This window comes from Colletotrichum navitas, assembly GCF_030913465.1.
Source record: "Colletotrichum navitas strain CBS 125086 chromosome Unknown LY79scaffold_1, whole genome shotgun sequence".
Classification (NCBI taxonomy): domain Eukaryota; kingdom Fungi; phylum Ascomycota; class Sordariomycetes; order Glomerellales; family Glomerellaceae; genus Colletotrichum; species Colletotrichum navitas.
In genome coordinates this window covers 2471033-2579117 of record NW_026850547.1, presented here as the reverse complement: position 1 = coordinate 2579117, position 108085 = coordinate 2471033, and the positions used below count along the sequence as shown (strand labels likewise).

The 108085-nt window shown below is 49.9% G+C and overlaps 32 protein-coding genes across 32 annotated transcripts; 13 read left to right on the top strand and 19 right to left on the bottom strand.

The window, feature by feature from the left end:
• Positions 1-14092: 14092 nt before the first annotated feature.
• Positions 14093-15188, bottom strand: LY79DRAFT_534624 (uncharacterized protein). Its single transcript, XM_060556448.1, has one exon. It carries the CDS (start codon positions 15126-15128, stop codon positions 14361-14363), a length of 768 nt encoding a protein of 255 aa, XP_060421268.1. The 5' UTR covers positions 15129-15188; the 3' UTR covers positions 14093-14360.
• A 1996-nt stretch (positions 15189-17184) lies between these two features.
• On the top strand, positions 17185-18072 carry LY79DRAFT_503825 (uncharacterized protein; the record flags this gene model as incomplete). The annotated part of the gene is made up of 1 exon (XM_060553441.1): positions 17185-18072. One exon carries the CDS (start codon positions 17185-17187, stop codon positions 18070-18072), a length of 888 nt encoding a protein of 295 aa, XP_060421267.1.
• A 2226-nt stretch (positions 18073-20298) lies between these two features.
• LY79DRAFT_503996 (uncharacterized protein) lies at positions 20299-23183 on the bottom strand (the record flags this gene model as incomplete). The annotated part of the gene is made up of 2 exons (XM_060553465.1): positions 20299-21476; positions 21563-23183. The coding sequence occupies 2 exons, from the start codon at positions 23181-23183 to the stop codon at positions 20299-20301; spliced, it is 2799 nt and encodes a 932-aa protein (XP_060421266.1).
• A 741-nt stretch (positions 23184-23924) lies between these two features.
• Positions 23925-28259, bottom strand: LY79DRAFT_30638 (RhoGAP domain-containing protein). The gene is made up of 2 exons (XM_060552311.1): positions 28158-28259; positions 23925-28089 (listed from the first exon to the last, which is right to left on the bottom strand). The coding sequence occupies exon 2, from the start codon at positions 27980-27982 to the stop codon at positions 24068-24070; it is 3915 nt and encodes a 1304-aa protein (XP_060421265.1). The 5' UTR covers positions 27983-28089; positions 28158-28259; the 3' UTR covers positions 23925-24067.
• Positions 28260-34087: 5828 nt separating this feature from the next.
• LY79DRAFT_534611 (uncharacterized protein) lies at positions 34088-34838 on the top strand. The gene has a single exon (XM_060556447.1). It carries the CDS (start codon positions 34391-34393, stop codon positions 34712-34714), a length of 324 nt encoding a protein of 107 aa, XP_060421264.1. The 5' UTR covers positions 34088-34390; the 3' UTR covers positions 34715-34838.
• A 1749-nt stretch (positions 34839-36587) lies between these two features.
• LY79DRAFT_534609 (uncharacterized protein) lies at positions 36588-37907 on the top strand. Its single transcript, XM_060556446.1, has one exon. The coding sequence runs from the start codon at positions 36928-36930 to the stop codon at positions 37474-37476; it is 549 nt and encodes a 182-aa protein (XP_060421262.1). The 5' UTR covers positions 36588-36927; the 3' UTR covers positions 37477-37907.
• On the top strand, positions 37559-37873 carry LY79DRAFT_676758 (uncharacterized protein). The gene has a single exon (XM_060564470.1). The coding sequence runs from the start codon at positions 37609-37611 to the stop codon at positions 37867-37869; it is 261 nt and encodes an 86-aa protein (XP_060421263.1). The 5' UTR covers positions 37559-37608; the 3' UTR covers positions 37870-37873.
• A 2299-nt stretch (positions 37908-40206) lies between the features above and the next one.
• LY79DRAFT_664980 (uncharacterized protein) lies at positions 40207-40957 on the bottom strand (the record flags this gene model as incomplete). The annotated part of the gene is made up of 3 exons (XM_060562995.1): positions 40207-40468; positions 40525-40867; positions 40948-40957. 3 exons carry the CDS (start codon positions 40955-40957, stop codon positions 40207-40209), a joined length of 615 nt encoding a protein of 204 aa, XP_060421261.1.
• A 2142-nt stretch (positions 40958-43099) lies between these two features.
• On the bottom strand, positions 43100-46593 carry LY79DRAFT_504158 (uncharacterized protein; the record flags this gene model as incomplete). The annotated part of the gene is made up of 7 exons (XM_060553486.1): positions 43100-43543; positions 43602-44027; positions 44079-44543; positions 44601-45120; positions 45170-45906; positions 45962-46001; positions 46052-46593. 7 exons carry the CDS (start codon positions 46591-46593, stop codon positions 43100-43102), a joined length of 3174 nt encoding a protein of 1057 aa, XP_060421260.1.
• Positions 46594-48294: 1701 nt separating this feature from the next.
• Positions 48295-50140, bottom strand: LY79DRAFT_503922 (uncharacterized protein; the record flags this gene model as incomplete). The annotated part of the gene is made up of 2 exons (XM_060553453.1): positions 48295-48932; positions 49474-50140. 2 exons carry the CDS (start codon positions 50138-50140, stop codon positions 48295-48297), a joined length of 1305 nt encoding a protein of 434 aa, XP_060421259.1.
• Positions 50141-53827: 3687 nt separating this feature from the next.
• On the top strand, positions 53828-55004 carry LY79DRAFT_503622 (uncharacterized protein; the record flags this gene model as incomplete). Its single annotated transcript, XM_060553417.1, has 2 exons — positions 53828-54038; positions 54133-55004. The coding sequence occupies 2 exons, from the start codon at positions 53828-53830 to the stop codon at positions 55002-55004; spliced, it is 1083 nt and encodes a 360-aa protein (XP_060421258.1).
• Positions 55005-55761: 757 nt separating this feature from the next.
• On the bottom strand, positions 55762-56733 carry LY79DRAFT_503794 (fic/DOC family protein; the record flags this gene model as incomplete). The annotated part of the gene is made up of 1 exon (XM_060553437.1): positions 55762-56733. The coding sequence occupies one exon, from the start codon at positions 56731-56733 to the stop codon at positions 55762-55764; it is 972 nt and encodes a 323-aa protein (XP_060421257.1).
• A 1016-nt stretch (positions 56734-57749) lies between these two features.
• Positions 57750-58558, bottom strand: LY79DRAFT_574998 (uncharacterized protein; the record flags this gene model as incomplete). Its single annotated transcript, XM_060559660.1, has 3 exons — positions 57750-58211; positions 58316-58461; positions 58528-58558. 3 exons carry the CDS (start codon positions 58556-58558, stop codon positions 57750-57752), a joined length of 639 nt encoding a protein of 212 aa, XP_060421256.1.
• Positions 58559-60730: 2172 nt separating this feature from the next.
• Positions 60731-61390, top strand: LY79DRAFT_664975 (uncharacterized protein; the record flags this gene model as incomplete). The annotated part of the gene is made up of 2 exons (XM_060562994.1): positions 60731-61220; positions 61296-61390. The coding sequence occupies 2 exons, from the start codon at positions 60731-60733 to the stop codon at positions 61388-61390; spliced, it is 585 nt and encodes a 194-aa protein (XP_060421255.1).
• A 509-nt stretch (positions 61391-61899) lies between these two features.
• Positions 61900-63441, top strand: LY79DRAFT_534594 (thioredoxin). Its single transcript, XM_060556445.1, has 3 exons — positions 61900-62136; positions 62351-62898; positions 62957-63441. The coding sequence occupies exons 1-3, from the start codon at positions 62061-62063 to the stop codon at positions 63299-63301; spliced, it is 969 nt and encodes a 322-aa protein (XP_060421254.1). The 5' UTR covers positions 61900-62060; the 3' UTR covers positions 63302-63441.
• A 789-nt stretch (positions 63442-64230) lies between these two features.
• On the bottom strand, positions 64231-64611 carry LY79DRAFT_534591 (uncharacterized protein). The gene is made up of 2 exons (XM_060556444.1): positions 64385-64611; positions 64231-64340 (listed from the first exon to the last, which is right to left on the bottom strand). The coding sequence occupies exons 1-2, from the start codon at positions 64481-64483 to the stop codon at positions 64272-64274; spliced, it is 168 nt and encodes a 55-aa protein (XP_060421253.1). The 5' UTR covers positions 64484-64611; the 3' UTR covers positions 64231-64271.
• Positions 64612-66203: 1592 nt separating this feature from the next.
• Positions 66204-67181, top strand: LY79DRAFT_586054 (uncharacterized protein; the record flags this gene model as incomplete). The annotated part of the gene is made up of 1 exon (XM_060560578.1): positions 66204-67181. The coding sequence occupies one exon, from the start codon at positions 66204-66206 to the stop codon at positions 67179-67181; it is 978 nt and encodes a 325-aa protein (XP_060421252.1).
• Positions 67182-67511: 330 nt separating this feature from the next.
• On the bottom strand, positions 67512-68405 carry LY79DRAFT_504196 (uncharacterized protein; the record flags this gene model as incomplete). Its single annotated transcript, XM_060553490.1, has 1 exon — positions 67512-68405. One exon carries the CDS (start codon positions 68403-68405, stop codon positions 67512-67514), a length of 894 nt encoding a protein of 297 aa, XP_060421251.1.
• A 1106-nt stretch (positions 68406-69511) lies between these two features.
• On the bottom strand, positions 69512-70732 carry LY79DRAFT_503950 (uncharacterized protein; the record flags this gene model as incomplete). Its single annotated transcript, XM_060553459.1, has 3 exons — positions 69512-69538; positions 69590-70649; positions 70710-70732. 3 exons carry the CDS (start codon positions 70730-70732, stop codon positions 69512-69514), a joined length of 1110 nt encoding a protein of 369 aa, XP_060421250.1.
• A 1112-nt stretch (positions 70733-71844) lies between these two features.
• LY79DRAFT_664970 (uncharacterized protein) lies at positions 71845-72216 on the bottom strand (the record flags this gene model as incomplete). The annotated part of the gene is made up of 3 exons (XM_060562993.1): positions 71845-71967; positions 72071-72132; positions 72192-72216. The coding sequence occupies 3 exons, from the start codon at positions 72214-72216 to the stop codon at positions 71845-71847; spliced, it is 210 nt and encodes a 69-aa protein (XP_060421249.1).
• Positions 72217-72446: 230 nt separating this feature from the next.
• LY79DRAFT_534581 (uncharacterized protein) lies at positions 72447-73139 on the top strand. The gene has a single exon (XM_060556443.1). It carries the CDS (start codon positions 72807-72809, stop codon positions 72978-72980), a length of 174 nt encoding a protein of 57 aa, XP_060421248.1. The 5' UTR covers positions 72447-72806; the 3' UTR covers positions 72981-73139.
• A 157-nt stretch (positions 73140-73296) lies between these two features.
• Positions 73297-76788, top strand: LY79DRAFT_534580 (muts domain V). The gene has a single exon (XM_060556442.1). It carries the CDS (start codon positions 73388-73390, stop codon positions 76745-76747), a length of 3360 nt encoding a protein of 1119 aa, XP_060421247.1. The 5' UTR covers positions 73297-73387; the 3' UTR covers positions 76748-76788.
• Positions 76789-77423: 635 nt separating this feature from the next.
• Positions 77424-77795, bottom strand: LY79DRAFT_503499 (uncharacterized protein; the record flags this gene model as incomplete). The annotated part of the gene is made up of 1 exon (XM_060553399.1): positions 77424-77795. One exon carries the CDS (start codon positions 77793-77795, stop codon positions 77424-77426), a length of 372 nt encoding a protein of 123 aa, XP_060421246.1.
• A 169-nt stretch (positions 77796-77964) lies between these two features.
• Positions 77965-79416, bottom strand: LY79DRAFT_586049 (uncharacterized protein; the record flags this gene model as incomplete). Its single annotated transcript, XM_060560577.1, has 4 exons — positions 77965-77987; positions 78048-78426; positions 78497-78907; positions 78961-79416. The coding sequence occupies 4 exons, from the start codon at positions 79414-79416 to the stop codon at positions 77965-77967; spliced, it is 1269 nt and encodes a 422-aa protein (XP_060421245.1).
• Positions 79417-82449: 3033 nt separating this feature from the next.
• On the bottom strand, positions 82450-84024 carry LY79DRAFT_621799 (prenyltransferase and squalene oxidase). Its single transcript, XM_060562062.1, has 2 exons — positions 83522-84024; positions 82450-83457 (listed from the first exon to the last, which is right to left on the bottom strand). Exons 1-2 carry the CDS (start codon positions 83886-83888, stop codon positions 82832-82834), a joined length of 993 nt encoding a protein of 330 aa, XP_060421244.1. The 5' UTR covers positions 83889-84024; the 3' UTR covers positions 82450-82831.
• A 5859-nt stretch (positions 84025-89883) lies between these two features.
• Positions 89884-92211, top strand: LY79DRAFT_574987 (RhoGAP domain-containing protein; the record flags this gene model as incomplete). Its single annotated transcript, XM_060559659.1, has 3 exons — positions 89884-90478; positions 90591-91403; positions 91457-92211. The coding sequence occupies 3 exons, from the start codon at positions 89884-89886 to the stop codon at positions 92209-92211; spliced, it is 2163 nt and encodes a 720-aa protein (XP_060421243.1).
• Positions 92212-92928: 717 nt separating this feature from the next.
• On the bottom strand, positions 92929-93836 carry LY79DRAFT_534566 (ribosomal biogenesis regulatory protein). The gene has a single exon (XM_060556441.1). The coding sequence runs from the start codon at positions 93678-93680 to the stop codon at positions 93099-93101; it is 582 nt and encodes a 193-aa protein (XP_060421242.1). The 5' UTR covers positions 93681-93836; the 3' UTR covers positions 92929-93098.
• A 366-nt stretch (positions 93837-94202) lies between these two features.
• LY79DRAFT_664964 (mitochondrial ribosomal death-associated protein 3-domain-containing protein) lies at positions 94203-95713 on the top strand (the record flags this gene model as incomplete). Its single annotated transcript, XM_060562992.1, has 2 exons — positions 94203-94854; positions 94923-95713. 2 exons carry the CDS (start codon positions 94203-94205, stop codon positions 95711-95713), a joined length of 1443 nt encoding a protein of 480 aa, XP_060421241.1.
• A 425-nt stretch (positions 95714-96138) lies between these two features.
• On the bottom strand, positions 96139-98811 carry LY79DRAFT_664963 (DNA replication licensing factor MCM7; the record flags this gene model as incomplete). The annotated part of the gene is made up of 5 exons (XM_060562991.1): positions 96139-96210; positions 96269-98216; positions 98270-98394; positions 98454-98698; positions 98763-98811. The coding sequence occupies 5 exons, from the start codon at positions 98809-98811 to the stop codon at positions 96139-96141; spliced, it is 2439 nt and encodes an 812-aa protein (XP_060421240.1).
• Positions 98812-99260: 449 nt separating this feature from the next.
• LY79DRAFT_30146 (ATPase) lies at positions 99261-103188 on the top strand. The gene is made up of 2 exons (XM_060552281.1): positions 99261-99521; positions 99578-103188. Exons 1-2 carry the CDS (start codon positions 99405-99407, stop codon positions 103106-103108), a joined length of 3648 nt encoding a protein of 1215 aa, XP_060421239.1. The 5' UTR covers positions 99261-99404; the 3' UTR covers positions 103109-103188.
• Positions 103189-103267: 79 nt separating this feature from the next.
• LY79DRAFT_586042 (uncharacterized protein) lies at positions 103268-103762 on the bottom strand (the record flags this gene model as incomplete). The annotated part of the gene is made up of 1 exon (XM_060560576.1): positions 103268-103762. One exon carries the CDS (start codon positions 103760-103762, stop codon positions 103268-103270), a length of 495 nt encoding a protein of 164 aa, XP_060421238.1.
• Positions 103763-104808: 1046 nt separating this feature from the next.
• Positions 104809-107492, bottom strand: LY79DRAFT_534560 (uncharacterized protein). The gene is made up of 3 exons (XM_060556440.1): positions 107330-107492; positions 106610-107255; positions 104809-106549 (listed from the first exon to the last, which is right to left on the bottom strand). The coding sequence occupies exons 2-3, from the start codon at positions 107184-107186 to the stop codon at positions 105135-105137; spliced, it is 1992 nt and encodes a 663-aa protein (XP_060421237.1). The 5' UTR covers positions 107187-107255; positions 107330-107492; the 3' UTR covers positions 104809-105134.
• Positions 107493-108085: the final 593 nt, after the last annotated feature.

Here is a 108085-nt window from a genome sequence, read left to right as displayed (position 1 = left end):
CTTGCTAGTTACTACTTAACTAATATAGAGTTATAATAACTTTACTAATAATTTAGGCACCTATTAGTCTACTATCTTTATAAGGTTCTTTATAAGGCTAGTTATAAGGTTAAGGTTAAGGCTATTAAGCACTTAACTAAATACTACTATTACTACTAGCTCTATAAGAAGTCACCTTTATAATTTAAATTTACTTTATATAATAACTATTCTTTTAACTATAAGGTTATTATTAACGTTATATACCTTAAAGGTAACTAACTAGTTCTTTACGTTATTAATACTATAACTACCTTTAATATAGTATACTTTCTTTATAATATTTCTATAAAAACTATATAGGAGGCACTTTATTACTACTAGATTAATGTCTACTAAGGACCTCTAGACTAGATTATTACTAACGTAGGCAGAAACTTTACTATAACTAAATTTTTACGTAAAGCCTACGTAATAGGTATTAAAGTTAAGATTATCCTTATTAAGGTATACTATAGCATTAAAAAGGTTAAATAATACTATATAGTGCTTTAATAGGCCTATAAAATTATATATAAAGAGTACTTAACTACTAACTATAAATTTATCCTTTAGAGTGTAGTTAAAGTAGTTAATAATACTATAGGCCCTAATAGCCTTATACTAACCCTCTTAGTATTTAGCGTTACCCTTATATAACTACTAACTTTACCCCTTTACTTAACATTATTTAATAGGTAACTACTATCTAAAAGGCTACTAATAACCTCTATAAGAGCTATATAATACACTAGGTCTATAAGGTACTTAAGGCATATAATAGCCTAAATACCTCTACTATTAAGGACTTACTGTTAGGTAGTAAAGTATAAGTATAGCACAAGAAAGGTAAATAGTCTAGCCTATACTACCTACTATCTATTAATAGTAAGGATTATACTATTAATATTAATAGCCTATATAACTTCTATTCTACCTTAGTTAAACCTTACTATACTAAGAAGAAAATAAGTAAGCCTACTAATATAAATCCTTAACCTAACTAACCTATAGATGCTAACTATACTAGTAAATATATAGAGGATACTATTATTATTACTATAAGAACTAGAAAACCTATCTAAACAGTAACTTCTCCTCCTCTATAGTATACCTATAGGTAACTATATAAGACCTTAGTTAATATACTATTATAAAAATAGATAAACCCTCTAGTGCCTTCTTATTAACTAAAGAAGAGGCTAACCTAGCACTTATATAATAACTATATAACTAAGGCGTTATTACTATACCTAGTAAGCCTTTTAAATAGTTAAGAAAAAGTAAAATATAAGGCCTTATTAACTATAGTATATTTAAGATTATTATATATAATCCTTTTATTTACTAGGGCTATATCTTTAAATTTTACTTTATTAATAAAGTTAAAGGTAAAAATAATAAGCTATACAAGAAATTATAACTTATAGTATAAGGTTATAGTAATAATAGTAAAGAAACCTTACTAGTTTAGTTACCTATAATTTAGAGAGCTAGCTAGCGTATAATTCTTACGCTTACCTCTTCCCTTATAGCTAACAGTAAAGTAATATAGCTATAAGATATAACGTAGGCCTATATATAGTTAACTTTATAACTTAACTATACTATCTATATATAACTTCCCCTTTAGATTTATAATTAATACCTTTAAGGCACTATTATAAAGGTAGTAAAGCTATTATATAGCCTTACTAAAGTAAGTACCTATTAGTAAGTAATATATAACTACTACTACTAAGAAAAGCTTAATATAGTTACTACTTTATATAACCTATGCCTACTCCTTTTATCTATAAAAAACCTTAACTTTATAATAATTAAGATATAAATAGATAATATAATTAGCCTAACTAGCGTTAATTTCTTTAACTATAAGGATAATAAGCTTACTAAAGTAAAGCTTTTTATAAAATAGAAAATTTTACTTATAGAGAATAAACCTTTAGTGTTTAATAGAGAGATTATCTCTTTAACTTTAGCTAAAGATACCTCTATTATACTTTACTAAAAGGGCTAAAGTATAAAGCTAAGACTTATTAATAAGAAATTACCTATAGCCTAGCAAGACTACGTCTAGTAGTGTACTTAAAGAGTATATATTACTTTTATTTACTAGCCTAAAGTATACTTTAACCTATTTACTATAGCCTAGTATAAGGAGCCTAATAGTAAAGCTATTTAGTAACTTAACTAGAGAATCTAGTAGTAAATAAACGCACTTAACTATAGCTTTACCTTTATTCCCCTTAACCTACCTAATATAAAGCTCTTTATATTTATTAATAAATCTTTTACTAATAATTATAACTTAACTTTATAGTTAGGATTTATTATTCTCTTTACTAATAAAGAGGTTAATAATAAGTAAGGTAAGTTTACCTTCTATAGTAATATTCTCTATTTCTTATTAACTAAATCTAAATAAGTAATATAAAGTGTTCTTATATTAAAAGTCTATAGTATAGTTATAGGCATTAATATAGTGTACACTCTCTCTATAACTATTATAATAGTAATAAATAAGCTTAGTAACCTATTAATCTTTACTATTGCCTATACTAACTTATACTTACTATATAAGTGCCTAGTAAAGTTAGGTACTACTTATAAGAAGCACTTAATAATTAATATTATAGTACTATAATAATTATATAAGTAATATAAGCTCTTTAAGGTATAATAAATCTATAGTAATAATAACCCTACTAATAGGTTTATAAAGTCCTCCCTAAACTAAGCACTTAAAAGTCTTATCTTTTATAATAAAGTAAAGATATAGATAAAAGGATAAGTTATATAAATATAATAAGAAATAATAAGAATAATAGAATATAGGATAATAGGCACTTAGAGAAGGAAATAGGTTATATAAACTATATAGATTAATAGTAGTTAAATCTATTTAACGTAGGTATATACCTCTAATAGCTATAGCTAAAGAGAAATATACCTAAACAAAATAGTATAAGCCTACTTCTACTAAGTAAATAGATAAATAAATTTATAGTAGTATATAACTATAAAAAGTATAATACTTTTGCTCTTCTTGTTTTTATTACGTTTTTAGGCTTTTTAGGAGGAATAGAAGCGCTAGTGACTTTTACTACACAAGAAAGTTACTAGTGTTAGCATATAGGTAATATAGCTAGAGGCAGTAGGTTATATAACACACTGCCTACTAGTAGAATCCTTTACCTTTGCCTATACGCAAAGGTGCTACTACACTTGTACTCTTACTTTACTTTATTAACTAGTTAACTATTAATAACTATAAATTTAACTACCTTTTCTTAACCTTTGTAATATTATAAGATATAGGATCCTATTAATTAAACAGTAAAAACTAATAATAGGTCTAAGAATCCTTTAAGGTAGCTATAGTAGTAGTTTATAAAGTTATAGCGTTAAAAAAAAATCTTATTACTTTATTTTACTTTTATATTTACTTATAGATAAAGCTATCTTAGTTACTAACTTTATTAAAGTATTATAAAAGGTACTTATTTATAGCTAAAAAAACACTATATAATTCTTTAGTAAAATAGGCTTTATAGTTATTAACTATTACTTTAGCCTACTAATAGACTATATTATTATATTCTAGCTATATCTATTAAAGAAAGGTCTCTAGGACTAATATTTTATTATTAGTCTACTTATAAAGAAGCTCTTGCGTAAGGTTTTAACTACTTTATAATATAAATCTTTCTACTAGTATATTATTAGTTAAGTAAAGGTCTTTAGCCTTTAGTAAAAAAAGGTCTTAAACCTCTTTATTATTATTAAGTTTAATAACTTAATTAATAACTAAAGGATTAGAAAACTAAACGTTAAGTAAATTAATAGGTTAAGGCTTATACTATTATTATATATTATAAGGCTTTTACTTATAACTAGGCGTTTTTGTTTTCTTAGTAGTATATATATTCTTAGCCTAGGCTATAATAGTAAAAAGATAAAAAGACTCTAAATAGTTATTTATAAAGGTAATATCCTCTATAGGGTTAAGATTTATAGACTTATTTAATAAAGGTTATATAGTAAAGTAGGCTTTATAGGCTTAGACTTCTTCTTCTAGTTCTAAGAAGATATTATATACTATATAGTAAATAGTATTAATAAGGTATTTAAAGGCCTTAGAGTATATTAGGATATAATAAAAAATAGTCTTATTATCTAGCTATCTCTTATTATATCCTTTATTAATAATACTAAGCTTTATAAAAACCTTAGAATTATTTATCCCTTTAAAATACTAATAAAAGGTCTTATAGTAATAAATACTATAAGTAATATAGTAATAAGTATACTTATAGTTAGTAATAATATAATTTATTACTTTATAAAACTAATAAGCACTATTAGTATAAAAGTAATTATAGTATTAAAGTTAAAAACCTTAGTAGCCTTAGTAAAAACTATAGTTATAATTATTATTATTACCTTAGCTATACCTATATCCTCCTCTATAACTATAACCTTCTTAACTATAGTTATAACTACCTCTATAAGTCTAAGAATAAGGCTAAGGTTAATACCTTAGCACTATAGGATTAAGATTTCTAATATTAATAGTTATAAAGTTATTAGGCTAAAGAGCTTACTAAATTACTACCTATATCTTTATTTATACTTTAGCCTTATTAATTAAAAAGTCTTAAAAGTCTTTAGTAAAGGCTTTAACTATAGATATAACTCTCTAGCTTATAGCGCTAGTAGGCTTTCCTTATAAAGTTTTAACTATTAAGACCTTACTATTAGACTTTAATTATAGTATAATAACATTAGTCTTTAAGTTACCTAATAGCTATTATAAAGCTAGTTACTTTTTTAACTAAATTATTAGTAACACTAAGGGATAGGTTAATATAGTTAACTATACATATTAGTGGTAATTAACAAATAATAGGGGTAACTGTGGTTCTCTATTATACGTAAAGAAAAGAAGGATAATTATTGTAGGTTAGTTAGTTAAATAACTAACTTATTGCCTACGAATCCTTAGAGAATCTATGGCTAAATATCTAAGGATTTACTAGTAATAAGTTATTAGGGTTAACCTAATAACTCTAATATTTATTTGTAATAGTTAATATTATAACACTAGTAACTTTCTATAGTACTAAAAATCCTTTATTATTTATATCTAAAAGAATAGCTAAAAAACATAATAAAAACAAGAAGCTAAAAAGTATTTAATACTCTTTACTTATATAGCCTATTATATACAAGAAACCTATTTATTTATCTATATCTCTAACTGCTTATTACTAACTAGTTTCTCTAATATGTTGTTTAGTAATAACTTTGTAAATCTATCTACTAGGTTATTACTACTATAAATCTACTATATCTTAAAAATCTTATAGTGTTTATATAACTAGTAAAGGGCTATAATATCTATTATAAGTTACTTTTCTTTTATAGTACTAAGTTTTATAAGGCACTTGTAAAGTAAGTATAAGTTAGTGTAAAGTATTATAAGTATTTATAGTAGCTTAAGGTAGTTAGTAATTATTATAAGAGTAGTACTAATTATATAGGTAATATTAGTGCTAGTAACTATCTTATAAACCTTAGAGGTAAGTATACTATATATAACTCTCTTGTACTTTATTAAGCTAAAGTAGATAATATTACTAGTTAATTTAAAGCTTTTGCTATTAGTAGTAGGTTACTTAATAATTTATTTATTAGCAAGAACTATAATAAAGCTAAGTTAAGAGGTAAAGTTATAGTTATTTATAAATAAGCTATTAATAAATATAAAGAGCTTAGTAGTTATAAGGTTAATTAGTAAGAATTATAGGCTATAGTTAAGGTTATTAATTTACTATTTAATTTAGTAGTTTAGAGTTTTAATCTCTTCTACTGTAGGTAATTAGTGTTAGGCAGTAACTAAATAGTTAAAGTAGGCTTTAGGTTAGTAGATAAAAGTAATATATATACTATAGATGTATTACTAGATATAATTTTGCTAAGTAGTAGGTAATTTCTTGTTAATAAGTTAAAGCTTTTTACTTTAGCCTTTTTAGTAAAGGGTAAGCTTACTGTTAGCAGTAATAAATAATATACTACTATTAAAGGTAATAAAGTTATTAGCTATAAGTAACTACTTAGGTTTTACTATAAATATAGCCTTCTTAAGCTCTTTCTCTTTATAGGTAAAGAATTTACTATCTATAAGGCTAATTATATTATTTATTTATATACTAATTAATTTAAAGTTACTATTATTAAGTAATAATATTAATAGGTAAAGGTTAAAGGTTAATAAATTTATCTAGAGATTCTTTTTATAATAGTAGTTATAAGTTACCTACTAGTAGGTTTTTACCTCTGTAATACTATATAATAGCTTAGTTACTATTATTATTATATTTACTAAGTAAAGATAGTAAATTTATATAGGTAGGTAGGTAAGAATAATATAATTTAATAGTATTACTAATTAGGTATACGCCTAGGTAATATTATGTAACTAGAGGAGAAATCTACGTTAAAGTAGTAAAGGGGCTAAGGTAAAGATTAATTACTAAGCTATTTACTAAATAGTAGGTAACTATATAAGAATTATTTCTTTACTATTATCTATATAACCTTAGATAATAAGCTATAATTTCTTATAAAGCTACTTATTTTTACCCTTTACTTTATAGACTATATATAATTTAAATATATAGGTATTACTATAGGATTTCTTATTATAGGTAATAATATAAAATACACTATAGTTAATAAAGGCTTTTACTTTTACCTTATTAGATTCTTTAAAGGGTTTACTAGGTGTAGTAATAATCCTTTTTTATATAGCTTAATAGTAAGTGTATAGTCTACTTTTTCTTTATAGTTAAGAACGCTATAGTTATAGTAGGTTATATCTTTATAAAGAACGTAAGTATTAGGTTCTTTTATAAGCAACTATAGTGTTATTATAGTAGTTTATTATTAATAATAATAGTATTATATACTTCCTTTAGCGTTAGGTATTTTATAAGGTCTTCTTATACTTATATAGTATATATAGGATATTTTCTGCTTACGTAGAGTAGCTAGTAGGTTTATTTAGCGTAGGGAGGTCTAGTTAACCTTCCTCTGTATAGTAGGGTTTTACTATAGTAATCCTAAAGTTATATAGGCTATAAGGTAAATTAATAGTGTAAGTAGTACTATTATTAGTAATAAGGTAAAATAGGCCTTACTAGCTATATTTTTTACGCTATATATAGACAAAGGATTAAAGGGTAAAGTAATAGTATTAGTTAAATCTAGGCTATTATATATAGCTAGTGCTTTATAAAGCTATTACTTTATATAGATTTAGTGTACTATAGCTATTACTTTCTTAATTACTTTAGTGTACTATATAGTAGTTATAGTAGGTAGTAACTTATTAGTTATTTAGAGGTATATACTAAAAACAAAGAGAGTTAGGATAAGGCTATCTAGGCTAGTAGTATTATTAATTACTTTAATAGTAAGTTAAAAGGTAACTTTAGGTTTAGCGCTAGTTTCTTTATAAATAATCTTATAGTGTAGTAAAGGGTATATAATAGTGCTTAACTTTACTAATACTATAATAGGCTTTAATAAGTACTTCTTTTACTTTAATAATAACCTATAGGTAGTATATTTAAACTTACTAAAGTAAAAATTTAGGCTAACGTTAGTTATTATTTAATTAGGTAGGCTAAGATATATATTAATCTAGTATATCTATAGTACCTCTTATATATACTCTATAGTAATAGATTATAAGAATCTTACTATATTAAACACTATTACTATATTAACTATATAAAGTACTAGTTTATTACTATTAAATATATTATATTAATAAGGATCTTATATTAAACTTATTATTATTATATAATATAAACTTAAAGTAACTAGGGGCTTTAGAGTATAATTAGTAGTAGTAGTAGTACTTATTAATAGCTTTAATTAATAATAAAGAGATATTTTCTCTAGTATATTTAAGTAACTTATAAAGTTACTAAATAGTTAGGTAGCTAAATTACTAGTAGATTTAGTGTAATTTACTATCTATTAGGTGTTACCTAGTAATACTTTTCTCTAGTAGTTATAGAAGCATCTATAGGTAGCTAAATTAGTAAATAATAGGTATAACGTTATTACCTTAGATTAGCTAGTTAGTAAGGTTATTAAATTTTACGCTATAATAGTCTATATTCTTTAAGTAAAAGAGAAATAAAGTATTAGTAGTTATTATATAAAAAACAAGGTTACTAAGTAGTATAAGTATATTAATTACCTCTAGGGATTTAAAGTAATTACTACTACTAAAGTAAATACTTACTTTACTTACTTAGGTAGTATCTATAGGTATCTTTTTACCTAAGTAGTACTAGAGGGTAAAGTATTACTTATAGCTAGTAGTTAATTTCTTAGCTATACTAGTGTTAAGTATAATACTATAAAAAGTTACTACTAAATAGTGCTTATTAAGTGTAAATATCTTATTAGTTTTTATAGTCTTACTAAGTAGTAGCTTTTTTAGTAAGTTTTTATAAGTAAGTGTATAGGTAGTTGCCTAGTTATATAACTTAGAGAATATAGTTAGGCTATTAATTAATAGTTATATAAAGAAGGTTATAAATATAAAGAACACTATATCTATATAGTTATTATTATTACTAATAGGTTATTTATTACTATTACTTGCTTTTTAGAGATAACTTATATTATAACCTTTATAATTAAGAAAGAAGTAGTTAAAAGTAGCTAGTAAAGCTTACGTAAAGTAGGTGCTTTTATACTAGTTAAATAAAGATTATTACTCTTCTTTAGTATACTTAGTTAACTAATAACTAGGCTTACTATAGATAAAGTACTTCTTAGTTAATTTATTACTATACTAGTTTTTACTATAGTAGTTACTTTATAAAGAACTTTATATTTACTATAGATTAGTGTAATTATTATAGCTACTATTATACTTATAGTTAACCTAAAATTACTTATCCTCTGTAGTAGATTTATCTATAAAGTATTATATAGGTAGCTTATAGTAAAGTAAGGTATTTACTACTCTATTATATAACTATATATAGAGGCTATAGAATATAGCTAGTAGGTTAAAGAAAGCTATAGTGTACTTAGGTATACTATAATAATAGGTAATAAGGCACTTATAATAATTTTTATCCTTAGGTAGGCTATTATAGGTAGTTATCTTAACTAGCTTAGTAACCTTTTTAATAAGTAACTTAAGGATCTTAAGCTTATTCTTACTATAGTTTTTATAGGTAATTAAGTTTAATAATATATAGTAAAGCTTAGTAATATAGGCTAAGTGTACTTTATTACCTTTAAATTATTCTTTAAGCTTTACTATTAGAGTATTAAAATTACCTACTTATTAGTAGAGGGTAAAGGTATAATACTTTTATAGTTTACCTTAAAGTATTACTTAAATTACTACTCTATAGTAGTCTTATGTTATACCTACCTAGATATAAAGGTTATAAAATAATAGTAATTTTAAGTTAATAGTCTTATACTAGCTGTTAATATATTTTATAGCCTAGTTATTAAAGTATATCTTTATAAGGTTACTTATTTACTTTAGTATTAGCCTTAATATTACTATTAATATTACTATAGTTAATAAAAGCTCCTATAGTAGTATAGTAGTTATTATATATAGGCTATTAATTTTAGTTATTACTTAGGGTTTTAGCGTTAATAAAGGCAGTAGTAAGGTAAAGGTTAGGTTATTATAAAAGGTTTAGTAGCTAGTTGTTAGTAATAAGTATACTTTAACTATTTTTACTCTATATATAATTATCTTATAGCCTTTAATATCTTTAATAAAGTTAAGGTCTTTAAGGTGTTCTCTAAAGTTATATAATAATCTCTTAATAATAGTAATTATTTTATTAGTCTAGTAGGTACCTTCCTCCTGTTAGAGGGTATTAAATATATATTAGGTAATTAATAGGTATTTACTGTAGTTAACCTACACTTTATAGTTAACAAGGAAGTTATATAGACCTATTAAGACCTTTAGGTTAATAGCCTTAAAGTTACTAATAAGCTAGTTAGTAAGGTCTTTTTATATATAGTAGAGTAATTTACTACTAAGGTAGTTATTATACTTAGATTTACTAAGGTAAAATATAATAATAGTGTTAAGTATAAGGGACTATTACTTCTTTATAAGGTTAGTTAGTAACCTTATAATATAATCCTTCTCTTATTAGTGCAAAAGAATATACTATATAAAAGTAAAAGGTATAGTAATAATATTATTTATTACTACTATCTTCTTTACTATATTAGGTAGTATATTATATTTACTATAAATCTCCTCTTCTTATTACCTTATAGGTAAAGGTGTAGTAACCTAGGAGCCTTACTTACTTATAAGCTTATTTTATTTACTTATCTTAGCTTAGGTCTTCTGCTTATAGGCGTAGTGTTATTTACTATTATCCTCTGTTAGCCTAATAACCTCTTAAATATAGGTGTTTCTTTTAGTAGACTAAAAGATATATATATTTATTAAAAGGATTACTACTAGTAGTATAAACAGCTAGAGAAAAATATACTCTTGTAGGTAAATAACTTAGGGAAAAATAATAGGCTATTATATTAGCTACTTATTAACGCTATTAGTTAGTAGAAGGAGGGAAATAATAGGCTATTATATTAGTAACTTATTAACGCTATTAGTTAGTAAAAGAAGTATATATATAAGAAAAAGAAGTTAGTAAGCTAAAGAGCTTATAATAAATAGGATATAGTAAATAATTACTAGTTAGCTATAGGTATATAAAGTAAGGGGTTTTTTATAGTCAAGAGTGCTTCTCTAAAGGTAATAAAGCTTATATAATAGACATAAATTAATAAGGTTTCTACTAGTTAAGAGGACTAGTTATAGATCTATTAATTAACCTATTATAATAGGTAATTAGTATAATATTATAGTAAGGGTATTTATAGAGGCGTTTTTTAGTCCTTGCTTACTCTAGGTGTATAAATAATTAACTAGTGATAATTACCTCTTCTTGTAGTCCTTACTAATCTATAGTTTAGACAGTAAAGTTAACCTATATAGTTAATAGTAAAGTTAACTACTAATTAGTGTTAGTAACACTAAGGGATAGGTTAATATAGTTAACTGTATATATTAGTAGTAATTAATAAATAATAGGGGTAACTATAGTTCTTTATTATATATAAAGAAAAGAAGGATAATTATTATAGGTTAGTTAGTTAAATAACTAACTTATTGCCTATAAATCCTTAAAGAATCTATAGCTAAATATCTAAGGATTTACTAGTAATAAGTTATTAGGGTTAACCTAATAACTCTGATATTTATCTGTAATAGTTAATATTGTAATATAAATAACTATTGTATTTTTAATATTAGACTATAACTTTAATAGTATATTTATAACTTTATAGCTTAAGTGCTTAGCTATAGCTCTTATTACCTTTTATAAAAAATAATAGAAAATAATTTATATAAGCTTTATATTAGTAAGCTTTATATCTTTATAGGCCTTAGCTTTATATTATAGTATTTAAATAGTTAAAATAAAAGTAGTTATTTTACTAGGATTACTATCTATAATATAAGGACTATTTATAAGGTTTTATAACTTCTTATTAGAATTTTAAAAGATCTTTAGGTTTACTAATCTAAAGACCTTTATTAACTTATCTTTTATAGTTATTTAAGAAGTCTAGTCTTAAGTAATTAACTATATTACCTTTAAATAGTTAAGAATAAAGTATATATAGACCTCTTAAATTCTCTTAAATAACTTCTTATATATAAGGGCTAAAAGGTTATTAAACTCCTCTAAGAAGTCTAAAATATTATCTTTTTTAAATTTAGGTGCTTTAGCTAAAAAAGAGGTTATCTAAATAATTATTAGTTACTTACTAAAGAGTTAAGCTATCTATAGATAGTCTTATATAGTTATAGGTTACTTTAGAAAGTCTATTAGGGTTATAAAAGAAGGTCTTTATAATAGTAGTATACTTATTATTTTTCTTATATTATTATCTTTTTTAAGAAAAGCTTATAGTTATATATTACTAAAGCTAGCCTTACTAAAAACATTTATATCTTTACCTTTAGATAATAAAGACCTTTTACTTTTATTTAGAGGGATTAAGGGGTTAACTATAGTAAATTAGGTCTATAAATTAACTACTATAAATAATTTAATAAGTATTATAGTCCTCTATAGACTTCTTAAAAAAATAAAAAAGTTAATATTTTAATAATAAAAGTATATACTAATATTTAAACTAGTAAATTAAGTAACTTTTAGCCTTTTATTTAGTATATACTATAGCTATAAGATATTATTTATATATAGCTACTATTATTATATTATATAACCTTCTATAGGCTTATTCTTAAAAATACTACTTCTTTTTATAAATATCTTAAGTAGAATATTTATTAGCTTTATTTAACTAGTGCCTTTACTTTACTTATTAGCTTAGTAAGACTACTATTAATTATCTATATTAGGTTATTTTAGATCTATAAATTATTTTATAAGTTAAATAATCTATTTTATATACTTATAATTAAAAAGGGAAATATAAAATAAAAAGGGAGGTTAAAAATAAAAAAAAATATATATATACTTAATAAATCTTAGTGTATTCCTACTACTTTAAGGGAGGCTTTTAAGGTTTATTTTATCCTTATAAATTAGTCTATAAAAGTATATAGCTACTATATCTTTTACTAGTTCTACTATTAATTAAGTAAAAGTATTACTAAATATTAATAATATATTATATTTATATTTTTATTAACTATAAATTTATTATAACTATATAAGAAAGCCTATCTATAGTCTAGTATAGAATACTTATACTAAAGAAGTAAATCTACCTCTAGGCACTATTAAGAAAAGGTAAAGTATTTAGGCTACTTAATAAAGAAAAAAAAGGAATAGTAAAACATAAGAAAACTACCTATACTATAACAATATCTAATAATAATAATATATATATTAATTAATAAGTCTTATAATTCTTAGACCTAATCTATAAAGATACTAAAATAAAAGTATAAATTAATAAAGTAACTATAAAAAGAATAAATTTTACTAAATAAATAAAAGTGTAGTAATAACTAGTAGTATATTTCTGTATAGAGTATTAAGGCTAACAATAACGACTATATATAAATAATTATGTCCCTTCTAATCTCTTCTTAGGTCTATAAATCCCTTTTTTAATAGGTAGGTGGCCTTCCTATTAATCTATCCCTTAAGTTAACTACTACGTAATTCCTAGGACTATACCACCTAACCCTACTACAATATAAAGCCTTTTTTTAGCTTAACTAATACTTTTAATAAATAGTTATATATTATTACCTTTATTTACTAAAGAAGATATAACTTTATTACCTTTATTACTTATACTTAGTTATAGTTATAGCTATACTTACTTAACTTTTTTTTACCTCTTTAGCTACTATAGTAGTACTATACTTTTAGTTAAGTCTTTAATAATAGGTATAGGAATAACTATACTATTATTATTAATTAATAAGCTCTCTTTTTACTACTAGTTATTTATTATAGTATTTAATAATAATAATAATAATAATAATAATAATAATAACTTTACTTATAACTTATAAAGTATAGCTAGTATTAATAGTATTATAAGGAGAGGTAATAAAGCTTATCCTATACAGTAAAAGGAAGGCGGTGAGGTGAGTAATTAGGCACAAGGATAGCGATGGTACATCTTGTGGGCCAAGGTTTCACTTAGCAGCGATTAGCTAATCAATAAGTAGCTCTTATTCGAGGTACGGGCTGTTATCCAACTTCGCCGCCGTTGCCGATCAGGGCCTTAGTAGCTAGTCGTGAAGGTGCGTCAAAGGAAACAAGTGCTTCCCAGGCGTACCTAGCTAGAGCCAGCTCGTCAATTGATTCAGGTGACCTGGGTGACCTGGGTGACCTGGAAGAAGGCGCTAGGTAGCCCACCACAAAAGCATGCTTGTTTGGCGGTTTCTCGTGCATGACAAGCCTGTTCAGGGAAGTCCCCCACCGTCCACGTCCTTAACTCCAGCGGCTGAGAAACCAGGCGAGTTCGCCAATCTCTTATTGCCGAGATCCTACGTGCCGTCTGGAGCTCATCCCAGTTCAAATGACCAAACGTCATTGGTTTGGCGTGCATGTCGCTGACGGGCACTTTATCTTTCCGGTTTCCATCCGGTGCAGCACTAGTAACTAGTCAAGGTAGCCCGTCTGCACGCCAAGTTGTCGTTGCCAAAGTGGAATAGACCCTCAACCTACAGAGCTCAATAAAAATAGCTTGGTGGCCTATAGAACAGTACACGTACAGCGCACACTCTGCACTGCGTGATTAGCGGGGACAAGAGATGGGTGGTGGCACGAGTGACCATAACTGAGGGAGGGGACGGAGACGGTTGATACAAGGGGAGACGCCAAGTCAAAATGCCAAGTCAAAAGGGGAAATGGAGAATTCGATGTGCCCGTCTCGCCAACTATAAAGTAGAAAACTCCACAAAAAGACATGGCCATCGGGGTCCTACACTCAGCATGGAAAAAGTGGCCGGGCCCTGCTGTTGCGGTCTGAAGGTCTGCTTGTCCTCGGCGGCGCGATTTCGGGACTTGGCTCCTCGTCTGGCGTAGGAGCAGGGTTCTTTTTCGAGGCTCGAGTGGTTTTAGGGTGGCATAAACATGGGCAGATGGTGGTACCCCCGGATGAGACCATGTCGGTCGATTGGTGGTCCCAGGTGGCGAGAGCGCGCATGCGATGGGACGCGAGACGGGACGCTTGTCCGTGCTCTTGCTGCTTAGCAGTGGTCCAGACGGAACGCTGTGTTTGGGTTTGGATGTGTTGACTTGGTTGAGTGCAACCGTACGTGGTGGATCGGGGGCAATGTGCAAGAATGTCTCTGAGTGCAGACGTGTTTGTTTGTGGTGTGTGTGTGTGTGTGTGTGTTTGAGGAGGGGGAGGGGGGAAAAGGTACGTACCCGAGACGCTCGTTCTGCCTTGAGAGCAGAAAGACAGGGGGGATGAGTCGGACAGGAAGGAGAAGAAATAGCTTGATGATCCTCATTCATCAATACGAGACTCTACTACTAAGAGAGAGAGAGAGAGAGAGAGAGAGAGAGAGAGAGAGAGAGAGAGAGAGACACACACACACACGCAAAAGCGGTAACCGTGAGATCATAAGAAACGCCAAGAGGAACCTTTCTTCCATGTCTTATTACATATGACTTAATTAACTGAGCCTCGACGTCCTTGCCAGAATCAATCTTCCTCCGGCAGGTCATTTGGATATTGTGCGTTGGTTCGTTATATTCTGACTCCACGCTCCTATATCCAGTAGCGAAAGCAAAGTGTACTTCTCGTTCCATAATCGCAGACTACCTACAGGTACCTACCTACCTACCTACCTAGGCATGTACACTAACGGGTGGCTGACTGACTACCTTCCTTTCCCAAGTCGCTCTCTTTCCTCAGCGTCGTCGTTCGTTTCCCCCTCTGGTGACCGGTTTGATTACCCCGCAAATCATTCGATTGGGTGACGTCGACAAGCGGGGGTCTGGCTGGCTCAAGGGCCGGTGGTTGACTGGCTGCATACGCTAAGGTAGCGCTAAGAAGAGCGCCAAGAGAGGATACGTACTGGGCCCCAAGGTGGCTTTGCTGGAAGTAACGCTTAGAGCATCTCGTCGGTGATTGGCTAGTAAGTCTGTGTGCTCCTGCTCAGGCCAAGGGACCCGGGAGGAGCTTGCTCAGGACGCTGCCGTAGCCTCCGCGCCAACCACCTTGGGCTGGATGGAGAAGGCCCGGGGGAGGGTCTTGCCTCCTCGCGTGCCATTTCCTTCCCACCTTCTCCTCCACAGATTTCCCTATTGTTAGTGTAAGATGCGAGTGCAGGTGCCGGTACCAAGAACAGCAGGTACGTAAAGTAACAGAATGAAGGAGCAGGAAGGAACAGACGGACAGACAGGCAGGCAGGGCCAAGGGTATGGGAGGAAGCGGCAGTCGCGAGCTGCGTCGCCTTCCACGTCTTTAACAAACGCACACCTCCATCCATCATCTATCCCTGCATTGACATCAAACCTTCTCCATCGTCTGGACTGCTCTTCCTCTCCACAGGGACGAGACTACGAATACAATACATCAGCAATCCACCAGTTCGACACACATCACAGCGATAGTGGACGTGCTCTGCCACTCCATCAACCAAGCCCGTCAATCACTTTGTCATTCAGTCGTTTTCCTGCTTAGCCCTAGGCCCAATATTCCGGCCTGAGCTAATCTTACCATCTGCGTGCGCATCTGCGTTTGATGGTGGCTGTTCCGCTTTTCCTGCAGACGCGTCACGCAAGCCAAACCACCGCCAGAGACATCGGCGGCGCTCTCAAACACACGCCGAACCGCCAACCGACAGACACCGCATTTGCCTCTTCTCCACACGCACCCGCCATCCCACCATCAGTTGCCTGCCTATCCGAGCAACAACCTGGAGCGCCCGACTCCGAGCGTCCCTCGAGTGTCCAAGCACACCATCTCAACCAAACCACCAACGCAGAACACTTCCCTGCCTGCCCCTAGCCCTGCCAATCTCTGCTCTCGACCCCCTAAGCAAGCTCGACGTCACTCAACTTAGAGCTCCAACCCGCGCCCATCTTGCCTAGGTACACGTATTTTGCTTTGGAAGACCGCCGTTCAAAGGCACGCTTCGTCCGTCGATCCCCTGGCACAAACGAACACAAAGACTATCAAGTTCCTTCTTCGGACTCCCACCAAGCCAGCAAACCCCTTGATCGACGCTTTTCTACGGCGCACTAAAGAGGTACGCTCGTCCCATCCCTAGCCCTCCTTGTGAGCAGCCCTTCGTAAACCACCCTTGGGGCCACCCTAAATCGGTCCATCGGCCACTTTTGATATATAATCGCCGTGTTCCACACTCGCGCGTCCATCGAACGATACCCCGTTCGATCCCTCTTTCGATTCTTTCTCGACCTCGCCCCACACCAACACACTCCGAAACACCAACTCGTGCTACCTACACTTGGTATCTTCAACAACAACGACACCCTGATAACAGCCGCATCTCAACTGACTACATATACTGCACCAACCTCGCTCCTTTTAACTCTGCCCAACATGTCGACCGATAACTCAAACCCTAACACCCAGAACAACCAGAACGAAATGCATCGCCAGAGACGTGGTTCCGTTACCCAACAGGCTATTGCTGGCCTTTTTAGGAGCAACTCTACTTCCAACGGAGCTGCCTTCCCCGGCACCGCCGACGCACAGAGACGGAGACTTTCCGTATCCACCGGCCTCGGCCTCGCTGGCACTTCTCCTACCCCCGGCGGTCCCTTCAACTCCCTGAGGCGAGGAAGCCTGTCGACGAACTCCAACGACTCTATCGATGAGAATGCCATCGACGAAGAGGAGATGCCCTCCAACGCCCGTACCGCGCCCGCCACCCCCTTTACTCGCAGAATGAGCTTTGGAGCTCAGGCAATGCGCACCATGCGCACTGGCGGTGGAAGCCCTGGGTCAAACGGTAATAATCCACCTGTTTCTGCCACCCCCTTACCCAGTACACCTGCCTCCTCCGATAGACGCAGCAGTACACCTGTGAATGCTACGCCATCCATCCACTCCTCCGTCGCCGCGACTACGTCGTCGATTCGGTGTCGCTCTGGTAGCACAGCACAGGCAAGCACCGCACACAAGCAAAAGTCCTTTTCTGACATGTTTTCGCGCCCAGACCAAGGTTTCAACTGGTCCGAGCAGCTTAGATCTCGCGCCGAAAGCTCTGTTCAGGGCACGCGACCTTCTTTCTCGTTCGGTTCTGGTCTTTCATCCTCGCCTACACGCGGCATGGGCAACGCCGGCTCCCACGACCGCCAGAAGTCTGTCTCCGAGATGCCTGCTCCTCCCGCCCAAGCTGCCGCCATGAAGCCCAAGGCCCCCGAACGCCCGAAGCCTGATGCTTTCCAGGAGCGCATCCTGAAGGGCGACTTCTACATGGACTGAGAAGTCGACACGTTAGCAAGGCTACTGCGATTTAATGTCGACCGTTTATGCCATTGCAATCGGCATCGCACTAGATGGCGGCACACCACTCGAGCATGAATTTCAACAGAAAACGAGAGTAAGGATCACCAAGCGTTTCACCAGTATCAAGCGTTCCGCATTCTAGTCTGTTCATCGATTTTTCTTTCTTTTCGCCGGTGGGATACTTTCTGTGTCGACTCGACCCCACGTTACGTTCGGTTGGGTTGATAAGGCGGTTGCGGCTTCGTTTTGGGTGGTGGAAAGTTCCACTCCACATGCACACGTGAGACCTCTGTCTCACATTTATCACGGAAGCGGAATGGGGTTGCAATTTCACAAGGAGTTCACACAAATGGCATGGGAGAAGACAATCGCAAATTGCAAGACTTGGGTTCAAAAACGAACCCGGTCCGGAAAAGACGGTCTCATTCATCGTTTGCGGCCCATCACTACGAAATTGATGGTGCCGACACACTTGAGATGATCATGGCTGGCGTACGGCAGGGAAGTTTTACTGTATCGTTGCATCGCTAGCCGTCAATCAGCAGCGAAAGCATAGGTTTGGAGGATGGAGGTCATGGCGTCGACAATTGAACAGGCTGTGAAGTGGGCACATGGTCCAGGGCGAGACAGAGTGAGAGAGGGTGTGTGTTTTTATGATTGCAGGCATATCAGAACCAGAGGTGGACGAACAGCTGGCGACGAATGTTGAGCTTATGAGCTTAGCTGCCAAGAGAAACGCGCTCGTGCCTGAATCGAAAAGTTTCATGGCCCCGACCAGCATCTTTTGTTTATTGACAAAATGCCAACGTGAAGTGAATGGTCGCGATATGATGATGAAAGATGCATGTGAGGCGATGCAAAGCAATGGCAGGCGCGCCGACTCGCCGAGTTAGGTAGTCTCGGCACCTCGGGCGCGCCCCGCAAGCCTCTTTCAGCGTGGGATTGAACTAGGCCTCCATTCCGGGAGCTCGGTATTCTACTCCCATTCGTTGCTGCAGGGATCGAGGTCTCTCGCTAGCCCCTTGGATGGGGGGGAGGAGGCGGCAGCAGCAGCAGCTATCATTCCTGAGTCCCGACGGGTCCTGCTATCACCGCCTCGCGCACATGAATGATATCCAAGTCTGGATGAGGTATCGTGACCGTCCCATCTCAAGGGGCGAAGGGAGGAGGGAGGGGGAACGCAAGTGGTATTAGCAAGACGGATGTTATCAACTGCTCTCCGTTCCCTTCCCCTTTCCCTTTCTCCCCCCTCCTCCCCTCTTCTCCATTGCCCTTCCATTGCCCTCCCTCCCACGCACCCACCCAGCTTTTCCATCCCAGGTTCAATGAGTCGATACCCTAACAAAGACAAGCATAGGGTTTCTTCCGACGTATCTTGCCGCGTTATAAGAATAAAAATAAAATTGCCTTTTGCGGGGACAAGCTTTCCAACATGGTACATGCTCTGTGCACCGGTACACTACAGTGAGAGGAGAGGGGGAAGGGGGGGTTAGTGGTTTGAGATGTGAGGCATGTATAGAGAGAGAGAGAGAGAGAGAGAGAGAGAGTTGCGACTCGGTCGCCTTTCTTTTACCCCTCTTCATCTCTCTTTCTCTCACTGTCCAGACCAGCCATCGTATCGTAGTTTTGACTCCTCTCTTCCCCACCACCACCTCCCCCCCTCCCCCCCCCTCGTGAACCCCCTCGTGACCCCAATCGTTTCCAAACAGACCCTTAATAGGTAGATGTCAGAAAAGTAATCTTTATTGGGGATGTTGTTTGCCTACTCCTCTTGTCTTCTGCTTCCTTTGTATCTGTCGCCTCCCCGCGCGCGCTTTTGCTTTCTTTTCGGTTTCGCAGACCGACTGGCACCATCCTTTGTCCCCCCCCCCCCTCCCTTGGGTAAATGGATCAGGTTACGGATCGAGGCATGTCGTGATAGGAGGAGAATGGGAAGGGAGGTATCGGGGTTATCGATTGTAAATGCCTTTTCTCTCTCTCTCTATGATACCTATCGTGTTTTCTGGCGAGTAGATGGAGGTGAGAGAGATGTCTCGGGGTAGAGATGGATTGAAAAGCCAGCCGCGACATCCGGCGACTCTAAGGCTCTTCGGCTAAAACGGTGGCAAGAGCCGAAAGCCGAGACGAACTCTAGGCACGCGTCCATGTTTCTTGTACTTCCCCTCCACCCCCCGTTTTCGCGAGGCGAGGAATGGGAAGCTCTCACATGGGAAACATGGGCGGCCCGGACGCCCCGGGCATCCCGTCAAACATGTCCCCGAGCCCGCCCATGCCGCTGAGCCAGGGATCCTGTGCCACAACGTAGCGCATCCCGTCGCCCAGGCTCCCCGGGCTCGCACCTAAGCCCGAGGTAAACTCTTCGAGAGTCAATCCCCCAGTGAGATCCATGTCGAGGCCGAGGTCCTGAAGGTCGGCCTGCCATGCCGGGTTTAACCAAGACGTCGCGGCGTTGGAGATGCCTGGGTTTGTGCCGGAGGAGGGTTGATCTATGGTGCCGCCTGACGCCGTGTCCGGCGCGGGTCCCGGTGCGTTGAGCGGCGTGGGCGTCACGGCGCTAGGGTCGTACATGTAGGATTGTCTCGTTGACGACGCCGACGGGTTCCACAGGAGGTTGTTTGTCACCCGGCCCGAGCGGTCATTTGTCGCGATCTCGGAGAGGAGGTGCAGCGGCGTATTGGCTGCGGGGTATTCTTGCATCGTAGGGGGAGCCGGTTGGTAGGTTTGTTGTTGTTGCTGCTGCTGCTGCTGCTGCTGCTGCTCTTCCATGGGGTCCGATCCTGTAGGCCGGGAAGCATGCGTAGAAGTCGGAGTCTTTTCAGAATGAGACGTCGTCGTCACAGGCGCAGTTGCACTCCTGAGCGACGACTGAGCCCCCTCTGCCGGCGCGCTCGCAGACGGCCCTTTACTCTGCTTCAAGAACCAGCTCTTCAACATCACCAGCACAACCAGAAACTTGGCGGCGGGTCGGCTCCGATCGTCCGACGCCGCGGCGCGGAACTTTTCGAGAAGAGCGTCGAGATAGTACTCCACCTTCATGTTGTCTTTATCAATCACCTTACCCAATTCGGACCCGGGTGCCGTAGCGGAGAAGTAAATTTTGATAAGCACGACGACGGAGTATGCGACGCGAACGAAGTTAAAGACAGGCAGGCAGCGGACGCGAGGGACTTCTATGGCCAGAAAAGCCTCAAAAACACCGTCGATGGCGGACAAGCACGCTGAAAGAGCATTGATGTGTGATGTTGTGAGTGTGAGGCTGGCCAGTATTCCGTCCCTAAGGGTCACTGAGTCGAAGGGCGGGCGCATGTCGTCCATTTGGGTATGCAGGGCAATCTCGTGCATGTAGAGAGAGATAATGTGAAAGGCTATGGCGAGGGTTGCTTTTAAACGTCAGCCAAAGATCTTTAACATCGTCCTCATCATCATCATCATCATCAGCAGCAGCAGCAGGAGCAGGGCAACTTACCCTGCATTTCCTCCTTGGGCACAGACGAACTATACTTTTCCAGATCTCTCTCCAGCATCCTCAGCGAATACTGTGTCCGTGAATCCGTGATGTTGGGTACGATTCCCGGGTCGTCCATGGAAAATTGAATGCCCACCTCCTCCGCAAGCCGGTGCGTCCATACGAGATGGCAAAAGTACTTGTCCGTGGGCGCCGCGTCTGCTGATGTCTGCAGCATTTCCATCGACTCGGCCATGAAGGGCGTCCACCGCACCAGATTTGGCCGATGCAGCGCCATTGAGGTGTTGACTGCCAGAAAGTACGCTGCCAGCCACGCGCGCCGGCACTCGATGGACGTCGGGTCTGGCGGCGGCGACCGCTTAAATGGGTGGTTCCGCGACTGGTACGGAATCTGTAGCCTCCTTCCGCCTGTCCGCCGCCCCAGCCCAAGGTCGAGTGCCATGACAGCGGCGATGTGTACGAGCTGGTAGAATTTGAGCTCTTCAAAGTGCTCTGGAGGCCAGTACCAGATCACGGCGACCTGTAAAGCCTGCACAATCTCCAGGCTCTTCTCGCCCGTGATAATAATCTTTTCCGCAAAGATCTGCATCAGCTCCTTGACTAGTCTGCGCTGCACATTGGGCGACTCGGAGGACGCCGCCGACATGATGGCCAGAAACAGCAGCGGCTTCGCTTTCCGCGTCTCGTCGGATGCAGTCCCTGCCGGAAACACCACCGCCGGCATGTGTGGCACCATGTGCGTGTTGTATCGCTCGAACAGCTCCGCCGCCTTTTCGGCACTAAGGATCCCGCGCTCCACGACGTCGGCGTAGTCGCTGCCCATATTGAGTAACGGTGCTCGCCTTCCCCCGTCGCTGCTCTCGGCCATGTCGCCCAGTATTTCTCCGCGGTCTGAGAATTTCCTCTTCTGTCCAGCAGAGGGTGGAATCAGGGTATCGAACCGCCCTCTATCCCCACCGGTTAGGTCTTGCGAGTCGAGCCTGGGCGCTTCTACGGCAGTCGTCTGCCAATCCCTTGCTAGCCCGTGGTTTCCCCAGCCTGTCTGCTTATAAGGATTTTCATCCGTCGTGATGGACAGGCCCGTGGGTGCAATGCCGCCACCACCACCAATTAATGGCGCCACGGGGCTTCCACGGGCCTGCAAGCTCGCCGTCAACGCATCGATTTTCTTCTCCAGTTCCGCGACCCTACTGTCTGTCTTCTTCTGCCTCTTCCTGGTCGGCATCGTCACCACGCAGTTCCTCCCAGCCTTCTTGCACCGCTTACACGGGCCCTCGGGGTCGTTCGGGTCTGGCTCGCATCGTACTTTAAGCCCACGACACGCCTCGCAGGCGCGCGGTCTCTTGGGGTCGTCGGGATTCCCGCCGTGTAGATCATCATTCTGTGGCGTCTCGCCATTCGTCCCACCGCCATGGCCGGAGTGAGGCGTCTCGGGCGACTGAGTCTGGGGTTGGTGCTGCTGCCGAGGACCATGATGACCCTGCTCCTGTTCTTGTCCTCTGCGTCCCTCATCGTCGTGCGCCGCAGTTGTCTGAAGACCTCCGTCTAGGTCGTCACTTTCGAGACTCGTGGGGTCTGCGCTTCGTAGTGCTGGGTCGAGGACTGTGGCGCCGTGGGCCATTATGAGCTTGGCGAGGTGCGGTGCTGTGGATTTATTATCGGATGATCGGTGACGGCGACAGAAAATACCGACATTGGATCGGGGTGCTAAGGCACCGACGTGATAGATGCCGACATTTCCGACACACCACCAAATATTAGTCAGCGTCGGGCCATTGCGCAACCCACCACCATGCAAAGGTTGAGGGGGGGGGGGGGGCAGAGCTGGCGACAGCTTGATTGGTATTATCAAGTCCTATCTCCAAGCGTTTAATGTCATCCGAGGATTGCGGACCGATTGGGAGTTTTAAATCGTTATTCTCGAATGAAACTAACTATCCAAAAGATACTGTCTTGCACCCACGCTAAATGCGAACCTGAAAATCACTAGGTTAAGCTGTGAGACACAGTTGATTGCCTTCAACGCCATGCTGGAAGTCGTGAATCAGACCTCAAATGAACCGCGAAGGGCTTTACTACGAGGCGGGTGCACCTCGGAAAACAAAACCACCCATGTCCGCATGATACAGAATTTGTCCCCCGTAGATGGCCCGCCCATCCCTCGTTCCTCCAGGGTAGCATCATTTTCTACGGTGGCAACCTGTTACCTGCTCATCTAGGCCTTCTCTCATAAACATAAACGATACAGGAAATTGAGACGATTGCAGGAATAGCGATCGGTATTAAATGGTGTGTGGAGCGCTCGGCGCCGGTCCGTAATGGCTTGATATGTTCGGGTATATTGGCGCCATCATGTCATCCATGCCCATTGGGCCTGGGTCGTGAGACAAAACTTGAAATAAAAGTGCGAGGCATGGTATCAACGCTGCGTGTAAAAGAGTGGGTATGTTGAAGAATATCTGTGCTGAGACGACGAGATCAAGTTGGTGGTAAGATGCCCCCGGCTTAGAATTGCGTCTCTTCTCGCAATCGGCTCTTGGAGCTCTGAGGGTTCAGGCCAGCCATGTTGCCCATGAAGATGGCACTTTCACGTCTCTTTGGCTGGTCGTATGCGGCAGAACCGCCGTCATAGCCACGAGACGACCCATGGTACCCATTGCTTTGGTATGGTTGCGACATATACTGCGGCTCGTACGCCATGGGACGGTTGGTCGGGAAGTTTGGCGGGGGCGTGGGTGACGATCGAGCACTCTGCAGATCCTGCAACAAAGGTGGAGGGGTGGCACTCGTCCTCTGCTGGCCTGGCCTTGAATCCAACAATCTTTGGCGGTGGGGTGACTGGCTGGCCCCGGCCGAAGTGGAAGGACGCCCATGCTGCGACGTATCATACAAAGGTCGATTGGGGAGCCCGTTGTTCATGGACGGCAGGGAACCGGACCTATCACGGCCTGAATCTGCCTCGGCGAATGAGGACGGTAGCTCATACTCCTCGGGCTCTAGACCAAAAATACCAAGGTAATTTTGCAAAAGCATAGCGAAGACGGGCGCTGGTATATTCAGCGTCGGCGAGAATACGATTCCCACATTGCGGACCGTCATCTTGTTCATGTCTGCGTTGTTGATGATCTTGATCAAGAAGGCGATCAGATACTTCAGTAGGGTAGCGTTCGCTTGCGGTAGTCTCTGCACCAACTCGGACAGGGCGACAACTTTTTCTTTTTGCCCCGACATCTCCGTCACTGCCATGAACTCTAGGTGAAGATCACGAGTGAGGATGGTAGTTGGAAGCTCGCGGAGATACAGTTTCAGTAACGAGGCAACAGCGTGAATATCGTAGTAAGTCTCGTCAGTGACCAAGTTGACGTCTCCCTCAGTGTTGAATCGCTCACGAAGCTGTTTGATGACAATATTCGAGCCGCTCAGGCGGAAAATGCCCTCCTCGAGAATCGCGTTCTTGGCATCGAGGTACTGGATGCACCGGTACACAACTGCCGGCAGCGGGACGTTGACATCGACAGGAGGGTTGAAGCGAACCGCCTCGGCCAACGGCGCGCCAAAGGCTTGGCGAACGGGTCCCTGGTAGCCACCCTGAGGGGGCGTCGAGGACCCTACCTCGCTTCCGCCGAACAACGAATCTTGGCCGTCGGACGAGGATCTTGCCTTGGGACCAAAGCCAAAGAAGCTGCGTTTTTTCATCTTCTTCTCCTCGCTGGCTGGGACGCCGAGTCCTCCACCAGCCTTGTTGCCCCATTGAGCGGTGTCAGCAATGACTTGCATGTCTCGCGGGGCGGAGATCATAGGCGGCTGGTTAGACATCGCCATCGCCTCGGAGGGGTGGTGGTTCTCTGGCACGTGCCCGGCCTGTCTGGGCCGTGCAGGTCCGCCGTGGTGAGGGAGATCACCTTGTGATGTAGCGTCATACCTAACCCCTATGAGGTCTGAGTCGGAAGGCTGGTGCTGCGAGGCCGTCTTTTTGTATCGCTGCTGCTTCTTCTTCTCAGCGCGCTCTGCCGTACCCGAACCTTGACGATCTTGCGCCTGTTGCTTCGTAGCGTGGCTCTCATCCTCTTCAGGGTCCTTGTAGTCGATCCATCTGAGCAAGGCATCCACCCATTGGTCCCTTTCCTTGTCGTTCTCGGCGCAGAGTACGTGCTTCACATGGCTGCTCGAGTCCTTTTTCTTGGGCTCAAGAATGAGGAATGCGTGGCGGTACTGGTTGTCCGTGTCGTCCGAGTTGGCTGACGGTTGAGGCGACTGGTTCTCGTTGCTTTGGGATTGCTTGCCGATTTGTGCACTGGGCAATTTGATTGTGCCGAGGTGGGCGCCTCCCGGGGTTTCGTAATACTTCAGGTGAGGGCCATCAAGAACGAAAAAGCGGGCCTTCCAGCCGCCAAAGTTCTTCCCTCTCTTGGTGAGATAGCCGGTTCTGAAAGGACGGCCGCCCGGTCCCGACTTGGCTTTGGCTTCGACCATGCTCTCCATCGAACCAGCGTCATCAGGGTTAGGAGCGAGGGTATGAGTTGACAGGTACTTGCAAAGCTCGAGAGCGCTCGCAGTATCCAGGGGCGTGTCCAAAAGCTCTTCCAAGTAATGGTCCAGAGCGATCCGCCGAGCGTCAAGCTTAGCGGGCGCGTGACCGCTAAACAGCGACCTCTCAGGTGTCTTTGCAGTAAATGCTGGGCATTGTTTCAATCTCTGGTCCAACTTGGCGAGGGACGCCGAGTCCTTCTCTACGCGCCAGAGCTCACCAGGCTCGGATCGCGAGAACACGGCAAGAGTAAAGACGGGATCTTCTTCCAGCTGTGTCAAAGACATCAAACTTGCTCGCGACGGCTTCATGCGTGAGGAAGCAACCTTGACTATGATTGTCGGCAGAACGTTGGGCGGAAGCAGTAGGTCAGGGTATTCTTCGGTGACGAACCCCTTGAAGATGCGGCCGCGTTCGGTCGGGCTTCCACGGCTCTTATCGCTGGACGAGTCCCATCCCTGCTTGACAAGATTCAGGGATTGGGGGACCATGGGATCTGTGGCCTCCGCTGATGTTTGGAGAGAGTGGCCCGGGGGAAGAGGAATCGGCTGACGTGGCGGCCGGGGCGACAAGGGCGCCGCAGGGAACGATGAGATGCTGGCTGCCGGGCTGTCTACCGACATGAGCCCTGGTGGACGGGGGCTGGAGGGCAAGCCAGGGCTAAGAAGCGGGGCCTCGAGGTTGCTGACGCTCAAAGCCTCGACCAGTGACGCCGGAACATTGTCACCCTGCTTCTGCTTCTGCTTCGCGGGGCTTGGAGGCAATTCAGTAGGGGCATCCAGGTTCGCATGTGTCGACGTGGCGGTTTGGCTCTTCTTCGACAAGCTCCTCCTTTCGGCCTCCTGCAAAGCCAAGATTTCTCTATCATGGTCATCTTCCTCGCGCGTCCTACGTCGGCCGCGTCGCTCGGTCAAGATTTCGTTCACTTCCAAAAGGTCGTCGAAGTCGGATTCGCTGTCTTCGTCATCGCGGCCAGGTTGAGTCTGATCCTGGAGCTGTAAAGGCGCTGGTGGGGGTTTGCGCGGCGGGGGCGTCGGGAACTGTGAGAGGCCTTCATCCGATTTAGATACAGCCTCAGAGGCCACCGGTGGCTTTGGCGGAGGCATGCTTGGAGGTTGGCTTGGCGGGCTTCGGGATGGTGGGAGGCCCAGGCTAATCGGAATATCCATCAGGTCTTCGGCTTCGAGCTCCCTCCGTGCTATCTCTGCGACGTGTTCCTCTTCATCGTGATTGAAACGATCGTAGGCATGCTCATGTGCTTTGGGCATCTCGTGCGATGGGTCCAATAATGCACTCACGGCTGACGGCGGCCCGTTGGGTTGGTCTGCCGGGGGTGTGATCGGGTAGGGCGCCATAGCCACGTCCACGGGCGAGTGCTTCTGGCTGTCAGAGTCCAAGGTAGGAGAATCCGGTGTCGTGACCGGTCGCTCTTTAGGTGCGCTGACATCGATTGCCGGGATGCCTTTGCTCATGGGCATTTTAAGAACTTTGCTGGCGGTTTTGGACCCGTCTGGCCCCGTGTGTACCGATGTTGACATGACTTCCTTCAACTTCTTTCTGTACTTCTCCTTGTCTTTTAACGCTCGCTCCAGATCCTTGTTGAGACCTAGGATCATGGCTCTCTGCTTGTCGACGAGACGCCATAGTTGTGCGTTTTGTTGTGACTGGGAGTGCTTTTCTTTCAAAAGGTACTGAATCACCGCCTCCGGACTGCCCGCCGTTTTGATAAGCGCTGCAATATCTGTGGGGTCAGACTGGCTCCCAGTAGCACCCTTTTGGGATTGCGACTTTGTCGAGATGGCTGAGATGGCCGAGTCCATGGAAGAGTTGCGCGGAGCCCCTTTGCTAGGCTTCGCCCGCACAGCGGCGGCCGAACCCCCAGAGGTAGACATTGGAGATGGGAGCGGACCTGCAAGAGGCCTCGAGGTCAAGACGGGCTCGGAAGCGCTTCGATGATCATTCGTCGGTAGCGGTGATATCCTCGGTCTACTATGGCTATCTGTCAGCTGTGTTACATGGGGCGGCGCTGTCGAATCGGAACGAAGCAATAGGGCGCGGTACACATACCGCCGTGTGCTACGTTCAGGTCCCGACGAACCAGACGAGTCGCTCTGGTAGTATGTCTGCGGTTCTCCCAGGGCTTCAACGGGTGAGCGAGAATCGTCCGTAGGCGTCGTGGTGATTTCGGGAAGGGTTCGAGAAAGATGGGAATACGAAATCCCAACGGGCGGGAAGAAGGATGATGACCGGGGTGAAAATGGACTCGTCGGGGAACCGACGACGATGGTCTCGTGGAGTGGACTGGGTATCGGGCGCCGAGGAGATCTATAGGGCGGAGGAGGGCATCAGTCAATGTGCTGCCAGGCCGAGTCGTGGAGCCTAATCCCACAACAAAGCAAAGGCGGACGACAGGTAGAGGATTTGGCGCAGAACGTAAGTCAAGAAAGGATTGCGGAGCGCCAAGACGATAGCACACGACCTCCTCGCAGACCGGGGACCGAGAGAGAGAAGAGCGTGTGGGTGAATACTCGCTCGCTCTCCCTCTAGGTGGGAAATGATCGTGGGCGTGTGATAGCCGAGTGTGGCTCGCAAATGTCTCTCTTTCCCTTCTCTTTTCTTTCTCTCTAGCTGGCGGTGGCGCGTTGGGGAAATCAAGGTGATAGGATCAAGGAAGAAAAGAAGCGACAGCGGCAGTGGCAGCGAGAAAAAGCAAAGACGCACAGCGACACCAGGGCGAAGCAGACAGACAAACTGGGAACGAGAAGGGGCAGCGAAGCAGAGCAGAGCAAAGAGTGGGCCGTTTCTTCTTTGGTAAGCGATGCCCGGTGGAGGCAGTGGAACGTACCTTGGGGATGGAGTAAGTAGAGGGCTGGTGGGACTGTGACTGGCAGCGGCAATGGTGCTTGTATTGGCGGTACTGATGGTAATGGTTGCAGGATCGGAAGCCAGGATCAAGAGGTCTGTCGTGGGGCCATCTTTGGAAGAAGGAAAAGAGTGAGAGGATATGTCTGCGACCTGAAGCCGGTGGAGAGGGTGTTTCTGGCGAGGGAGGCGAGGATGATGAATCCCAGGAGCACCGGCGAAAACAGGAGCATCGGTGGATTCGGTAACGGCAGCAAGACGTGACGTGGAAGCATTCGAACCAGAAGCATCAGAATCTGAAGTTGAGCCCTGGGCACTCCGAGTCTGGAGCGCGAGCTGCGACATGGTGGGCAATGCGACGGGAAGACAACTGACCGGCGGTCCAACTAAAGGGGGGTGAGGGGGGTGGGTGTGCAGGGTCAGAGCTTAACGCAGGACAACCTCGCAGCGGTTTCGAGATGCCTGGATGACCCTGACTACCGTTGCATATAATTAACCGGCCTCTTTCTTGTCTTATGTATATCCGTACTGCCCAGTGTATGGAGTCCCCTTCTTCTTCTTCTTCTTCTTCTTCTCGGGAGCGAGCGAGCGAGCGAGCGAGCGAGCAAGCAAGCAAGCCGACAGGCAGGGATCGAAAAGCTACAGGCGGAGCGGACGAACCAGGCGTAACCAGGTATCGTAGGTACGCAGATGGACAGTTGTTGATGGTAGCGGACGGAGGGTGACGCTGAAGCGGGTACCCAGTCGGACAACAACGATGAGATGGATGGGTGAGATTCGGGGTGCAACTGCTGGATGGCGTCGTACCTATGGCAGGGCATGCAGGGTGAGATGAGGAAAAGGTGGAAAGGAAATGTATACTCTTGCCGGAACAGAGGGCAGATCAGATCAGATGAATGGCGTCTTCCAATGAATGTCCTGAGGCAGGGAGGGAGGGCTCGTCCTTGGCCGTACCTTGCTTGGGTGTGCTTTGTGGGAGGAATGCTCCAAGCTGGGAAGGGGGGGATGGGGGTTGACGAGACGAGTGGCCGTTATCTTGTATGCCGGCGTGGAACGTTGGTGTTGACGGGGAGGCAAACGGCACCAACCAACCAGGCAACTCGCTTTCCACGGAAAGGTGGCCAACCGTAAGGGTTGAAAGAGCAGCACGGGGTCGGTCGGGGGAGGGGGAGGACGTGGCCGTTGGCGTAAGCGAAGTGTAGGTTTCCCGATGGGCAATGCAATGCAATGCGAAGAAGCTGGGACCAGGCCAAAGTTGGCCAACGGTGAGAGAAGAGACAGACAGACTTTGGTTTTCGACGAAGGGGACCCCTTATTTTCTGTCTTGGTCGTTTCTAGCAACGCGCAAAGGGAGTCTGATAGCGGTCGGACAGTGACATTGGAAGATACTAGGGGTTGGATCGCGCAGGAGCAAAAGGCCTTGAGGGGGGGAATACAAAACATCAGTTCAGTGCATTCCACGACGACACCAATGCTTCCTACGACCTCACTAGCAGCCCCTCGGCATTTGCTTCGTGTGGGTGGGTGGTCGGTCGCAGCATGAGCAGGGACAGAGGAGCATGAGCAGGAGCAGGAGCAGGAGCAGGGACATACATCTGGAGGTTAAACGCAACAAGGTACCGGGGAGTACCTAAGATGAGCGGCTGCGATGGGGGTGTGGTCCCGTGGTCGGATGCAACTCAGAGCAAGGTGGTGACCGGGGGGGGAAATGTACCCTTCCTCCTCTCTTGTCCTCTTGTGGTACTTTCGGGGGGGGGGGGGGGGGGGCAACAGTGACGAAGGAAGTGATGATGATGGGTATGGTTGGGCTCGGTGGATTCCGTGTGTTTGCATCTGCCGCTGCAAGACGTCGAAAAAGGAAAAGAAAGAGAGAAAAAAGAAAAGAAAAAAAAGAGAGAGGGGGGGGGGGCTGCAATTGGGAATGAAATTTCGACGGTCTCCGCTGGCTGTAGGTGCTGTTCCTGGCTCAAGCTACCTACCACAACGGTGTGTTTGGGTGTATGGCTTTGATTGGACTTTGCGAGGGAAGGAAGGAACAAAGGAGAGGAGGAAGATGAGTGGCAGAACCTGCACTCCTTCAGAAACGCATACACATACACATACCCACGCAAACACAATACCTACAATCACCGGAGTCAATTGAAATGCCATGTGGCAAAAATTCATCTTCGGCATTGACCTCGAGGATTCATTTTACATCCCTTTCTAGTGTGTGTAAAGTATTTCTCTCCCTCTCTATTCCTCCCCCTCCTTCGTCCCAGACGGTAGAACCCCTCCCTACGGCTAGACTTTGAGACGGACCGGGGAGGAGAATGCTGACAAGCAACACTATTGAAAACACGGCGATTTATTGCCCAAAACTTGCCGGCAAAGAAGGGTTCTCGTTGTTAACGAACAAGGTATTTGTCTACGAACCCAATCATGTCAATCAGCCTTTGCAAATCCTGCGCTACGAGCTAAGAGCGGTCTAGCAGTGCGACTTCATAAGGGGGGGGGGGGGGGGGGGGGGACAACTTAATCTCCCTTGAGGTCGGACAGTCAACCAAAAGCACATCCTTGATGGTTTGTCTGTTTTAGAGCCTGCCGCGGCGCCAGCAGCTATTGGTCCGTTGATAACGATAGGATCTCGAGTCGTGTTTTTGTAACTATCATACGGGTTTGTCGCGGATTGTACATGGGAAATACATCAGAGGCAAGAGGGCAGCTACCGGTACTCTTGCCGCAGCTACCAACCATCCTTTAGCTTTGTCAACCAACCAATGAGCAGATCTGACGTGCGAGGGAAAGAGCAGCCCGGCCATGACCCGCGCTTCGCTTGCCTCGAGTTGTAGGTATCTCGGTTTCGTTCCTTCCTTCCAGAAGACTATCTAGTCTGTCTGTCTGCCTACCCACCTACCCACCGAGGCCGGTTTCCTTCCTTCCACGACTTACAAATAAATAATTTGAGTCTTGCCGCATCACTGAAAACATGCTCGGTCCCGGAATCTCATCTCCTGTTTCCTCGTCATGCACCACCTGCCCTCAGCTCCCACGTCAGCCACGTGGAATGTGTCCAACTCTCTTCAAGAAAGATAGCCTCGGGCCCCTCCGCTCCATGTCGGGAAGCATCTTGCCCTGCTCTCGCCACGCCGAGACTCCATGACGGGCTGCTTGAAACAACCATGTCGAGTCTACCAAGGTACGACCTACTCCCGCGGAACAAACGCCTGGAAACCATCTGTCAGCTTTCTTTCTCAATCCGATGCCCAAAACTTATTCGCACCCGCTACCTAATCCGCGGGGTTACGCCGTGCGAGCCGGTACGTCCCTGTTCGAGCCAACCTTGGGTGGTTTAGATCCAACTTTGAAATCCCCGCGGGGCCGAATCCGGTCTCCGGCAGCCCTTTTTCCTAGCTCGCTTCTGCATTGTTCCTCTATCTGTTGGTGTCGCCGCCTGATCTCCATCACGGTACCTGCGGCTCTCGTCAGGCTGCCTGCCACTCTCTCTCTCTCTCTCTCTCTCTCTCTCTCTCTCTCTCTCTCTCTCAACCTCCACTTCTGCATTCTGCAAGGCACAGGTGCCGTGCCATCGTGGCCCGCACACACCACCCCAGATTCTTAACGCCACAGCCCAAGGCCTTAATTTAATTTCGGGTCTTAGGGGCCTTGGGCTGCTTTGCTCCAATCATCTACCGCCGCCGCCCCCCCCCCCCCCCCCCCCCACCTCCCCTTCACTTCTTGGTGGTCTTGTCCCCGTTTGGACGTTGAAGTCCCGGACCTTTCCAGGCACATACGAGCGGGGAGTGGTCCAGGCAGCCCATAGGACATATCGCTTCTCCCGGGATTGAAGCACGACAATTGTGGGCTTTGACCCTGGGAGACGAGGTTCCTGCCAGAGCCTCCTCTTCTGTTTACCTACTACTACTACTACTACTATCTGTCATATTTGACATGCTATTCACTGCGCGCCCATCGAAGTGTCACTACCCTACGGGAATAGCAAACCCCCGCAGCGGCCAGACGCCAGTGTCACCGCTCACCCTTCTTCGTCTATCAAACAGGCTCCGGAGGATGGATCCTTCACCAGGAGGTTCAGACGCAGTCTGCCACGTCGCACAGCGTTGCACTCGTCCAGATTGCTTAGCCCCTCCTGTCCTCTCGTTCGATGCCCCCTCGCCCCATTTTGGAAACCTAGGTACTGTTAAACGTAGCAATGGCTGTTTCTTCCTTGTCGCTCGCTGCCATGAACTGGCTTGGCATAATTATATCTGTTATGTGTTATTCAGGAGGCGACATCTCTTCTGTGGGTATCAACACATTCCATCGCGTGCAGATTGCGTGTGCTGGGCCAGGGAGTAATTCCAGAATTCATCATAGTTGATGACTTGACCCTTGAGCAACCCAGGTCTCGCGGCCACCCATCACCGCAACCCCTCCCTTCCTTTCCGCGACACAATGCCACGTCCATGCTATCAAATTACTGTGTAGTCTAGTGTAGCTACCTTCCCGATATTGTCATCATTGTACAGGTGGTGCACAAACCCTCCCAGCTGTAGTCTGGCATGATAGTGCCGCACTTTGGGGGTTGAGGCGTCAACTAGGCGACACTTATCGGCCTGCTAGCTCTTGGATCGCTGGCGTTCCTTGGAAGTTGACCGACGGCTCCGTCATGCCGCCGTCATGTCGCAAAGCATCCCGCCGGCTTATATCCAGACTGTATATTTATTTGCCCAGGTCCGAGGGGATGGGCAAGAAGACGTCGGGATCGGATGAAACGGTGCAATGGTTCTCATCGGACCGGCTCGCTAGGCTGTTTCGCCTCGCTGGCCGCGCTCACGATGAGATGGAATACTCAACTAACTGCCAGCAGTCTTGCCCGTCAACCTACCGCGGTTCCTGTACGTCGGTGTTGTGCTATCCTTTCAAGTCTGACCTGAGCGCCTGGGAAAACACGACGAAACCTTTCCGCCCGGGATCATTCTTTACAGCCCTCCTGGAAGACGGCGTTCCGATAGTAACCTTCTTCTCTCGCAAGAGTATGCATGAACCATCCTTCCCAACCAGATGCGGGAACCTTTCTCTTCCAAGTCATGAGGTCATGCAGCGCACCCGGGCACCCTAGGCGGTGGCTTGAGCCCCTTGCGAGCGCTGCTTGGCTGCACTTTGCTAAAGGGTCCAGGCCTCGCTTTGGAACTTGGCAACACAGCGACATCAATGAAGCTTAGGCCTCAGGACATGAGTACGCCTCGCGCAGTTGATAGCTCTCGTTGGCGACTTCTTTCTCGCCGTCCGATTGCCAGGACAGTGGCACCTCAGCATGATCCCTCAGCCAGGACGCCAAACAACATCCAGCTATCTGGCGGCCGAGAGCATTTCATTACCACAAAGTAGGCATTCTCAAAGCCACCTCGCTCTCCAGCCAAAGGCGCGTCGTGTTCATCACATCACATCTCAACTTCATGTCTCCAGTCAAAGCACTTTCGAAAGTCCCATATCTCCCGTGGGAGGTGCGAGAGATGCTGCTCCCCACCAACTTACCAACAGATGATGCTATGCATGTACACTGCATCCTGGACACGATTTTGACCATGGGGGCAAGCTTGCCGCTGGCAGGATCAGGCCATGTGTGTCGCCAGACCCGCTTGCAGCCGGCTTTCCGTGGCAAGGCGAGATGGTTATTGCACGGTAACATCTATCTATTCGGCCCCTGGAGCTTCGCGGGCGTAACACAGCTGTTCTTTTCCCAATTTGAGAGCTGTCCCCGGTCCAGTTTGGAACCCTGACACATCTACAAATCTCTATCCGCCAACGAGAGTACACTGCTTACTCGGACAATAGCAACCGATAGCAACGAATGAGGCGGGGCATCTCAGGGGAGGGATAGTCTTTTTGTCCCAAACAAGAAGCCAATTTAACCGTGCAGCAACGACTCACGGCGCTGCAACTATTCTCATCTGGCGCTGTGGGTGTGCAGGACCCCCCCCCCCCCCCCCCCCCGACTTGCAGCAACCAGATGGGGTCTGCCAGGAAGACTCCCCTCCCCAGCGTCGCTTTGTCCCGTAGCGCCTCGGCGGTCATTATCCCTGGACCATGATTGCCGGTGGATCTGGCAATTTCCATCCATTTTGTTATGTGCATTGGAGCCAGACAACTGGCCGCTCAAGCCGCCGGGTGCCGTTACATCACAAATGGGCAAAGGCAATACAAGGAAATGGAGCTAGCATTGAAATCAACCTGGCCCATCCACCCCCCCCCCCCCCCCCCCCCTCGCAAGCGCGTCGGGAGGGAGACCCTGCTGATGGTTAACATCATTGGCGGCCTGTGCCTGTCGCTCCAAAGCCAAGTGCTCAGATCGACGACAGGGACCAATCAGGTGTTATGTGAGGGAAAATGCACTTGGACCCTGAGAAAGACAAGAGGGAAGCAGTTCCACGTCTTGTTAACAAGGGAAATTGCAATAACTCTCGCCGACGTGGACGGTTGATCATCGCGCAGCTCTGATACTGCGACGAGCGGCCACTACTTCAAGTCATCCGCCCTCTGATTCAGATCTGCGTACTCATGGTGCTCAAGAGAACCTGAACAAGCCTTACCTAGCTTCACTTCCGTCGTCGTCATTGACGACGCCCGCGACCGCTTCACTCGAGACTGCAGCTCAAGCCAAGCTACAGTTTGTTTTCTTGTCATCGCCCGTTTTGCTTATTTGGCAAACATCTAGCTGCATGCAAGTGCTTGGACGCTCTAGATGCCGCCGAGCGCCACAGTGGCTTTGGCAGCCTCGAATTCAAAGTGCAAAAAGACGGCGGCACTTGCTGCCAGGTAGATGCCGCGTTACAGAGATCTTTGTCATCGACCGCACCCGGATAGGGATCTGGGCAAGGCACATCCGTCTGATATCATTCGTGTCATCCTGTGCCTCGTGCCCGATGAGCTCAAAGTGCGTAGAAGAAGTATTTGACATTCGAGTAGTCCCCCCCCCTCTTCCCTAGGCGCCAGGTTTACACAGTGTAATCCCGAGCATTCAAAGTTCATCCGGACCTTGACATCCACACTCTTGTGTGCCAGGGGTTGTTAGTTTGCGCCTCACGGTGTCACGATCGAGCCCAAGCAACCTAGCGTGTCCGGTGATCCTAACAGGCATCGAATGGCGGGTATCACGGGACTTGAGTTGAGGGTATCGGGGCTATAGACATTCATCTTCGAAAGAGCCCTGTCCGCGTGTACGTGTAGGCCGGGGGGTGCTCGTTCACCAGGAGTAACGTAGTTTTGCTCCTTCGCCACATGGACATCAGAAACCTGTCAATCACGCACGTCTTAAGCTACGAACAGGACGGGAGCAGCTGACGCCCTCGTAAAGTTTTAGCAACCTGCCGCGAGGCTGACCCCATAGCTCTGGCCATCAAACCAGTCAGGAGTCCTCACCGGAGACGGGATAACCTTTGAGTGGGTTCCTGTTATGGCCTAGATGGAATTATTGCCGCCGTTCATCCCCGTGCGGCGACTAGTTTTCAAGCCACCGATCATCCATCGACCGACCCTGACGCGATTCCTTACGCACGGCATCGGGAACTCGCTACCTAGATATCCCGACCCTCGATGTCCGAGGTCTTTTTTTTTTTTTTTTTTTTTTTTTTTTGCTTGGGACGAATCCCGTCCCAGGACGGCCAGATTCTCGCCTGCTGTGCAACAGGTCAATTCGACCTCGGCCTGCAATTATGTTTTGTGAGTCTGTGACATCTCATCCAATGGGGAGGGTTCGGTACCCGTCCACCGACGCGCTGAAACGTGAAATCCACCGCCCCCGACCGCAGGCCGTAATCAGCCTGAAGAATAACCGGCGTCGCGGACGTGTTTCAAATGCGCCATCAATTTAAGGGGAGGCCCCCGTCACAGACCCTCGCTTCACCCCCCCGCCGAGCCAAAAGACCACGGAAAGTACCTCACGTGAACGTGTATATTTCAACACATCATCGTTAGGCGCGTTGCGGATGTTGAGATGACGGGCGTGGCAATCGGACGGACAGCCCGGCCCCGGCATCCAAACCCGTCGGCGAAACGCGTTGGGCCATGCTCAAGACATTACCGGACGCGGCCCCGTTGTTCCTACCGGGGCGTGGGCGCTGTCACGATCTGGCACACGATCGCAAAGGCCATTTGCCGCGTGCCCGTGCTCGCGATGCATGCGGAGCGACTCGCCACCGCCGATGGGGGTGCCATGCTGGTTGGAAGGGTCCCATCATGCCGCGATCGTGGCAGGCGGCGACGGTGGTGCGCGACTCGGAAACGTATACTCGAATCGCGCGGGTCCTCCACGGACTGCGCAGTTGTGCCACCCAGCACCTTTGCTGGCAAGGGTTGCTTTGCATCTGATCCAGGAGAGCGGTACGCATGCCCCAACAAGAAGACCCCATTCGCGTCTCGCATGTACTTCTCACTGCGTCATGTCGGCCAATCTTTTATCTCGGATTCATCATTGCCAACTAGATCCGTTCTCTATTCCCAGCGGCTATCCATATTCCTCGAATTGGCAATAGCCGATACCTAATGCTTGCCCGTGTGCAGCGTTCCGGGCAGGCTATGCGACGCGGGGCAGCCAGCTTGGGGAGGGGGCCGTCTCTCCGAAGACGCGACAAGGGGCTGAACGAACGATGAAGTGGCCTTTTGGGCCTTGTACTGGATGCCAGGCCCGAGTCATCGAATCCCTCGGCGATGTGCCTTTGCCGGAGTCCAGACCCATTTAGGCTGCTTCGTGATCGTCTGTTCTGTCCTGGACGCCTCCAGCGACACGTCTATCACGGTACCCCTAGCAGGGAATCCAGTCGGTTGCAGCTCCTCCGCAACCCTCCGCAACAGTCGGCACGTCGCTAGTCGTGCGGGATCTGCAGAGCCCTTGGTCCCGGGTCAGGTTGTATGGCGGTGCCGTGTTCCCGACAATTGATATCGCCTAAAGGGCACCTTGTCTGTTCGTATCGACCGGTTGAGCTGGGTCTAGTGACTTTACGGGCAGGTCATGGGAACCATGTGTCCTGCTTTGGGGCTCCCCTTGCCCCCGGACTCGGAGTCGCCGCTGCCGTATCAAGGAGCCCGGGTCCGCCAGCCAGTTTCCGTACCGTTCTCGGAGGTTGTCATATCCGGCTTTGATACGTTTTCGCTCCACGCTTCTGGCCGGTGACGAAGGCCTACGGCCTGCATACGAAAGGCTATGTATGTCTCGGCGATGGCCAGCCGGCTTCATCCGCATGCTTGCATTTCCGAAGAACGGGGGCCTAAACTTTCGGCGTGAGATCTTGTGTAGTCACCATCTGCTACCGAATAGTTTCCTTTTCAAGTTGATACACGTGCTTCTTCGGTCGGGGTGCCGGGCATCACCCCTCAGCATAAGAGTCAAGGCATCAATGCCTCTTCCGCAAGTGATCATTGAGCACACGGGGCCCGAAAGGACCTATGGATCTCTTCTGCTCTTTGGTCCTCGTAAGACCTTGGGGCGTTCAGCCAAGAAACCGTGACCCTGGACGTTCCGCATTCATAATCTCAAAATACCGCGACGTAGACAACATAGCCCCAAAAGCCGACATTCAACAGTCTTTTTCCTTTCGAAGCCGAGCGACACGGGGGAGAATTGCGAACCCGTACCAAGCCGGCGAAAGCGCGCAGTCCTAGAACGGCCTTGAAAACAGTCGGCCTTCCCGGCCGCCGATCTCGCGGGGTGTCGTGCAAATGGCGGCGATAGAGCACACGTGAGACGTGGGACTGTCCAGCCTCGTGGGTTTCCTACCTGACACGAAGCTGGTGCAGCGAGATAGAGAGAGGGGGGAGGGGGCCAGTGGTCTCCCGAGACGCTCTTTCCCCCGGGGTCATGACGCGGTGACACCTGTTGGGGAGGGGTGAGGGGTCCGAAAACGTCCCAGAGACGATCGTGAGGTTCTTGGCTGCGTCCTTGGCAACGTGCGGGTCAGCCGGCAACCTTCTGGCGTAGGTCGATGCCGACTGTCGAGTATGAACCACGACGCAACAGCGTCGTCAACTGGAAACGGGGAGGACAAAAGAATAGAACTGCCAAGTGTTAAATATAGCCTCAGATCTATCCAGCCCTGTCACAGCTGTTGCGGCTCCCCTGGTCCCGACGAGAGGCCCAATGTAACCCTCCTCTCCAGCAGCTCGGTGTGGAGGGTGTGGGCGGTTGTCTGTCGTCTCAAGGGGACGGCACCTGCGATCTTCGAAACACGGGACCCGTCGATTGGCTTGGTTTTTTTTTTTCTTGTTTTTTTCGGTCGACTTTCTTGTTTACAAAAATAAACCATAAGACTAGCTCTTCTAGTTCCGCTTATTCAAAAGCAGCCTGGGCTGTTGCCTCGGCTACGGAACGTTGATGCCATATACCTCCTGTCTCAAGTCCTTCTGCGCCACGCGTACCGGTTCGATGGGGGGGCTTAAACTTCATGATGGATAACCGCTTGACAGGTGGGGGTCGGGGGATCCTCAGACGTCATGGGACGCAGTTCAATGCCAAATTTGGCGGAGTGCGTCCAAGGGGAACGAAAGGGAGCATCTTTGTCCGTGGGCGACACCAAGTTCTCTACGACCCCAGGAGCACGAGCTTGGAGGGATGGGTGGAGGCCCTCGGTAGGTCAGTCGCCCTGTGTTGGACGGCGGAAGGGGCTGCGGCATCTCGTCGGCTGCCCACTGCGATGCGAGGTTACGCAAGATTCATGGACTGCACTGCTTGCCCATTTCCGCAGGGGCGACCTGGAAAGACGACAACACGGCTCCGCGAGTCGATGTGGTCCAGGAGGTGATACTCGGCATCTTCTTTCAACCTCTCTAGCAGTTGTTAAAACGGCTTCGGGCAGATAGACACATTCCACGGGTCCGAGAAAAGAGTGAGGTTTGTAAGGTAAAACAGCCGTCATTTCTTCTGGTCATCATCAAAGTGTTTCTATCATGGCACGTATAACCGCGTACCGCCGACACAAGCCGCTGGCTTCCTTGTGAACTAAGCGGAGGGGGGGAAGCAGAAAAGCAATTCCAGCCGTAAAAAAGAAACCCAGGCGACAAACTCCTTCGCAAGCATTGTATCCCGTCCCATCGTATCAAAAGACCGTATAGCGCCGCTAAGAGCAAACATGTCCAACAAAAGCATCGCTGTGTACCACCCCAAAGCAAACTGCCACCAACCTAATCGCTCCGCCAATTTTATACGATAAGAAAACAAAGGCAATGAGTACATCTTCTTCGGGAAGTGAGGCGAACCAGGAGGAGGGGACACGAGGAGGCTTCATCGCCGGTAGTTGTACTCCCTCTCCCTCCTCCGGTCCGAGATGGTGACGCGCATCCGCTCCTCCTCAGGTGGGGGCGGCGGGGGCGGCAGCATCCGCGGCGGACTGTACCGCCTCCCCTCAACGTACCGAAACGTCTCGTACCGCGGCTCGGCGGGGACGGGGACGGGGTACGGGACTCTCACGGGCACAAGCTTCTCCCGCTCGACGTAGACCTCGCGGACCTCCCTCTCGCGGTCCCGGCTCCCGCGGCGCGAGTGGCTGTGGCTCCGACTCCGGCTGCTACGCGAGCTCTTGCTCGACTTGACCGACCTGACTGAGGGCTCGACGTCGACGGCGATGACCTCGATGGGCGGGGGCGGCGGGGGGTGACGACTTCGGGCGGCGGGGGCGGAGGAGGGCACGGCAGGGCCGGGGGCGGGGGCGGGGGAGGAGGGGTCTCGGCCTTGGGCGGCGGCACGGGCTCGGGCGCGACGATGACGGGAGGAGGGGGGGGAGGGGGTGTGCACTCGCGAGGCGGGGGCGGGATGAATGTCGTCTTCTTGGTGCGGACGGTGACGGAACCGTTGGTGGGTGGCTCGAGGTAGAGGCGCTTCTTGGCGCCGTGGTGGTGGTGGTGGCGGTGGTGGTGGTGGTACTCGTAGTATTCCTTGGAGGAAGCTGGTGGAGCGGGGTCGTTAGTTGACATGGAGCGTGGACGTGACGCCACTAGGTGACGTCAGGATTTTGTTGGGGCTCACTCGTACCCATTGTGGACGGCTGGATTCGTTCCAACAAGGACAGAGACAGCTGTTTACACGTGTTGTGTGTGTGCTCTGTGTGAAGTTCTGAGTGCGCCGACTTGATGGCCTACACTTGATGCGACGTCGCGACGTCGGGAAGGGGAGTTTGAGTTTGTATGGCGATTTGAGTTGTGGGTTGTGCAGGCGGATAGGCGCAGACCCCCAAGGATGGGATGAACCGCGAATGCGATGGGACGAGCTGCGCGACGCGACTCAATGCCGATGCCGATGCGATGCGGTGCGATGCGATGCACAAGCAAGCAAGCAAGCAAGCAAGCAGAAAAAAAATGATGGGGGGTTTGCGGTTGTTCGGCAGGGAACTCGCAAATCCGATTTGCAATGTGCGATGATCGGAAAAGAGCCGATGATCAACAGCCGGGACGTTTGTCTTTAAATAAGTCACCAGTGGCGGGAACCCCGGGTAGACTAAAAAAAATCAACAGGGCTGTGGATGTGGTGGATGTTCGTGGGTGGTGGTTGGAAAACTATGTGGAAAGGTTCGGGCGAGAGGAACTAAAGGGAAACGATGGGCCGGGGGGAGGGAGAGAGAGGCGCTATCCATTATATAACTGACCACAACAACCACAATATCACCACGCGAGAGAAGTGTCTGGGCCTAAACAGGGTGTGGACTGCGTGCAGGAGAATCAAGGTCGGCCTGCCTCTCACTGCCACTGCCCCCCCCCCCCATCCACGCTCATGGTGAACCACACCGAACGGAAAGACGAGCGGGAGAGTGACATTACACCACCACACCCACATCGTCGAGCAACCAGTCGGCAGCCCAAGAGGCGCCCAGTGAGGAGGGGACATCCAGGCAGGCCAGGCTGCCGTGCATTGGACGCTGCCATATGGAGAACAGGCTCAGCAAAGGCACATGATCCATCTCCCTTAGAAAAAAGGCCCGATCGAAGCTGCACGAAAAGAGTGGAGGGAAACGAGGCGGAGCGTTGGGCAGAATGGAGAGGAGAAAATGCACATGCAGAAAAGCACCGCCTGTTTGACCGGGGGATGATTATTGACCAGGCTATCGACCTACCTACTGATAATAACGTGTCTGTCTAAACGAAGCTGCTCCATCTCCAAATACATGGGACTCGATGCGAATAAACTACAATGAACGCTGATATGAATGAGGATTAAGCCCGCCTATTCAGTCAACGTGTGCATTCGTTCCCATCCCATTCCTCTCTCCTCCCCTTCCGCTCCTCCTTCTTTCCATCCCATGCCTCTCCCCCTCTCACGACTGACCAACGGACCGCTCGAACCTACTTCCCTTCGTGTAGCCGACAAGGGTGCGCTATTGGGCAATTGAGGCCTTATGACGCCAGTGCGCATGTCACGCCAAAATCAAGATTCGAGGCGGTCGGCTGGGTGCCCCTCCTCCGCCCTATTGGAGCCTGTGCGAGAGCCGAACTGGCTGATATGCCCAATGCCAGTCATTCACCCAAGAACCACCGCACTACCACGGGCCCTGCGTCCCCCACTGTTTGGCATGTGACGCCCTTGTTTCGACGCCGCCATGATTGGGGAAGCGTGAATCAAGGTTGCCGTCGTGATTGTCTACTCTGCGCCAGCCTGCGGGTTTCCGTGTCCATCGGGCCATATCCGGGGGGGTCGCAGCCCAGACGGGTACCCCCTGATCGTGGGGTCGCAGGGCTGAGCTTGTCAGGTTGGGTGAGCTGGCAGCTCCATCATCGTCCCAGCCATCTCTCGAATCACCGTAGCTCGGTTCTGGTGCCGTCGCCGGGCGAGAAGAGATAGAGAATGAATAATACTCTACCGGTACCCTTTTCGACCCGACGTCGAAGGCTGGTTGGCTGGCCTCAATCTCCGTTGGGCGCCGTTCCACATTGCCAAGACGATGAGCAGCTTGTCCCGATCGAGACTCCGCTGGCGGCCCAATCTTTGAACGCCTATCTACTGTTTCTCCCACTCGATCAGTTCAAGTCTGGACCAGTCTGCTGGACCCTTGAACCAGGACCCCGGCCTCCTCGGGCGTCCCCCCCCCCCCGCGCTTCGTGGATTCGATCGATCCAAGGCAGTTATCGTCGTCGGACCAGGGTCGTCAGTGCGTCGCGCAACTGCAGTGCGCGGTACGTGTCTGCCCTTAGGCCCGCTGGGTTCGCCCTCCTAGGCGGCGCCCTAACCGCCTCTCGAAGCTCTTTTCAGCTGACAGCGGCCTCCTGTACACGACCTGCCGAGCGGGGAGCATCTCGGTCGCGTCATGATTGTAAGGCTTCCCAGGAATGCCCTCGTATGACGGGAACGTTGAACCGAGCGTATCGTCGCCTCGTATCTTTCGAACTACCCAGGTGTAAATGTGTCCCAATTCGCCCATCCACCAGAGGCCGAGCACGATCGTCAGGATGGTTACGGGTATGGCAGTTGCCCAATACAGCCACTGCCCGTCCTTCATGTCTCGGATGTCGCTAGAGTTCATTCCGAAGATGCTCGAAACGGCGCTCAGAGGCAGGAAGATGATGGTCACAATGGTGAAAGCGTAAATGGCCTGTTCCTGGCGGCCCTTCGTCACCGCCGCGTTGTTGAGGTTCTACTCTCAAAGTTAGCGCCCGTATCCCGGCTTCCGAGCTCACGCGGTATCAACTCACAGTCTGTTCCAAAACGTCAGCTTGCTCGCCGTACTCCTGGAAGTCCCTGCTGCGCCGCTCCAACAGCTGTGTGCACTCCGCCGCCAGGAGATCCCTGAAGCCGGCGGCGTCCGTTGATGGAAGCTTGTAAAAGTCAGACACCTCAGCCACGGGCTCCAGCGGTGCATTCATGTCGTCGTCATTGGCGTATCTGCGAGACCGTAGAAAAGTGGCGTCACGGTGATTGGCCTGTTCTCTGAACTGCGCTCGGTACAGACGGTGCTGCTTCGTTGCTGCGGGCAGGGTTTCTTGGCGAGACGTTAGGATGGAGTTGAATACGTTGCTTTGGGCGTCTATCGTGCGGTTGATCACATTGACTTCTTGCCGCAGGAAGTTGATGCGCTGCTGGTACGAGAGATCCGACTGCCCGTTGGCAATCTCGTTTTCCTGCCCACTGTCAGTACAGGATTTGATAGTGAACGGCTTGCATAAACTCACCAAGGCTCTAAGATACTCTGAGTATGTATCTGTAATCCCAACATACTTCCCGGGCGTATCGGCCAATAGGCTGTAGCTGATCAGTGAGACTACCTCGAGCGGGAGGACCGAGGACCGTTCCATGAGGTTAAAATCAGACAGTCGTTCCATAATGTGCTTCATGCCACTCTTTACCAGCGAGTCGGCCACATCCAGGTGGTCTTCCCACATGTTTGAATCATGACTGGCATAGATCAGGCCCATAACCAGATGAAGCCAGGCACGGATTAGGTCCAGCGGCACATCGATCTCCAGCCGATCCGTTGGCCCAGCATGAGAAAAAATGCTCTTGAACGCAATGACCGGGAGGGCAAGTTGACGCAGCAATTTCCGCACCGTAGGGGCATTTATGTAAACCGCGTCACGCCTCGTCTCGTCGAAGTTGTCCGGATAAGCTTCACCGTCAGCAGCCTCAGGTGGAGATATCTGTAACCCCCGTTAGCAATGTTCTGAACTGAGACAAGAGAAGCCGCAAAGACACACCCTGACCAAGTTCATTACCGCACCCCAGAACCTATCTGTCGTTGGACCGTCGAACAACGGAGGGAGAAAGAACCTGAATAGAGAATCGGCTGCATTAAAAATATCAATGCGGTCCTCGTATTCCTGCTTCTTCCATGCCGTTGACGTAGAACGCATGTCTGTCCCTAGCTGCTCGAGATATAAATGTACTTGATCCCGCGTGGACGTCTCACCTTCGAGGTAGGATCGCCGGTCCGGTCCGTTTGTTTCGGCTGTCAGAAACTCTTCCACTTCCGAAAGTTGCCTCTGAAGAACGATAAAATTGGGCCCCTCCATTGGGCTCGGGCGGGTTGCCTCGGCCCAGCTAAACACATGGAACACATCGCTGGTTTTGCTGGGCCGTCCGGGTGGGAAGCTCATTCGGTTTCCAGGTGATAGTTTGAGCGGTTGAAGATTGGCACCAGACGACTGCCCGTTAGTGTTACTCAGGCTTTGGGTGATAGGCCTCAGAATCCCGCTTGGCGGAAGTTGTGGTGGAGCGCTGGTTTGTATTAGCTATTTGTACTCACGGAAGGATCCAGGCAACTAACCATGTTTCCATATTGATCACGACGTTCCTACTCGAAGTCCGGGCAAACTGGAGCACCTTCCACCACCGAGCCTCTGTCAACAGACGGCCGTTGAAGTGGAAGCGGATCGCCTTGGGCCAGAAATCGGAGAAATGAGCGATGAAGGCGAACCACGTCTGGCATTCTTCCAGTGAGAGAGACCATATCACCGACTCGCCGCATTGGACCAGTATGCGGCCGCCCTCTGTGTTTGGCGTAAGTCCTCTCGCCGGTTCAGACGTCACCGCGATAGTGTCGCCACGCAGGGCATCCTCGTACATGGAGCCGCAGGTAATCAGCAGCGAGTTGTGGAGCACGACGCACCACAGCTGTCTGATGTGAAAACACCAGTCATTCTCCCCATTTCCGATTTGCCGTGCTGCCTGGAGCATGTCTCGCTTCTTGGGGTTCCGCGAGAAGGCTGACTGGAGCAGCGTTTGGGGTGGGTAGGCACCTGGGTTACCCGTAGCGTAGACCCCGGAGTACTCTTCCAGGGAGAAGTAAGGGATGCAGAGCCACGTCACCGTTCTCTTCCCATACTGCGAGTTCTTTTCTTGGTCGCCCTGCTGGAGAGGAAGCTGGAGGTAGCTGGGCTCCATGTGCTTCACCGTCGTCTCACTGGATGTACGGACAGTCTTGGAGTAGTTCTTCCTTACGTCGGATAGTAGCTTACGAATTTCGATCTGCTCTTTTTCTGACAGTGCCTTTGAAATCTCATTCTGTGTTATTGTCAGCTTAAATCAATACCGGTTTCGGCGTTTGTGTTCTACATACCGTGAACTCGTCAAAGTTCATCATGTCTTGCTGCACGTGCCTGAGAAAGTGTTAGTGGTGATCTAGCCACCGAGTCCTGTCTTAACTTACAGCCATCTGAAGAGGGACTGCCGCCTCTTATTTGCATCGTACACAATGTCCAACGCCGCAGAGTGCGCGCCGCCGAGAACACCCTCACCCGTGTATCGGGACTGATACACGTGAAGGGCTTTGTTCGGCGGCGGCTCCTCGCCCCGCAGAGTCGAATCATCTGGAAGGGGAATCTCCAAATCGAAATCGTCATCAGTGCTAGAGGAATCTGGCCCCAGGCGTGCCGGATCGAAAGCGTAAATCTTGCCGGTTGTCTCCTCCAAGTCTACCCACTCGTCGCCCTCGTAACCCGGGTCGGGATACACCTGATCAGGAAATACGGGAGTCATCGGAACTGCTTCGGATGCGAAATATTGTACATCCAATTCCTCCTCTTCGTTGCCAATAAGATCTACTGCTGGTCCTTCCGGCGTGGGCTGCTGCGCCGGTCTTTGCTCGGCCACGACCGCGTCAGGAATTTCAGCGCTCTGCTGTGTCTGCGCGAAGTCTTCGTACACCACAGGAGCAGACAAGGGTGTTTTTGCCCGTCGTCGTGGGGCCATGGGCTCCAGAGGCGAAGAAAAACGCACGATGGGCTGGATTGTCTTGGGACTCCTCCGGCGTCCCGGGGCTCTGGGCGGCGGCGTGGGCGGCACTGGGTCGTAGATGGGATCTGATTTCCGGAACTCCTCGATCAGTTGAACGAGGTGCGCCGTCTGTGTCCCTCTGACATACTGGCTCCTGAGGTTTTGGGCCGATGTTCGTGACGGGAAGAGGGGCGACCCCCGGCGGCGAGAAGGCTCTCTTGAAGGTTCGTATTGCGACATTGTGAGTGGTTCACACACTGTGATGCTGTGTTTCACCTGCTGTTGTGCTTCTGCGGTACAGTGTCAAGTTGTCTCGGGTTGGTGTAAGTGTTGTTCTTTCTTCTTCGTCAAGTCTTAGTCAAGCTGAATAGATGGCGCTTTTCGAACAAGAAAAGATAGATAGCATCCATGTATTGATTGCAAGGTAAATAAGTCGAGGCCTCGCGAGAACGGCGGCTCGTACCAACACTTGCACGAGTTAAATAACAAAACCTCTTCTGCAGATATCAGGCACTTACCTAGTAATAATGTCACCCCGCTGAGGCCAGCCACCGAGAGCTGCACATTGCGGGAGGCAGGGGCCACCGACACCATGGCAACGCCCGCTAGCTGCTAAAGAAGTTCAACCCGCCTATCTGAGCGCTGTGCCTTTTTAACAGGTACGCCAGGAACGTTTGGCATTGGTGAGTCCGTGGGCCTCAAGGTCCGCCATTTTCAACGGCCGAACACAGGAGGCCCCAGCGGACGAACCACGCTAAACCGTTAAGCCCAGCCACTGGGTGGGTTGTTTGCGCAATCACTGACTGGCATCTTTCTGTGGACTTTTAGATAGACTACGTCTTTGCCGCTCCACTTATCTCGGCCGTCACCCCAGGTAGCATCACAAAGCACTTCACAGACGACTCACCATAATTTGGTTTATCTTGCGTGCACAAACCATTACTAGTTGACGTCCTGGATCTCCCCAAGACGTAAGAGAGGCTATCTGAAAGCTGGCATCTGAGCATCTGCAATACACCGCGATCCCTTGAACTTCATGTCAGCAGATCAGAGGGTATCGAGAAATGTGGCCATCTCGGAACCGAAAATCGAGAGTGTATCTTCCCTGTGGCTCCATGTATCCACCATTTCCGAGAATAGAGAAATAAAGGAAGCCTGAATACCGTTGTCCATCCTTCCTCCTTTAGTACCAGTCCCACGGAGTCCAGTATATGGGATCTAGTGGTTCGAGTAGCCCGTTCCATCCACACGTCCATCGTAAGTCGAAAATGAAACAAGAAAGCAAGACCAAAGATGCTCGAAGCTCTCGTCCATCTGTGCCTCATGCATCAGTCCCACAGGGCCAACGGATGTAAGACCTGATAGAGTAGCAACCGAAGCCAGTCGTCCATCCACCGATGCTTTTAGGCGAAACATGAATTAAGTCGGAAGTTAGTTTCCTGCAATAGTCTTCCGTAATAACAAATGAAAGAAAGTAGGACGAGGTGCCCAATGCAGCTGTGGGGTAGCCGAGTCCTCGTCCGCTGGCCGTTCACAACGTCGAAAGCAAGGTTTTGCCAATAAGAGAGACTCAGCTGGACTCAAAAGGCCCAAGAACGTCCTCAATAGCGTCTGATTTTGCAATCATCCAATAGGTCGATCATCCAAGGTCTGGTATCCCGTCGTCGAAATTCAAAGTCAAAGGTGGTAGCCAGAGTCGAATCCAGCCAAGGTTAGGCGACGGGTCATCTCACCGATCGAAGCCTGAGAGTACGGCATACCGTAGGTGATGGAAGAGGCAGATCTAATGGTTCGAGGCTCGAAGTGGTCATCATCGGTTTCCTCTTCGACCCACTGCAGATTGCCGTCGAAGCACTTGAGGAAGTCGGGCAAGAGTCCTTCGTGGTAGAAGTCCTCCATCTCCGAGCGCCACGGAAACGGAAGAGCCTCCCAAATCTTCTGTAGATTGTTGGTGAATCCGTATTGGCGACGGAGGAACGGGAGGACAATGAGGGTGAGCTTCGCCAGAGCGATCTTCATCTCGCGAGTCTCATCCGCAAACTCCTCCTCCACGTTCTGCGTGTATAGGTGAATGTGCGCCATGCGCAAGGGAATCTCGAAGCTAGCCAGCTCTTTACCGTTTTTAAACTTGTAGTAAAAGAAGCGACCACCGAGGGCGTCGCGCAGGGAGCTGGCTGCCTCAAGGATATTTCCGATCTGGTACTTCATCAAAGACTTGACGCCAAGAAGCATGGCGGGACGGTAGAACATGACATTGTTCAGGATGTAAGTGCTGCTCCACATGTTCGATGGGTCCGGGCGATGGCCACCAAGCTCTGTTGAGTCGGATTAGAGAATATTCCAGGTCGAATATGGTCCGCAAGGACACTTACCGCCCATATACATCCAGAAGATTACGACACTCATCATCGAGACATCGAAGCCATCAAGCTTGTGATGAGTGACCCCGACCTTTATCAAGACGTGAGTCAAATCAACACACACAATGATTGGGAAACAGGATAGTGCAGTCTTACCTCGTTGGGTGGGGGAAGGTTCTTTGCAAGGTATGTCGACTGAGAAACTAGCACCTCACGATGGGCTGAGAGAACTTTTCCGTCGCTAAGGGTGATGGCGCAATCGTAACTCTCATTCGAATAGAAAAGGCTGTGGTATGAACGTTAGCGAAACCATATTCTCTATAGACTGATCGCTCATCCCTGAAAACTTGCCCAATGCGACGGTCTTTCTCAAAGTTGGGCAGGCGTCCGCTCTCGAGAGAGGCCCGGAAGACTCTTCGGTGATTACCGTCTCCCTGGTCAGATTCGGCAACAGTAGCGATGTCGATCTGAGACGAAGCCTCAGACGAGGTGCCACCGGCCTCCTCGCCGTTGGGGATAAGTACGGCATTCATGCCAGGCTCCTCGCTCTCATCGCTCTTCTCATCGCGCTTCTCGTCGCGCTTCTCGTCGCGCTCCTCGTCGTGCTCGTGTCGCGGCAGCGAAGCCGCCGCAGCGATGGCTATTTTGTTCTCAGCCGGGGCCGAAGAGACAGACGCGACAAACTCGAGAGAGACCGGGAGTCGAGCCTGTCTTGCCACTTCCTCCGCAGCCATTTTGGCGGCTTTGTGACCTTTTCTATTGCTGACCATATCTTCGTCCTCGTCGTCGGCTGTGGCTGCAGTTGGGGAAGATGTGGTAGGCGAGAGACAACTTGGTGATGTCGAGGGGGAATTCTCCTTCTTGGAGGGGGAAGAAGCTAGGTCACTTTCCCCATTGAACTCACCCCATGAGCCGTGGACAGATTCAGTGCAAGGGCTCTTGGCCCTCGAGGCGATGGTGGCAGAATACTTCCGCTCCTCTCCGTGCCCTTCTTTGTCCTTACTCTCAACGAGGGAAGGGAAGTCAGCAGCGGTTAGAACGGGGAGGGGAAGCGCCGGTCTTGGTTTCTCGTCTTGGGATGAGCCGTCACCCGAGGTGTGCCGGCTTAAAAAGCTAGGCTTGTGGTGCTTTGAAGCAACTTGAGCCCACGACAGAGAAGCCATGGTGAGTGTCGGTGGTCAGACGCGCAGATGAAAGGGATCTAAGAGACTGTTAACAGGCGTGATGGTAGCAAAAGGATAAGAGCGCATACTTAGTAATGTTCAAAGCAAAAAAGAAGGATAAAAAGCGAAGCGTGGTGATGCAAGATGTGAACGAGGGAAGGGTTTTTGTGAGTGAAGGGAAGGGTAAAGGAAGATTTTGTGCAGTTGAGAGTATGAGTAAAACAATATCAAAAAGTCTGCTGCTTCAAATGTGAAGTCAGCCGGTCTTTAGCGTGTCCTGTTTGGCAATTGTTTGTGAGTGCCTGATATGTATTCATGTAAACAAGTAGCTATGTCTTGCGTTGTGTATATTTACCTCATACTCATATGGATAAGGAAAGTGGAGAGCACCTTACTGGTGACATGGAAGAGAAAAGAGTTGTTTTCGAACTATCAACCTTAGGTCAGATGAGCCGAAGACCTTTCATCATAGGAAGTTTAAGACTTGGAGTAATTCCCCGGTCGTAAAGCATGCTCATGTTTCTTGTCAGGCTCTTTTAAGGCCCCTGGATGGACAACGACATAGAGTCCAATTCCCCGGCTGAAATCTCAGAAGAGGACGCAATTTTCTTTGCCGACCTCTCTTTCCCGATCGGAAGCCTTCCGGCCAGCTGGGTCAACACAACGAGACAATAGATACGAAGCGACCCTTTGGTGACTATCTTTCTTATCTCAAAGACCGGAACATCTCCGGTGGTTTGCTTGTCTATCACTGCCCAGCAGACTACCTGGAAGTCTTTGTTAAGTTGTTATTCAACCCGCAAAGACGCAGATATAAGGTTAAAGGAAGGAACAACATAGTGTAACCACTTTGATCTTGTCAGAATCCTTTACTGCAATATCATCTTTCATTTGTGTCGTGCTGATCAAAGCCAAGGCGCGCTCCCGCTACAAGGGTGTTTCGCATGACTTGGTCGAGTATGTCACCTCTTCGAAACAACGTTACGTGACAATCTGTTTCTTTTGCAAAGGGCAGTGGTGGCTCTGAATCCTACCACAGCATCTGATGGCCTCATCAACCTTGAATTTCGGCCGAGAAACGGCGACGGTCATCCTTGAAATCTCGACTTCAACAAAGGGCTTTGCGAGGATCCCACGCCCCCGAATCGTATCGTCCTTCTGGGGCCCATTCTTAGCTGTCAATTATTCGGGGAGAGCTTCATTATATAGTAAGAGATATTTCGTCCTTTTTAAAACTTTTAGTTGATTCTTGACTCGGGGTTCCAGCAATCCTGAAGATGGGTTCCATGTAAGCTTATCACGCCTTTTGGCATTCTTCCTATTCAAAGCCCCTCGAAACCGTCAGATTTTCAAGCGGGAAACCACCATTGCAGTGACTTTATCACGAGTTAGAGCACACAGCAGGGTATATAAGAATAGGATCAAGAAATGCTTATTCTTATGAAGGTAAAGATGTAAAGGAATGGTCTTATATATAGGCAAGTGATGCGAGTAATGAGTCAAGCACCACGTGATATGACGCATGATAATCCACCTGACAAGTGCTGTATGAAGCTATCGTGACAGACTTTCACGGCCTCAATGGTCTTCTGGACCAGCCTTGTTCGCGTTGGTCGAGTCCCATAATTGATAGTCCACCACTACTGTTCGTTCCAAACGCTCTAGAGAACGTCTACGGCCTGAACAAGCAGCGCTACAGTGGGGAGCTAGGTTATGAGCCTGTCGAGTTATTACTGTCTCCTATTATTGATCCACACCGGCCTAGTGTTAGAGGTTGCTGATGTTAAGCTCGACGAGATCGCCCTCGATCGCATTAACTGGTGCTGGAGGGGACAGCCCGAGGATGAGAACCATGTTTGGACCTAGAAGTTACCTGAGAACGAGTTGCTTGAGTTCATTGAATAAGGCGACAAGCTTAAGCCAATAACGGCCCATGCAAATGAATATATGGAACATGCCTATGATGATCATGTTCCGGCGACCGCTATGTCTGTCGGCTCAAACAAGTATAAAGCACGTTCTGCCGAACTCGAGCAATCCGTCAGAATTGGACAAGATCTCGGCCCCAAAGGTCATCCGACAGCGCGTGGAGTCCCCTGAAAGCAGCCTTCTTGAAGAAGAGGGAAAATCAAGCAGGGGTATTAGTGTGTTTCCTCTACGGGCGTTTTATCCAGCAACGGTTGTGTCACCTTCATAACAGCTCGTATTGGTCGAGCGTCTGTCTCGGCTCCGTTTGTCAGTGTATTCATCAACGGCCACCGGTCTGGCATCCTCAGTGGGTGTGAGGACGTGCGGACACTCGCATGCCATGTTTCATCGAGCACAGCGTGACCGGTTAGCAACGTGCGTAAAGTGGGAAAAAATGCATCCGTAGATGAAGTGAGATAGGAACGGAGTACGGAGTACGGGAAGCAGATAAGCGACGGCTGGCGTGAGGTTGTCGGTTTCTTTTGATCCACCACCCCGGACGCCGGTCAGTGGGCTTGTCTCTCAAAGTGGCTATGCGCCACTTGGGCTGCTAGGATCCAATGCACGCACATGCCTAGTCGTTCGGCGTTTGCCTCCTACTTGGGCGCCGTGCTTGGCTCTTGAGGGCTCCTTGGACATATATAGGTGGGTTGTCTACCTTATTCTCACACCGCGTGCTTCCTTCTTGGGCGTGGCTTCCCAACGGAGAGGTCCCTTATAAATAGGCGCCTTGATAAATGTACGATTACTTCATCTACCTACCTATCTACCTGCCTTCCAAAGTACCTATGTACCCATGTACCTTAGGTAACAAAGTCAGTCCTCGTCTGCCTCAGTTGATGGGAAGAAAACCGCCCGAACCAAGGGTCTGTGCGCTGCCATGGATCGCTCCCGGCCATCCACTGACTCCACCACCTCGTGTGTACCGTACCCTTGGCTGACGGCCCTTGCTCCGGCTGCACCTGGCAGGGGCTCCTAGAGCCTGTTTGCTCGCCAAGCTCAGGGAAGGTGGGTACCCAGCTACCTCAGGTACCTACATTCGGAAATATCGACTTTACATTGTCGGAAGGATGACACGTACGGATAAAACCTTGGGTACCTGCGGGGTACTTGCCGCTTGGGGGGGTCGGTCAGAACAACGAGGAAGGGGCGAACGAAACACCGTTCCTTCCTCCAACTTACCGAACCAATTGACAGCACCACACACAGCGCTCTCTGCCCGTCCGTCCGTCTCCGTCCATCTGCCTTCATTGCTTCCCAACCCTGAGGTGGTGGCGCCGGCTCTGTGACATCTCTCCTACCTTCACCTCCCAATTTTGACTTCACCTCTCGCCTTCTGCCTTTGTCAGCCCAGACGGTGGAACGTCCAATTCCCGTCGCGCGACTACAGGTGGGCAGGCAGACGGTCCCATCACCCACGCCCGATCGCTTTTTGGATCATCTCGTACTTCTTGCCTAGGTAGGTCTTGCCTAGGTAACCTAGCCGCACACGTCGGTCCTGTAGCTCTCGTTGACGGGCTATAGCCTGTTTTCGCTTGGCCTTGGCACCTCAGCATCTTCATCACCAAAGCGCCTTCGGCATCGCCCACGCAATCAAATGCCCGTGGCAGAACATCTTATACTATTACGTCCCATTTCTATCTCACCGCCCCGGTACATATCTCATCCGCTCCCAATCTTATCAATGTCCTGTTTGCTCATCCTCATACAGGCCATCCCATGGAGGCCACCATGGCGGACAGCTCACCAGCCGATCCGCTGGCCGCGGCCACCAGCGCCCTGATGCACTCAATACAGGGTTACGTCCGCGCCGCCATCGCCGCCGAGGTGGCCAACGCCCCGCCTCAGTCCACGTCGGCTCTCCAGACCCGTCTGGACTCCGTTATTCAGGAGAATAGCGAGCTCAAAGAAAAGCTTAAGCAGATCGAGAGTAAGGCCGCCTCATGCCGTTACCAGTGCATGCGTCCTTGTCACGTTCCAAAAGACCATCGACCATCGCCCGAGTACTAACATCGCCCAAGCAGATGAGCGAGACACCATCAAGGCCGCCTTCTCGTCCTACATCGGCGTCGCCCTCCCAGAGTCCAAGTTGTCTCGCCACCTGCGTCCCAAGACCCCGAAGTTCTCCCAGTTCAGGAACTTTCCCGTCGAGATCCGCATGAAGATTTGGAAGCTCGCTCTTCCTACTGGTCGCGTCTTCGACCTGTCTATGGGCGACGGTCACCTCTCTCGTGTTCTGCGCGCCACCGCCCCGAACCCCAACGGCGGTCCTAACCCGGCCGTCGCGATTCGGCAAGCCTCAGGCCTTGCCGAGATGAGCGTCACAGCTCACAAGACGCCCAAGCTTCGCCTCGCCTGCAAGGAGGCCAACCGCGCCTTCCTCGAGGCCGGCGGCTTTGAATTCGGCCTCTTCGGTGGTGCTTACAAGGGCCTCTGGTTCAACTATACAGAGGACATCCTCTTTGTCCGCGAGGAGCCCCGCACATGGACCAATCTCGACATGTCGCGCATCGTCCGTGTCGCGTTCCCCCACACGAGATTCATGAGCAAGGCCGACATCACCTCCAAGATGGACCTAATCCTTGACCACTTTACCTCCTGCAAGGAGATCATTCTTATGCAGACCATGGAGTGGGATATCCGCTCGTGTCTGACGAGCCCCCGCCTTCCGGCCAAGCTATTCCCCCTGGGAACAGAAGACCCCATTGGCGCGCACGACTACCCTAAGGAGCTGTCGAACGAGATAGGAAACGTCGCAGCCTGGGGCGACGTGAAGCGCGTTGTTGAGCAGATTAGCAGGGAGCATGTCACCGAGGTGAAGCGCCTGACGCCCGGTCGCGTTCCCAAATTCACGGGCATGGAAATGGTACGAGCTCGCCCGAGCTACTTTGATTAGACTGCCAATGTGCTCCGGCAGCGACTAAATTCCAGACTTCCTTAGGCTTTTAGCGTGTACCATATCTAGTCAGACACTGGGAGTAGGGGCGTTGGGTTCTGTTTCTTCCTCGCAAGCTAGCATAGCAACATATCGCCGACTGTATAGGATCGGTTCTCTTGCTTTTCTTCTCTCTGTCTCGACCCCTGACCTGTCTGTCGTGCCAGGTGCCTCGTGGCTCCAGGGCCAGCTGCTTGTCCTCGTGTGGTTCTCTGCGCATCTCCCTCTCTCCAACTTCACCAACAAACATTGTCATGACCAGGTATTGGGCATTGATGAAACTCTCCGTTCCAAACCTTATGCTTCATTCTCTAATAACTCATCGAGTAAACTATGGATACCTTGAATTCTTAGTGCCAAAGTCCGTATGCGAATCCTTACTTCGGGAACAAGGATCCCTTCCCAGATGCTGCTGACGTCCCGTTTCTGATTGAAGAAGTCCGTCCTATTCCTTTCAGCCCGCATAGTTCGCAGCATTCACCAGTTTCATAGCCTTAACCCCTGCGTCCTCTCCGATATGGAATCTAGGAGTTGAAGATCTCATCAGACCTGTCCTGTCATCCAACGTCCACATAACAACCCCCACCCAAATGGCATCCGTTAAGGCCCTTTGTAGAAACCCGGCTTTGCAACATCCGCCATGATCATATTCTGTCTAGCCTTTTGCAAGACCAGTCAAGATTAAGGATTCGATTGATGAAAGGGCGATGTATGTTTCTCAGGCCGTTTTACCCTTCCCAGTCAGCTTCTTCTTGAGTTCTCGGAGTCGTGTAACAGCTCTGCAGAGAACAAAAACTGCATAAGGACCATGTCCTTCCATGGTTTCGCTTGCTTGCTTTTTGATGTTGATGTACTCGCTTCTCTCCTCTCCTTGTTCTCCGATAGGAACGATGATGCCTGCATAACGACAGAGAATGGCGTTCAGAATCATGCGACATGTGCGGCCGTTTCCATCCCGGAAAGGATGAATCTGTACAAATTCCAGAGAGTATTTGGCGGCGACTGAGAAAGGATCGATAGAGTTAGATGACTTGGCAAGCTGGAGTTCTGTCTTGAGGTTTTCGCACAGCTGGTTCATCTTCCCAGGAATGAATTGAGGGACAGTGAACATCGTTGAACCAGCTCCGACGGGAACATCGCGATAAATCCCACCGTATTTCTCCGGTGCGATATCATCAAATCCCTCCTCGATTATTGGGATCCCCTTTGTGAGAATGCGGTGTGTTTCCTTGATCATCTCTTCGGTAAGATCCTGCTGTTCGACAACAAACTTGTGGATGATGTATTGAAATGCGCGGGCATGTTGGATGATCTCTCGTCGGCCTCTTAGAATGTACTGCGCAGGCATGTCTTTCAGATCGCCTTGCTTTCTGTACATCTCTAAGAGCTCACTCTCGTATTGAGGAGACCGCTCAGGAAATTCGGCGACATCTTCACCAGAGAAGATCTTTTGGCATAGGTGGAGTGTAATGTCCCAACCCAGACCAGCTCGTTCAATCATGTTGGATCCAAAAATGGCGCGAATGATTGAATCGTGTGTCTCTTTCAGGACACGCTCCGTATTATCCTCATCCATAACTTTATCTTGAATAACAGAGAGCCAAGTAGCCGCCTTGTCAAAAAGTTTCTGAGGATCTTGATCCTTCGCGTACTGGAGGTAAATATCATCGGCTCGGATGACCATTGACATGACCTGAGATTTATCCATGGAGGTTCTGATAGGCCAGCCCTTGTGGATGGTCGATCGAAGGTCTTGTCGCATCATCTTGCGCTTCGTGGGACTCGTAGGCGGTGACTGAGTGTGGGGAATATCTAGGTCAGTGAATAGTTCGTGCAGCGATTTGCGTCGATGTTTTTCTTGGGCGAAAACATGGTGCTTGGTTCTATATTGCTTAGTTTATGTATCTCCGTTAACTAAAGCTGTACCATGAAAATGACATACCTTGCTTGGACCGTGTCAGTGGTTTGGAAAGTTTGGCAACTCAAAGAGTGGTGAGCTAGCTGCCTTGGATGGTAAAACTTTATGCAGCATTTGAACTTCAGGATTGAGAAAGGCAAGGGATAAGAGCAAAATGGAAGGAGCATGTGAGGTCTGGCTAGCTAATCCCAAAAGGTGTCAATGTCGAATACCGTAAGGACTAAGGAGATCATACTAGCGCATGCTTCACCCACTTCAATATGTGACCCTAAGCAATTTGAGCAGACTTATCTGGTTCTCAGAAACCATGGTCACATTTCATCGATAGGCTGCTTACGTTGGTTTCAGACTTTTAGTGACTGCTGTCAAAGTTCTCGAGTCTCTTAGCAATTCAAGACTATAAAGGATCAGGAGTCATTGCCAGGAAGTCACTTACAAGAGGTGAGACTTACAACAAATACGCGGTTGCTAATTCTCAATCAACCATGTTACTAGGTAACCACGACGTATCTCACAATGCTGAATCGATTCCTTGAAGGAATACATATTTGAGGCGATAGATGTTTCAGTGGTCTCCAGTATTGCCAGCGGTGGCATCTTATTCTAGGTCGCTTACTGGAACAGTTCCTTGTGGTATTCTGCCAGTTCTTAGTAAGTCTAGGTACCTAAGAAAAGCATAGCAAAAGCACACTGGTCACAAGAACCCCTTGAATATCCCGGATGCATTGTAGCCCATTGATCTAAGCCGGTCCGTATTCATAGTCTTCCTCCCTCGCCATCCTCTGACTTCAAAGCGAGCTGGATTTGCGAGCCTTTCGGAATACTTCAACTGCCTCGAACTTTACAGACTTGCCTAACTTCTCCCTCTCCCAGCAGTCCTTGTTAAAGGCCTTATCCTCTCTCCAAGTCAACTCAAGGCCCTCGTCCCAGTCCTCGGGGTCAACCTCTTCTATAGTAACGAATTCGTCTTCACTGCGAATTGATCGGCAGACAGGAAATGTCTCGGTCAGTTGCCCTTCGGTAAGGGTGCCGACGGGGTAGCAGGCGACGATGACACGGTTACAGTCCAGATTGCCGAGAACACGCTCGCAGTGCTCTCTGTTTAACGCGATCTCTTTCCTGGTGCAAATGTTCTTGACATCGAAGCGATCAAGGCTGTTCCATTGATCAAAGGTGTGCAGGTAAACCGCATCCTGCTCGTCGTTGTACCAGATGCTGGCATGCTGCGCACCAGTCCAGGCCTCGCGTTGCTATAATAACCGAAACGGAATGAGCCGTTTGCCATGCAGACCTGATAGGCCTCTTTAGAGGCCTCTCTCATGACAGGGGGGGCCTAATGTTGGTAGAATTGGACTGGTCGGGGGTCGTACATGATCCAGTCATTGTATGGCTTCGGTTCGTAGATTCGTCCAGAGGGCAGAGACCTCATCCAAATCATACGACGGGTTTCGAGTGGAATTTGACGAAATTTAGGGAAAGAAGTGGCCGGAATATCGAGATCTGCGATGAAATTCATCAATAACTATCCAAACACTCACGGCACAAGATGGAGGGGTTTGATCTTACCCTCACCGACCTTGGCGGGACCAATGGGCATTAAGATGCCGCGCAAGGCATTCCAGAGATTTTTCATTCTCTTTACAGGTTTCTGAGCTGTCCGACGATCTGTTCCATCCGGTACGTCGTCTGAAGTCATCATAAGGCTTTGGCGCGGGGGTATCGTTGGCTTGTGCGGTTGGCGTAGGCGAACCCGTACAGGTGGTAGTTCTCTGGTAAGGTCCGACAAGAATGTCAAGTATTTTCAGCTTCAGTTACTTCTTTTTACATTTCGAGAGGACTATGCCGGGCGGCTTATCTAGTTGCTTCTCATTCCAGATGAGAAGCCTTGATAGTGCGGCTGTTGGGGCGAGATGAGATGGACGGAAAGGAAGCGGGGACGGATGGGTGGATGAAAGCATGAACCAATCCCTTTGTCCAAAGCTTGAAGCTGACTTATGCGAGCTCATCTGCTTTGTATGAGCTAAAGAGTCTCATGAACTGGAGGTGAAGTGGTTGTATGAAGGAGCACAAGGCCCTGCCATCTTAAAGAAGTCTCTCACTTCTTAGCCTTCCTGTCGTTGTTTGAACCTATGTGTGCATTTATTTTATCTTTCCAACTCACCGTAAGGTTAATTCCATCAGGTTCTTCAGTTAATTCACTGTTGAAGTGCTATTGCTTTGGGACGACGAATGACTAACCCTTGCACCTACCTAGGCTCCTGCGCAGATAAACATGCATATAGATAATGGCAGCTTGATTCAATGTATGCTCAGTGACATTTCCATTCTGAACTAAGAATGAATTGGCTTAGATTTTGCCCTATCTGCCTGAAAATTCCATATAACAAATGTGACCTACATGTTTCTGCCTCAACATTTTGCCCTGAGACTCCTTTTCAGTTGAAAAGGCGGTTGCGCAGCTTTGAGCTGGGGTTGCAAAGGGGACAGCTTTCACCATTCCATAAGGTTATATAGCGGTTGATTCAGAGCTAAAAGTTGAAGGCACTTTGATACCGGATCTCTGATTCCCATTCAAGCTTCAGATGGAAGAAGAGCAAAAATCAGATTCCACTATCTCATTTGGGCCAGTGACAAGCTTACGTCTATGGGTACTCCGGCTTCTAATACGGGATCTGAGAAGATATAACTATTACTTATCTGAACATGTCTTCAAATCCTTCCAGATACACTGTATTTTTGCAAATAGCAATATGGCTGTGATCGGAAATGCGAGCAGACTAACACTGCTTTGCCCTAGGCTATTATTGAACACAGCCAACACAGTTAGAATTATCATTTCACGCCAAATGACACAGCCTCAGGATTTTTAACCACTTGCCTGATATGCGGTCAAAATGGAGGAGAATAGAAAATAGTTCAGCGTTAAGAAGGGGAGTCGCAATTCTCACAAGCTAAGTCTTGAACGCCACTCAGTCAATAAAAAACATATATGTGATTTAGCAGACAAAGATGACTGAGACTAATTCTAGATATTTATTCATCACCTTACCTCGGCTTGTTATCCCTGGAAAATTTCCATTGCTAGCAGAAGAGATACAAGGAGGCAGAAACAAGCCTTAGATGATATACCTAGAGTAATCCAACCGTTTAGTAGCATACTTCATTTTCAGAGATGTTTGCAGATAATCCAATTCCCTCGTTGCAGCTATAAATTGAGCACTGGTGGGTTTGATAACAACCTGTAATTACTGTGCTTGACTATTGCCGCACTCAGTGGCTTGTAGTAACGATGATGCAGAACCAAGAGATGGCGCTTGCGTATCTTGACCTTTGAATGTCACTCAAGCCAGGATGTTGTTTATGTACGACCTTGATGAGACAAAACGGACCATTTTAAAACAAAGAATTGAGGGGAAGAGACCAACCACTCGGGTTGATCGAACGGCAAACTACTTTACTTAACCTGTTTGGTCCGAACGACAGCAAAGTGAATCTCTTGGCTTGTCTTCATCCAGGGTGACATTTACAACCCTGCCTACGGCTTGGACGTTTGTTTGGTCTTTCCAATCAATTGTTGGCGTTGGCCTGCGACCACGACATGCTCTGCATTTGTGCATGCCCACAAAGGCACTGCCCGCATTGATTCGAACACGCCACCTTGGTAGGTCATCTATATATCCAGCTCTGGCAACTAAGAGCATTTTCTGGTCATATTGCTTTCAAAATCCCTACTGTCTTTGCTCCTTTCAGCCATCTAACCAGGAACATAATGTTGATCTTTACCCTGAAGCATTCCACTACGACTTTTGTTCTGATAGCAGGCCTTGCGGCTGGAGAACCTGCCTTCTATGTCTCAGCACCGGCTCTGGAAGTTTCAGACGCTCCCTCTCCCACATTCGAAGCTACTGGTATACCATCTCGCATCAGAGCACCAGGCATCACCCCCCTGGAGGCACAGGCCAGGGTCTGCAATCTGGAGGCAGATTACAGCCCCCACGACCCCATCGACCCCAAGAAGCAAGAGAAGGGCGTTTCCGCCTTTTGTGACCTGCTGAGGGGAAAAGGCGGCTACCTCGAACCTGGGATGGAGTCTCAACGTGTGGAGTTTCAAGACGCAAATGGGGGACGTCACCACTACAAGGTTGAGTGGGCAGCGGGATGCCAGACGGAAGTTGAGAGTCAGGCGATCCGGCGGCCCCTGGGGCATGTTGGTGCGTCACTCAACTGCCATGACTTGATGCGGGAAAACTACTTGTTGTGTGAGTATAGCTTTATTCTTCCCACTTTCTGATGCTCTTAGCAGAGATGTATTGTCTAATGCTTGGAGAGTGTAGGCCACAATGGCGGTGTTGGTGGCAAGGTACAGGTCGGTTGTCTCATTTACACCTACAACGGCGGTATTATGACGGGAAGAATGTACGACTGGTAAGCGGACAGGATTCAATGTAATTTCACAATGAATATTGCCACCCATTAATCTGTAGCCTGCTCAAAGTTTCCTTCTATGGGAGTTTAGAAAGCATTACAGAGGAAAGTTCTTTGATGTTGTAAAATTATAGTATCTTTATATACCATGGATCAGTTGACTTGATCAATTTCTAAACCGTTCTTGTCAAAGCTTTGAAAGAAGCACTTCATTTTATCCTCTGTAAGGGCTCTGTATTGTCCTGGCGCATTCCTGGTTTCCTTTCTGTACAGAGAACCACCACTTTCGAAAGTCGTGGATTGAAAGCCATCCTATTTTCAATTTAGGGGGGCTACATGGCCAGGTCGATACAGGTATGGAGCACCCTATGGATTAATCACCATCCCATTTGAATAGGTATCATGTTGAAAGCAATTTGTTTGCCACGGTGGAACAGTACAACAGTTACAAGACAAGTAGCACTAATCCCAGATAGGCATGGTGCGGGGTACCTAGGTAAGCTCCTGTCTTCCTGCCAGAGATCACCCAGCCCGTGCCTGCCTGCCTGCCTAGTGTGTCGTCGCGGGGCAGCTTTCTCCTAGATTCCATCATCACAATTGTACTCTTCCCTCATTCTTTCTGTCCCACACACACACCACACCGACTAGACCCTGCGATCCTCGGAACCGCGAAGATGTCTACGGTTCACATCAAGTCGCCAACAGAGTTCCAGACGCTCTTATCGAGCTCCCGCATAGTTGTTGCGGACTGTAAGTACCACCTTGGTCAACCGAAACCTCTACATCCCTGCCCCTTCCTTGCCCAGATGGCACCAACGATGCCACTGGGTATTCTTTCTGGTCGCAATTTCGCCGTCGTTCGACTCCTCATCTGCGGCTACCTTGGCGCATCATTGGGAACCCATTCTGCCGGTTATTTCACCACTCAACGATTGGCCTAGCTTGCTGACAAATGTGTTTCCAGTCTATGCAGACTGGTGCGGTCCCTGCAAGGCCATTGCGCCCCTCTACGAACAGCTCTCGTCGTCGCTGTCCCGCAAGAATGTCGTAACCTTCGTCAAGATCGATGTCGAGGCCCAGAAAGAGATTGCCTCCGCCTACAACGTTACCTCTCTCCCCACCTTCATGATCTTCCGCGAGGGCAAGACCCTTGAGAAGGTTCAAGGTGCCGATCCCCGCAAGCTCCAGGAGGTAGTAAAGAAGTTGGCCAAGGAGGTTTCTGAGGGCGGTTCCGGATCTGGAGAGGCTTCCGGCAGCTCGAGTGGTGGATCATGGAGAGGCGCAGAGCTCCCTCGCGGATACAGCGACATCACTGATCAAGTCGAGGCTAGAGGCTGTGAGCTGCTCAATGCCGACGAGGACTTCGGTCCAGTTCGCGTCCTCTTCGACACGTCGAAGCCCAGTGCGCTGGCCAAGAAGGAGGGTGCGAAGGACTGGGTTGAGAGTGGCGCCGACGACCAGCTCCTGCTGTTCATGCCCTTCCAGGCCATGCTGAAGCTGCACACACTTCAGGTATGACACACACCCGCCTCATGTGAATTACGAAATTGGTAACAGAGACGGCACGCAGCTCACCTCTCTTCCTCCTGCCGACGACGACGAGGCCCCGATGCGCCCTGGTACCATCCATCTCTACACGAACAAGCCGCACAACCTCGACTTTAGCGAAGCTGACGATACCCCTCCCACGCAAGCCATCGAGCTTACCGAGAAGGACTGGAACGCCGACGGCACCGCCAACATTGGTCTGCGCTTCGTTAAGTTTCAGAACATCACCAGCCTGATCATCTACGTCACCAAGGGCGATGGCGAAGGCGAGAAGGTCCGCCTCGACCGCGTGCGCCTCATTGGCGAGTCGGGGGAGAAGAGAGAGATGGGCAAGCTGGAGAAGATTGGCGATGAGGCCGGCGAGTAGAAGTCGGTGGCACTCTACAAGATCTAATCGGCCGGCGATGAAGAAAAACATTGCTCGCACGACCCAATGCAACGAGAATCATGAATAGAGCGATAGTCATAGATGTTGCCGGCCGTTACTAGGCTCAGTAAAACCGAACAAACAAAACCTCAGCAGTAAATGGTCTTTCCGTTATTTCCGTGGCACGAGATCAAACCATGCCAGACGTCAACGTGACTTCGGCACATTGCGAACGTCAATAACTCAGGGTTGACGCTGATGATTGATGGGCCATCTAGACTTAGATCTGAGGATGTACAGCTCATCATCACGAAGGTCATATTCATACGTTGTCGCATCGCGCGTTCCATCCATCCATCCACCCATTTAAAGGGCCCCCAAGTTCTGAGTATGTCCGGCCTGACGAACGCGATCCAACCCGTTGGGGCAGAAAGGATCAATGAAGGACAAGGCCGGCTGCAATTAAATTCGATCTGGGGCACGACTGACGCCATGAATTCACCGACTTAGGAATTCCAGCAACAGGGGAAACTGTAAAGAGTCGTGCCAGCCGCACGAAGAAAAAAAAGAAGAAAAAAAAGAAGGCTCTGCAAGAACCGCGACCGAAATTTTCATTTTTATATCACGGTACAGGGCGGCGCAGCGCACGGTTGCACAGAGTGGATTCCCCAAGAGCCCTAGAACAAGCGGATGAATGTTACGCCGAGCGACGCCGCATGAACTTTTGGACAGTCGCGGTAGGTTCCGCGGTCGTCGTCGCTGCGTCGGTCATGCTGCCGGGCATGGTCCGTGCGTCTAGAGCCCCCTCGTGGCTGACGCCCATTCTCCATAATTCTGCACTCAGTGTGCGACGCAGGGGACGTCGGACTGGAGCCAACTAAATGACGGGGTCCCAGTCACGACCCAAAGTGCAGCAAGACGCTTGCGAGCAACAAATGAAGACACCCTCTTCTGTGAATTGGGAGTCCCCTCACCGCTTACTTGGTGTGGGCATCGAGCAGATGGTATACGATGTACGGACACATCTTGTCACATAGCCCTGGGTAGTCCATATGCAACAACAATGCAACATGGGGGACATACAGCGATATATCGACAAGGGCAGAATAGACTAGATACTACCGGTATAATGCCGGTTACCAAACAGCCACCAAAGGGGTCTTGTCCGATGGGTCCGCGCATGGGGTAGGACACAGACAAGACGGGCAGGAGATTAAAACTAGACGGCCATGCAATGCTGTCAAGTGCTCTGTGAAGCTTCCCCTCCCGTATTGGGCGTTTAAAACCTACTATGTAAGCTGGCGACAAGGAAGTCTGAAGGAGACGCCAAGACGCAGCGCAATATGCTTAAACCAAACTGTGTGGTCTGCATTTGTGCCGTCCGCGACCCCAGATGCCTCAAACAAATGGCTTTCAACCCTGTACTAACGAAAGCCCGAGCTCCTCGGTGCCCCTGTCGTGAACCCTTCTCCCACTCCTCTCCCCTCCCTCGTCCGTTGTCTGTTTTCCTCGGCGAGCTCCCCTTTCCACTGCCCACTCTCCCAATGCCACCATTTCCCCGACTTGCCCCCCCCCCCCCCCCCCCCCGGGCCAGTGTCTGGGCGCCTTAGCCGCCCCCTCTGCAGTCCAGTCGCCCATGCCATGCAGCAAGCTCGGCAGTCCAGCACCGTGCTATGTCGTTGGATGGCTTCGAATGCCGGCACCTCCGTGGGGGGTTCCAATCAGTTGCTGGCCGGACTACCCATCAGCGATTACCAGCTTATTAGGTCATGAACTGTCACCACCTCACCAGATGCTTTGAGTCTAGCATGCCGCCACGTCTACACACACTGCTACGTGCTGCGTACACGATGTCGCCCGTAGCCCGTACAATAATACCTACTAGTGGGTCGGTCCATCACTTGCCCCTCCAGCCTGGGTATATCTCGCCAGATACTGGGAAGGGGATCCCGTTCCTTAGGACCGCAGCGGTGCGTTCTTAAGAGGCCCGGATATCGGACGTGCATCTCTCGCTTTGACGCCGGCGCGTCATTACATAGTAATTGCGGGCTGGACTACCAGATTTGGCAATCATGGCGCCCGATAGTCCAATGTTGCGGAGTACCAGCCGCGAGCATCCCACGTTGCTTTTTGTTTTGACCACTGACGACACCACAGGTACGGCTATATGGCAATTGCCTTTACCTTATTCCTCCACCCAAGCCTTATTCCACCACCCAAGGCGGCCTAGGGACTGACTGACACCCATTAGATGATCGGGCTAAACCCCGGTTTCACCGAAATGATGAGAGGGAGGCTCCGAGCAGCAGCAGCAGCAGCAGCAGCAGCTCACAAAAACAGCTTCCATCCCTCTCTCCGTTCAAAGCAGGAGTCAGGCGACATCCTTCCTGCGTTTCACTTTGTTCCTTGAACTTGCCCGAACAAGCTCCCGCCTTCGCCGATAGGGTTAGAAAGGTTGCCCGCTTCCCTTCGAGGAGGCCATCCGATTGGCGACCATCCCATCTACACTCATCAACCTGCGAACCCGTTTGGTTTCGTGGATAAAACTCGCATGCCGTCTCATTCCACGAAACAACACTCGTATCTCTCTATGCGCCATCCCTCGGGCCGCTAGTCGAAACGTTAAGCCAAGTGGATATCACAATCCTGTATTTCAACGCCAAACTCCCCGTCGGGGATCTGTTCGTCTGGTTTCTTGCTGTTCGGCCGTTGCGCGGCTGCTGCCCGAGTGGTCGGACCCGTCGATTACTAGATTTTCCCCCTCCTTCTCCAACCACGGAGCCCATCCAGCTTTAAAGAAGATCGCCAGTCGGGATTTCCCACTGCAATCTTGTCTCTGAAGATCTCGCATGCGATGCAACCCAGATTCAAGCTCCTGCCGTAACGTCACACAGCGAACAAAATGCCTTCGACCTTGTTTGCGCCTTTGGCAGAGGAGTTTTCGAAATCCGCACTCACCACAGGCGAAGCATTCCCCGTCATGAAGCTGCCGGTCGAGATACGGTTGATGATATGGGAGTACGCCCTGCCGAATTCGCGCGTGTACGAAGTAATGGACTCGCCAAATGCAAGTCAGAAGACCTCTGCGGCAGCCGGACTCATGTTCGCCAACGTCCGACACGAGCCTCCGCCAGCCCTGGGTGCGGTGTGCCATGAGACGAGGGTGTTTGTGCTACAGCGCTACAGACCTCTCACCCTGTCAGCCACCACCAAGTACCTCGACCTGTCGCGCGACATCCTGCTGCTCGAGCCGTACTTGCTGGTCAAGCGTCTGCTTCGGGCACTGCAATTCTTCAACCAGATCCCTCTTGTCCGGGATAACCTCAGCCGACTTGCCATGGGCACGTCATACGGGCTGTACACCGGCATCTGCCACCCCGTCCTGAGTTGGAAAGTCTCCAAATCAAACATATCGACCTTGCTGGCCCGCCTATCCAAGTTCCCACGGCTGAGAAAGCTCCTCTTCGTCGTCCATCAGGAATTCCAGTTCGACTTTGATGTCCGACCACCACACCCCATGCATCAGATGAGCCAACCAGAGGCATCGCGGCCACAGTTGGTGCACCAGGGATACCGCTTCAAGTTCGATATCGAGTCTCATCTCAACTACACTCAGCCTCGACACCCGCACACCAACGAGTTCATGTATTACCCGCTGCACGTCGACGAGGACAAGGATGACTGCTTCGACAAGGATGACCTGGAGAGCGAGGACGAGACTTGGCCGACCAACGACGATTGGAGACGCTTCAGGAGGAGGTTTCAAAAATCCATTCATCTTGTCATGAAGGATTCGCCGGACGCTTCGCGACCAAAAGTCATGCCTACGTTGGAAGGGGCAAGTCTGCTCTGGCGGTATGGCAAGGCGCAGCGGTATTGATAATTCTAATGCTTTGGCGGGGCTTACGGAGTTTACGGTTTCTTGTGCGTTGCAATATACCCTCTCGAATTGTTAGTTTAGTATTTGTTCTTAGGCAACACGGCACTTCTCGTGCCCTCAACTTCATCATTTGTTCACCTACAAGATGTCACAGCTGAGATGTTACCGCAGAGTGATGGCGACTTAGGCCGTGAAACAGCATATGGATCTTGTGTGCTAGACTGAACTAATCAGGTTGGATGAAAGGACTTTCATCTATCGATGTACAATCATCCTTGCAGCAGGCGACCCTGCGAGAACCTCACAGACCGCTCTGCTCACTATATTTGCTTATTTTCTTTGTATCGCTTTCAGCGCAGCCTCGTATCCAGCCAATCTGAGATTTGCTATCACCAACAAGACCCAGACCCCAACGAGTCCAGCAACAACCCACACCGCCAACTGGTCCAATCTTTCTGCTCTTTTCTCTGACGCCTCCAGTCGAGGGTCGAGTCTCGCATCAAAACACCCCTTGCGCAGCTTGCCCGTGCCGCCAGATGCAACAGCCGTGCTGGTGTCTGCTAGCCGTTGCACAGGAAGCCCGGGGAATGGCGAGGGAAGGACACGTGAGCGACGAAGCTCGAGAAATTGTTTGATATTGGGGGCTTCTCGGTTCTTCAGGGCTTCCATACTCAAAAGAGGACTTTTGAGGCTGTCGGCGAGGGAGCAAAACGTTCTGGGCGAGTTGTTGTTGGCATTATCAAGGGGCAGACGAAAGTGATCGGCAGCTGTAGGCTTCTGTTGGGTGAAGTTGAAGTACGGGCTACGCGGGTCCAAGAACTCGTCCGAATCGGTTCCCTCCAACAGGGACGGCCTTTTGGAGTCGTCGGATGAAGAGGTGGTGTAAGACACGTCCGTCTGGGTGCTGTTTTGAGAGGCACGACGACGATTCGTGTTCCAGGGGGCGTAATCGGGGTTCCATGTAACGGATCTCTTCAAAGGAGACTCTAAATCGTGTTCCTGTGTGAATGGAGGGGTCCAATCGGCGACCCGGTGGCGCCAAGACGGTTCAGCCTCAGCCCTGTTCACGAGGGTCTTGAACTGTTGGGCCTTGCGTTTGAAGGGACTGCAGCTCTCGTCGGTGCTGTCATCGCCCGATCCATCGTTGGCTTCGCCGGCAGAGGGCCTTGGGTAAGAGCAGCGGCTGCGCCAGTAACGGGTCTGTTTCTCTGGGTCAATCGTCATCCTGTATCTGGTTCTAAGCCTTCTTGATGTCTGTTCTCTTGTTGATCAACCTGAGGTGCCAATGAGAAGTTGAGGGATTAGTGCTGAAGAGCTTTGATTCCTGGGTTGGGCTTAAGTCAATACTCTTCGTCGGGAGCAGAAGTCGATGCTGCCGGTTCACCATAGACTGGCCAGGGTATTCGGAGATAGAGGCTTGTTTGGCCTTATGTTCCCATTTAAGGTGCGCCTCCTGACAAGTCTGGTTCAAAGCTTGTACCTCTATCGATGTTCATATTGGAGGGGCGCTTACAAAGCCTTCTCATTTTGTTTGGAAACCTCAGCGTCGCCATGGTTGAGTTGGCAGACAAAGTTGCCTTCGGGATGGTAGGAGACTGGGACACCTTGGTGAGCCAACACGGGGTATATTCGGCACACATACGATGCCTGTCCGATGACCAATCTCACACTCCCACTTTCTGTTGCCCCAGAAAGTTTAGCGAATGGATGGATATGGATCAAATGTAATGATAAGGATAGAGAGAAGCGGGCGATCATTGAAACGGAAAGGCCCAATCAGCTTTTCCAAGATGAAGCTCCTCAGTAGGCTTCTTAACTAGGTAACTGTTGGTCACGGTAGGGTTCCAACTTTGAAGATGCTTGCGGTCGCCCTATTCCCCATCGCAATCCAGATTCTATTTTAAGCCTTTGCATGCTCCTCCGCGCAAGTAAATGCCATTCAATAATATGACTTGGTCAATCCAAACTTCATCTCCAGTACGACTAACAAGCAGATCCTACCAGTGCCAGCCTAACCCGGTGGAGGATGCTGACCCAGCCGTCAGTAACGATGGCATAAAACAGGGCGGCGGAGAAGCCGACAGCTCCCCTCGCTTTGACATAATACCAGGACACGATGCCACCCTCGGCTACATGGGGGCATATGAATTTTTTTGTGGTTATGCAGCCGAGAGCTGTGCTGGAGTAGAGCGTATTTGTGTCCGGCTTGGGCCCATCATTGCCATCTCCTGCCGTGGGGCTTGGTCTGGCGCATTGGCATCAATATTACGGAAACTCGAGAACAAAATGCCGAAAACTTTTCGTTATCAGACCTCTATGTTGCTAGTCTATCAGGATTGCGACTTCACCATGAAGATCTGGAATGTGTTAGCCAAAGGTCTGGGGCATGTAGATGATGCAGAACATACCGCGTTCAATGCCTTGTCGTCCATGGTCGCCATTCTCTTCTGCGCAATCCACCGCGATCTCACTGCATGATGGCCTCTGAGCACTGGTGTTGAGGTACCGCTGGCGGTCGGTGTTGATGTGGTGGGAGTCGATGTAGATTCCCGCGATGCCTCCTTCTTGGCACGCTTCTCCTCCTTGCGACGCTTTTTCTCCTCCTTTCTCGCAGCTTTCTCGGCATCGGTCTCGCCTTTGCGCTTCTTCTTGGTGGTCTTGTCGTCGGATGATTCCTCCTCGTCGCTGCCAGCCTCCTTCTTTTCCTTCTTCTTCTCCTTTCTCCTCTTGTTTTTCTTGGATCTCTTCTCCGCCTCGTCCTGGGTATCTTCGGAAGCATCCTCCTTTGAGGAGCTTGATTTCCGCTTTTTGTCCTTCTTTTCGCTTATCAAAGTCTCACCGTCAGCCTCAGCCTCAGCTTCAGCCTTAAGCTTTCTGGCTGCCTTCTTCTCCTCCTTTCTCCGTTTCTTCTTAGCCTTTTCGTCCTCGGATGAAGATTCATCTTCGCTCGACTCTTCGGCTTTGCGCTTCTTCGACTTCCCACCCGACGATTCGCTGATAGTGGGTACATCTTCCATTTTGATGTCGTCCTTATCTTCCTCCTTGGGCTCGGCGGTGGGCTCATCCTTGACTTGGTCGCCGACAAGCCATCCTCCCCTAACGAACCGCATGGGACCAAATTTTGTGTCGCAGTAGAGTGTGCCCTGAAGGGTTGCACGGGCCTGGCGCTCTTTTTCGATGGACTCGCTCGATTTGCCGTTTAATCGTCCTAGGAGGTCAGAAAAGACGTCCATGCCCGTGACCCGGTCATCCCTCGCCTGTTTGAAGCCTAGACCGAGCATGTCATCCTTAAGGGCGACACGAATGAATGAGGCATTAGCGGCAGTATGGTGCACTGCATGAGCAGCGTCTTTCGCACCGAGGTACTGCCCAGGCTCCCAGCCCTGGGATCGCAGGATCTTCTGACCGAAGGAATCCGTGTCCTTGGTCCATTTCGTGTTGTTGGGATCCTTGCCGATCTTGCGGCGACTGCAAAACTGTCAGTGTCTTGGGGGTAGGTTTGCTTGTCTTTGGGGGGTTGGTCCTCACGTCTTTGCCTGTGCCAGACCCATCGTTGCGGTTTGGCAAGTACAGACTCGTTGAGAAAGAAGACGGGAGTTTTCGCAATGCACGATAAGAGATGCAGTCGCTGCCATTATCGCAGAAAAATTTTGGTGGGGTCCTATCGGGAAATGTCGCTGATCCCTGCAATCTACAGTACGTATCCGAGGAATATCCGTTCACCGAATCTCACCGACCCGTCCGAGGTCAACGGGCACAGCATCACTAACTCCATTATACCACCTTCAAACTCAAGGTGCTCTTTACGGGAAGAAGCAAAGCCCTCTGAAGTTATTTAAGTTGGAGTTTGTTTCTTCTTGTACCATACTTGACAATGTTCGATTTGCAAAAGAGTTCACTGCCCCGGTCTCGAATAGCCTCTCCCGAGAGCTTGTAGCAGCAGCAGCAGCAAGCCTACTGAAGTTTCGAGCATGTATCATAACACTGCCGTGACCTTGCTTAAAGCTCATGTTGAGTCTCTCAATCGTATCCCCTTCGTCCTTGCGTGAAATGCGTCCTTCGTTTCCCCGTTCAGTTATCTTTTTTGAACCGGGTTCGACATGAAAATGATAACAACTTGAATACATTCACCATCGCCAGCTCGCAGGCACTTCCATTTTGTGAACGCAACCATTATCCAAACACTTTACATGACCTGTGTAAGAAAGCATCTCTCGTGGTATTCTTACCAAGTGCTGAGCATCCATCACTATATACCGGGACTGAATGGCGCTGCAACAACGCCGAGGACCCAATTCAAAGTAAGACTTAGTCCGTTGAAGATTACGATCAACAATAAAAAAAACAGCCGCATGGCATTCGAGAGGGAACCCTAGCTTTGAGCACCAAGCCAAGGAGGTGGAGGTCATGGGTTTGCGGAATAAATGGCAGTATCAGACCCAAGCAGGGCTAGCCGCATATACTTCGAAACACAGTGCCCAGAGTTTAACAAACAGGGCACAAAGAGTACGGTTTGCGACGTGGGAGTAATAGGAAGTGGTGTGGTCATGAAGGAGCCGTGATGGTTTTTCTATTCCCCAACGCCGTATTGTATGCTCGGTTCGTACTATTACACAAAGTCTTATCGTCACATTGACCTCAGGCAAGTTTATCCGCTTGTCGTTTACACCGTGAACCCGAATCCCTTCATGCAGGCCCGGTATTGGTCAATCGTGGAGAGGCAGTCCTTGGCCGGATCGGCGGCGTTCGAGAAGAGCATGCACTCGTCGCGCTTAGTCTTCTCTTCCTTGCATACACAGCAGGGCTGTACTCGGGATTGTTCGTCAGCATTCTATGCGTTCGGTGTAGGGTCATTGGGCTGGAGGTTTTATTCCAGAGGCTTTGCGCACCTTCGGCTTAGAGGCTTGCTGATCGGCAGCAGCCGGCGCAGCGGCCAGAGTGGCGATTGAGGCTGCAAAAAGAGAATGTTAGCCATTGCGTGATAATGAGTGCGTTTTCCGGGTTCCCTACGGATGGCGGCAACTGGGGAGGCCATTTTGAAAGTCAAGCGAGTGTTGGGAAGTGAGGTAAGTGGTTTGCGATCGGGGGTTGAAGGCTGGAGAAATGGCTGTTATTCTGCACCTCGGGCCACTTTTTTTTCCCTCTGCGCTGACCTCACCGAAGCTCGATTTGTAAGTCACTCTAATCTTGGGCACCATAGCCAATCACGCCTTCGACAAATCACGTGCACCCACTCCTGTCTGTTGGTGCCACGAGCGTGGCTGGCCGATAATTCTCTTCAATCCTTGGATCCGATTAACTAAACCCGGCGCTAATTCCTTGCGCGACATTCAAGCTTCGAGCAACCCATTAGTGCATTGCAATTCTGACCTTAGGGGTCTGCATATCTAGCCACGTCTAGGTAGGTAGGTACTTTCAAGAAAGCGGACCGGAATGAGTGAGCCACTCGGTGTGGGTACGTTCCGACCCTCAAGCTGGATCGGGTCTTGGACCACGGGCGGCCCCGGGAGAGCCCCGGAAAGTGGGGTATATCGAGTAGCAATGCCGGGCTGGTGTTGAATTTCCGTCGGCGTCAATTGGTCGGTTATATACTTCGCCCTTCTTTACCTAGACAAAGCAGTATGCATGAGGATGCACTATATACGGTATTACGTCTGCAACGCTGGCGACTTGGAAAACGAGGGGACTCTCTGCCAGCTCTTCACCACGCTAGATGGGATCACGGTAAATGTGCGCTACCGTCGTGCCCCTGAACATCCCCTTTTTCACCATGAGCGGGCGTGGAGTATTCAGATTTAGCAGGCCGATATCATATAAAAGACGATTCTCTACCCAGGAAAACCTTCAGGAAATGCCATGAACAGAATTAGTAGAATGCCAAGCTGGATTCACTATGAAAAGTCTTTCAAAGATGTGCGGGATACCGTCGCATTTCGCGCTAAAGACGCCAAATGAAACTGGACGCGTTGTTGAAAAAGAAAGTTTAAGTGCCGATAGGGGGCTCAATCCCTGGGGATGTAGTGGTTGAGGCCCACTGCGAGCTTAGTGCAGTGGGCCCCTGCAAGCTATCAACGCGCTCCTGCCCGTGAGACGCGACAGCTCTGCGATGAAATGGGGCCGCCTCCCAATTGACATCACGAACCCCTTCCCGACATAGGTAGCTTTTGGTCCGTCTTCACCAAACAGCGCCAACCCGCTTATTCACCATGGCGCCTAAGTCGAAACTCCACGAGAAGAAGCAGCAGTCACTCACCAACTTTTTTCAACCCAAGACTGTCAATGGCCTTGCTGCCGCCTTCCAAAAGTCCCAGTCCGAATCCCGAACGAGTCCGTCCGAGTCGCCAGAGTCTTCACGCAAGCGACCTCTAGTAGAGGATGCAGACAAGGTCAACAACGGCTCAGAGAAGAACCCCAAAAGGTCAAAGAGGGGGATTGAGGAGAAGGCAGATGCTACGGACGAGGAGGAAGGCTCTGTCTTCGCGCCAGGAGCTAAACGGCCTACCACCGAGCCCAAGTCCAAGGCGTCTACGGCTGCCAATCGGGCAGGACGGTTCGCGTACAGCCAGGCCTCGGATGTAAATGTTGATGAAGAGGAGAATGAAGACCCATACACGAAGAAACGCAAGGAGGAGCTGCACAACAAGTTCGTGAAGAAGCTGGGCCATCCAGACAGCATGCTTTGGCGGCGGCGGAGGGAGGACGACAATGAAGCTGCTGATGGAGAGGAGGGCGAGGAGGACGATGAAGACGAGGCCCCTCCGGCGCCCAAGGCTAAGAAGGGAGGCGCAAGAGCGAACAAGAAGCTCACGCCAATGGAGCTTCAGTTCCTCGAAATCAAACGCAAGCATCTCGACACTGTGCTCATCGTCGAGGTCGGCTACAAGTTCCGATTCTTTGGGGAGGACGCACGCATTGCTGCTAAGGAGCTCAGCATCGTCTGCATTCCGGGCAAGTACCGCTACGACGAGCACCCTTCGGAGGCGCACTGGGACCGGTTTGCCTCGGCGAGCATTCCGGTACACCGGCTGCCAGTCCACGCCAAGCGTCTCGTCGCTGCTGGCCACAAGGTCGGCGTCGTCCGCCAGATCGAGACTGCTGCTCTCAAGAAGGCCGGTGACAACCGCAACGCACCGTTCATCCGCAAGTTGACCAACGTCTACACCAAAGGTACCTATATCGACGAGAATGGCGAGTTGGAAACCGGTGGCGATGGAGGTGCTCCGTCAGGGGGCTACCTACTGTGTATTACCGAGACCCCGACAAATGGGCAGGGCACGGATGAGAAGGTCGAGGTCGGCATAGTTGCCGTGCAACCGACGACCGGGGATATCATCTACGACACCTTCGAGGATGGCTTCATGCGAAGTGAGATCGAGACACGGCTTCTTCACATCTCCCCTTGCGAGTTCGTCATCGTCGGTGACCTCACCAAGGGATCCGATAAGCTCGTGCAACATCTTTCTGGGAGCAGCACAAATGTCTTTGGGGACCGCAGCCGTGTCGAGCGCGTCCCTCGCACCAAGACCATGGCCGCCGAGGCATACTCGCACATCACACAGTTCTACGCAGACAAGCTGCAGCAAACTCCGGACGCCGCCGCCTCGTCTCTCCTTGAGCGCATCCTCCACCTCCCTGAACCCGTCACTATCTGCCTTTCCGCCATGATCAACCATCTTAAGGAGTATGGCCTCGAACACGTCTTCGATTTAACCAAGAATTTCACCAGCTTCTCGGCACGCCAGCATATGCTCCTAAACGGAACAACGCTTGAGGCCCTTGAGGTCTATCGCAATGCTACCGACCACTCTGAGCGTGGCTCTCTCTTCTGGGCCCTGGACAAGACGACCACCCGCTTCGGCCAGCGCCTGCTCCGCAAATGGGTGGGCCGGCCGCTGCTCGACGTCTCCCGCCTTGAAGAACGCGTCGCCGCCGTCCAGGAACTTGTCGACGAGCAATCCTCCGCCAAGGTCGACCGCTTAGTGGCCCTCTTGTCCGGCACCAAGACCGACCTCGAGCGCAGTCTGATCCGCATCTATTACGGCAAATGCACCCGTCCAGAGCTCCTCTCCGTCCTCCAAACACTTCAACGTATTGCCATGCAATACTCGACTGTCAAGTCGGCTGATGCCACGGGCTTTACCTCTCCGCTCATCTCCTCTGCCATCCTCTCCCTCCCTCAGATCCTTGACCTGGTCGTCTCGTACCTTGACAAGATCAACCCGGAGGCTGCCCGGAAGGACGACAAGTACAACTTCTTCCGTGAGTCCGAACAGACCGAGGACATTGAAGACCACAAAATGGGTATCGTAGCCGTCGAACAGTCCCTCGACGAGCACCGTTCCGAGGCTGCCTCCTCCCTCTCGCGGAAGAAAGCCGTCGACTACGTCACCGTGTCGGGCATTGAGTACCTCATCGAGGTCAACAACACAGACCTCAAATCCGTTCCCGCTTCCTGGATCAAAATCTCGGGCACCAAGAAGCTTTCACGCTTCCACACACCCGCCGTCGTCCGCCTCATCGCCGAACGTGACCAGCATCGTGAGGCCCTTGCCGCCGCCTGCGACGCTGCCTTCACCTCCCTCCTCCACACCATTGCGGACGCATACCAGCCTCTCCGCGACGCAGTCTCCTCCCTCGCAACCCTTGACTGCCTTCTCTCCCTCTCCCGCGTCGCTGCCCTCCCCGGCTACACCAAACCGACCTTCCTCCCCGCCCCGACCCAGCCCACAATCTCAATCACCCAAGGCCGCCACCCTATCGCCGAACACACTCTCTCGGATCCCTACATCCCTTTCACGACGAGCCTCTCCTCCCCGTCCCCGCTGGCGCACCTCATCACGGGTCCCAACATGGGCGGAAAGTCCTCTTTTGTCCGCGCCGTGGCCCTCCTCGTCCTCCTCGCTCAGATCGGCTCCTTCGTCCCCGCCGACGAGCTCTCCCTAACCCTCGCCGACGCGATTCACGTCCGCATGGGCGCCCGCGACAACCTCGCCGCGGGTGAGTCCACCTTCATGGTCGAGGTCTCGGAGACGGCCCGCATCCTCCGCGCCGCCACCTCGCGCTCCCTCGTCGTCCTCGACGAGCTCGGCAGGGGCACTTCGACTCACGACGGCGCCGCCATCGCCCACGCCGTCCTCGACCATGTCGTCCGTGAGAACAAGTGCCTCACCCTCTTCATCACGCATTACCAGAACCTCGCCCGCCTGGCCGATGGCATCGGCGAGGGCCTTGTCAAGAACGTTCACATGCGCTTCACAGCGACACGTAAAGCTGGGACGGAGGAGGGAGACGGGGACGAGGGCGGTGAGGGCGCGGGTGCCGACGAGGAAATCACCTTCCTGTATGAAGTCGGAGAGGGCGTTGCGCACAGGTCATACGGATTGAACGTCGCACGTCTGGCCCGGATACCTCGCAAGGTCATCGAAGTGGCCGCGCAAAAGTCGCGCGAAATGGAGCAAGACGTAGCAGCGCGAAGACTAAGGGGCACAGCCCGTCTCCTTGCTGAGGTGATGGAGAACCAACCGGATCAGCTTGACCATTTAATCTCGAACATAGAGCAACTCTAGCACCAGTATCACAAAAATAAAACAAAACAAAGTAGGCTGAATGTCTTTTCTTTATTCTACGAAGCCACGCCTGTTGTATCTGCTTGGCGCGATATGGCCACGTATGAATGAAACTGTGCTATCTATGTTTCTCTTCCATCCGAATCAAAACGTGCTGTAGGGTAAAGTCCTAAAAGTCGGTGGAAGTTCACTCTCAGTCCAGTGTCACCGTATATGAATGGCCCACCACAAATTCCGATGCCTGGCTTGTATTTTGTAGGCCTGGCAGTGTGTGGCGTAATTCCCCTCGACCCTTATTATTCGTAGCAAACTCCGTCCTGACAAGGCAACACTCTGCGGTCGAACCCAATATCCGAAGGAACCCGCATTGCTCCCTCCCAGGACCTAGAGATCAGCCGATGATGAGTCGAGGACGCGAGCAAAAGTCTGCCTGTGTACTCGAACACCGCGAACAACTGCGTTTCGTTAGTCACTGAAGACAAGACAGACTAGCAATATAAGCTTACTGAAAGAAAATAAAAGTAAAATCGAAAGACCAAGAAGAATTCCATGAACCACGATGATGATTTGACTCCGTAAGGGTCAGAGAGCAGATACTAATCGGCCTGAATTCCTCATCTTAGAGCCTATTGGTGCCCGTTCAGTCCATGGAATTCGTTTGACGACTTCTTCTTTCTCAGAGATCATCCCCGAATACATTTGCTCCGTTTCCCGGATCATTCTCGCCGGCACTGAAGGCGAATTGGGTGGTGTAGTACACTGGCTGGGTCGTATTGCCATTGATGGGCATGAATCTCGTATTCACGGTTGGCGCGACCATCGGATATCCCCAAGACGGTTGCTGATAGAAGATCTCATGCTGTTGCTGGTAGCTATTGAAGGGGCTGGCCGTGGTGTTGGGGTCGGCCACACTGAGCTGGTTCATCTGATTGTTGGAGTTGGCTATTATGGATCGGTTCACGTGGCCGTTGCCACCACCAAAGACATAAGTGTCTCCTGTCATTCTCTGTCCCTGCAAGCCATGGTTATTTTCCTTTCCTCTGAACATTCGGTTCGTCAAGTGCTTCGCAGAGGGAGTGGGAGAATTAAAGCTCGGATTCGAGTTCGCGTTCATCGACCGGAGAGGGATACGATTGCGGACATCGAATCTGCAAAAGAGGGGCCATCAATATACCATTTCATTGAATTTTCCTAGGTCAAGGTTAAAAGACCTAGCTTCATCCATCATCTCCTGAGAGAACTGTTGGCCTACCCTGGAGTCAGCCACTGAGACACAGCTACGCAATTTAGCGAGACCTACGGGTAACGAGTCCACGACTGGCATCACGGAAGACGTCATGTTCTTCATGATTGGCGAATTGGCGGGGGTTCAGGTTGTTCAAGGAAGATCCGATTCCGAACGGAGAATCATCAAGATCTTCATCGAGCTCAACGTCAACTTCAGCGAGGCTAGCGGCGTCGCTCGTGGCATCCAACTTCTCCGATAGATCCTCGTTATCCATTTCAAGCGCCAGCTCCTTCTTGGCGTTGTGGTTCTTGTGTCGCGCAGTTATAGTACGAGATGCCTGTGGAGCAGGCTTCTCCATAGGCTCTGACTTGACAAGGAGTTCAGAAGCTTCGTCGTCTTCCTCCTCCACAACGTTACGGCTGCGCTTCTGGCGGCGCTTCGACTTGGCGATCTGTTCAAAATTTCAGCACTTATCAGTATGTGGTCAGATCCCGCGAGCAAGTTATTTTATGGGAGCTTACCGGAGTTCCCTCCACTGACGGTGCGTCATAGACATCGCGGGTTCTCGCGATTTCCATATCGAGATTCGCCACCAATTCGGTGGTAGTGATTGCCAGAGAAGATAGCTCCATCTGTTGAAGCACCGAGGCATCCTTGCGCTGGTTTCTCTTCTTCTTCTGGTCAGGGGTTGCAGCATCAAAGATGCCCATACCCGGCCAGACGATTCCCTTCAGTCTTGCTGACTCAAGCTCATCTGGAGTCCAGTCAATGACATCTTCGGTTGGAGTCGAGACAGGGCTGTTGTTCTGTTCTCCGTAGAACGTGATTGCCTGCTGCTCAAAGAGTCCACCAGTCGGAGGAGGTGTCCAGGAGGCGTCACTGCCGGGCTCGCGCTTGACAAGAAGGGGGAGTTTCTTCTTCTTCTTGAGATTCTATGCGAAGTCAGCCTACAAGAATGATAAGGTTTGATTGAGAGATGCCCTACTTGAGGTACTGGCTGTCCGGATCGCTTGCCTGTCGGGGTGCCCTTCGATCTTTCATCTTTGACCTTTAGGCGCTCCGCGAGCATGGCCTCAAGGCCATGCTCGTTGTACCACCTTTCATACGTGGAGATGGCTTGGGCGGCAGAAAGGTCAGTGATGGCGCGGATCCTGACATCGTTGAAGGTCTGAAGGTGGCCCTTCGAGTTGAGATGTGTAAGAAGGTGAGAGACGTCCGAGAAGTGAGGATTGGTAGGACAGACGACGCAGAGAAGCGGAATAGACGAGCTGGAAGAAGACTTTGCCTCGGACATATTCAGACCAGCTGACTTGGTAGCAGTCGACTTGCCACGGGCCTTGCTGATCTTCAAGGTCTTGGGTGCCTGTGGTTTCGGCACCTGAGCCTTTGGCGCCTTGGTCAGGGCTTCGACACTGGCTTCTTGGGCTGCGACAGCTGCCATGTTCTATTCCGAAGTTAGCAATGAAATAACATTGCTGACATGCAAATGTCAGTCGTTACTGACTGGCTGTCTCTTCATGGCTGAAACAGAACGAGTAGAACAGAGGGCGGGCTTGTCTGTTCAGGTAACCAAAACACAAAACGAAGGGCAGGAAATCCTTTTCCCAATGGTTTTATTACAGGCAAAGAAGGACAGAAATCCGAGACCCAGTGAACGTGGGAAGGGCAGTAGCCAGCAAATGAAGCCAAGGAGTGACGCTGAAGAGCTCAGTGCATGTGGGAGGTGACAATGGAACAGGACTCTGGCAGTGATGGAGGAGGAATATCGCTGTGGAAACATCCGACGAAAGAACGTGTACGCTGATGAGGATGGGTGTTCCGGCCTAGGGAGTGGCAGAGCTGACCCAGGAAAGGGGAGGTACTCACGGCGGCGGCAGCAAGGGCTGCTTGACGTCTGGGCGCCATCTTCTGAAATGGCAGGAGATGATGCTATCCATAGTAGCAGCAGGTCCTGTTCCTCCAAAAACAAAAAATAAAAAAGAAATAAAAGAGAGAGAGAGACGGAAGGAACGATGATGGTCGAGTTCCAGGTGCGGGAAGGAATAGGTGTCGATGGGCCACTTGCACGCTGGCCGTTCTTGTCTGTAGTCGCTCTGTCAGCAGTTGAACTTGAATTTGAAGGGAGTCGCAACGATCGCCCTTTCCGATGGGTGGAAGAGAAGAGTAGAGTGTGACTTTTGTCAGTCACCTGACAGGACGGGGTTGTTGCCGTTATACACTGACACGCTAGAGCAGGTAAGGTAGTCAAGCCCCAAACCTGAGGCCTCTCAAAATCAGGGAGAACAGCGGTAATTGACAGCGGCTAAGGTATTCCTCTCCCACTGAACATGTGATGTACTGAAAGTGATCCGAATCCGCCGAAACATAGAACGGTCAACTTACCAAAGTCTTGAAAAGCCGAGAATAACTTCTGAGGTCGGATGTTGGGTACGGAAGGTGCCGACAAGGAAGTGATAGGTTGGATTCGGGAGATCTAATAGATGATTGTTTCGTCAGCAAGGTCCGGCTCTCCACGAGCGAACTGAAGGATTGGAAACTGACCGAATGAACTGATTGAGTTCGCAAGACTTCTGTGCGAGAGCCCCCAGAATTGCTTGACTGTATTCTTTTGGCCCGCAAACCTTGTCGCCAATCCAAGCAATTAGATGGTTTCTGTAATGAAGAATAAGCAAGGGAAACAAATAATAATAATAATCTGTTTCTGTAGTGGTGGGTAAGATCCTAAGATCTTTTTGCGGGAGAGAAATGGAAAAGAAAAGGAAATCTAGAAAAGCAGAAGGCTCAGGGTGGAAGCTCTGGATCAGCCAAAGACCATGCCCGGCGAGTGCTCCAGTAGCTGTCGGCATTCCTCGACTACTCAATGTAAAATGATAGGGGTCAAAGGTCGGTGTCCAAGTAGCTCATGCTGCTTTTAGGTAGCAAAGGTTTTGAGCGCTCAGAGGGTAAATCTAGGTGCTTTGAGAAGATGGCCCTCGTCACTTTTGATGTGTATCAGGAGGTGAGTTGCCTTGCACGGTCTGACCTCAATTGGCTCTCTTGCTATCCAGAATACACAATGAAAGTGCAACTAGGATTATATTGCAATGAAAGCCATAATAGGAAAGTGTACGCAAGATGAATGCGATGACAGAGAGCAGATAGCTCAACGATAAACAAATGTTGCGATGAGAAGAGGGATGCAACGAAAGATGCTTGTGGTAGGATAAGAATTAGGAAAACTTGGATGACCCGTGATAGCCTCACTGAAGCCTATCAAGCCATTGTTCGCTAAACCAAGGAACATAGCCATTGAAAGCGACCAACATAAGACACACAGGTCCTGAAAGCGATGCTGCGGGTAGGATTTCGAAGCTTACAAGAGACCAAAAATCAATACGCACAAGGTGATAGGGTGGAAGGTGGTGTGAGTTCTGACAACGAAGAAGAGAAAAAGGGGAAAGGGAAAGAACGCAGGAACGGGCATTGACGTTGGCAAGAATTTGAAGTACATGGAATTAACTCAACACATACCTGGTTCAAGGATGGCCTGGACGAAGGTATTGTGAGCCAAGGTACCTAGATTGTGGCGATGTGCAATTGATCTCACTACTGAGAAGTGTAAGAGTGTTTACGCGTTAAAAAAAGAAAAGAGAAACCGTAGATGTGAACTTTGGAGAACTTTGCTAACCTGAATAACGTTGAATCCTGAGAAATAGAACAGAAAGTGATCCAAGAGACGCAAGTGTTGACAACTGTTTGCAATACAGCAATTGTTGCGCGTTTTTGAAGTAGAGGCTAGATAAGCTCAAGACCCCTACCAAGTGCATAGAAGAAGGCTGACAGAGTCGTGGGGATAGAGTGAGTGAGAGGAAGAGAAAAGGGGGTTGTTTCTTGCGGTGGCTGGATGGAAAAGAAAGGAGCACGTCAAGGTCAGTTGGTCGCTTGGCGAACGTGCAGACGTTTTAGTGAAGGGCATTGCAAGATCGCGACAAGACAACAATAAGATACTTACACAGAGTGCCAAGCACGTGACATTGTACCAGAAATTGTCGGATTGGTACAAGAACGGGCGGCAACATTGCCCCATGGTGGTGGCGTGGTATGGTGGTGCAGTGGTGTACTCAAGATCTCAAGACTCTTAGTAGTTGTTATCTTTGATCAGTGTACTGTGTTCTTTGAATGAAGAAAACTAATGTGAAGCAATAAGAGTAAGATGAAGGACGAGAAGAAGGAAACGCGTTGGTTGCTCAATGTGTTATTGAGGTTTCAAATGATACACCCTCGCAGCGATCGAATGACATGGCCTTAGTCGTTACTGCCTGCTCCCGCCCCCACACAGAAGATGGAGAAGATGCTGTAAATCACTGGCAGTATCCTCCTGGGATGTGGTCATCTTCCTGCTACTCTGAGCATATCATCACAACAAGAAGCATATGCAGGGGATTACCGAAGCATTCAACAGTCCGGCTCAATCTGTACCACACTCAACGAAGGGTTTGGTTTGCTTCTCAAACAGATTTGCAGTGGGATAAGGATATATGTTAAGCACCAGGGGCAACGGAAGTTGATGGAGTCAAGGTAATTCGTGCACCATTAAGAGCGTTCGACCCAGTCTGTAATCTGGGCCAGACACTACACTCATAGCTTTGGAAGTGTTCGAAGGCTAACTCATGGCAAATCGCAAAAGGTGACCGCGGAGCCTATGAAAGAAGCCAACACTTTTTCTCTTCTCTCGCCTTGTATCCTTGCTACCGTCAAGATTCGGAATAGCAGGTTATTAGATTGCAAGAGGTATGTGTATCGTGATGTCTCCTGGCATCGTTATTGTGCAGTGCGTCTCGTCGGTATCCCAAGTGGCCTATTCCATCACGAACTCACTACGGCTTCCTCCCCAGCACCCTGTCGATCGTTGGCTTAGGCATGCAGTACACTGGATCAACCGCTACCGTCCCCGGATACCCCAGCAGGCTCAGCCCCGTCATGCCGAAGCACGTGTGCCACACATCGACCGTGTTGCCGGGCCGATCCGAGATGCCCCCTAGCTCCTGGTCCTGGCATTTGAGAATGAAGGTAATGAGCTTCTGTCTGTCGATCCAGTGCGTGCGTCCGATGATCTCCAGACTGCTCAATACCCACCAGCTGTAGCACACGTCCTCGTCCTTTTCGGGCCGTCCGTTCAGCCCACCGCCTGCGACCTGCCGCTCGCTGAGCCATTGACCAAGCTTGTCCGTCTCGACCAGGTCTAACCGCCCCGCGATGGCGAGCGCCGCAACGCAAGTGAAGATCTGTCCGGAGTGCGACTCATCGCCGGGGCCTACGCCGTAGCCGCCGTCAAAGTTGGTGCATGCAACGATGTGCCGTACGGCCCTATCAACGTCGACGAGCGATAGCAAGCCCAGGAGAGACAGGGCATTCAGTGCACCATAGAGAAAGCGGGTATCCTCCTCACCCCATTCGTCTCCTGCAAACGTGCCGCTTTCGCGGTTCTGAAGACCCGCGATGACTGCCACCGGCGTGTCAGTGCTTTCCCGTGCCATTCAAGCCTCAGTGGTATGGTCGATACTTACACTTGCCTACTTGCGCCTTCCCCTTGCCGCGCGATTCCAGCTCATCCAGGGCGTCGATCATGACCAGGATCTGTACAGCACTAACTGTATACAGCATATGAGCGTCGTGACCGGGCGCGGCCCCGAACCCTCCGCTCTCATGTTGGCACGAGAGAACGAAGTCGATGGTCTCGGCGCGGGGAAGCGCTTCAGGGTGTCCGAGTAGATGGAGCGCAACCAAGCCCCAGTAAAGGCCGTTCAGGCGCAGATGCTCTGTCAGCCAGTAGTCGTACTCATCCCTGCGCGTGTCCAGACTCTGAACGTATTTCACGTGAGCCGCTGTTGCCAGCTTGAGCTCATCTGGTAGGTTCTCGAATCGGGCTGACATGGTCTCCGTACCCGGTTGTCCTAATTTCCAAGACTGGACAGAAGATACTGAGTCGATCGAAAAGCCCGAAATTGAAGGTTCTCCACGTGAGGCAGTTATCGAATAGTTGAGGTTGATCGCTTAGGTAAGATATCCGATGGGCCCGGAACGGAAGGTTCCGCCGACTACCGGGCCAGGATACTTGCGCCGCAGTGGGCAGCTTCCAAGCCAATTAATTGCCCGAGCGCCTTTGGCAAGTCCATCGCAGAACCTTGTAATATCCGGCTGTTGATAGGAAGTTATCGTCCAACCTCTTTCACCTCCCTTACAGCACCCGATGGCATCCCTCGTTGCAGTAAGCTCTTGGATTTTTCTAGTGGTGAGCAAGTCTGCAAACAACTCCTCTAATTCGTTCGTTCCTTCAATACAGGCTTTTTCTCAAGGCGCGTGCTAGGTATCATATGGCCGCAGAGCAGTATGTTTTTGGAGACTACGGAGGAATGTGTACCATGGAATAAGTCCTCGGCTCAGCCATGCTGCCGCGCAGAAATGCGCCAATACGAGGCGTCATGCTTGAAATGAACAACTGGATCACGAACGCATTGTGGTGAGTGATATCCTGCCACGGTCTCACATCTTGCATCGGGAATATAGTCACCGGCCGACGCCCTTGTCCGGACAATACCATGTCTCTGGGCTTGTTTCTTTCGTCCGTCACCAAGGGTTGCACTCGTGGAATGGGGAATCTGTTTCGGAGAGACGTCTATGGCCGATTCGCCGTACTCCACAGATGTTTACGCCGGAGAGCGAGGAAGCGAGGAAGCGAGGAAGCCTATTAGGTTTCAAGATCGACGGCAAGGGCTCTGTATCTTTATTCTTAGACTATGATGCTAAAGATTATTTAAGTAACCCCGGCTCCCCAGATCATCAGTGTCCGGGGATCGGGGAAAAAAACGTCAAGTGTGATTAAGTTGCCGGAAAACTGAGAGGGCCACGGCCGTCCACGGACGGCCGTGGCAGGCTCGACCCCCAGAATAGACCTGTACCCCTGAGTAAATCATGACTTCATCGAGCACTGCTTTTGAAATGGCATGGGCCATAAAGGCCTCGTCACGACCGGGGGGAAAAAACGACACGTGGGCTCGAATCTGCGCACACAGGATATAAGGACGGATGCCTCCTCTGTACAGCATGAAGAAACTTTTACATGCCACTTGGGACTGGCCACGAGATCCAGATCTGGAAAGGGGAAAGGCAGAGCCACTGCCACGCTGCCCATGTGCGCATACCAGTTTTCCCGGGTCTCTCCCGTCCCGGCACCGTTCGGGACGTGGATGACAGTGTGTGTGTGTGTGTCCCATGTCCTACGATCTAGCGCATCCTGTCCACCACCGCGGGGCTTGGCCAGCGTTTGTCGAGGAAACACTACCGAGTTTCAGAGTCATCAGTCGTGTGCCTGAACCAATCCTTTTTCGCACTAGCTAGGACGCATGTCTAGCCTGGCCCTGTCAAAATCTTGACCCGTCCCTTGGGCATGGACGAGATCGTGAGTGAAGCACTCAACTAAGCGGAGTGTACTCAGCTAGCCGGAATGTTGTCGAGGGCACTCTGCTAGTTAACCGGTCATTTTTACTCTGCAGGCTCCCCGGGTGATGGTTATAGCCCACCGAATTGGATGTCTTGCCTCAGAGCCTGGTTAGCTGACCTGTACAACCGCTATGTGATCTGGCGTTGCAACCGCAGCTTTGGAGTTAGCACTATGGACAGGCCGAACTGGATTCCGATGAAAACGATACGCAAATAGTCATCGATTGTTCTTGCGAGACCATCCGCTTCTTGCGCTCCTATTGAGCGAATCCTCCTGAAATACCTTTCAGCCAGTCGCATCTGACAATTGCCGACAAACGGGGTGGCGATGCAGTGGAAGTTTTGGGTACGGCGGCGGTGAGGACTTTGCGCGGGCGATTGGTGCGACCTCTGTGCGTGATCTGTAGAAACTCGCAATGTACTTTACTGCCCCCCTTTGTCGCGAGACTTTCGTGTCTTGTCGCAAAGTTGACGGCCATCGAGGAAACGTTGCCGTCCACAGGGTATAGCGAACGCATGCAGTGTCTATGTACAGCAATTAATACTTTCCGAAACTTTCGGTCCTGGCCATCCCTTAGTCATGGGCACCAGCCCAGCAGTGCGGGTCGAAGATGCACAAGAGACGAGCCGCGTTGCGGAGAAAAGCATACTGTCAAGAGATGAGGAATTTGGACGGCATCGCGTCCTTGATATGTCTCTATTGACCCCTCCGAACTGCCGCCTTCGGGTTAAATGCCAGGAAAATAGCCAGTATAGTAAATGCGCCGGGTACATGATAGTTAAGCAGAGTTACACTCTTGCGCCATGACCCGTCGTCTCGTTCACATAATAAACTCTGCCGAAGAAGCGATCCTGTGGCCTAAGTTTCTAGTGTAGCTTGATGACGCGATTATCTTAGACAAGGCTTTGGCCTGCAATCTGTAGCAGCAATATGTTGAAAATGCACAGCGCAACGATTCGAACCGGAGACTGAGGCGGCGGATGTTGTGTGCCGGTCGACTTGGTGTGCCCGTGCAGTCGTACCATGCAAAGGCATGACCATGATTGGTGTGTAGGGAGTGTTGCGACCTGTCACATCATGCCAGATCTGTCTGTTCCTCCGTTTCTTGTCTGCCCCCTTGTCTCGTCTTGCCAGCGTTCCGACCACGCTTCGTTCCCTCTAGATCGCTCCACCATCTACTTACTCATTCACTCCGTTACACCACGGGGACACACGGCCTTTCTATGTCCGTGTTGCGCGGCGGTCGGGTACGGAGGCGCCGTTGTTACTGCGCAGAGCTGCATGTCCAAGCCATAAATAGGGTCCACCGATGGATACAATCTAGATATTGAGAAGCAAGCAATGGCGGCTGTAACGATGGTATCAATAGCGCGTGTCCATACTCGGCCGGGCCATGGTTAACGAACCAAAGGAGTCAAGGTACCGGGAGGGGAGGGGATGACGAGATGTTGGGCCGTTCCAAGGTCCCGTCGGCAACTGCAACCAGAGAGCGCCACCCCTGGCGATGCTCGCGTCCCCGATGAGCCCAGTGCGTGGCTGACGGCAGAAACGTTTGTGTTTCAGGAGTCTGGTCTTTGGGCAGTCCTGGAAGCAGAACTGCAACAGAAGCGTTGGCCTATGCATTGTTGAAGTGCATTTTATTTATGATCGTTTGGAGTTCCATCCATCCCACCAAAGGCGACTTTGCTCAGGTGGTCCAAGGCACTTGCGAATACGAGTGTATGGTCAAAGTGAGGGAGAGTGTTGACGTTTCTTTCGGTGTCACTGGGCGCAGATAATATCTATGCAGTCCAGCACAGACGCTGAGTCCGAGGGGGCCATCATGACTGATCAATGGCTTGGTCGTCATTTCTTTAGAACTGCCGAGTTAGGATCCCTACGCGGTTGGAAACACCCTCTTTCGGGCTTTGGGACCGGCCTGAAATTGTTGTATCAGGAAGGATACTGCATCCGTAGGTAGGCAGACATGGCTTCCCAATAGCTCCTTTAGCAGCGCCGGCGTCAACCAATTGACGACACTAGAAGCCGTGTACGGATAGGCGGTTCCTGATCTGTGCGCGAGCGACTGACTGATGGACAGACAGGCGAGCCGTTGGCCCTGTCACTATGTAGTCGAGGTTAGCCAGGTGGATCTGAACAGCTAGTCAGGCTGCAAGCAGCGGGAGCTTCTTGGGTGCGCCGGCCGCGGAACGAGGCACGGCGGATTAAGCAAGGAGGCGTATCCAAGAATGCAGCCGTCTCCATCGATGAAGAACCGCGGCGAAGCCCGACTGACGGCCGACGGCTTTGGCGAGCCAGGGAAGGCAGAAAGGGCATGTATCAATTGTAATTACACCAAGATTGAGCATCAATGCCGGGTGGGAGAAAAAAAAAAAAGAACCCCTAATAGAATGACTGGAGAGGAGGGAGACGGCAGTCTTGTTGGTACCTATAGCATGCGACATAAGGTGGTAGCATACCTACCTAGCGGCAGGTGCCCTGCAGCACGACAGTGTATTGCCTACCTATCCGTACCTTAGTATCCGTAGTTGATTTGAGAAAGACAGCAGCAGCCAACAACCTATTCATTACAGCCCAAGGGGGTTAAGCCTGGATGCGCCCCCCCCCCCCCCCCCCCCATAGATCGATCCAGCGACTATGCAGGTACCTGCCTCACATTCCTAATGTCCATAGAGATAGGTAGGCTGATATGTACCGATCAGGTACCTATGTATCCGTAGGTCTCTTCAAAAGTCTCCCACCCGGCGCCTGCCTGAATTTACACTAGCATGGTATTACTTGCCTCTGCCCCCCCCCCCTGCCCTCTCCTCCTGTTGTTGATGCCCATCGTCCTTGCCAGGCCCCTTTCAGGGCCAGATCCACACTGGGCAAGCGTGACAGGCATAGGCTTGTAGTTACCCCAAGTTCACAACTGTGTTGCTAGTGGCAGTTCTGCATCATACATAGTGCATCTCTCCTTGCTCTCCCTCCTCCAACTGTGTGTATATTAGTGTGTGTGGGTGTGCTAAGGTACCATCCTACCTACCTACTCCAATAGCATTGTCTTCATCCTGCTCCGGCGGACTCCATCCACACCACACACCCAATTCAGACACACAACGCTGTTCAAGGACGCAAGCGCTTTCCCCTTTGTATATGTACCTTACAGATCACTTTCTTGGCTATTGCTTCCAGGTACAGTTGCACTGGTTCCCTCCCTCCTCCCTCGGCGCCGATACCTAAGCATTCTTGGGTATCTTTTTTCTCCTTTCCCGTCGATTGCCCCCCTTTCTCGGCCCTGTTTCCCCATATTGTTGAAACAATTCAATACATCCCTCATATTACCTAGGCCGTATGCAACCTCTTGTTGTTGTTTTGTTGTTGTTCCTACACAGAATACAATAGGGAACCGTCTGGAACCGGTCAGGCTGGCAACTGCGTCTCTTCGATAGTCCTACGTGTGTGTATACGTCCAGAGCCCAATAGCACACAGTTGCATCGGCCTACATTGTGCTTCCTCTCGCTCATCCCTTACCTTCACCATCACCTTCACATACAAACACTCTTTCTTTCTCTCCATCCATCCGCATTGCTTCCCTGCCCTATCATCATCTTCATCTTAACCACTAGTCTGCCGCCTTGCGAGTTACTCCCCCTCCTCTCTTTCATTTTTTTCCCTTTCCACACACACTCAGGCTATCATCCCATCCCTCGCTCGCACTTTCGCACACACCCATAGCCATAGCCCACACACCTTGGAACAGGTTGGGCGGCATCCTGCGCCTCTTTGCCAGCTGTCGCAGATTTCCCTAACCTGCCCTCATCCTCTGGCTCTACCCCCTCCCTTCCCCTCCTCCGCTCTTGTCCTATATCCCCGACAGATGCTGGATCCGTCCATCCCAGTGCGCGCATCAAAACAGTTGGCCCTCCTGCGGCAGACGACGAATCAGGACAAGGACCGTTTCTGGGACTCTTTGCTCATCCCATCTCCACCAATCTCATCCTCATCCAAATCCTGCCACTGCCACTGCCACTCCCTGTGCCTCTGTTGTTTGCGCTGCTTTTCTCTGCTGCACAAGCCACTGCATACGGCCGACCGCATAGCTAGCCAGCCAGCCGGGCATCATCACTACCATACACCTACCTGGGTAGAGAGAGTACCGTCCTTCCTCCCCCCGCCGAGGCTCATCTCGTCCACCTTACCCTGTCGAATTCATACTCGTACAGTACGGATACACAAGCCGGGTTGGCCTGGCCTTGTTGCAGAGCGCCTGTGTCTGCTCCTCCCCATCGCAGTCTACCCTAACTGCGCCTTGTTTGTGTCGCCGCCCTCTGGTACACTGTTTTCTCTGGCTCTGCTCGGGTATTCATCCTTGACCGGGCCCCCTCCCCCCAAATAACTGCAGTTTCTCCTCAGCTGCCCGGAGGAGGCACATTAATTTCCTTGCCATGGGTCGCAAGCCTGCACCACAGCCGCTGACGCTGTCGGGATCCCATCCTGCCGCTGACCAGCCTGAAGACGTCGTTCCGCGCTCTGCTGAAACTCTCGCCTCCTCTGTCGTTCCTCCAAGCGCCGGCTCCAAATCGCAATCTTCTCCCAGATCTCCACGCTCTCCCTTTAGGTTTACTCCAAAAAGGCCCAGCGCCAGTGGCAAGCAATCTCTCCAGCTGACCGACGAACATCGCAACTTTGAAGACGACGACGACTTCCAGCAGTATCAACCCATCTCCTCCGCTCTCCACCGCGCTTCCGAAGACACGCCTCCTCGCCAGCATCATCAACAGTACCCCATCAGCCCCCGTACGCACCGCCCCGACGAACCCCCCCGCAAGGCTTCCAAAAGCGGCGGATTCCTCTTCAATTTCTCAAAAGCCTCCAAGTCGTCCCATTCCATTGCCTCCTCTCCTGTGCACTCGCCCTCACACGCTCCGCGCCAGAATCAGCAGCAGGCACCCATCCTTAATACTGACTCGGGGGACCAAAGTATGTCGAGGGGCCCCGATAATGCTCCTATGAGCAGCGACCAGCCCACCCAACCTACAGGTACGAGCATAACTTTCCTTCTTGAGACCGTAGTGTCCACTGCCTTTGCAGATTGGGGGGCCCACTGCCTGATCCATCTCCCGTTTCGCCTATCGTGCGACCACTTCTTCAGTTGTTGACCCGTATGCCATTCCACCAGCAGAACCATCCTACACTGAGCACGCCGTCCAAAAGCCCGCACCTACCGTGCCGTCCAGGTCCGACGTGTCTTTGGCCTCCGTCGCTGACTACGACCCTTCTCCCACCACCCAACCCTCTTCTACGAAAAAGAGCAAGTCGAAACCATTCGGTATCTTGGGTCGGAACAGGTCGCTTCGCGACAAGGACGGCTCAAGCTCCAGGGATAAACAACCGAGTCCCGTGGCCGTGTCGATCAACGAACCCGAGCCGTCGCATCACTTGACAGGCCGCAACTACTCAATCAATACACCGCCCGCTGCATCCGACAGGTCCCTCAAAGAGATGGTTAACTCTACCGGGCGGAACCGCTCGGAAGACCACGCGTCGCCTCGAGACATGGCCAACAAGGAAAACCAAAAGGAAAAGGATCACTATCATCCGCGATCAAATTCTTCCTCGCAAAATGGCGGTTTCTTCGGAGGCCTGAAGAGTGGAAGAGACATGATCAGCAATCGTTTGTTTGGCAAGAATGCTCGCAGTGGAAGCACGACGGAAAGAGAGCCAGTCATCGACGACGAGCATTATGTACTGAAGACGATCAACTTGCCCCTCGTTGAGCAGACGCGTCGCACACGGATTTCCAAGCGCTTGGAGGATTCGAGAGACAAAACCGAGTTTTGGATGCCTGCATTTCCATGGCGCGCGATCGATTATCTGAATTACAAAGGTTGCGATGTGGAAGGACTATATCGTGTGCCGGGAAGCGGGCCTCAAATCAAAAAGTGGCAGAGACGGTTCGACGAAGGTTCGTAAAGGTACTCGAACACCTGCAGAATTTTCTACTAATGGCCCTGATAGAGTACGACGTCAATCTGTTTGAACAGCCTGACCTATACGACATCAACATTATCGGCTCTATGCTGAAGGCATGGCTACGAGAACTGCCCGACGAGCTCTTTCCTAAGGCAGCCCAGGAGCGCGTCGCAAGGGAATGCGCCGGCTATGAAACGGTGCCTCCGCTTCTGGTCGAGGAGCTGTCGAACCTGTCGCCATTCAACTATTATCTCCTCTTTGCCATCACCTGTCATCTAAGCCTGCTCCTGGCGCACTCTGATAAGAACAAGATGGACTTCCGGAATTTATGCATCTGCTTTCAGCCATGCATGAAGATCGACGCATTCTGCTTCCGGTTCTTGGTTTGCGACTGGCGCGACTGCTGGAAGGGCTGCAAGAACGAGGCAAAGTTCATCGAGCAGGAGTACCAGCTGTTCGATCAACCACCCCCGAGAGGCCTCTCGGAACCACGCAAGATCTCCCGCGAGACAACGGAGGAGCCGGGGCAGGAAAGCATAGCTACTATGTTGGCAGACGAGCGGGCGGGGTCCTCTTCCGAAAGCAGCAAGCAGTCGAGTGCCAGTACCGAACAGCAAGCCAAAGACCGACGGCAAAAAAAAAAAAAGCCCCTGCAACTTTCCGAGTCCAACGGTAGCGTCGCATCCAGCTCGACAATATCCACGGCACTCACAATAGATAGCGGACGAGACGTACCCAGAGGCGGAAACGACTTGCGCCCCCTATCACCCATCAAGCCCCTTTCACCACTTGGTTTCTAGACCTTAGCTTCGAGTGCTCTCCACAGTTTCTTGCTTCCATCGAATACCCAGGCGGAACTCGTGTATATGGAAAACTGCAGCATCATCAGCACATCATCATCGACGACATTACGCCATTGACGACTCTCGTTCTATCCCGACCGTTTCCCGGACTGGTTGCCGTGAAAACACGGATTGGACTACCGTAGGTCTATCACACAGGCAGACCTTGGAGTCACAGACTAGGTTTCGCTTCGTTTGCAATACCGCATTATGCTATTTGGTATACCCCCAGGGCATCGAATCATATCACAAAAGCCGTCGATTTTACTGTTTTCAGGAAATTGCCTTGGTCGACTTGACACCAACGAGCAAATTCCTGGCTACCAGAGCTACTGCGCGGCGATTATCGCTCGTGGTGGCCTCTAGGTTTGGGTACCTAATATTTCTATCTCCTTTGTGAAGTGCTGCGAATCTAGCGATGTTTGGTCTTTAGTAGCATGGCAGTATAGGGCGAGCCAGGAGCATTCATGAAATGCTGGTAAAGGCGTGAAGGGATAGGGTCACAGGTCACAAACAACATGACCGCAGGGGTTGGAGGGACCTCTGTGCAATACAGGGAGATGTTGTATGTAGAGCGAAGAAGGGGTGAGCGCGCGGCAACAACCACGTCAAGCTTCCCCCTTGGGAGATGGACAAGAGACAAACTTCACAGTAAAGAGGCTGTTGCCCGATCCAACGTGGGGTTGTTATCGCAGCCAGGAACTTTGGCCCGCGAGATGAATTCATACTTTTTGATAACCCTATCTACACCCAAGCCGTAGGGACTGGAAATGACGAACCACCGTGTAAACGCCGTGACCATATGCCGAACCCCGAAGCATAACAAAACCTTTGAGCTTTCCCTTTTACCGCTTCCCCGCCTCGCGCTGGTTCTTCCTCATTTTCCTCTCGTTGCGCTTGATCCTCTCTTTTCTTTCCCGGCGCTTGTCGCCCTGAACGGTAGTTCCCTCCTTGCGATTCATCTCCTCCTTTGGGTCGACCTCGACAAGCCAGTCATCCTCGCCCTTCTTGTTCATGCCCTTGTAACCCCACTTGGCACGCCACTCCTTCGTGTCCTCGTCGTAAACGAGGTTGCGCCGTTGCTCGCGGGTCTTCGGCTTGATGCCGCGCTTGGCGGCGAAGCGCTCCCATTTTGTGGGCTCCTTGGGCTTCGGCACGGGTTTCTCGCGGGGGAGCTCTGTCGAGGGGGGCGGTAGCGAAAGCAAGACGCCCTCAGTGGTGCTCTGGAGCGGGCAGGTCGTAAGGAGCTGATTAATGAGAGCCTGAGCGCCGTCACGGGCCGTAGCGGCGAGAGACTCCTCGATCGCCGACTTGTCGAGCTCGACAGGATTGGGATCGTTGGCCATGAGCAGGCCGAGGTCGAAAGTGTACGGCGTCGGCTTGTTGACTGCGACGGGCAGCTTGGGGCGCGAGATGGGAAGCGCCATTGTGGATAATTTGCGTCGCGGACCTGAGACTTTCGCGATATCGCCCGGTATTGGTAGTGATTCGGACGGTGTCAGGAGAGGAGATGTGGTGGTGTTCTTGATCTATCGCAGGAGCAGGAAGTTTGGGACTCTCTGGGCCTGGGTGGGATATCCAGAACTTTTTCTTTGCTTGGAAATTTTGGACTCCGGATGCCCCTGATAGCGATAAGGACTCGGATCAACTGCCACCGCAGAACCGACTGCCGGCGCAGCCAATCAGCGTTCCAATTGGTTCGAGTGTCGTGCCAAGGGGTGTGGCTTTAACGTCCCGAGAATTTACTAGCAACGAACTTTTTGGTGGTGAGCTCTTGGGACAGAACATTGCACGACCCAGCTACCCAAGGGCGACTCGACGAGCTGCCTCAGACGAAACGCGCAACGCCCCTCCAATGCGAATGGCCTCATAACAACGAGATTACCTCGAACCCGATCAACAACGCCAATCCGGACCCGCTCTTCTCCCCCTTTCCGTAATCGCACATGATGGTTTCTGCCGCCAATTGTGCGCGGTGCCTCACCAGGCCCACGACGGCCGCAGTCTCAGCGCCCGGGATCCTCTCCCAGCGCATCGTGCCCATCATCACCTCGTACGTTCCATCCTCTGGTGCCGCTGCCTTCTCAACCTCGTCTGCCGACTCGGCCGCCGTTCGCCGCGTGACCTACATCGGAAAACACATTCGTCGCGGCAAGATCAACCAAAACGCGCGCAAGAAGCGGGACAACGTCAGGGTCAAGAAGCCGGCCCCCGGCGAGCGAAAGGCCTTCCGTAAGCGCATCACACTGAGCAACAACAACGCTCTGGCCGTCGAGGGTCTCCAGGATGTCGAGAGGGAGACGCTGGTCGCGGCCGAGAACAGAGGCTCCGTGGTTGGTCTGCCAGACCAGTTGATCGACCAGCTCCGGACGCTGGAGGCGTTCAAGACGACCCAGAACTGGGGCCTATTCCGGAGGCCGCATATGCTTGTTCGAGAGGAGACGGTGAAGCTCGCGAACAGGCTGGATAGCGCCGCCAAGGAGAGACAGACGCTGAGGATGGTATTGACGGGCGGCAAGATTGTCGGGAAGAGCATGTTGCTGCTGCAGGCCATGGCTCACTCGCTGCTGAACAACTGGGTTGTCATTAGCATCCCCGAAGGTAAGCCTTACCCCAAAGCCTTCGGTCCAATTGGACTCCCCGAGGTTAATGACACTTACGCTCCATAGCCCAAGATCTCACCAATGCCAACACGGACTACAGCCCTGTACCCAACACCAAGCCACTCCAGTTCTACCAGCCGACCTACTGTTTCAACCTCCTCCAGCAGATCGTCAAGGTCAACGGCCCCGTCTTGAAGCAGCACAAGATCTCTAAGGAGTACCCTGAGCTGCTCCATGTTCCCAAGGACGGTACCCTGCTCGACATCGCCACGGCTGCCAAGGAGCCCGAGTTCGCCTGGTCCGCCTTTCAGGCTCTCTGGTACGAGCTCACTACGGCTCCGAGCGGGCCACCCGTCTTCCTCGGCCTCGACGGCCTCTCTCATATTATGAAGATCTCGGCCTACCGCGACCCATCCTTCAACCTCGTGCACTCGCACGACCTTACCCTCATCCGCATCTTCGTCGACGCCCTCTCCGGCAAAACCCCGCTCGCCAACGGTGGTGCCGTCATTGCTGCCACGAGCCGCAGCAACGCGCCCCGCTCCCCGTCCATGGACCTGGCCCTCGCCCAGTCCGCTGCCGCCGCTACCGGCCTGCACGTCCCTACCCAGGACCCCTACGGCAAGGGCTACGACGATCGTGTCTACGAGGCCCTCCGTGGCGTCGAGACCTTCCACGTCAGTGGCATCAGCCGCGAAGAGGCTCGCTCCATCATGGAATACTGGGCCGCGAGCGGCTTGATGCGCGCGCGCATCGATGAGGCCACCGTCGCGGAGAAGTGGACCGTCGCCGGCGGTGGTGTTCTTGGCGAGCTGGAGCGGGCAAGCTTGCTCAACGCGCGCGTATTGCAGCACTAGGGGAGACAGAATTAAGAAGTTGCGTCAAAAATGGGAGCAGACGTGTGTATATGCATACATGTACCAGTGTATCAAGATGCCGCTGTAGAAGGGGTCAAATTTTGTACTATACAATCATCTACCTTAAGTCGTGGGGAGTTCCAAGCTATTGTAATGACTGACCGGTTCGTGATTCACGGAAAGATGATCAGGGGCTCATACGTTGGTTCTGACTGGGTTTCATTATTTTTTCTTTCATATGACCGCACCAAGTCGTCGACTTCTCCGCGTCCCACGTCTCTGCTGTTCTTCATCCCATTATTGAACCAAACGCCATAATGCCCAAAACTTCATTTTGCAGATGCAAACCAAGTAAGAAAACAATATTCTTTGCAAGGACACTACGCAAGCTCCCCGACAACACCCTTTGTAACCATGGCAATGGACTACTCATCCCTCTCTGCGCCATGAGAAGTGATGAAGACAAGCCTTGTGCCGTTTCCAGCTGTTTGCCAGACCTGTTCGAATGTAGGTTAGACTTGTCCGTGGGTACCGAGTGAGGATGGGAAAACTTACATCAAGCTCGTTGTACTCTTCCAGGGCAGAAAGCCACTGATCTTCAGTGAAGCCCTTGGCAATAACACGCTCCTTGACCTTACGCAGACTGAGCTCGACGCCGAGCTCCTCATCATCGTCGTCGGCATCGTCGGCACGGCAGGCGCCACTGTCAGCGAGAGTCTTGACGAGGTTGTAGATCCTACTGCTGGCGTTGAGGCGCTGGCGACCGTTGGCACTCTGCTCAGCTGCAAGGCTCTCCTTGGAGGCCTCGACGAGGCGGAGGGCCTCGTCGACATCGTCGTGGGTGACGTTGTTGCTGAAGCGCAGGCGGGCTAGAGCCTGAGCGAGACGGACAACGCCGAGAAGAGTACGCGGCGTAGTGTGAGTGAACTGCTCGCCCTTCTTCTCAGCCCGTTTCTGTTGACCGCGCATACGAACGTATGTCTTGGAGATGTACTCAGAGACAGCAGCGGGTACGACAGGGCGGTAGGTGCGGGCCTGGGCGACGTAGGAGCGGACCTCGTGGGGGGAGAAGACGACCGAGTCGGTGCCGATATCCGGGTGGCGTTGGTGCATGTGAACATAGGCGACGTGCTTCGCGAGCTGGGCGTCGGATTCGCGGGACGGAGTGTCGAGGAGTAGGAACAGGATATCGAAACGGGAGAGGAGGGCAGCGGGGAGGTTGATATTCTCGACGGGGGAGATACGAGGGTTATAGCGGCCGTAGATGGGGTTAGCAGCGGCAAGGATGGAGGTGCGTGCGTTGAGGGTCGTGGAGATGCCGGCTTTGGAGATAGAGATGGTCTGTTGCTCCATGACCTCATGAATGGCAGTACGGTCATTGTCATCCATCTTATCGAACTCATCGATACAGCAGATACCGTTGTCAGCGAGGACGAGAGCACCGCCCTCGAGGACCATCTCATCGGTGACAGGGTCGCGCATGACAGCGGCGGTGAGACCAACACCACTGGAACCACGACCAGAAGTGTATACGCCGCGGGGAGCAACCTTGGAGATGTACTTGAGGAGCTGCGACTTGGCTACACCGGGGTCACCCATGAGGCAGATGTTGATGTCACCACGAATCTTCATGCCGTCTTTGACCTCCTTTGTCACACCACCGATGAGCAGAAGGAGTAAGGCCTTCTTCACATCAAGGTGACCGAAAATTTCAGGGGCGATTGACTTCGCGAGGAGCTCATACACCTGACCAGACTGTCTGTATTGGTCGATACGGCGCACCAGGGCAGGGTCGATGATCATCTCGGAGTAAGCCTTCTTGTGCTGAACGATGTAATGTGCCTCTAGGTACGTGTCGGTAAGAAGGCCGGCCTTCATCGCCTTGAAGCCAGTGTAGGGTGTAGGGAGGAAAATTCCGGAAACGTCGACGACGTCGCCAGGGTTGACCTTGCGGACAGAGGTACCGTAGCACAAGATGGTGAGAGTGCGAGGGATTTGACCAATGGGGACTTGCTCCGCAAGTTCCTGGACCTTAACTTCCTGGAAGGGTAGGAACTTGGAGGCTCTGGAGGAAGGGTGGAGTTGGCCCTTGGCCTGGTTCTTCTTGCAATCCTCGGAAGGGCACATGGTCAAGGGGCCATATGACTTGTCGTTGACTGGCTGAAAGATTTCGCAACCGCATCGGTCGCAGGTGTAGGCGCTGACTTGGACAATGGGCTTGACATCTGAGACGCGCGTGGCAATAGCGCGGATGGTGATCAGGTGGCCGAGGTTCTCACCCTTAACCTCTCGCACGGCAAGGGCCTTGACAGGATGAGTGGGAGTCTCAGATCGCGGCTTGAAGGCAAGGGTATATCTGCGAGTGAGCTCCGCGGGGAACTTGTCCTCGGCTGCCGTTGGGTCGGGAAGCTGGCCGTCAACCGGCTCGGTGGCGGCTCTTTGCAAAGCCTCGTTCCTTCTAGTCCTTCGTTCCATGAGAACGTCCAGCACATCATCCTTGAAGCTATACAGATGTTAGAAAGTATTTGACGAAAGGGGCGCTCCACCGAGCCATACTTCGTATCAACGCTGGGCTTGGGCAGAAGTTTGTCAACTGCCCTGGACATTATTTCGACGTAGTGCTTTGTATTCGTCTCGATGGACTGGACCAGCTGTAATTCATCGCCAAGTGATGCTTCAAACTGTAGAAGAGCGTGTCAGCCTCGATCAGCGGACGGGGAGGTGTAGTATATCAACTCACACTGGCCAAGTCGTCCAAATCAATCATAACCTCGTCGATCTTGCGGTCAGCCAGCTGCTGCAGCATGAACTTGTACTTTAGCCCCGGCGGGCTCTTGGCTTGGCGACGGGTTTCGCGGGTCTCGTCATCCTCCATCAGATCGTCATCACTGAAGTCATCCTCGTCTATCGTGATGTTTCCAAGCGCATGCGAGATCGTCTGCTCAGGCGAAGCCTTGAACTCTTGGAGGAAGGATTCCAGTGCAGCTATCGCATGTTAGCGGTCGGTTGCAATGGTAGTGCGAAGAGGGTTGACAGGAGTTGAACGCACCCTGCTGCGCTTCATACGCTACTGGCGCTTTGAACTGACGAAGCGCCATCTTGACAGAATCTATGCGACTCGGTAGTGAGGCTTTCTTCAGTCCACAATGACAATTTCAAGCGCCGGAGGACAATGTAGCTGTTTATCGAGTATGGTTCGTGTTTGCGATGGCGGCGGAGAATCGTCTTGGGTATCTGTTCGGTTGTGCAACTACCGAATTGAAGATTATTTGGCACCGGGTGGGGGGGTTGGGAGTAAGAACAATGCGACCAGGGGTTGAGAAATTGGCCGGGCGACACGACTGACGCGAAAGAGTCGCGCTCAAATGACGCGCTCCCCAAGCCACAGTAGTTAATTGATTCAGCCACAGTAGCTCCAAGCTATCAACCCCTGTATTCACCAACACCGGTACGTACTCCTGCAGCTACCCTGTGTCCGGGTCCAGGAGGTTGTTTCCCATGCCGGGAATGCCTCGGCGTCGGCACATGCTAGGGTCACACTTTCGGCTGAACTCCCATCTCCAGGTCCAATAGCTCGAGCTCTGGTTCCCCTCCGCAGCGACACTTACAGCCGTTGCCCATTACACATCCTAGGGCCCAAAACTCTCTTCTTCCAACTCCTCAACGAACTGCCGACAGGTCAATTGAAGTTATGGCTTCTAGGCGCAATGCGCAATCGACTCCGGCGGAGATCTCTCTCGCTCATCTCAAAAACTGCCTAGTCAATCTCCCCGCATCCTTAGTTTCGCTCCTCGTCAACCTCAACACTGTAAGTCATTGGTCTTATGACTTATTGGATACGCGGGCTGACGTACTCTTCTGTAGCCAGCGCAAAATGTCGTCGTCGAACTCAGCTATCGTCCTTCCACGAGCGTATCCGGATCCGGCACATCCCAACAACGGTCCATCTTTGTCGGATGGACAGGTATGCCAAGCAAGCGCAAAGTTCCACCCATAGTTGGACGCGAGGTCATCAACGGTGGGAGGGGAGGCATTTCTTCACGCGATCAAGAAATTGCTCAAGTCGAGCTCGACGCGACGCTGGCTAATACACTGGGCCTTACGGATGGACAAAAGATCACAGCCTCAATACACGTCGACCCGCCTGTCGCGCATACGATCAACATTGAGCCGCTTACGCCGGAAGACTGGGAGATGATTGAACTACACGCCACCTTCCTCGAACTCAATCTCTTGTCTCAAGTACGAGCGTTGCCGAATCCTGCTTTCACCTCGAGCTCGGGCTCGCTGGTTCCTCCTCACGCCTTAACGTTACACCTGTCGCCGACATCGACAGCGAACGTTCGGGTCGTCTCCCTAGACCCTGCACCGGCGACCGATGTCCCTTTCGTCAAGATCTCTCCTGATGCCGAGGTCATTGTTGCACCCAAAGTTCGGGCCAAGACGTCGCATTCGTTGGGAGAGAACCGTAGTGTAGCAAGCACTTCCAAGTCCAAACGCAGCGGTGCTAGTACAGTCCGGCGGCGAAGTGCGCGCGAGGAGCGCAAGCCTGCCTTGTGTTTACGCGGGGTCGCCTACTCAGCTTGCACAGAGTGGTTCGACGAGGACCTAACTACTCATGATTTTAGTGTCTGGGTAGATCGCGATATTTTGTATACCAGAGACTTCAGGGGCGTCAACTACGTGTCGGTAAATATCTTGCGACCCGCACAACAAACAAGCTCCACGCAGAAGCCCCAGCAAGATGCTGAACAATCAGCGAGCACGTCCAAGGTAGCCACAAAGGTCGTTGCCAATCTAAAAGCTTGGGACGACCCCCCGGATAGCAAAACGATAGCAATCTCACCAGCACTGTGTTCAACATTAGGATTCACGGCATCTGTTGGCGGTGTTGTGAAGATCGAGCCTGCGCCTCAGCAATGGCCTTTGGATGCGGTGCAAAAGCTGATCATCCAACCGTTTGCCGCCTCGAAGAAGTCGTCTGGGGGTTTGAAGTTTGGCGGTGAATCCAAGGCCGGAAAGGAAGATGCTTCAAAACAATTCAAGCAGATATACGGCTCTCGCAAAGATTCTTCCTCTCTTCTCAGCGGGCCCCTGACAGATGGCTCAGTGCTTGGGACTTTTGAAGGTTTGGAGGCTCCTCAGGGTTGGGAGGGAGGTATCATCAAATTCGACCCACCAGCCATCAACAGCGACCCCCTGAGATCATCAACTAGGTGGGTATTGGGACTGAGCGAGAAAGTTCCCGTCGATATCCGAGATCCGGTTCCACGACCATCCTTCTTGAACGACGACGGTATTGCCGAGCTTCAACCACGCTACGAGGGTCAGCTTGTTGGCATCGACAAATTGCTGCAAGATCTTCGAAGCCATCTTTCGCATCTTTCTTCCACCCTCCTTACTGGTGCGCTGGGCTCTGGCAAGACTGCTGTTGCACGGTCCTTAGCTCATGAGCTCGGGAAAGACCTACTCTTCCATACTACTTACTTCCCATGCCGGAAACTAGTGAACGACGAAACACGAATCGCAACTATAAAGGATACTTTGAATCAAGTGTTTATGTCAGCAAGTTGGGGCGCCAGGTTGGGAGGGAAGGCGCTTGTGGTTTTGGATGATCTGGATAAATTGTGTCCCGTGGAAACGGAATTGCAAGTTGGCAACGACAACGGAAGAAGTCGCCAAATCAGTGAAATCGTCGGGTCTATTGTCCGCCAATACTGCAAGGTCGAAACAGGTGTTGTTTTGCTGGCAACCGCAGAAGGCAAAGACTCTCTTAATGATGTCATCATCGGAGGACATGTAGTCCGCGAGATTGTGGATCTGAAGGCACCAAACAAAGAGGCAAGACGCAAGGTTATGGAGAGCATTGTCGGACAAGACGCCGTTGTTCCTGCAGATATGCTGCGGGCACCTCAGAATGGCAGTCGTCCTACTACAGCTGACGGAAGCGTTGCAGGAGAGGACAGCGCATGGATGGATGCCGGCAGTCAAGGCAGCCGAGAAAACCACACTTCTGCCACAGGCGGATTCGTCCTGGATCCAGATTTGGATTTCCTCGATATTGCTGGCCTTACGGATGGCTATATGCCAGGCGACATCAGCCTCCTAGTGGCAAGGGCGCGGAACGAAGCTATCATTAGGTCGGTGAATAGTGCTTCCGCCGAAAGTAGCGGTGCAGTACACTTGAGCCGCGTAGATTTCAACAGCGCTCTCAAGGGCTTCACGCCAGCCTCCCTAAGGAATGTTTCCTTGCAGCACTCGACCACCACGTTTAGCTCTATCGGCGGCCTGCAGGAAACTCGCAAAGTTCTTTTGGAGACTCTGCAGTACCCAACCAAGTACGCACCTATTTTTGAGCAATGTCCGCTCCGGCTGCGTTCTGGACTGTTACTATACGGTTATCCCGGCTGCGGCAAGACGTTGCTGGCAAGTGCTGTCGCTGGAGAATGCGGGCTCAACTTTATCAGCGTCAAGGGACCTGAAATCCTCAATAAGTACATTGGCGCATCGGAAAAGAGTGTACGCGACCTCTTCGAGCGTGCGTCGGCTGCAAAGCCTTGCGTTCTTTTCTTCGACGAATTCGACTCTATCGCTCCCAAGCGTGGACATGACTCCACCGGTGTCACGGACAGAGTTGTGAACCAGCTGCTTACGCAGATGGATGGCGCGGAAGGTCTTTCGGGAGTATACGTGCTTGCGGCGACGTCTCGTCCAGACCTGATCGATCCTGCTTTGCTTCGTCCTGGACGTTTAGACAAGTCTCTGCTTTGCGACATGCCTATGTTGGAAGATCGTATCGACATTCTGAAATCGCTTTCTAGCAAGGTCAAGCTCGGCGAGGACCTGACCGAGTCCGATGACGCATGGACCGACATTGCCCAGAAGACTGAGGGGTTCTCTGGAGCGGACCTTCAAGCTCTCGTGTCCAATTCACAACTTGAGGCGATCCATGCTGTCTTGGGCGATGCCAATCATGCCTCCGCGGCAAATGGCAAGGTCAATGGGAAATCCTCTTCGTCTCAAGGCTTCGTTCCCAGCTTTGTGCAATTCCGTTACGGTCAACACTCTACGCCAGCGAGCAAACCCATCAGCCGACAGGCAGAGCTAGTCGAGAATGCAGCCATCCTCGCTAAACTAGAGAGCATCAGGCTAGCTCGAAAGAGGGTGAAACATTCTCAGCGCCCCGACGGGGAAGCCAAACTGGAGAACGACAAAGAGGTTGTTGTGAAACTGGAGCATTTGATGAAGGCACTCGACAATACGAGGTCCAGTATTAGCACACAGGAACGGGCGAGACTGCGCAGAATTTATCACGAATTTGTTGTAGGTCGAAGTGGTGAGATGAAGGATGGTCAAGGCAGCATGGAAATTGGAGGGCGAAGCAGTCTCATGTGATGCTTCGTCTGCATGTCCGTGTATGAAAAGTGCATCGTCTCGACCGGGACGGTGTTCAAAAAATGAGTCTAGTCATGCCGCATCCGCGTCTGTTATCTACTTGTCCCGATCTTGCTAAATAATTCTGATGCTGGTGTCCTCAATTCAATTCTTTTTGGCTCATGACGCCTTGCCCGCCAGAATCTTCTTGTGGAAATCCCTCCAGTTCGTCTCGCACGTTCCCTTGACAACGCTCGCCAAAAACCGTGAACAATTGACCACGACGACCTCCTCCAACTCCAGCCCACCATCGCTGGCGTCTTTGACGCGCCAGCGGGTCTCCAGCACGACGTTGAGCGGACAGCTCGTGCGGACGAAGCTGCCGTCCTTGGTGAAGGTAAAGTCGTAGTCGCTAACGGCGTCACTGTCCCAGATGCCCTTTGGTAGGAGAGTCGGCACACTGTCGATGACGGTGTAGCACTGCGTGGAGGCGATAGGCTCGATATCCTTGGGCACCGTAGGCGGAATTTCGGGCGTGCGTTTGGTGTAGCTCTTCATGTTGGGGTCACACTGGATGTGGTGTTCGGCATCGTGGATGAGGGCGATGGCGTCCTCGCGCGACATGCCTGCAGGCAGCGGGGTGGCGTGTGTCATGGACAGTGTGGTGTTCAGCATTTTGGCGAGGTCAATTGTCTAGAAACCCGAGAAATGATTAGCAGTTGTTGCAGTCTGCAATATATTGTCTTGAATGGAAATTGGTGAGTGTTGAAAGACTCAAAGAACGCAATGGTGATGCTTTATCTAAAGTAGTTATGTTATGCAAAAGAAAGACCGACGCTATGCCGAACAGGTCCAAACAAAGAAACTCAAATTAACGACATAGGCGACTCGGGTTGTCCTCAAACTTCGTGGTATGGGGAAGTTGCATGTGATACACTTGACGTGTCAGATGGGGAGTCCTTGCCAATCGCTTTCCACATATCCGAACATGGTGTACACGATGCGGTTGATGACGATGGACTTCCGCGTATGTCCTCCTGAGCTTGGAGACAATATTCCTCTCCACATTCCGCAGAGGCTGAGATCAGAGGAAGAGCAAAAGAAAGAGGTAGGATAAGCGGTGCTGCGCGAACCATGCATCGGGGACCATGCATCGCGAGGGGGTCTCTAATGGCCTAGCGTCTGGCTTCGGAAACTCTAATCCAACTCTCCGCACCTCATGCATTCAAGGCATTAATTGACGGCAGTTAGTACGACAGGGGTGATTTGGCAGCGGCCGAGAATTCAATCATGTCGCTGTCGGCTACAGAATCGGCGGAGCGGCACGGTCCGGTCGGGGCTGGGTGGTTGTTCCTGCATGCCGGACCCGTATGCGGATGCGGATACGGAGAGCCAGTGGCTCTGTTGCCCTACCTAGCTCTGCGAAACAACACCGCTGCCGTATGAAACTTCAGATCCGGTCTGACTTGACAACACCGCTTACCCACCATGGAAGGCACTGCAACTGGTGGCTCGCAACCAGTTTGCATTGACAACAGCGAAGACTGGAGACACGGGCATCCCTGATCAGTGGAACTGAATCCGATATTCGCTGTCGGTTTGGTTTCGTTACATCACTTTTCATGAGCGGAACTGTCAAATGATCAGCAACCATTTATCTCAGCATGCCGGATTTGATCAAGTAAGGAGAGTCTTCTTTGAGAGCCAACATCCAACTTTATATGCGGAGGTGTGATCCCGGATTAAGCAAGTAGAGTGCTAATGAACACAAGTAGAACCGGCCCACGTGTCCAGGTCTTCAGATTCATAAAGCGAGAATCATGATGGAAAGACCCAGGTCGCGCCCACCCCTCACCATGCCAACTACTCAAAGCCTGAAAACGTAGTCCTCGTCAGCAAACCTGGGGTCGCATTTGTCCCTCACCCTTGCGGATTTCTGAAGACAGAAGTTCTCATGGGAAACCCAAGGATCATATCTTTACCTGAAGATATGCGCAATCCTAGGTGAGTCAAACGCAAAAGAAAAATGGCCAACGCAGCCTGCGAATCAGACTCGGCGCAACTGGTCCATATCGACCTTGACTATCCTCTCAGTAGTGAACAGTACAACGGCGCTGCCGATGCCAGCACTCAGTGCATCGATACCATTTGCCAAATGGCTGCTAGGGTTCGCGTGATCGGCGACGCCGGAGATCACGTAAGAGTGATTGCCCATCAGGCGCTGCTCGTGAATCCACTCCTGATTATGAGGGATGAGCACCTTCTGATGAATCACTTGTGTCTCCACAACGTCGTGAAACTTCTGGGCCACGATCCACACCTCAAGATCGTGGAGCATGTAATGGTGTGCCTGCTGCTTGATCATCGCGTACATGGGGTAGTCGAAGCCATTGCGCGAATCCCAGAAGAGGGGATAAAGGTCCGTTCGCAAGTATCGAAGAATATGGACGAAAAGATCACCGTCGTTGTCAATGTGAAAAACACCGTCACGATACCAGTTGCGGAAATCAATAGAGAATAAACTTTTGAACCAGGGGCTCTTCTCAAGTACTTCAAAGGTGGTGACGAAGCGACGACCGCCAACCTCAATCTTGACCTGGCTTCTGTAGCGAGGAGTTAGAGCGAAGTCGGGCGAAGTATTGGTGCCCTCAGGAAATTCTTGGCCGACAAATGTATGACTGGCAGGAGTTGGCAATGTGTTCGAGCCTCCGGGTGTCACCGTGGACGTAGCGAGACGGGTCGAGGTACTCGCGTCGAAGCTCATGTCTGTGTTGGACTCGGTGTTCGTGGGGAAGGTGTTACCCATATGGAAATTGACGTTCGAACTGGAAGCAGAAGTCTTGTGGTACTGACTGCCATCTGTAGAGGTAGTACTCTCAGCGTAAGCTGCGGCTTGGGAGTCCACACGACCTTCGTTGGAGAATATTTCGGGATACTGGTGAGACCAGAGAGGGTTGGTGTAGTAATCAGGCTCCCTCTTAGGCTTGAAGAGTGTAGGCTTGCCATCCTTGAGCCAAATTTTGGGCTCGGATCTTTTGTTCCAGATGACGGGAGATAAGATGGACTCGGGTGCCACTTTCGCATCATCAACGTCCGGTTCAAAGGTCTGGTTGGCGTCATTTGAGTCTCCGCTGCTTTCAGCCCTGGCGGCTTTGCTAAACGGAGCAATAACAAAGCGGACTTTCTTGTCAGATGGAATTGTGTCAGAGGTAGTAACTTTGGGTACACCATGTAAGGGAGTGGAAGCGACGAGAGAGGTCGAAGACGGGGAATGGTTTCCTTCAGCAGGTACTATATCAGTTTGGGGGGTCTTAAAAATGAGCTCAGACTCAATACGAGGGGTGGAAGACAGAGGAGAAGATTTCTCAGTCAACAAGGCGCTGTTTCGTGAGGCCTCTGGAATGCTGCACATGGCCTCTGGTGAGATGTAGTTGGTCGACGGCAGCAGGTGGGTATTCTTGTCTATGTTTTTGTCAGAACGAAACACCTTCATGTTTTTGCTGTTGAGCAAACCGAACGTACTGTAAGTGGTCGAGGCCAGGAGTTGAACTTCCTCGGATGCCTTTTGATTTACCATGGGCGGCTGGCTGAAAAGACCCGCGTGCGCATTGCCTTTTGCACCGGCATGGTTCTCGTTGTAAGTGCAGTCGCGATTCTCATCAGACGATGGGGTATAGGGCATAGCCGGAAGAAGAACGGCATCTGCAGTATTTTTGTCCACAATTTTGAAGGAGCTCGAGGCTCTCTTGTGACGATGAATGGGCGACTTTGCAGCCCGACTCGGGATCAAAAAACTCGGAATGACTTTCTGGGTGACGTCGACCACAGCAGAGTTCAGATCTCGAGCCACCTCATTGATGTGGTCGTCCATGTAAGTATTGGCAAACTTCTTATTCTGAAACTCTTGCTCAGTTGAATTGGTGAAGCCATTCTTGATGGGTTCTACCTTCTTGCCCAAGGCTGCCGAGTACCGAGAGGTATCCTCAGAATCATCAGGCCCGCGACCAAATAGGGCAGAAAGACGGCCTCTGCGACTGTTATTGTCACCCGGCGAGATGGCGGAAGCGGTCTGCTTGCCGCCAAGTTTTTTTCTCGACATTGGAAGTATAAAGGCAGACTCGGGGGTATTGATAGAGCGTATCTCAGTGTTGGTGGGGTGGGGGAAGGTCTGTCTAATGTTAGAACAACGTACAATGAAAGGAATATAATGGATAAGGAGGAGGAGAAAAGGTTCCAACTAGCCTCGACAGCTGTTTTTGCCTGGCCATCCACAGGCAGAACCTTGCATCGCCACGGGGATACCAGTACATTTGTGTTCACCACAATATATATAAGTGTCAGCTCTCTGTAAAGGGTTGCAGGTGCGTTTTCTAAAAGACCAACCAAAGGGGGGTCAGAAACGAGGGCTTTGAACAGGCAAAGGAGTGCACACAGGTACACACCGTTTGCTATTGAACAATATCAATATTTGTGACTTACACAGTTCAAGGTGTCAGGAGGCCTCTACCAGACTGAAAAATGGAGCCTTCTGGTGTCAGAAATACATATATCAGGTGTGTGGGTGAGATAATACTGTTCCGTTGCGATCACTACAACAAAGTAATCACAAATTGGTGTACCGAGTGCTATGACGAGTTCAGCGAGCAGATGGAGAGTGAGTTAGGGGGAAGAAATATTGTGTTCGGCAACCTTCGAGTTTTAGAAGCAGGAGCGACCTTCGCATGAAAAAAGTATGGCAGGTATAAGCAATAGGGCCGCTCCTGCCTTCAATACCCGCCTAGTTGTTCACTCCAACTTTCTTTAGTTATGCAGCATCTGATAAGGTAGAACGGCGCATGATGGGATGACAGGAACTCAGCTTCCGGCTCTTCGCTCCTTCGCTAGGCGGGTGGGCAGGTAAGGTATCTCACTCATTGCGTCGTTCTACTAGAGTTGCTGACATGGGCTATCCACGGCGGCTGGGCGTGGTGAGCGAAAGCCCGAGAAAGCTGGTTGACA

Excerpts from the sequence above, each read along its gene's own strand:
- LY79DRAFT_534594 (XM_060556445.1), top strand. The coding sequence starts at position 62,061 with ATGTCTACGGTTCACATCAAGTCGCCAACAGAGTTCCAGACGCTCTTA. Across the intron at positions 62,137-62,350 it reads CCGCATAGTTGTTGCGGACT|TCTATGCAGACTGGTGCGGT; the intron begins GTAAGTACCACC and ends ATGTGTTTCCAG. Across the intron at positions 62,899-62,956 it reads TGAAGCTGCACACACTTCAG|CTCACCTCTCTTCCTCCTGC; the intron begins GTATGACACACA and ends GACGGCACGCAG.
- LY79DRAFT_534560 (XM_060556440.1), bottom strand. The coding sequence starts at position 107,186 with ATGTCGAGAAAAAAACTTGGCGGCAAGCAGACCGCTTCCGCCATCTCG. Across the intron at positions 106,550-106,609 it reads CCTGGCCTCGACCACTTACA|ACAAGAATACCCACCTGCTG; the intron begins GTACGTTCGGTT and ends ACAAAAACATAG.
- LY79DRAFT_534591 (XM_060556444.1), bottom strand. The coding sequence starts at position 64,483 with ATGCGCGGACCCATCGGACAAGACCCCTTTGGTGGCTGTTTGGTAACC. Across the intron at positions 64,341-64,384 it reads GCCCTTGTCGATATATCGCT|GGCTATGTGACAAGATGTGT; the intron begins GTATGTCCCCCA and ends TGGACTACCCAG.
- LY79DRAFT_534566 (XM_060556441.1), bottom strand. The coding sequence starts at position 93,680 with ATGGCGCTTCCCATCTCGCGCCCCAAGCTGCCCGTCGCAGTCAACAAG.
- LY79DRAFT_30638 (XM_060552311.1), bottom strand. The coding sequence starts at position 27,982 with ATGTCTACCTCTGGGGGTTCGGCCGCCGCTGTGCGGGCGAAGCCTAGC.
- LY79DRAFT_621799 (XM_060562062.1), bottom strand. The coding sequence starts at position 83,888 with ATGTCAGCCCGATTCGAGAACCTACCAGATGAGCTCAAGCTGGCAACA. Across the intron at positions 83,458-83,521 it reads GAAGGCGCAAGTAGGCAAGT|TCATCGCGGGTCTTCAGAAC; the intron begins GTAAGTATCGAC and ends CGCCGGTGGCAG.
- LY79DRAFT_534611 (XM_060556447.1), top strand. The coding sequence starts at position 34,391 with ATGTCTCCAGTCAAAGCACTTTCGAAAGTCCCATATCTCCCGTGGGAG.
- LY79DRAFT_534624 (XM_060556448.1), bottom strand. The coding sequence starts at position 15,128 with ATGAATGAGGATCATCAAGCTATTTCTTCTCCTTCCTGTCCGACTCAT.
- LY79DRAFT_30146 (XM_060552281.1), top strand. The coding sequence starts at position 99,405 with ATGGCTTCTAGGCGCAATGCGCAATCGACTCCGGCGGAGATCTCTCTC. Across the intron at positions 99,522-99,577 it reads TCCTCGTCAACCTCAACACT|CCAGCGCAAAATGTCGTCGT; the intron begins GTAAGTCATTGG and ends ACTCTTCTGTAG.
- LY79DRAFT_676758 (XM_060564470.1), top strand. The coding sequence starts at position 37,609 with ATGCCAGGCCCGAGTCATCGAATCCCTCGGCGATGTGCCTTTGCCGGA.
- LY79DRAFT_534581 (XM_060556443.1), top strand. The coding sequence starts at position 72,807 with ATGAGGATGCACTATATACGGTATTACGTCTGCAACGCTGGCGACTTG.
- LY79DRAFT_534580 (XM_060556442.1), top strand. The coding sequence starts at position 73,388 with ATGGCGCCTAAGTCGAAACTCCACGAGAAGAAGCAGCAGTCACTCACC.
- LY79DRAFT_534609 (XM_060556446.1), top strand. The coding sequence starts at position 36,928 with ATGACGGGCGTGGCAATCGGACGGACAGCCCGGCCCCGGCATCCAAAC.